The sequence below is a fragment of the Aythya ferina genome, assembly GCF_964211825.1.
Source record: "Aythya ferina genome assembly, contig: HAP1_SCAFFOLD_152, whole genome shotgun sequence".
NCBI classification, from domain to species: domain Eukaryota; kingdom Metazoa; phylum Chordata; class Aves; order Anseriformes; family Anatidae; genus Aythya; species Aythya ferina.
This window is the reverse complement of record NW_028181374.1, coordinates 140,027-276,824: the sequence shown is the minus strand read 5'-3', so window position 1 is coordinate 276,824 and position 136,798 is coordinate 140,027. Positions and strand designations below refer to the sequence as shown.

The following is a 136,798-nucleotide window of genomic DNA, read 5'->3' as shown; positions in this document are numbered from 1 at the left end:
TTTCCCTGGTCATCATGGTGGAAAAGGGTAAGTTGCGGGTTTTGGAGAACATCAGGTAGGTTTGGGGGGACTTTGGGGGTGGATTCTTGGTATTTGGGGTTTACTTCTGTTGTTTTGGGGTGATCCCTTTCTTTTTTGGGGTGTTTTTGACGTGTTTTGCGGTCTTTGTTGGGTTTCATTGGGTTCTTGTTTGACGTTAAAGTAAATGGGAGCGGATTGTGGGTTTTGGAGAAGATCATGTGAGTTTAGTGTGGTTTTGGGGGGCAATTCATAGTTTTTGGTGTTTTTTCTTCTGATCCCGTTCTTTTTTGGGGTGTTTTAGACGTGTTTTGGGGTCTCCGTTGGGTTTCGTTGGGTTTTCAGTGGTCATCATGGTGGAAAAGTGTAAATTGTGGGTTTTGGAGAACATCAGGTAGGTTTGGGGTGGTTTTGAGGTGCATCTATAGTTTTGAGGGGTTTTCTTCCAGATTTGGGGGTGATCCCGTTCTTGTTTGCGGTGTTTTTGACGTGTTTTGGGGTCTCCGTTGGGTTTCCTTGGCTTCTCGTTGATCGTTAATTTAAATGGGTGTGGATTGTGGGTTTTGGAGAAGATCAGGTGAGTTTAGAGTGGTTTGGGGGTTGGATCCGTGCTTTTTGGGGATATTCTTCCAGTTTTGGGGGTGATCCCGTTTTTGTTTGGGGTGTTTTTGACGTGTTTTGGGGTCTCTGTTGTGTTTCGTTGGGTTTTCCTTGGTCATCATGTTGGAAAAGTGTCAATTGTGGGTTTTGGAGAAGATCAGGTAGGTTTAGGGTGGTTTTGGGGTGCATCTATGGAATTTGGGCCTTTATTCTGTTTTTTGGGCTGATCCTGTTCTTCTTTGCGGTGTTTTTGACGTGTTTTGGGGTCTTTGTTTTGTTTCGTTGGGTTTTCCGTGGTCATCATGGTGGAAAAGTGTAAATTGTGGGTTTTGCAGAACATCAGGTAGGTTTAGGATGGTTTTGGGGTGGATCTATGGTTTGGGGGGATTTTCTTCCAGTTTTTGGGTGATCCCGTTCGTGTTTGGGGTGATTTTGACATGTTTTGGGGTCTCCGTTGGGTTTTGTTGGGTTTTCCGTGGTCATCATGGTGGAAAAGGGTAAATTGTGGGTTTTGGAAAAGATCAGGCAGGTTTAGGGCTTTTTTGGGGTGGATCTATGGTTTTGGGGTGTTTTTTTTCGTTTTTGGGGGTGATCCTCTTCCTTTCTGGGGTGTTTTTGACGTGTTTTGGGGTCTCTGTTGTGTTTCGTTGGGTTTTCCTTGGTCATCATGTTGGAAAAGGGTCAATTGTGGGTTTTGGAGAAGATCAGGTAGGTTTAGGGTGGTTTTGGGGTGGATCTATGGAATTTGGGCCTTTATTCTGTTTTTTGGGATGATCCTGTTCTTGTTTAGGGTGTTTTTGACGTGTTTTGGGGTCTCCGTTGGGTTTCGTTGGGTTCTCGTTGGTCGTTAAGTTAAATGGGAGTGGATGGTGGGTTTTGCAGAAGATCAGGTGAGTTTAGGGTGGTTTGTGGGTTGGATCCGTGCTTTTGGGGGATTTTCTTCCAGTTTTGGCGGTGATCCCGTTCTTGTTTGGGGTGTTTTTGACGTGTTTTGGGGTCTCCATTGGGTTTTGTTGGGTTTTCCGTGGTCATCATGGTGGAAAAGTGTAAATTGTGGGTTTTGGAGAAGATCAGGTAGGCTTAGGGTGGTTTTGGGGTGGATCTATGGTTTTGGGGGATTTTCTTCCAGTTTTTGGGTGATCCCATTCGTGTTTGCGGTGGTTTTGACGTGTTTTGAGTTCTCCGTTGGGTTTCTTTTGGTTTTCCCTTGTCATCATGGTGGAAAAGGGTAAGTTGCGGGTTTTGGAGAACATTAGGTAGGTCTGGGGGGACTTTGGGGGTGGATTCTTGGTATTTGGGGTTTTCTTCTGTTTTTTTGGGGTGATCCCTTTCTTTTTTGGGGTGTTTTTGACGTGTTTTGCGGTCTTTGTTGGGTTTCATTGGGTTCTTGTTTGACGTTAATGTAAATGGGAGCGGATTGTGGGTTTTGGAGAAGATCATGTCAGTTTAGTGTGGTTTTGGGGGGCAATTCATAGTTTTTGGTGTTTTTTCTTCTGATCCCGTTATTTTTTGGGGTGTTTTAGACGTGTTTTGTGGTCTCTGTTGTGTTTCGTTGGGTTTTTCTTGGTCATCATGGTGGAAAAGGTTCAATTGTGGGTTTTGGAGAACATCAGGTAGGTTTGGGGTGGTTTTGGGGTGGATCTATGGAATTTGGGCCTTTATTCCGTTTTTTGGGATGATCCTGTTCTTGTTTAGGGTGTTTTTGACGTGTTTTGGGGTCTCCGTTGGGTTTCATTGGGTTCTCGTTTGTCGTTAAGTTAAATGGGAGTAGATTGTGGGTTTTAGAAAAGATCAGGTGAGTTTAGGGTGGTTTTGGGGGGCAATGCATAGTTTTTGGTGTTTTTTCTTCTGATCCGGTTCTTTTTTGGGGTGTTTTTGATGTGTTTTGGGGTCTTTGTTGTGTTTCGTTGGGTTTTCCGTGGTCATCATGGTGGAAAAGTGTAAATTGTGGGTTTTGGAGAACATCAGGTAGGTTTAGTGTGGTTTTGAGGTGGATCTATGGTTTTGGGGGTTTTCTTTCGTTTTGGGGGGTGATCCTGTTCCTTTCTGGGGTGTTTTTGACGTGTTTTGGGGTCTCTGTTGTGTTTTGTTGGGTTTTCCTTGGTCATCATGGTGGAAAACGGTAAATTGTGGGTTTTGGAGAAGATCAGGTAGGTTTAGGGTGGTTTTGGGGTGGATCTATGGCTTTGGGGGTTTTCTTTCGTTTTTGGGTGTGATCCTGTTCTTGTTTGCGGTGTTTTTGACATGTTTTGGGGTCTCCGTTTGGTTTCGTTGGGTTCTCGTTGGTCGTTAAGTTAAATGGGAGTGGATGGTGGGTTTTGCAGAAGATCAGGTGAGTTTAGAGTGGTTTGGGGGTTGGATCCGTACTTTTGGGGGATTTTCTTCCAGTTTTGGCGGTGATCCCGTTCTTGTTTGGGGTGTTTTTGACGTGTTTTGTGGTCTCCATTGGGTTTTGTTGGGTTTTCCGTGGTCATCATGGTGGAAATGCATAAATGGTGGGTTTTGGAGAACATCAGGTAGGTTTAGGATGGTTTTGGGGTGGATCTATGGTTTTGGGAGATTTTCTTCCAGTTTTTGGGTGATCCCATTCGTGTTTGCGGTTATTTTGACATGTTTTGGGGTCTCCGTTGGGTTTCGTTTGGTTTTCCCTGGTCATCATGGTGGAAAAGGGTAAGTTGCGGGTTTTGGAGAACATCAGGTAGGTTTGGGGGGACTTTGGGGGTGGATTCTTGGTATTTGGGGTTTACTTCTGTTGTTTTGGGGTGATCCCTTTCTTGTTTGGGGTGTTTTTGACGTGTTTTGGGGTCTCCATTGGGTTTTGTTGGGTTTTCCGTGGTCATCATGGTGGAAATGCATAAATGGTGGGTTTTGGAGAACATCAGGTAGGTTTAGGATGGTTTTGGGGTGGATCTATGGTTTTGGGAGATTTTCTTCCAGTTTTTGGGTGATCCCATTCGTGTTTGCGGTTATTTTGACATGTTTTGGGGTCTCCGTTGGGTTTCGTTTGGTTTTCCCTGGTCATCATGGTGGAAAAGGGTAAGTTGCGGGTTTTGGAGAACATCAGGTAGGTTTGGGGGGACTTTGGGGGTGGATTCTTGGTATTTGGGGTTTACTTCTGTTGTTTTGGGGTGATCCCTTTCTTTTTTGGGGTGTTTTTGACGTGTTTTGCGGTCTTTGTTGGGTTTCATTGGGTTCTCGTTTGACGTTAAAGTAAATGGGAGCGGATTGTGGGTTTTGGAGAAGATCATGTGAGTTTAGTGTGGTTTTGGGGGGCAATTCATAGTTTTTGGTGTTTTATCTTCTGATCCGGTTCTTTTTTGGGGTGTTTTAGACGTGTTTTGGGGTCTCCGTTGGGTTTCGTTGGGTTTTCAGTGGTCATCATGGTGGAAATGCATAAATGGTGGGTTTTGGAGAACATCAGGTAGGTTTAGGATGGTTTTGGGGTGGATCTATGGTTTTGGGAGATTTTCTTCCAGTTTTTGGGTGATCCCATTCGTGTTTGCGGTTATTTTGACATGTTTTGGGGTCTCCGTTGGGTTTCGTTTGGTTTTCCCTGGTCATCATGGTGGAAAAGGGTAAGTTGCGGGTTTTGGAGAACATCAGGTAGGTTTGGGGGGACTTTGGGGGTGGATTCTTGGTATTTGGGGTTTACTTCTGTTGTTTTGGGGTGATCCCTTTCTTGTTTGGGGTGTTTTTGACGTGTTTTGGGGTCTCCATTGGGTTTTGTTGGGTTTTCCGTGGTCATCATGGTGGAAATGCATAAATGGTGGGTTTTGGAGAACATCAGGTAGGTTTAGGATGGTTTTGGGGTGGATCTATGGTTTTGGGAGATTTTCTTCCAGTTTTTGGGTGATCCCATTCGTGTTTGCGGTTATTTTGACATGTTTTGGGGTCTCCGTTGGGTTTCGTTTGGTTTTCCCTGGTCATCATGGTGGAAAAGTGTAAGTTGCGGGTTTTGGAGAACATCAGGTAGGTTTGGGGGGACTTTGGGGGTGGATTCTTGGTATTTGGGGTTTACTTCTGTTGTTTTGGGGTGATCCCTTTCTTTTTTGGGGTGTTTTTGACGTGTTTTGCGGTCTTTGTTGGGTTTCATTGGGTTCTTGTTTGACGTTAAAGTAAATGGGAGCGGATTGTGGGTTTTGGAGAAGATCATGTGAGTTTAGTGTGGTTTTGGGGGGCAATTCATAGTTTTTGGTGTTTTTTCTTCTGATCCGGTTCTTTTTTGGGGTGTTTTAGACGTGTTTTGGGGTCTCCGTTGGGTTTCGTTGGGTTTTCAGTGGTCATCATGGTGGAAAAGTGTAAATTGTGGGTTTTGGAGAACATCAGGTAGGTTTGGGGTGGTTTTGAGGTGCATCTATAGTTTTGAGGGGTTTTCTTCCAGATTTGGGGGTGATCCCGTTCTTGTTTGCGGTGTTTTTGACGTGTTTTGGGGTCTCCGTTGGGTTTCCTTGGCTTCTCGTTGATCGTTAATTTAAATGGGTGTGGATTGTGGGTTTTGGAGAAGATCAGGTGAGTTTAGAGTGGTTTGGGGGTTGGATCCGTGCTTTTTGGGGATATTCTTCCAGTTTTGGGGGTGATCCCGTTTTTGTTTGGGGTGTTTTTGACGTGTTTTGGGGTCTCTGTTGTGTTTCGTTGGGTTTTCCTTGGTCATCATGTTGGAAAAGTGTCAATTGTGGGTTTTGGAGAAGATCAGGTAGGTTTAGGGTGGTTTTGGGGTGCATCTATGGAATTTGGGCCTTTATTCTGTTTTTTGGGTTGATCCTGTTCTTCTTTGCGGTGTTTTTGACGTGTTTTGGAGACTTTGTTTTGTTTCGTTGGGTTTTCCGTGGTCATCATGGTGGAAAAGTGTAAATTGTGGGTTTTGCAGAACATCAGGTAGGTTTAGGATGGTTTTGGGGTGGATCTATGGTTTGGGGGGATTTTCTTCCAGTTTTTGGGTGATCCCGTTCGTGTTTGGGGTGATTTTGACATGTTTTGGGGTCTCCGTTGGGTTTTGTTGGGTTTTCCGTGGTCATCATGGTGGAAAAGGGTAAATTGTGGGTTTTGGAGAACATCAGGTAGGTTTAGGGTGGTTTTGGGTTGGATCTATGGTTTTGGGGGTTTTATTTCGTTTTGGGGGGTGATCCTGTTCCTTTCTGGGGTGTTTTTGACGTGTTTTGGGGTCTCTGTTGTGTTTTGTTGGGTTTTCCTTGGTCATCATGGTGGAAAACGGTAAATTGTGGGTTTTGGAGAAGATCAGGTAGGTTTAGGGTGGTTTTGGGGTGGATCTATGGCTTTGGGGGTTTTCTTTCGTTTTTGGGTGTGATCCTGTTCTTGTTTGCGGTGTTTTTGACATGTTTTGGGGTCTCCGTTTGGTTTCGTTGGGTTCTCGTTGGTCGTTAAGTTAAATGGGAGTGGATGGTGGGTTTTGCAGAAGATCAGGTGAGTTTAGAGTGGTTTGGGGGTTGGATCCGTACTTTTGGGGGATTTTCTTCCAGATTTGGCGGTGATCCCGTTCTTGTTTGGGGTGTTTTTGACGTGTTTTGGGGTCTCCATTGGGTTTTGTTGGGTTTTCCGTGGTCATCATGGTGGAAATGCATAAATGGTGGGTTTTGGAGAACATCAGGTAGGTTTAGGATGGTTTTGGGGTGGATCTATGGTTTTGGGAGATTTTCTTCCAGTTTTTGGGTGATCCCATTCGTGTTTGCGGTTATTTTGACATGTTTTGGGGTCTCCGTTGGGTTTCGTTTGGTTTTCCCTGGTCATCATGGTGGAAAAGGGTAAGTTGCGGGTTTTGGAGAACATCAGGTAGGTTTGGGGGGACTTTGGGGGTGGATTCTTGGTATTTGGGGTTTACTTCTGTTGTTTTGGGGTGATCCCTTTCTTGTTTGGGGTGTTTTTGACGTGTTTTGGGGTCTCCATTGGGTTTTGTTGGGTTTTCCGTGGTCATCATGGTGGAAATGCATAAATGGTGGGTTTTGGAGAACATCAGGTAGGTTTAGGATGGTTTTGGGGTGGATCTATGGTTTTGGGAGATTTTCTTCCAGTTTTTGGGTGATCCCATTCGTGTTTGCGGTTATTTTGACATGTTTTGGGGTCTCCGTTGGGTTTCGTTTGGTTTTCCCTGGTCATCATGGTGGAAAAGTGTAAGTTGCGGGTTTTGGAGAACATCAGGTAGGTTTGGGGGGACTTTGGGGGTGGATTCTTGGTATTTGGGGTTTACTTCTGTTGTTTTGGGGTGATCCCTTTCTTTTTTGGGGTGTTTTTGACGTGTTTTGCGGTCTTTGTTGGGTTTCATTGGGTTCTCGTTTGACGTTAAAGTAAATGGGAGCGGATTGTGGGTTTTGGAGAAGATCATGTGAGTTTAGTGTGGTTTTGGGGGGCAATTCATAGTTTTTGGTGTTTTTTCTTCTGATCCCGTTCTTTTTTGGGGTGTTTTAGACGTGTTTTGGGGTCTCCGTTGGGTTTCGTTGGGTTTTCAGTGGTCATCATGGTGGAAAAGTGTAAATTGTGGGTTTTGGAGAACATCAGGTAGGTTTGGGGTGGTTTTGAGGTGCATCTATAGTTTTGAGGGGTTTTCTTCCAGATTTGGGGGTGATCCCGTTCTTGTTTGCGGTGTTTTTGACGTGTTTTGGGGTCTCCGTTGGGTTTCCTTGGCTTCTCGTTGATCGTTAATTTAAATGGGTGTGGATTGTGGGTTTTGGAGAAGATCAGGTGAGTTTAGAGTGGTTTGGGGGTTGGATCCGTGCTTTTTGGGGATATTCTTCCAGTTTTGGGGGTGATCCCGTTTTTGTTTGGGGTGTTTTTGACGTGTTTTGGGGTCTCTGTTGTGTTTCGTTGGGTTTTCCTTGGTCATCATGTTGGAAAAGTGTCAATTGTGGGTTTTGGAGAAGATCAGGTAGGTTTAGGGTGGTTTTGGGGTGCATCTATGGAATTTGGGCCTTTATTCTGTTTTTTGGGCTGATCCTGTTCTTCTTTGCGGTGTTTTTGACGTGTTTTGGGGTCTTTGTTTTGTTTCGTTGGGTTTTCCGTGGTCATCATGGTGGAAAAGTGTAAATTGTGGGTTTTGCAGAACATCAGGTAGGTTTAGGATGGTTTTGGGGTGGATCTATGGTTTGGGGGGATTTTCTTCCAGTTTTTGGGTGATCCCGTTCGTGTTTGGGGTGATTTTGACATGTTTTGGGGTCTCCATTGGGTTTTGTTGGGTTTTCCGTGGTCATCATGGTGGAAATGCATAAATGGTGGGTTTTGGAGAACATCAGGTAGGTTTAGGATGGTTTTGGGGTGGATCTATGGTTTTGGGAGATTTTCTTCCAGTTTTTGGGTGATCCCATTCGTGTTTGCGGTTATTTTGACATGTTTTGGGGTCTCCGTTGGGTTTCGTTTGGTTTTCCCTGGTCATCATGGTGGAAAAGGGTAAGTTGCGGGTTTTGGAGAACATCAGGTAGGTTTGGGGGGACTTTGGGGGTGGATTCTTGGTATTTGGGGTTTACTTCTGTTGTTTTGGGGTGATCCCTTTCTTGTTTGGGGTGTTTTTGACGTGTTTTGGGGTCTCCATTGGGTTTTGTTGGGTTTTCCGTGGTCATCATGGTGGAAATGCATAAATGGTGGGTTTTGGAGAACATCAGGTAGGTTTAGGATGGTTTTGGGGTGGATCTATGGTTTTGGGAGATTTTCTTCCAGTTTTTGGGTGATCCCATTCGTGTTTGCGGTTATTTTGACATGTTTTGGGGTCTCCGTTGGGTTTCGTTTGGTTTTCCCTGGTCATCATGGTGGAAAAGGGTAAGTTGCGGGTTTTGGAGAACATCAGGTAGGTTTGGGGGGACTTTGGGGGTGGATTCTTGGTATTTGGGGTTTACTTCTGTTGTTTTGGGGTGATCCCTTTCTTTTTTGGGGTGTTTTTGACGTGTTTTGCGGTCTTTGTTGGGTTTCATTGGGTTCTCGTTTGACGTTAAGGTAAATGGGAGCGGATTGTGGGTTTTGGAGAAGATCATGTGAGTTTAGTGTGGTTTTGGGGGGCAATTCATAGTTTTTGGTGTTTTTTCTTCTGATCCCGTTCTTTTTTGGGGTGTTTTAGACGTGTTTTGGGGTCTCCGTTGGGTTTCGTTGGGTTTTCCGTGGTCATCATGGTGGAAAAGGGTAAATTGTGGGTTTTGGAGAACATCAGGTAGGTTTAGGGTGTTTTTGGGTTGGATCTATGGTTTTGGGGGTTTTATTTCGTTTTGGGGGGTGATCCTGTTCCTTTCTGGGGTGTTTTTGACGTGTTTTGGGGTCTCTGTTGTGTTTTGTTGGGTTTTCCTTGGTCATCATGGTGGAAAACGGTAAATTGTGGGTTTTGGAGAAGATCAGGTAGGTTTAGGGTGGTTTTGGGGTGGATCTATGGCTTTGGGGGTTTTCTTTCGTTTTTGGGTGTGATCCTGTTCTTGTTTGCGGTGTTTTTGACATGTTTTGGGGTCTCCGTTTGGTTTCGTTGGGTTCTCGTTGGTCGTTAAGTTAAATGGGAGTGGATGGTGGGTTTTGCAGAAGATCAGGTGAGTTTAGAGTGGTTTGGGGGTTGGATCCGTACTTTTGGGGGATTTTCTTCCAGTTTTGGCGGTGATCCCGTTCTTGTTTGGGGTGTTTTTGACGTGTTTTGGGGTCTCCATTGGGTTTTGTTGGGTTTTCCGTGGTCATCATGGTGGAAATGCATAAATGGTGGGTTTTGGAGAACATCAGGTAGGTTTAGGATGGTTTTGGGGTGGATCTATGGTTTTGGGAGATTTTCTTCCAGTTTTTGGGTGATCCCATTCGTGTTTGCGGTTATTTTGACATGTTTTGGGGTCTCCGTTGGGTTTCGTTTGGTTTTCCCTGGTCATCATGGTGGAAAAGGGTAAGTTGCGGGTTTTGGAGAACATCAGGTAGGTTTGGGGGGACTTTGGGGGTGGATTCTTGGTATTTGGGGTTTACTTCTGTTGTTTTGGGGTGATCCCTTTCTTGTTTGGGGTGTTTTTGACGTGTTTTGGGGTCTCCATTGGGTTTTGTTGGGTTTTCCGTGGTCATCATGGTGGAAATGCATAAATGGTGGGTTTTGGAGAACATCAGGTAGGTTTAGGATGGTTTTGGGGTGGATCTATGGTTTTGGGAGATTTTCTTCCAGTTTTTGGGTGATCCCATTCGTGTTTGCGGTTATTTTGACATGTTTTGGGGTCTCCGTTGGGTTTCGTTTGGTTTTCCCTGGTCATCATGGTGGAAAAGGGTAAGTTGCGGGTTTTGGAGAACATCAGGTAGGTTTGGGGGGACTTTGGGGGTGGATTCTTGGTATTTGGGGTTTACTTCTGTTGTTTTGGGGTGATCCCTTTCTTTTTTGGGGTGTTTTTGACGTGTTTTGCGGTCTTTGTTGGGTTTCATTGGGTTCTCGTTTGACGTTAAAGTAAATGGGAGCGGATTGTGGGTTTTGGAGAAGATCATGTGAGTTTAGTGTGGTTTTGGGGGGCAATTCATAGTTTTTGGTGTTTTTTCTTCTGATCCCGTTCTTTTTTGGGGTGTTTTAGACGTGTTTTGGGGTCTCCGTTGGGTTTCGTTGGGTTTTCAGTGGTCATCATGGTGGAAAAGTGTAAATTGTGGGTTTTGGAGAACATCAGGTAGGTTTGGGGTGGTTTTGAGGTGCATCTATAGTTTTGAGGGGTTTTCTTCCAGATTTGGGGGTGATCCCGTTCTTGTTTGCGGTGTTTTTGACGTGTTTTGGGGTCTCCGTTGGGTTTCCTTGGCTTCTCGTTGATCGTTAATTTAAATGGGTGTGGATTGTGGGTTTTGGAGAAGATCAGGTGAGTTTAGAGTGGTTTGGGGGTTGGATCCGTGCTTTTTGGGGATATTCTTCCAGTTTTGGGGGTGATCCCGTTTTTGTTTGGGGTGTTTTTGACGTGTTTTGGGGTCTCTGTTGTGTTTCGTTGGGTTTTCCTTGGTCATCATGTTGGAAAAGTGTCAATTGTGGGTTTTGGAGAAGATCAGGTAGGTTTAGGGTGGTTTTGGGGTGCATCTATGGAATTTGGGCCTTTATTCTGTTTTTTGGGTTGATCCTGTTCTTCTTTGCGGTGTTTTTGACGTGTTTTGGGGTCTTTGTTTTGTTTCGTTGGGTTTTCCGTGGTCATCATGGTGGAAAAGTGTAAATTGTGGGTTTTGCAGAACATCAGGTAGGTTTAGGATGGTTTTGGGGTGGATCTATGGTTTGGGGGGATTTTCTTCCAGTTTTTGGGTGATCCCGTTCGTGTTTGGGGTGATTTTGACATGTTTTGGGGTCTCCGTTGGGTTTTGTTGGGTTTTCCGTGGTCATCATGGTGGAAAAGGGTAAATTGTGGGTTTTGGAGAACATCAGGTAGGTTTAGGGTGGTTTTGGGTTGGATCTATGGTTTTGGGGGTTTTATTTCGTTTTGGGGGGTGATCCTGTTCCTTTCTGGGGTGTTTTTGACGTGTTTTGGGGTCTCTGTTGTGTTTTGTTGGGTTTTCCTTGGTCATCATGGTGGAAAACGGTAAATTGTGGGTTTTGGAGAAGATCAGGTAGGTTTAGGGTGGTTTTGGGGTGGATCTATGGCTTTGGGGGTTTTCTTTCGTTTTTGGGTGTGATCCTGTTCTTGTTTGCGGTGTTTTTGACATGTTTTGGGGTCTCCGTTTGGTTTCGTTGGGTTCTCGTTGGTCGTTAAGTTAAATGGGAGTGGATGGTGGGTTTTGCAGAAGATCAGGTGAGTTTAGAGTGGTTTGGGGGTTGGATCCGTACTTTTGGGGGATTTTCTTCCAGATTTGGCGGTGATCCCGTTCTTGTTTGGGGTGTTTTTGACGTGTTTTGGGGTCTCCATTGGGTTTTGTTGGGTTTTCCGTGGTCATCATGGTGGAAATGCATAAATGGTGGGTTTTGGAGAACATCAGGTAGGTTTAGGATGGTTTTGGGGTGGATCTATGGTTTTGGGAGATTTTCTTCCAGTTTTTGGGTGATCCCATTCGTGTTTGCGGTTATTTTGACATGTTTTGGGGTCTCCGTTGGGTTTCGTTTGGTTTTCCCTGGTCATCATGGTGGAAAAGGGTAAGTTGCGGGTTTTGGAGAACATCAGGTAGGTTTGGGGGGACTTTGGGGGTGGATTCTTGGTATTTGGGGTTTACTTCTGTTGTTTTGGGGTGATCCCTTTCTTTTTTGGGGTGTTTTTGACGTGTTTTGCGGTCTTTGTTGGGTTTCATTGGGTTCTTGTTTGACGTTAAAGTAAATGGGAGCGGATTGTGGGTTTTGGAGAAGATCATGTGAGTTTAGTGTGGTTTTGGGGGGCAATTCATAGTTTTTGGTGTTTTTTCTTCTGATCCCGTTCTTTTTTGGGGTGTTTTAGACGTGTTTTGGGGTCTCCGTTGGGTTTCGTTGGGTTTTCAGTGGTCATCATGGTGGAAAAGTGTAAATTGTGGGTTTTGGAGAACATCAGGTAGGTTTGGGGTGGTTTTGAGGTGCATCTATAGTTTTGAGGGGTTTTCTTCCAGATTTGGGGGTGATCCCGTTCTTGTTTGCGGTGTTTTTGACGTGTTTTGGGGTCTCCGTTGGGTTTCCTTGGCTTCTCGTTGATCGTTAATTTAAATGGGTGTGGATTGTGGGTTTTGGAGAAGATCAGGTGAGTTTAGAGTGGTTTGGGGGTTGGATCCGTGCTTTTTGGGGATATTCTTCCAGTTTTGGGGGTGATCCCGTTTTTGTTTGGGGTGTTTTTGACGTGTTTTGGGGTCTCTGTTGTGTTTCGTTGGGTTTTCCTTGGTCATCATGTTGGAAAAGTGTCAATTGTGGGTTTTGGAGAAGATCAGGTAGGTTTAGGGTGGTTTTGGGGTGCATCTATGGAATTTGGGCCTTTATTCTGTTTTTTGGGCTGATCCTGTTCTTCTTTGCGGTGTTTTTGACGTGTTTTGGGGTCTTTGTTTTGTTTCGTTGGGTTTTCCGTGGTCATCATGGTGGAAAAGTGTAAATTGTGGGTTTTGCAGAACATCAGGTAGGTTTAGGATGGTTTTGGGGTGGATCTATGGTTTGGGGGGATTTTCTTCCAGTTTTTGGGTGATCCCGTTCGTGTTTGGGGTGATTTTGACATGTTTTGGGGTCTCCGTTGGGTTTTGTTGGGTTTTCCGTGGTCATCATGGTGGAAAAGGGTAAATTGTGGGTTTTGGAAAAGATCAGGCAGGTTTAGGGCTTTTTTGGGGTGGATCTATGGTTTTGGGGTGTTTTTTTTCGTTTTTGGGGGTGATCCTCTTCCTTTCTGGGGTGTTTTTGACGTGTTTTGGGGTCTCTGTTGTGTTTCGTTGGGTTTTCCTTGGTCATCATGTTGGAAAAGGGTCAATTGTGGGTTTTGGAGAAGATCAGGTAGGTTTAGGGTGGTTTTGGGGTGGATCTATGGAATTTGGGCCTTTATTCTGTTTTTTGGGATGATCCTGTTCTTGTTTAGGGTGTTTTTGACGTGTTTTGGGGTCTCCGTTGGGTTTCGTTGGGTTCTCGTTGGTCGTTAAGTTAAATGGGAGTGGATGGTGGGTTTTGCAGAAGATCAGGTGAGTTTAGGGTGGTTTGTGGGTTGGATCCGTGCTTTTGGGGGATTTTCTTCCAGTTTTGGCGGTGATCCCGTTCTTGTTTGGGGTGTTTTTGACGTGTTTTGGGGTCTCCATTGGGTTTTGTTGGGTTTTCCGTGGTCATCATGGTGGAAAAGTGTAAATTGTGGGTTTTGGAGAAGATCAGGTAGGCTTAGGGTGGTTTTGGGGTGGATCTATGGTTTTGGGGGATTTTCTTCCAGTTTTTGGGTGATCCCATTCGTGTTTGCGGTGGTTTTGACGTGTTTTGAGTTCTCCGTTGGGTTTCTTTTGGTTTTCCCTTGTCATCATGGTGGAAAAGGGTAAGTTGCGGGTTTTGGAGAACATTAGGTAGGTCTGGGGGGACTTTGGGGGTGGATTCTTGGTATTTGGGGTTTTCTTCTGTTTTTTTGGGGTGATCCCTTTCTTTTTTGGGGTGTTTTTGACGTGTTTTGCGGTCTTTGTTGGGTTTCATTGGGTTCTTGTTTGACGTTAATGTAAATGGGAGCGGATTGTGGGTTTTGGAGAAGATCATGTCAGTTTAGTGTGGTTTTGGGGGGCAATTCATAGTTTTTGGTGTTTTTTCTTCTGATCCCGTTATTTTTTGGGGTGTTTTAGACGTGTTTTGTGGTCTCTGTTGTGTTTCGTTGGGTTTTTCTTGGTCATCATGGTGGAAAAGGTTCAATTGTGGGTTTTGGAGAACATCAGGTAGGTTTGGGGTGGTTTTGGGGTGGATCTATGGAATTTGGGCCTTTATTCCGTTTTTTGGGATGATCCTGTTCTTGTTTAGGGTGTTTTTGACGTGTTTTGGGGTCTCCGTTGGGTTTCATTGGGTTCTCGTTTGTCGTTAAGTTAAATGGGAGTAGATTGTGGGTTTTAGAAAAGATCAGGTGAGTTTAGGGTGGTTTTGGGGGGCAATGCATAGTTTTTGGTGTTTTTTCTTCTGATCCGGTTCTTTTTTGGGGTGTTTTTGATGTGTTTTGGGGTCTTTGTTGTGTTTCGTTGGGTTTTCCGTGGTCATCATGGTGGAAAAGTGTAAATTGTGGGTTTTGGAGAACATCAGGTAGGTTTAGTGTGGTTTTGAGGTGGATCTATGGTTTTGGGGGTTTTCTTTCGTTTTTGCTTGTGATCCTGTTCTTGTTTGGGGTGTTTTTGACGTGTTTTTTTAGGGTCTCTGTTGGGTTTTGTTGGGTTTTCCATGGTCATCATGGTGGAAAAGTTTAAATTGTGGGTTTTGCAGAAGATCAGGTAGGTTTAGAGTGGTTTTGGGGTTGATCTATGGTTTTGGGGGTTTTCTTTCATTTTTGGTGGTGATCCCGTTCTTGTTTGGTGTGTTTTTGACGTGTTTTGGCGTCTCCGTTGGGTTTTAGTGTGGTTCTTGTTGGTCATCATGTTGAAAAAGGGTAAACTGTGGGTTTTGGAGAACATCAGGTAGCTTAGGGGGCCTTTTGGGGTGGATCTATGGCTTTTTTGGTTTTCTTTCCTTTTTGGTGTGATCCTGTTTATTTTTGTGCTGTTATTGACGTGTTTTGGGGTCTCCGTTGGGTTTTGTTGGGTTTCCATTGGATTTTCTCGTGGTTGGGAGTGGATTGTACATTTAGGAGAACATCAGGTAGGTTTAAGGTTTTTAGGGGGTTAAATCACGTTTTTTCTTCTGATCCAGTTTACTTTTGGGGTGTTTTTGACGTGTTTTGGGGTTTCCGTTGTGTTTCGTTGAAATCCTAATGGATTTTATGGTGGTTGGGAGTGGACTTTGGGATTTGGAGAACATCACGTAAGTTTAGGGTGGTTTTCGGATTGGATCCGTGCTTTTTGGGGATTTTCTTCCAGTTTTGGGGGTGATGTCGTTTTTCTTAGGGCTGTTTTTGACGTGTTTTGGGGTCTCCATTGGGTTTCGTTGGGTTTTCCGTGGTCATCGTGATGGAAAAGGGTAAATTGTGGAATTTGGAGAACATCAGGTAGGTTTACGGTGGTTTTTGGGTGGATCTATGGTTTCTGGGGGTTTTCTTTTTTTGTTGTTGTTTTTTTTTTTTTTTTTTTTTTTTTTTTCTCCCAAGAACCATATAAATTACATGCAATACATTGTACATAGAGATTAATATCAAAATGCAATACACATCACGTGCACTTTAAGCTGGACTCTAGTATATGGCAAACACACCAGGGTACATATTGCTTTGAAACCACCATTTTTTTAATGTCATGCATACCACATAATATTCAGTCTTTTGTTTTGTATTTCTCTGATTTTATACAAATATACCAGTGCTTATTATACTATTTACTGGAAAAGAATAAAAAAATCAGATCTGTGTGCCCTCTTCAAATCAAAATTTTGTTCTGAGAGCACTGGATAAATATATATACACACACCAACAAGTGTCATAAGCTTTGCCTTTGCTGACGGAAGATAAATAGTACAAAGAAAGTCTGTCTAGTTTGTTTTACAGGCTTGTCTTTCTCAGTATGGAACAAACTGACCTCCCTGGTCTAACTTTGCAGTTGCCTATTCTGCCTTTGTCCTGCAGAGAAGAGCAAGAAAGGAACAAATCTATTTTTGCACCCCAAAAACGCATTAGAGGAGGATTATCACACCCACCTAAGGGTACTTCCTTGTTTGTTTATAAAGCACAAAGCATGTCTCTTGGACAGTCTCTGTTGCTGGCCTCTTTTGTGCCTTCCATTTATAATAAAGATATTAAGATGCTTACCCCTTGCTTGTTTTTTTTTTTTTTTATTTGTTTGTTTGTTTGTTTTTGTTTTTTTTAAAGAACAGTGGAAGTGGAGAGTCGGATGACAAGCAAGAACAAACACTAGAAACTCCTTGTTCTGCCCCTGCTTTTTAATCACCCAGCATCACCCCGGCTGCAAAACAGCCTCTGCTGATTTACCTGCTTGTTAAAGCACCCCACAGGCTGCAAGTGCGGTGTGCTAGGTGTCAAGTTATATTTAACGGTGCACACGTAACCATTCATCTTCCCACAGTCGAAGCACAGAACAGCCTCTTGCTAACACAACTCATCCCTGCTGCTGCAAGAAACCCTAAGGCCTGCAGGAAAACCTCAAGCTAAGAGTTCCAAAGCAAAAGCAGAAAACGCATCATTTGTACTCTTTCTATTTGAGGGAATTCTAGCTGCTAAATGCTGCCTACATCTGAGGGCACGTTCTGAGGCTGCCGGGAAGGACACTCAACACCCACTGACAGCAGGAGTGCAAAGATGCCAGCCAAGAAGGCAAAGGTTAGAGCTGAACACTGCCTCAGCTTCCTCCAGCAGCCAGCTGGGGGTCACCTTTCACCACGCTCTCTGAGACTCGGAGCCCCGAGTTACCGCAGCCGCCACGTACAGCTGCTCCTTGCTGGCCCAAACTATTTGAACAGTCTTCAGACTTCAGGGACCTGTTTTACGACAGCCTCAAGATCAAATTCATCTGTTCCTGAAGGCGCTGATCGTCCTGCTGTTTCTGTAGCTGTCAAAGAACAATCCTGAACTGAGGCACTCGTCTGATCAAACAGTGCTTCGGCACAGATTTGTCTTTAGCTTGACACATCAAGGTGAAGAGGAATCGATTCTTGCAAGCAACCTCTCAAGCAGGGATCTAATAAGGTGACCAAAACGACAGATCTGTTGTGCAGATCTGAGCACGTCACTCTGCAGGGAATCACTTTCAAGCCTAAGATGTTTCACCCATCTCCCTGCCCCAGAGCGACACAAGGAAAGCTCTTAAGCAATTGCTAGCCTCTCCTCAGTGCTCACGAGTCCCAAATCACTAATTTTACAATATATAAACCATGGCAGCTGGCACCTAGTTGGCACACGGTGACACTGCACACGTTGGCAGTGCTGTCAGGAGCTGGAAAGTCAGGGGTGAGGGGGTTAAGGGAAAACCACACATCAGTTTAGCAACTTGGCTCCCGTAGGATACTTCCTACGGCAGGAGTTTTAGCAAAGTCCCTCCCTCAGAGGGACCTGCTGGCTAATTAAAACAGGACTTCTGCTGGAGCAGTCAGAAGGCAGCAGGGTATCAGGAGATATCCAGTGGGCATCACCGTCAGCCTGTGGCAGTTTGGGGTCCAGGTATCAGTGGTTATGCGTGGTTTTCTCTGCTTCACTTTCTCCAAAGCTGTGAAAAAATAGTTCTTTTACAGCACTGTACAGTCACACGTTACGGATGGAACCAGCTGCATCAACTTCCAGTACGACGGTGTTGGAAAAAGGTGCCTTTGGTGGTCAGGAGCACAACAGCTCTGGTGAGGTGTTATTTAAGTGTGTTCTTACATCTGAGTTTCCTCATAGCAGTATGTAGCTGAGGGGGTCCAGGTTTCCCAGGTAAGATTGATGTTTTTTCTCCTACCAAGCACCAGCTCAGTATACAAAGCTCTGTTAATAACACCCAAGCGTGTAGATGTTAAACTGAAACTGCTTTTAAACCTATTTGTTGTTACGAAAATAGCTTAATACACCATCTTCACAGGGTAAAAATTCACATGGAAGGACAAAAAAACCCAGAAGCGCTTCCTGAGCTTCAGTTTACCAACAGCACCATCGGATTTAGATCCTGGCCTGGCAGCCAGGATGCAGGGTCTGTAAGCATTGCTGCGATGTGCAAGTGCCAAGGCAGGTTTCTGGCCTGCCCTGAATAAAATACCTTTTTTTTTTAATACAAACAGCGTGCCAGGTACGCTGTAATGCCAATGTGCCAGCTCAATAGAGGATGTCAAACAACAGAGGCGTTTATCCTAATTTCTGGCATGAAAACACTTTTAACAGCATTCTTTTCATGAAGAAAACCCTCTCTATCTTCTCCAATGCTCCAGGATCTGCTGCAGCTGCAGCAGCCGCGCTGGTACAACCCACATCTTTGCCAAATCTTTTCAATAATTGTGCTTTACCTCGGCAATGTTGAGGTCACTCCTCTTCCTCCTCCAGCTGAGCAAGCAGCTCGCTGGCTCTGCCACACCGCAGGTGCGGAAGCGAAAGCTGGGAACACAGGAGTCAAACTCTCAGTGCTCACAAAGCCACCAGGGCAGAGGGCTGACACAGAGGCACCCCGGATCCGCTCTCCCTCCCCGCTGCGAGGCTCGCAGCAGCCCCAACCCGAAGCACACACAATGCTTCGCATGGTGATGTCACCGCTGATTCTGAGTCCCCACGTGAGGATCTGCTTCACCACTCTCAACGTTGGTGTTGGTTTTTGATTTTTGTTTTTTTTTTTTTTCTTTTAAACATTCTCAGCTTATGGGAAACCATCAGGTAAACCACAGATCGCTAGGGAAGAAGGCCCACACGAGGGAAGTCCGTGCTTTTCTTCCAGGCAGTGGCACGTGCTTTAACACGCCGCGTTCGACAAAGCAGCTCTCCCCGTTTTGCTCAGTGGCAACAGGCACGACTGCAACGCACACAGGTGTAGGCAGCACCTGCAGGTCCCAAACCCTTAACCCGTTTTTAGAGAGCACCAATTTTTTAAGTAGTGCTTTTCCCTTAATCCATGACCCCTTCTTTCCTTTATTTCTATCGGGTGGCTCTCCTCCATTTTCCTCCTCAGTGTCTGAGCAGACACTGGGAATCGTTTCCGGAGGAAGGGCACGGCTGAAGCTCCTCCATCTACTCTCCGAGAAAAGAGAGTATGTTAAAGAATACATCTTTCCTTTCTTTTCCCTTTTTTAAATACAATTTCTGAAATCAATGCTGCGGCCTGGCAGCAAATACCTACGGGACTAAAGGTGATTCCTCATCCTCACTGTAACGTTGTAGTTAACCTCCCAACGAACCCATCTCCCCAGGAAGCGGCCATTTGAGATGGGAAGGGGCAGAGCAAGAGGAAGCTCTCCTTAGCCTAGCTCTTCCCCCAACACCACCTCGCCACCCAGCACCAAATTCAACTCACCTGCTCCTCCCGATCACTCGAACGGGCGTCCGACGCTGGCACACGCCGCAGCGGTGGTTCTGACGTGCCTTAAATCACCTCTCCGCAGAATATCTCGGGTCTGTACGCTCAAATAACGCAGTATTTGAGAAATAACGCCCAGAGCTCACACTCTGAGTGCAGCCCAACAGCACCGAAGCACCGGTAGGCTAAACATTCCAAACCTGGCAACAAGGCTGACCCAAGCAACAGCACGGAACCCTTCTGCACCTTCAGCGTGGACATCAGCGTAAGGAAACACAGACCTCCTCGATCCAAATTTTAAGCGAGAAACGCAAAAGGTCACCCAACCGGCTTGTTTTCAGCAAGCTAAAGGAGAAATTAAGGCGACAACCGGGTGCATCCAGAGTTAGTCAGATCCTGAAGGCAGTTCCTTGGGGGAACGGAGGAGCAACGCGCCAGATGAGGGCTGCCTTACAGCGCACCCCTTAGAAGCACTGCTACGGAAGGAAGGCAGAAGGTTGGAACTCGAAAGAACTCGCAAGGCGCCCGTTAAGGGGGAAATCTTTCATTTTTTTCTCAGCAGAACCTCCCCTCTCCCTCCCCCCCCCCCCCCCCCCCCATGAAGGCAGACCGGGGACTCTTTGCTTCCTTAGGGAGAGGGCAGGGACGGGGCAGGGTGGTGGGACAGATGGCCAGAGGTTCGGATGGACGGACAGACAGCCGGACAGAGGGCCCAGCAAGGCCTGACGAAGGGCTCAGGAGCGGGAGGGAAGGGCAGGGCGAGGGGAAAGGCAGAGAAGTACAAATCTCTTTTTCCTTGTGATAACTTTTCTTGACCAAAAAACACGATTGTGAATGAGGGAAAATGAAAGATGTAACATGGGGACGTGCGGATACTCACGATGATGCAGCCTTCTATCCGCATGTTCGCTGTGCTGCTGGCATAGCAGCTGCGGGAGCCTGGCAGCAGAGGGCAGTGAAGCCAAGCAGCTGGGATCCGTCTCTGGGGAAGGGGGCACTGAGAAAGCGCTTGCAAACGGGTCACAAGCCCTCAGCCTCTGGAGGCGGCGCCTGTCAGGCGTGAAGGAAAGGGATCCCTTCTGGGAAGATGCTGTGGGCTTGCTGAGGCTCGAAGAACAGACGGTGCTGGCTGCTACCAGCGTGCTGCAGCAGCGGCAAGACAGAGCCGTGGTGGTTTTCCTCAGCTGGGCAGCTGAGCTCCAGCACAAGCGCTCTCTCCCTGCCCCTCCTCCAACGCCAAGGGGAGAAAAGAGGCTGGCAAGGGCTCAAGGGCTGCCAGAAGGACAGGGAGATCACTCCACAAGGAGCGTCACGGGCAAAGCAGGCTCAGCACAGCCTGTTCCAGTCCAGCCCGGGGCCTGCTCCTGCGGGGGCTCTCCACAGGCCGCGGCCTCCTCCAGGCCACAGCCACCTGCTCCACCGGGGGCTCCTCCACCCGCAGGGGGGCTGCAGCGTGGAGATCTGCTCCACGGGGGACCCATGGGCTGCAGGGGGACAGCCTGCTCCACCAGGGGCCTCTCCCTGCACAGGCCGCAGGGGAACCGCTGCTGTGAGCCTGGAGCACCTCCTGCCTCCTGCTGCACGGACCTTGTGGACTGCACAGAGCTTTCTCACTCCTCCCTGAGCCAGACGCTGCTGGGCAGCAGCTTTTGTTCCCTTTCTTAGATGCAAGATCTTCTTAAATTCATCAGCGTAAGGAAACACAGACCTCCTCGATCCAAATTTTAAGCGAGAAACGCAAAAGGTCACCCAACCGGCTTGTTTTCAGCAAGCTAAAGGAGAAATTAAGGCGACAACCGGGTGCATCCAGAGTTAGTCAGATCCTGAAGGCAGTTCCTTGGAGGAACGGAGGAGCAACGTGCCAGATGAGGGCTGCCTTACAGCGCACCCCTTAGAGGCACTGCTACGGAAGGAAGGCAGAAGGTTGGAACTCGAAAGAACTAGCAAGGCGCCCGTTAAGGGGGAAATCTTTCATTTTTTTCTCAGCAGAACCTCCCCTCTCCCTCCCCCCCCCCCCCCCCATGAAGGCAGACCGGGGACTCTTTGCTTCCTTAGGGAGAGGGCAGGGACGGGGCAGGGTGGTGGGACAGATGGCCAGAGGTTCGGATGGACGGACAGACAGCCGGACAGAGGGCCCAGCAAGGCCTGACGAAGGGCTCAGGAGCGGGAGAGAAGGGCAGGGCGAGGGGAAAGGCAGAGAAGTACAAATCTCTTTTTCCTTGTGATAACTTTTCTTGACCAAAAAACACGACTGTGAATGAGGCAAAATGAAAGATGTAACATGGGGACGTGCGGATACTCACGATGATGCAGCCTTCTATCCGCATGTTCACCTGCTCATAGAGCCACACCTGGATCCTCGACCTCTGCAGAACGAAGGAGGAGAGTAAGTCGGGCCACAAACACTGAGCACTTTTGTTCAGCTCCCAAACACTCCGAGGAGCAACTCTCAGGGGCAGTTCCAATGTGCAATCTGACATTTGAGCGTTATACCATCGGGTGAATACTACACGTTTGGTGAAGAACACGTTTCCAGTCACAAGGGAACACCCCTGCACGCCCGGCTACACGAGGGGGAAATGCCGGGCTCCTTGTGCCCACCAGCACACCGCACAGCTCTCCATCCCCCACAAACCCGTCCCGGGACACAGCCAGGAGCCGAAAACTCACCGAGGGGAATCCCCAGACCCTCCCCACTCCCCCCACACTCCCCAAATCCCCATCCCCGCCCCCTCCCCGCGGTACTCACGTTCTGCAGGTAGCGGAAGATGAGGTTCTGGGGCGCTGCGTTAAGGGCTCAGCACGGGGACGACAGTTCCGGGCTCGGGACAAGGCCCCAAACCCCACAGCGAGGCCTCAGGGCCCCGCGACAAGGCCTCAAGGCCCGGGCCGAGCCCCCTGAGGTCCGAGCCGCCCCCCACCCACCTCCCCGGCACCCCCCAGCCGCAGGAAGGATACGATGGGCTGCACCATCACCTTCTGCACCTTCTGGCCCTGCCCGCGGTACGCCATGGCTGCTGCCGCCTCGCCGCTCCCGCTCCCAGCACCGCAGGCAGAAGAGGCGAAGGCTGATGGTAGAACAGGGCTTCTTGGGGTGAAGGGAAAGCGAGGGCAGGTGGGCGCAGTCTCTGAGCTCTCCTCCTCCTGAGTTTGCTTTTTCTCCCCCATTTCTGAGCCGCCAGAAGTCCCCGTGAAGTCCTTCGGCACGATGAAGGCCTGCGTGAGCTCCAGCAGCAGTTTCGTCGGCGGAGGTTTTCCCTGGTGGGGCCGGGGCATCACAGCACACACACACACACACACACAGAGACGCGTGGTTTTGTCCAAACATTAAGTATTTACAACAAATTCGACAAGCGCTTTTCCTCTGCCAGCAGCAAATGCCTGAGGGCCCCCACAGCTTCACAAATCATAGCGGGAAGTGCCTACCGTGCCGCGAAAAGTTCGGAAAATAATTCAAAATTGATCTGCTAGGGGAAAAAAAACGATGGCTGGTGGCAGGGTACACAATACACCCGAATCTCAGCTCTGTCCTCCGCAGGGTCAGTGCCCACGCCCAAGTGCGATGCTGATGGCACCCGAACATTTGCTGTAGCAGGCAGCAGAGCCAGCAGCTCAGGGGAGCAACTTTTAAAACCAAGAGGCACTTAAACAACCCTTCATCGACCCTGTGACTGCGGCAGAGTCCCGACTGCTCGCCCCGGAGTCCTCACACAGGCAAAAAGCACCAACCAAAGCCTGGGGGAACTTTGGTATAGCACAAGAGAAGGGAGTGGGGGTAGTGGAGCCGCATGGCAGAGCTGCTGCTTTTCACCATTTGATCCTCCCTGATAATTGAAAGGAAGGCTGGGTGGGCTGACCCCCACCCCCATTCCTGGCAGCAAGTTTGGTCCACAACACACTGGAACAACGATTCTGCTCCCTCCCACCCCTACAGCTTCATCATCTGACACAGGTACAGTCAAAACAATGGCATACACGAGTAAAAGTCAAGAGTTGACATAGTAACTCCAGGATTTGGCTATCAACTGTCCGAGAAATCAGAACACCGAAGCTTCACAATGTGCCCAACATCGAGTTGTGCCAAGGGCGGAGGAAGGAAGAAGCTTTACATTTAAGCCTTCAGAGCATCGCTCCATCAGAAGATCGATTTGCAGCCACCATGGCGTGCCAATGGAGATCTTTCTGTGCCAAAAGAAGTGCTTTGTCCTCTCGATATCGAAGGTAACCACCTATAGTTACAGAATGGATGCACAAGACCTTAACTCTGACCAGCAGGGAAATTTAGGACAACTGAGGGCAGATCCTGCCAATTTCTACCACTTCGGACTGTGCTTTAAGTCTCATTGCAAAGCCTCAGTTAGAAAAAGGATCACCTCGGGGTATCCAACAAGAAGAACAGTTTTAATTTTTTTTTTTTTTTTAATTATACCCTAGGACTACGCAGTTCAACTGTCAATCATCTCGGAGAGTTCAAGGAGGAGGTCATCCTCGTCCTTCCCTGGGTCTAAGTCGATTTCGGCTTCCAGTCTGCCTCCTGAGATTTCCCAAAGTAGCTTCTCAAAATCTTCATCCGCAGATAAGGGCACGTTCCCTGTGGAACTCAGCCAGCGTGTCCGTGCCTCTTCTGGCTGGGAAGAAGCTGAGGTCGAGGTCTCGAGATCCATCTCCATCTGCTCCTCAAATCTTTCCGGGCTTCCAAGACGCACTTCAGGTCTTGGGAGAGCAAGAAAGAACAATCAGGATATGCCATTTCTTAACGGGAAATCCTTTTCCTGCAAACCGGCTCTTAAAACTGTAGGCAAGCCCTCCTATGCTTCAATCTTACACAGGGATTGTTATCAATCAACCCAGGGCTACATTTAGAGCCCGATGTGTTACCAGGTACATTTTTCAGTCTGGGGGTTTATCTGTGAAGCCAGGGCACCTGGAGTTGAGGTGGCATTCTTGAGGACCAAAAGGCAGAGGACACTACTCATCATCTATCACCTCACGAGGAAGTAGAACTTCACCTCATCCTCGTTCAGGTATTCAGACAACCCAAGAAGTCACCGGAAAGCTGTGCTGACTTGCAGCATTTCAAGAAAGCCTAATTAAGCAATCCTGCTAGCTGCTAGAAAGTGGTTTCAGGTGACTTATTCCTTTGATGGATTTTGGCTTCAATTATCTCAGAACCCTCATTTTTTCCCACATGTGACAGAACTTATGTTTCCCTGGGGATATACACTGATTAAGAAAAAGAACAAGTTGGGGTTGTCACCTGTTTGGGGGATTTTCTTCAAGTCTGATGGCTGGGACGTGCTCCGGCACGTCTGAAACACCCTAGAAAGCAGCAAAACAGTATTTATGACACATGGGTAAAAGATTCCTTAATAGCTTTTTCCTCCACACTGCTTCTCCTCTGGCATTGCGGAGCCGTGGCCAAAATACAAAACCAAGGTGCTCCTGAAGAAAGTTCACATTCACCTGGAGGTTACTCACGATCTGGTGTCTTTTAAGAACATGGCATTAATGGACAAAATCCCCCACACCAGAGAAATCACAGCATCAGAGTACCGGTTAAAGAGTGCCATTCATCTCATAAATACAGAAGGGTTCTACAAGCATCCTGGAGACAGCTACTGGATTTCTAAGGAAACAGAAGGCCTGCAGAACGTTTGAGTTTTCCACCTTTTCAAATAGAGGAGGGTAGAAATTTAACAAGGGATCCATCGCTGCATTAGCCCCTGGCCTTACCATGGCTGCTTTTCTGGCTGGAGGTCCCATCATGTCAGCATCAAAGGCAGTCTGTAGTTCCACAGCTGCTATGGCAGACGGGTAACTCCCAGGTGCCTTACGTTTCAGTGCCTTCTTCTTGGGGAAAGTGACTTTCCCACGCGAAGGCTTCGCAGATGTCATAAAGTTGGCTAGAGTAAAAGGAAGAGAGAACTGATACAGTCTTGCTCTGCCTCAGGAAAAATCCAGGTTCTCTTAATCATTTCCACAGTCCTTCTACACACTTAAATGCATTTGGCCAGCACAATTACACCGCCATTGCCTGGATTCTCAGGAATCTTTTCCACATAGTAAACTCTGTCTACCAACAAGCCATACAAAGGAACAAAGAAACCGAAGAGCTACAGTAAATAATAATCCAGGACAAGGGAAACCTCAGACACATAGCAATCCTAAGTGCAAGCTAGGTTCACAAATATAGACAGCTTTTATATTTAAAGTCCCGCTCCCGCTAGGAAAGGAAAAAGCAGCAGTTATAGTAGGACAAGAGTGTATGCAACTCTTGTACCAGCTTCCTCTCCCTTGCAGTGATGTCCCACAGTTAAGTTGTTCTACAAAGTCCACATTTGTAGTGTCATTTTCTAGTCTCCCGTTCCTTACCTAACATCTGGCTGGCAGGAAAAGAAGCAAACTAAGAAAAAGAAAGTACACCCTTTGCTTCGTAGCACTGCGTGGCAAAATGCACCCAGCCAGAGTTACAGCATGAGAATTGTCATCTTCTGTCTGTATTTCAGAAGACAACCTAAGTAACTCTTAACCTTCAACACTTACTTTTAGCTTCCTGGCCCTGAAATTGAGCTGCCACTTTCCCTGCTGGTTCAGTATTAAAGAAGCCAGCAGTAGATTTGACAGCAGCTTCCTCCTGCCGAAGCTTCTCTTGTTGTTCTCTCTGTTGCCACTTCTCCCACCGTCTCTCTTCAAAGCTCTTCTCTGGACATTTACGAGTTCCACTCTGCTGAGTGGGCTAGAAGGAAAGAAAAGTAGTGCATGAATAGGACAAAAAAAATAAATAAAATCCGTGGAGATTTCGTTAAGAAAATCTGATCAGCAATCCCTCCAAAATGGTCTTGATGTGGAACAGCATATTAATCTTGTTCAGGTTACTGTTGTTTTTTTTTTGTTTGTTTGTTTGTTTGTTTGTTTTCCCATAAAATTCTGCCTGTAACAAGAGCCATGCTTTACTATGGACGCAGTCTCACATATCTGCAATATCCACTATGGCAAGCTTCTTTAAACAGCTAGGGTGTTCTGCTGTACATCTATTTATCACATTCTTTTTAAGCAGCAGAAAGTCATACAAGTTCCCCTATACAGTATCCACTGACAGATTGATTTCCTTGAACACAGAACTCTGGCCTTCTGTATTAAATCCTTCATGTCTGACAGATCAAGTCAGTAAGAACAAAAAGAATTCCCTCCACGTTAACTGTGTAGATTTCAGCTGGTGCTAACAGGGTTTCTTTCTTGCTGTGGTATAAACAGACTGATTCCAAGTTTGAGGATTACAGAGTTGTCTGGAAATGCTGCTGGCGATAGGATTTAGACTGCACTGCAGCTCCTACCAGCTGCTGAAGGGTAAGAACACACTCAAGAGGGTGGCACACGGTGAGTAACAAAACTTGTCAGAATTATCAGAAATTGTACGAATGTATGTGTGTCTTCACAGAGGACTCACCTGTACATCAGGTCCAGAGGAAAGTTTAGGAAAAGGCCGGTTCAATTCCACTGCCTTCTTTTCTTCTTTTTCAGGTGCTTTAAAAAAAGACAAAAAAAAGTGTTGTCAACGGCAGAAATAAAGAAAGCTGGGTACTTGTTTCCTTTGTGCATTTATTTCCTTGTGTCCCATGAGAGAGAGAGAGAAAGGCTACAATGTGCAAGCCATTCAGCATTTATCCATGAAGCAGATCCTGAGCAAACTGAACTTGCTCAATATGGGAAGCACCTCACTGGGGCAGGCATTAAAGCATCTTATTACCTGTTAGTTTTGTGCTCCATAAAGATTTCTGCTCTGCTGGGGCAGGTCCGGGTTGTGCTGAGGGAGCTGGCACATCTCCTTCACTCTGCTGCATCCGCAGAGCTTTCTCACGCTTTATTTCTTCCAAGGTTTTAACACGCACTTCTCCTTCTGGCTTGACTTTTCCTGCCGGCTCCTTCGCCTGCCCTTTGCTGGGCCCGGACAGAGCGAGCTGCTTCTTGGACTCACCCTGAATTTTGCTCTTGCTATGGCATTCTCCTGCTTTTTTCTTCTCTTCTACCAAGCGATTATTCTTTTTTTCAGACAAGGCTTCAGAGAAAGTTTGCATGCGACCTGCACGAGCAGCTCTTGCCCCTGCGCTGGAATCTTCAGTTTTACCGTGCCCTTCAGCCTCGGCTTTGGCTTGAGGTTCGCGTCTCTGAAGAGCTTTCTCACGACGGATTTCCTCCAGTGTTTTCACATGGATCTCTCCCATCGGCTTAGCAGCCTTCCCTGTCATCATCAAGAAATGAGGAGAAGCACCAACATTTAAAGAGAGTCCAGCAATATTTTAAGTCTCCAAAATTTGTCAGAGCACTAAGGAAAACTCATCTTGAGCGTTCCCAATAATGCATCTTAGAACAATATCCTTAGAACAACATTCTCCTCCTCCTCTGAGCCACTTGTATTTTGAAGACCAGTCCTATCCAGAGAGAACTGCTACACAGAAATGCTGCTTTACTTTATTACTTTTTCAGACTGCATTTCAAATTCCTGCTCCTGGCAGTGGTTCTATTCTAATTGTACGTAACGGTTCACAGAAGCAGCTAAAAACCTCGACAAGGCACAAGTAGAAAATAAACACACACCTAGAGACAGAGTTCTGATAGTGGCTGTCAGAAGAGCTTCAGCACTCAACCAAGAGGCGTCAGTTCTTTGTTTTCGTTTAAATTAGTTTGTAGGGATGTATGAAAGCAGTCCAAGTTTGTGGAAAGGAAGGAGGAGAAAGCATATTTAAGATCTAGCTGTTACCTCTCTCAGTACTGGTCTGTTTAGGAGGTAATCCCAGCCTGTCCTTCAGAGACTTGGGAACTCGAACTTCAAAACAGAAAAAGAATGAATTAGGGAGGCTGCATAATGTCAACTTCAGGTTCACATTTCAAAACAAGACAGGAAAGGTAACTTTGAATCCCAGTGATTACGACCTCAGCCAACATGCAAAAAGAAACATCACTGGAAAAGGACAAACAGAAAGACTAAATACGAAACCCAGGAATCCAATCCAGATGCCCGTTTAGTACCTGTCTCTCTCTTGGGTGCTTTGTCAGCATTTCCCGGAGCCTCTACCTTCTTCCCCAGCCTTTCAGCAAGGCTGCGCTTCACTGGAAGGCTGCCTACATCATCTTCAGAGAAAACAAGGAATATTGTAAGAACTTTTCTTTGCAGGAAGGTTTGAGAACAGTCAACAATAAGCTTCTCTTTTTCAAGCATATTTTCATAGAATTGCCTTTCAGCTGCTAAATGATTTATTTTTTTTTTTTTTCCGTTTCTGCCGTCAACACAGATCTCCACTGCAATGTATTTTCCTTTCATACATCACAAATACTCTTTAATGCAGTCATATATAGAAGGCAGCACCTACGTAACAGCTCGTAAAAAGTTCTCACCCGCGGAGGCTTTCCGTTTTCCTTGTCTATCAGCAAGATCTACTCGAACCACAGGTTCCTCCCCTAAAACAAAAGGGAATTTTTTTTTCTATTTCACAGAAACCAGTAGACAACAGAAATATTATCCTGTTAGCCCATGTCCAAAAAACCCTAGTCAGACACTGTTTTGACAGCTAAACCACACAAACTCATATTTTAACTATAATTAACATGGAAAAAAATATTAATAGTCTCAGTGCTTGCTTCAAATTCCAGCTGAGATAGTAGAGAGTGAATCTGAGTCTGCTTGACACCTATACTTTGTGCAGAACAAAGCTGCATAAGCAAGCAGAATATTCTTAGGTGCAAATGCTGAGAAATATTCCTTTCTAAGGTGAATGTCTACGAGTAAAAGTACTTCCACACTTTTTTCCCTTTAAAAGGCATTTGCACAGCTCTAAACAATTTATACACAAACACCTGTCATACTGTGTCCACACCTGCCACTGTACGCCTTTTTAATGCTTCAGAAATTGCTTCTTATATAGCACTGGCTTCTACAGCTCGCTCTTCTCGTTACTCTTCTGTTTTTCAGTTACCCCCCTATTGGCATACTGACACTTTTTTTTTTCTCCTGCCACTGCGCTTAACCTGAGCACCAAATCTTTCCAGTACAACCAGGGACTTTAAGCATAAAAGCACGTTTTGAACAGAAGGCAGCACCAGAAGGCTAACATGGGTGAATTGTTTTAATTATTGCTTAACCCTCCAGTTTAGGAGTAATGAAATCAAAACAAAAGCATTCATTATTACCTTTCTTGGAAGACACTGTCACAGTTCTCACCACTGTCCGGACATTTTCCTCTTCTGGAGCAGGAAAAATCATAGAATCAACGGGACGAAGAGAAGATCTTGAAGAACCTTCTGTTCAGAGCAACCAAAACATAAGGAAGTTTACCCAACATAAAAAACTATCACAAAGAACAAAAAACTTTAAATGATTTGTTACTGTCAAAAATACAGCAAGCAGAGCATGTAAAGAAGAGAGGTGACTAATTTGCCTCTGGTTGCCCTTTGAACTCCCATTTAGAATACCAGCTGGCTGAGAATCAGGTTGCTTTATGCCCCCAGCTAAAAATGGAAGTCTGTCCCTCAAGCAGCTCCCAGTCACCATCACCTGCCGTGAACAGGATAAGAAAGTAGGCAATATTAACTCACCACCGTGTCTCTTATTTTTTTCCTTCATCTTCTGCCATTTGATTTCCTCAAGTGTTTTTATTCCAAAATTCAGATTGCCCTCTGAAAACAGGAAACAGTTCATGAGACAGGCTTAGAGGCACTCACTGAGGACCACAGGTCCTCAGGCTTCTTAGCGCTCAGGAACTTTCTGAAGTATTTCGAATAAAGCCTGTCAACACTCCTCACAAGTGAAAGAGCCATAGAACCAATGGCATTTTGCCCCTCCTTTCATCCTTCAGGGTTCAAAATGTAGTTTTAATTTTAATCCATTTACACGATATTAGATCCACATTTTAATCCATTTACACGATATTAGATCCCTCTATCGTTAGATATGGCTTATCAACAGTGGTTGCAAGGCTGCACGTGCAGCCATTTAAACTCCATGCTGTGGCCCTGTTTTGTTCTCCAAAAGTAAAGAAAAGGAGTTCACCTTTCTGACCCAATGGGCACATGATGGTATTAATGGCAGAAATGAGATCATGGAAATAACCGACTCCATTCAGCACCCCTACATTTTGTTGTGTTTTTACACCACGCTGCTTTTGACTTAACTGTCAAGTTCTTCTGATTTATCCTACTAAGGTGCTGGCATACCTTGTTTAGTAGTAATAGAACTGCCTTTCCGAGTGGAAATCACCCGTAATCCATTTTTGCCTTCCGCAGCTGGATGCTGGACGGGAGTTTTAGTTTCTTCTCCTTCCTCAGAAAGTTGGTCTGAAGGGGAAAAATCGATTCAGTTATGCATAGACCAGGTTGGTCATGATTACGTAGCTCATGCAGTGACACTTCAGCCCATGGTTCATACAAAAAACTTTGTTGCTGTTTTGTTTTTTTTTTGTTTGTTTGTTTGTTTGTTTGATTGTTTTTAAACAGCTACACTGACCTGATGAACTCCTAAGTAGAATACACTAGGACAAAACATCTAGGACTCTAGATTCTCTCTGCAGCTTTAACTACTACACAACACATTGCTCTTCAGACAGAAAAAAGAAATTTCCTTCCTAGTTTCACATAGAATTTTACAGAAAAGACCAGCTAAAGCCAGGAGTGGTTCTAAGCTTTCCTCCAACGTTTCAGCTTCTGTCCACTGACTGCCAGACAAAGCCACCAGTGACCTGGCCAGACTACCTGCCCTATCGCTAGTCAGACCTCAGGTCATCTGTGATTTATACACTCATTTACAGCACAGATTCCTTCCAAGAACCAAAGATTTAACACATTCATTTACAGCACAAATTCCTTCAAGAACCAAAGATTTAACACATTCATTTACAGCACAAATTCCTTCAAGAACCAAAGATTTAACACATTCATTTACAGCACAAATTCCTTCAAGAAACAAAGATTTACACAATCATTTACAGCACAAATTCCTTCCAAGAACCAAAACATGCTCACCATCATCATCTTCATCATCATCTGCAGCATTGATTAACACTGGAGGGTGTGTAGGGCTTGGGACATTTTCAGAGTTTTCCACTTTCGTCACCCCCTTAGCTGTGGAGAGGGATTTGACTGGACAGAAAGTTTGTTTTGCTGCAGTGACATCTGAGCCACTTTCAGATCATCGTCCGCGCACTCAGGCGGACTTGGCAGTGTAGCTAGAGGAAGAGGAGGATCATCGGTAATATGGCAGTTTAAAACTTTGACCACAATGCAAAGAGATGGTAGCAAAGGCAGATAACCCGCACAGACAACGAATTCAGCATCTCCTTTTGCCCATCCCATCACTGCTTACACCGTGAACAATGATTTCCCTTCCAACAACAACACATCTCCCTACCACCCAGCAAAAGCGGAAACAACAGGAAGCAAACTGCAAGGCAAACATCACACAAAGCAAAGAGAAGCTGAGCACGAAAGCAGAAAACAAACACCAGCAGTACACTCGGTGCAGTACACCTATGACTGCAGACCTTTTCCTGCCCTCACAAATGAACAGTTACCTGACGCCCCCTACAGGATTGGCACCCACTAAGTAATACTCAAAATTAATTCTTCAGCGCTTAAAGAAAAAGGACCTAAACTCACTCTTGCTTGGTGGTAAGAATTGTCCATCGATGTAACGTCCCTTTGCATGATGAAAAGCACAGTTGGCTTTCTGACAGCCTCCCGGCTGCTTCTCCCAGTAGCAAGGAATCTCACTGCGCTTTTTCTGAAGACAGAAAGAAAGAAAAGCTCGTGATAACATGCACCTGAGGCTTGCAAAGAGATGCACAGCTCCAGATCGTGACAGCTGTCACAACACAGTGCTGAAACAGCATTCCAAAGGTCAGTTTCTCAGTTAAGTGTAGTATTTCTGGGCATATTCACAAAGTTTGCATAAGCTGTAACCACTATGCACATTTAGTTTGGTCATCACTCAGTTTGAGAAGACAGGCACTCTCAGACATCACTTGAGGGTGGCTTAAACTAATACACCTAGGATTATACTAGGATTATTCAGAGGGAAAAAGAACATCTGAAATTGCCTAGGTTAACCCTGTCTAGAACTACTTCTTGGAGACTTAGTTCTGCTGCACCTTTAACTTTCCCCACTTCCTACCCCAGGCAGCTACAACAGCGTTATCTGAAGGACTGTGGGTCAGAAGACACCTGATAGTTCATTATCAAGCCTGCTCCCATGAGGATAGAACAGCCTGTTTATTACCCCCCTGCTCCAGCACGTTTTAGCAGTCTATTTAACAGCTATTCTGCATCTCTTGAGAAAACTGTCAGCATCTAATAAAAAAAAAATAAACAAATATCTTGCTAAGACATACCTAAGGCATTGATTTTATTTCCCTCTGCTTCCTCCCACCCCCTCTCTTGGTAACAGAAACCAGTATGATTTTGAAGCAAACAAATCTATCCTGCAAAAGCGCAATCAGTACACCTACGGCACTGAAAAATGCTTTTGTGGATTTATTTTGAGAACACATTGTTAGGCACTCACGTCAATTTCCATGTGTCTGAATCGGCAGACATTCCTGAAACAACGACCCTCCTGCCACAGCTTGCAGACCGTCTCATTGCCCAGAGCAGCTTCGCAGTGGCGGTAGGCACATTTGTCTCCCTGGAACCAAAAGGAAACCAACAAGGAAAATAGAGTACAGCCTCAAAAATGGCCATGCTGCTGCCTAATGGTGCTACAACTGAATTCACAATCTATCTGGTTCTCAAGTTAACCAAAGACCAGTGTGCTTCCTCCTCCTAATCTACTCCTTCCTGAAAAAAGGGGAAAAAAAAAGCAAAGCAAAGGAAAGCCAGCCATACCTTGCTACAGGTAGAATAGAAATAGAAGTAGCAATCGTCTCCTTGTTTAGACATGCCGACGAGTTCTGCTAACAAGCTCGGGTTCTCTCCACAGGGACTTCCTCTGCTCTTGGAGAGAGCTGTCTTCACCCTTGCTTGGGCTGAAAGTCTTCTACTGGCTTGTGATCAGTGAAATCTTCTTTTTAAAAGTAACCCGAAAGAAAGTAACAAGTGAAAAATAATGAGGAACAAACATTTTTCCAGCTTTCTTCAGTTAATCAAATCAAGTTATCAGTCTCTCAAAGAGAGCAAAGCCTTGAAATCAGCTGTTACATGAACTAACTAAATATTAAAGTTCTGTAAAGCTGCCAGGAGCTTTGTCAGCAAGCGTTCTCTTCCACATCCTCAATAATATGACCTGGAGCACATCTGGAAGCCTGAAAACGGAGTCACTCCTTAAAAAACCACCTGATGATACATGCAAGTCAATAATCAACTATGGCTACAAATAACTTCTCTAGAACACAGTTAGGACGCATTAAACAGCACGTTCCAGGCCCTGTGGGTCTTCGATTTCACCTACCTGGACAACCTCAGCAAAGTTATCGATCTTCAAAGGCTTCCAGTTAACTGCTCCTGTAGGCCGAACCAAGACTGAATCCGTGAATTAATAATAAAGGGGTAGGAAGAATTTTCCTCCTCACTTTGCCAAGGGAACCTCTCATCCACAATTCAAACATAGGATGCGCTTTTAAACAGCTTATAACTAAGAGAGGAAGCAAGTCCATTTGAATGCTCTCTCAGACTGGATGCAGCCACGGTTAGTTAGCTCTTCAAAAAAATAAAAAACAAAAACCAAAACAAAACAAAAACAAAAAAAAAAACAGCGCATTTAGAGATGAACTCGTGATTCAAAGTGGCTGCAAAAATGAGGCTCCATCTTCCACAGCCGGACAATTTAACTTTTTTTTTCTTTTTTTTTTTTTAATTTAAAATTCAGCATGTTCCAATCTCTGGTCTTCAAGATTTCTTCACCTATTAAGAAAACACAAAAACCTTTCCCCGTCTTTATTACCTGTACAGCAAAAAACATACCAGTGCATCTAAATCCACAGATGTGCATACGCATACACACATCTGTGTTTATACACACACGAGGAGGGAGTGAGAGAAAGTTAGCGAGAGCGACACTGAAAATCAGAATTTTTGCCTTTTCGACACAGAGAGCGCGTAAAAATTCTCTCATTTTGAGGGAACTAGAAAAAAATGGAGGCTCTGCAAAAGATTTTGATGAGTATGCCTTCGAGGCCGATGCTTTGTAACATGAGGGATCTGGGGGCCAGCACACAAATATGCATACGGATGTACATGCATACAGGATAAACATATCTATACACACAAGCGTGCACAGTAGATGTTGTATGATCTCCATATCGAGAACAACTCGTAGCCCTGATCAGACATGTAGAGTTGCAATCAATTAACAGCAGCAAGACAGCAGATCAAGGGTACAGCAAGCTTTGAGAGGCAGGGGAATGCTCACTTTGCCAGTGGCACGGCTGCATGATACCAAGGATTTTGAATTACTTTGATTTTTTGGAAGCAATTTGGTTTTTCTTTCTGCGCTGTAGCTGTGGTGGTTTTACCGTGCTGGGCAGCTAAACCCCACAACCGCTCTCTCACTCCCCCTCCTTTAGATGAGGAGGGGGAGAAGTAAAGCAAAGAACAACTCACGGGTTGAGATAAGGATAATTTAATTAAAGGGAAAAAATTATAATAATTAAATAAAGACTACCATGAACTAAACAATTTAACTAAGGGGAAATAAAAAGGGAAAGGGGAGGGGAAAAGGAAAAATAAAAAGAAGGGAGGAAAACAAACAAACAAAATAAATGAAGGCTATATGGAAGTGCAGAGGAAAGAAATTACTCTCTACTTCCCACAAATGAGCCATGATTGACCACGTCCTTGAAGCAAGGCCTCAACGCACGCAGCCGGTGTTCGAGAGGAGGACCGACGTTTTCCCAACGAGAGCCCACCCCTCCCCTCTTCTTCCTGTTTCCACCTTTTATTGCTGAGTGGGACATCACATGGTATGGAATATCCCTTTGATTGGTTTAGGTCAGCTGCCCTAGTGATGTTTCTCTCCTCACCTTTTTGCCCACCCCCTAGGAGGGTTAGAGAAAGGCCCAATGCTGTGCCACTGCTGCTCAGCAGTACACACAACACTGGTGTGATAACACTGCTGTTCCAGCTACAAGTACAGAGTACGGCACTGTATGGGCTGCTGCAGGGAAAGTAAACATTCCAGCCAGACCCAGTACAGTAGCAAATACCACAGGTTTGCCATCACGTGCTGTTCCCTAATCCATATATCCATCATCAGCCATTGCTGCAGGATCATGAAAGGTTAGAGAAGACGACTTAGGTCCAATTTAACAGCCAATGAGTTTTCGATGAGCAGAGCTGCAACAGATTTTATTTCGCCACAAGCATTTTTTTTTCTTTTTTTCTGATATGAAGTCAGAAATTTTGATTTTTTTTTTTTTTTAAAGACACTAAATGTCACAAAACCTGCAACCAGACCAGATAAAGTTCAATTCAGAGTGATTCTGAATCCTTTCATTAAAACGCTGCACATTTCTGTGCAAATTATTTCTGACTCTTCTGGACAAAAGTGGATGAAATAGTTCTTACAAATTAATAATAAAAGGTTGGAAGCTTTTACTCACACAAACACTAGTGAATTTTCCAGGAAATATTGTTTTGGCAGGGAATTTTCCCAAATCTAAAATAAAGAGAGGAAAAGTTGGGTTCTCATATTAGTTACTGCTTTTGACTGCTGGACAAAGGGAATAAAAACAGTAGTTAAGTGCAAGGTTTCCTTCTCTTCTTTAGTATGGGTAGGAATCGTCACTTCGGACCTTTAGCACCTTCAGAAACACACCCAGTGCCATGCAGGTTCCTCTGCAGCTACTTCTAACAATTACTGGTGCTCCTTAGCATGGAAGTTTGACTCAAAACACTCTCCAGATTTAGCTCTTTTGACTGCCCAAGGAGCTCATCATTTTGCTTGTTGCCTTCCATTTTCCTGAACACACCGGGAACGCTGTTCAGAATCTGAATGGATCTGGTCTAAGGAATGGGAAGAAAGCAAAACCAACGATACCTTGCAGTATTCCAAATTCCAAAAAAGCAGTCTCATTTTAAAAAGGACCTCAAAAGCTTTTTTTTTTTTTTTAAACTGACATCTGCCAACATAGCAATCCAAGCGCTAAACCAACTGAAGTTGCCCCTGAAAGCCTGAATAAAAATGAGTAACTCTGGTGCACTCAGCAGGTCTGTAATAGAAGTTGGTAAGGGTTTTAGATTTCTTTTTTTTTGCTCCAGGGTGCTGGTAAAATTTTTGCATTAAGAGATTTTGAACCTTTTGTACCAAAGAATTAGAGATGCGCTACAGTGCCAGTAGCTGGGGGTCTGGAAATACACACCAACAAGTGTCATAAGCTTTGCCTTTGCTGAAGAAAGATGAATACTACAAAGAAAATCTGTCTAGTTTGTTTTACAGGCTTGTCTTTCTCAGTACGGAACAAACTGACCTCCCTGGTCTAACTTTGCAGTGCCTATTCTGCCTTTGTCCTGCAGAGACGAGCAAGAAAGGAACAAATCTATTTTTGCACCCCAAAAACGCATTAGAGGAGGATTATCACACCCACCTAAGGGTACTTCCTTGTTTGTTTATAAAGCACAAAGCATTTCTCTTGGACAGTCTCTGTTGCTGGCCTCTTTTGTGCCTTCCATTTATAATAAAGATATTAAGATGCTTACCCCTTGCTTGTTTTTTTTTTTTATTTGTTTGTTTGTTTGTTTTTGTTTTTTTTAAAGAACAGTGGAAGTGGAGAGTCGGATGACAAGCAAGAACAAACACTAGAAACTCCTTGTTCTGCCCCTGCTTTTTAATCACCCAGCATCACCCCGGCTGCAAAACAGCCTCTGCTGATTTACCTGCTTGTTAAAGCACCCCACAGGCTGCAAGTGCGGTGTGCTAGGTGTCAAGTTATATTTAACGGTGCACACGTAACCATTCATCTTCCCACAGTCGAAGCACAGAACAGCCTCTTGCTAACACAACTCATCCCTGCTGCTGCAAGAAACCTCATGGCCTGCAGGAAAACCTCAAGCTAAGAGTTCCAAAGCAAAAGCAGAAAACGCATCATTTGTACTCTTTCTATTTGAGGGAATTCTAGCTGCTAAATGCTGCCTACATCTGAGGGCACGTTCTGAGGCTGCCGGGAAGGACACTCAACACCCACTGACAGCAGGAGTGCAAAGATGCCAGCCAAGAAGGCAAAGGTTAGAGCTGAACGCTGCCTCAGCTTCCTCCAGCAGCCAGCTGGGGGTCACCTTTCACCACGCTCTCTGAGACTCGGAGCCCCGAGTTACCGCAGCCGCCACGTACAGCTGCTCCTTGCTGGCCCAAACTATTTGAACAGTCTTCAGACTTCAGGGACCTGTTTTACGACAGCCTCAAGATCAAATTCATCTGTTCCTGAAGGCGCTGATCGTCCTGCTGTTTCTGTAGCTGTCAAAGAACAATCCTGAACTGAGGCACTCGTCTGATCAAACAGTGCTTCGGCACAGATTTGTCTTTAGCTTGACACATCAAGGTGAAGAGGAATCGATTCTTGCAAGCAACCTCTCAAGCAGGGATCTAATAAGGTGACCAAAACGACAGATCTGTTGTGCAGATCTGAGCACGTCACTCTGCAGGGAATCACTTTCAAGCCTAAGATGTTTCACCCATCTCCCTGCCCCAGAGCGACACAAGGAAAGCTCTTAAGCAATTGCTAGCCTCTCCTCAGTGCTCACGAGTCCCAAATCACTAATTTTACAATATATAAACCATGGCAGCTGGCACCTAGTTGGCACACGGTGACACTGCACACGTTGGCAGTGCTGTCAGGAGCTGGAAAGTCAGGGGTGAGGGGGTTAAGGGAAAACCACACATCAGTTTAGCAACTTGGCTCCCGTAGGATACTTCCTACGGCAGGAGTTTTAGCAAAGTCCCTCCCTCAGAGGGACCTGCTGGCTAATTAAAACAGGACTTCTGCTGGAGCAGTCAGAAGGCAGCAGGGTATCAGGAGATATCCAGTGGGCATCACCGTCAGCCTGTGGCAGTTTGGGGTCCAGGTATCAGTGGTTATGCGTGGTTTTCTCTGCTTCACTTTCTCCAAAGCTGTGAAAAAATAGTTCTTTTACAGCACTGTACAGTCACACGTTACGGATGGAACCAGCTGCATCAACTTCCAGTACGACGGTGTTGGAAAAAGGTGCCTTTGGTGGTCAGGAGCACAACAGCTCTGGTGAGGTGTTATTTAAGTGTGTTCTTACATCTGAGTTTCCTCATAGCAGTATGTAGCTGAGGGGGTCCAGGTTTCCCAGGTAAGATTGATGTTTTTTCTCCTACCAAGCACCAGCTCAGTATACAAAGCTCTGTTAATAACACCCAAGCGTGTAGATGTTAAACTGAAACTGCTTTTAAACCTATTTGTTGTTACGAAAATAGCTTAATACACCATCTTCACAGGGTAAAAATTCACATGGAAGGACAAAAAAACCCAGAAGCGCTTCCTGAGCTTCAGTTTACCAACAGCACCATCGGATTTAGATCCTGGCCTGGCAGCCAGGATACAGGGTCTGTAAGCATTGCTGCGATGTGCAAGTGCCAAGGCAGGTTTCTGGCCTGCCCTGAATAAAATACCTTTTTTTTTTAATACAAACAGCGTGCCAGGTACGCTGTAATGCCAATGTGCCAGCTCAATAGAGGATGTCAAACAACAGAGGCGTTTATCCTAATTTCTGGCATGAAAACACTTTTAACAGCATTCTTTTCATGAAGAAAACCCTCTCTATCTTCTCCAATGCTCCAGGATCTGCTGCAGCTGCAGCAGCCGCGCTGGTACAACCCACATCTTTGCCAAATCTTTTCAATAATTGTGCTTTACCTCGGCAATGTTGAGGTCACTCCTCTTCCTCCTCCAGCTGAGCAAGCAGCTCGCTGGCTCTGCCACACCGCAGGTGCGGAAGCGAAAGCTGGGAACACAGGAGTCAAACTCTCAGTGCTCACAAAGCCACCAGGGCAGAGGGCTGACACAGAGGCACCCCGGATCCGCTCTCCCTCCCCGCTGCGAGGCTCGCAGCAGCCCCAACCCGAAGCACACACAATGCTTCGCATGGTGATGTCACCGCTGATTCTGAGTCCCCACGTGAGGATCTGCTTCACCACTCTCAACGTTGGTGTTGGTTTTTGATTTTTGTTTTTTTTTTTTTTTTCTTTTAAACATTCTCAGCTTATGGGAAACCATCAGGTAAACCACAGATCGCTAGGGAAGAAGGCCCACACGAGGGAAGTCCGTGCTTTTCTTCCAGGCAGTGGCACGTGCTTTAACACGCCGCGTTCGACAAAGCAGCTCTCCCCGTTTTGCTCAGTGGCAACAGGCACGACTGCAACGCACACAGGTGTAGGCAGCACCTGCAGGTCCCAAACCCTTAACCCGTTTTTAGAGAGCACCAATTTTTTAAGTAGTGCTTTTCCCTTAATCCATGACCCCTTCTTTCCTTTATTTCTATCGGGTGGCTCTCCTCCATTTTCCTCCTCAGTGTCTGAGCAGACACTGGGAATCGTTTCCGGAGGAAGGGCACGGCTGAAGCTCCTCCATCTACTCTCCGAGAAAAGAGAGTATGTTAAAGAATACATCTTTCCTTTCTTTTCCCTTTTTTAAATACAATTTCTGAAATCAATGCTGCGGCCTGGCAGCAAATACCTACGGGACTAAAGGTGATTCCTCATCCCCACTGTAACGTTGTAGTTAACCTCCCAACGAACCCATCTCCCCAGGAAGCGGCCATTTGAGATGGGAAGGGGCAGAGCAAGAGGAAGCTCTCCTTAGCCTAGCTCTTCCCCCAACACCACCTCGCCACCCAGCACCAAATTCAATTCACCTGCTCCGCCCGATCACTCGAACGGGCGTCCGACGCTGGCACACGCCGCAGCGGTGGTTCTGACGTGCCTTAAATCACCTCTCCGCAGAATATCTCGGGTCTGTACGCTCAAATAACGCAGTATTTGAGAAATAACGCCCAGAGCTCACACTCTGAGTGCAGCCCAACAGCACCGAAGCACCGGTAGGCTAAACATTCCAAACCTGGCAACAAGGCTGACCCAAGCAACAGCACGGAACCCTTCTGCACCTTCAGCGTGGACATCAGCGTAAGGAAACACAGACCTCCTCGATCCAAATTTTAAGCGAGAAACGCAAAAGGTCACCCAACCGGCTTGTTTTCAGCAAGCTAAAGGAGAAATTAAGGCGACAACCGGGTGCATCCAGAGTTAGTCAGATCCTGAAGGCAGTTCCTTGGGGGAACGGAGGAGCAACGCGCCAGATGAGGGCTGCCTTACAGCGCACCCCTTAGAGGCACTGCTACGGAAGGAAGGCAGAAGGTTGGAACTCGAAAGAACTCGCAAGGCGCCCGTTAAGGGGGAAATCTTTCATTTTTTTCTCAGCAGAACCTCCCCTCTCCCTCCCCCCTCGCCCCCCCCATGAAGGCAGACCGGGGACTCTTTGCTTCCTTAGGGAGAGGGCAGGGACGGGGCAGGGTGGTGGGACAGATGGCCAGAGGTTCGGATGGACGGACAGACAGCCGGACAGAGGGCCCAGCAAGGCCTGACGAAGGGCTCAGGAGCGGGAGGGAAGGGCAGGGCGAGGGGAAAGGCAGAGAAGTACAAATCTCTTTTTCCTTGTGATAACTTTTCTTGACCAAAAAACACGATTGTGAATGAGGCAAAATGAAAGATGTAACATGGGGACGTGCGGATACTCACGATGATGCAGCCTTCTATCCGCATGTTCACCTGCTCATAGAGCCACACCTGGATCCTCGACCTCTGCAGAACGAAGGAGGAGAGTAAGTCGGGCCACAAACACTGAGCACTTTTGTTCTCTCATGTGTTCAGAAATACCTGCTAGCCACAGCCACGACAGCTCCCAAACGCTCCGAGGAGCAACTCTCAGGGGCAGTTCCAATGTGCAATCTGACATTTGAGCGTTATACCATCGGGTGAATACTACACGTTTGGTGAAGAACACGTTTCCAGTCACAAGGGAACACCCCTGCACGCCCGGCTACACGAGGGGGAAATGCCGGGCTCCTTGTGCCCACCAGCACACCGCACAGCTCTCCATCCCCCACAAACCCGTCCCGGGACACAGCCAGGAGCCGAAAACTCACCGAGGGGAATCCCCAGACCCTCCCCACTCCCCCCACACTCCCCAAATCCCCATCCCCGCCCCCTCCCCGCGGTACTCACGTTCTGCAGGTAGCGGAAGATGAGGTTCTGGGGCGCTGCGTTAAGGGCTCAGCACGGGGACGACAGTTCCGGGCTCGGGACAAGGCCCCAAACCCCACAGCGAGGCCTCAGGGCCCCGCGACAAGGCCTCAAGGCCCGGGCCGAGCCCCCTGAGGTCCGAGCCGCCCCCCACCCACCTCCCCGGCACCCCCCAGCCGCAGGAAGGATACGATGGGCTGCACCATCACCTTCTGCACCTTCTGGCCCTGCCCGCGGTACGCCATGGCTGCTGCCGCCTCGCCGCTCCCGCTCCCAGCACCGCAGGCAGAAGAGGCGAAGGCTGATGGTAGAACAGGGCTTCTTGGGGTGAAGGGAAAGCGAGGGCAGGTGGGCGCAGTCTCTGAGCTCTCCTCCTCCTGAGTTTGCTTTTTCTCCCCCATTTCTGAGCCGCCAGAAGTCCCCGTGAAGTCCTTCGGCACGATGAAGGCCTGCGTGAGCTCCAGCAGCAGTTTCGTCGGCGGAGGTTTTCCCTGGTGGGGCCGGGGCGTCACAGCACACACACACACACACACACAGAGACGCGTGGTTTTGTCCAAACATTAAGTATTTACAACAAATTCGACAAGCGCTTTTCCTCTGCCAGCAGCAAATGCCTGAGGGCCCCCACAGCTTCACAAATCATAGCGGGAAGTGCCTACCGTGCCGCGAAAAGTTCGGAAAATAATTCAAAATTGATCTGCTAGGGGAAAAAAAACGATGGCTGGTGGCAGGGTACACAATACACCCGAATCTCAGCTCTGTCCTCCGCAGGGTCAGTGCCCACGCCCAAGTGCGATGCTGATGGCACCCGAACATTTGCTGTAGCAGGCAGCAGAGCCAGCAGCTCAGGGGAGCAACTTTTAAAACCAAGAGGCACTTAAACAACCCTTCATCGACCCTGTGACTGCGGCAGAGTCCCGACTGCTCGCCCCGGAGTCCTCACACAGGCAAAAAGCACCAACCAAAGCCTGGGGGAACTTTGGTATAGCACAAGAGAAGGGAGTGGGGGTAGTGGAGCCGCATGGCAGAGCTGCTGCTTTTCACCATTTGATCCTCCCTGATAATTGAAAGGAAGGCTGGGTGGGCTGACCCCCACCCCCATTCCTGGCAGCAAGTTTGGTCCACAACACACTGGAACAACGATTCTGCTCCCTCCCACCCCTACAGCTTCATCATCTGACACGGGTACAGTCAAAACAATGGCATACACGAGTAAAAGTCAAGAGTTGACATAGTAACTCCAGGATTTGGCTATCAACTGTCCGAGAAATCAGAACACCGAAGCTTCACAATGTGCCCAACATCGAGTTGTGCCAAGGGCAGAGGAAGGAAGAAGCTTTACATTTAAGCCTTCAGAGCATCGCTCCATCAGAAGATCGATTTGCAGCCACCATGGCGTGCCAATGGAGATCTTTCTGTGCCAAAAGAAGTGCTTTGTCCTCTCGATATCGAAGGTAACCACCTATAGTTACAGAATGGATGCACAAGACCTTAACTCTGACCAGCAGGGAAATTTAGGACAACTGAGGGCAGATCCTGCCAATTTCTACCACTTCGGACTGTGCTTTAAGTCTCATTGCAAAGCCTCAGTTAGAAAAAGGATCACCTCGGGGTATCCAACAAGAAGAACAGTTTTAATTTTTATTTTTTTTTTAATTATACCCTAGGACTACGCAGTTCAGCTGTCAATCATCTCGGAGAGTTCAAGGAGGAGGTCATCCTCGTCCTTCCCTGGGTCTAAGTCGATTTCGGCTTCCAGTCTGCCTCCTGAGATTTCCCAAAGTAGCTTCTCAAAATCTTCATCCGCAGATAAGGGCACGTTCCCTGTGGAACTCAGCCAGCGTGTCCGTGCCTCTTCTGGCTGGGAAGAAGCTGAGGTCGAGGTCTCGAGATCCATCTCCATCTGCTCCTCAAATCTTTCCGGGCTTCCAAGACGCACTTCAGGTCTTGGGAGAGCAAGAAAGAACAATCAGGATATGCCATTTCTTAACGGGAAATCCTTTTCCTGCAAACCGGCTCTTAAAACTGTAGGCAAGCCCTCCTATGCTTCAATCTTACACAGGGATTGTTATCAATCAACCCAGGGCTACATTTAGAGCCCGATGTGTTACCAGGTACATTTTTCAGTCTGGGGGTTTATCTGTGAAGCCAGGGCACCTGGAGTTGAGGTGGCATTCTTGAGGACCAAAAGGCAGAGGACACTACTCATCATCTATCACCTCACGAGGAAGTAGAACTTCACCTCATCCTCGTTCAGGTATTCAGACAACCCAAGAAGTCACCGGAAAGCTGTGCTGACTTGCAGCATTTCAAGAAAGCCTAATTAAGCAATCCTGCTAGCTGCTAGAAAGTGGTTTCAGGTGACTTATTCCTTTGATGGATTTTGGCTTCAATTATCTCAGAACCCTCATTTTTTCCCACATGTGACAGAACTTATGTTTCCCTGGGGATATACACTGATTAAGAAAAAGAACAAGTTGGGGTTGTCACCTGTTTGGGGGATTTTCTTCAAGTCTGATGGCTGGGACGTGCTCCGGCACGTCTGAAACACCCTAGAAAGCAGCAAAACAGTATTTATGACACATGGGTAAAAGATTCCTTAATAGCTTTTTCCTCCACACTGCTTCTCCTCTGGCATTGCGGAGCCGTGGCCAAAATACAAAACCAAGGTGCTCCTGAAGAAAGTTCACATTCACCTGGAGGTTACTCACGATCTGGTGTCTTTTAAGAACATGGCATTAATGGACAAAATCCCCCACACCAGAGAAATCACAGCATCAGAGTACCGGTTAAAGAGTGCCATTCATCTCATAAATACAGAAGGGTTCTACAAGCATCCTGGAGACAGCTACTGGATTTCTAAGGAAACAGAAGGCCTGCAGAACGTTTGAGTTTTCCACCTTTTCAAATAGAGGAGGGTAGAAATTTAACAAGGGATCCATCGCTGCATTAGCCCCTGGCCTTACCATGGCTGCTTTTCTGGCTGGAGGTCCCATCATGTCAGCATCAAAGGCAGTCTGTAGTTCCACAGCTGCTATGGCAGACGGGTAACTCCCAGGTGCCTTACGTTTCAGTGCCTTCTTCTTGGGGAAAGTGACTTTCCCACGCGAAGGCTTCGCAGATGTCATAAAGTTGGCTAGAGTAAAAGGAAGAGAGAACTGATACAGTCTTGCTCTGCCTCAGGAAAAATCCAGGTTCTCTTAATCATTTCCACAGTCCTTCTACACACTTAAATGCATTTGGCCAGCACAATTACACCGCCATTGCCTGGATTCTCAGGAATCTTTTCCACATAGTAAACTCTGTCTACCAACAAGCCATACAAAGGAACAAAGAAACCGAAGAGCTACAGTAAATAATAATCCAGGACAAGGGAAACCTCAGACACATAGCAATCCTAAGTGCAAGCTAGGTTCACAAATATAGACAGCTTTTATATTTAAAGTCCCGCTCCCGCTAGGAAAGGAAAAAGCAGCAGTTATAGTAGGACAAGAGTGTATGCAACTCTTGTACCAGCTTCCTCTCCCTTGCAGTGATGTCCCACAGTTAAGTTGTTCTACAAAGTCCACATTTGTAGTGTCATTTTCTAGTCTCCCGTTCCTTACCTAACATCTGGCTGGCAGGAAAAGAAACAAACTAAGAAAAAGAAAGTACACCCTTCGCTTCGTAGCACTGCGTGGCAAAATGCACCCAGCCAGAGTTACAGCATGAGAATTGTCATCTTCTGTCTGTATTTCAGAAGACAACCTAAGTAACTCTTAACCTTCAACACTTACTTTTAGCTTCCTGGCCCTGAAATTGAGCTGCCACTTTCCCTGCTGGTTCAGTATTAAAGAAGCCAGCAGTAGATTTGACAGCAGCTTCCTCCTGCCAAAGCTTCTCTTGTTGTTCTCTCTGTTGCCACTTCTCCCACCGTCTCTCTTCAAAGCTCTTCTCTGGACATTTACGAGTTCCACTCTGCCGAGTGGGCTAGAAGGAAAGAAAAGTAGTGCATGAATAGGACAAAAAAAATAAATAAAATCCGTGGAGATTTCGTTAAGAAAATCTGATCAGCAATCCCTCCAAAATGGTCTTGATGTGGAACAGCATATTAATCTCGTTCAGGTTACTGTTGGTTTTTTTTTTTGTTTGTTTGTTTGTTTGTTTTCCCATAAAATTCTGCCTGTAACAAGAGCCATGCTTTACTATGGACGCAGTCTCACATATCTGCAATATCCACTATGGCAAGCTTCTTTAAACAGCTAGGGTGTTCTGCTGTACATCTATTTATCACATTCTTTTTAAGCAGCAGAAAGTCATACAAGTTCCCCTATACAGTATCCACTGACAGATTGATTTCCTTGAACACAGAACTCTGGCCTTCTGTATTAAATCCTTCATGTCTGACAGATCAAGTCAGTAAGAACAAAAAGAATTCCCTCCACGTTAACTGTGTAGATTTCAGCTGGTGCTAACAGGGTTTCTTTCTTGCTGTGGTATAAACAGACTGATTCCAAGTTTGAGGATTACAGAGTTGTCTGGAAATGCTGCTGGCGATAGGATTTAGACTGCACTGCAGCTCCTACCAGCTGCTGAAGGGTAAGAACACACTCAAGAGGGTGGCACACGGTGAGTAACAAAACTTGTCAGAATTATCAGAAATTGTACGAATGTATGTGTGTCTTCACAGAGGACTCACCTGTACATCAGGTCCAGAGGAAAGTTTAGGAAAAGGCCGGTTCAATTCCACTGCCTTCTTTTCTTCTTTTTCAGGTGCTTTAAAAAAAGACAAAAAAAAGTGTTGTCAACGGCAGAAATAAAGAAAGCTGGGTACTTGTTTCCTTTGTGCATTTATTTCCTTGTGTCCCATGAGAGAGAGAGAGAAAGGCTACAATGTGCAAGCCATTCAGCATTTATCCATGAAGCAGATCCTGAGCAAACTGAACTTGCTCAATATGGGAAGCACCTCACTGGGGCAGGCATTAAAGCATCTTATTACATGTTAGTTTTGTGCTCCATAAAGATTTCTGCTCTGCTGGGGCAGGTCTGGGTTGTGCTGAGGGAGCTGGCACATCTCCTTCACTCTGCTGCATCCGCAGAGCTTTCTCACGCTTTATTTCTTCCAAGGTTTTAACACGCACTTCTCCTTCTGGCTTGACTTTTCCTGCCGGCTCCTTCGCCTGCCCTTTGCTGGGCCCGGACAGAGCGAGCTGCTTCTTGGACTCACCCTGAATTTTGCTCTTGCTATGGCATTCTCCTGCTTTTTTCTTCTCTTCTACCAAGCGATTATTCTTTTTTTCAGACAAGGCTTCAGAGAAAGTTTGCATGCGACCTGCACGAGCAGCTCTTGCCCCTGCGCTGGAATCTTCAGTTTTACCGTGCCCTTCAGCCTCGGCTTTGGCTTGAGTTTCGCGTCTCTGAAGAGCTTTCTCACGACGGATTTCCTCCAGTGTTTTCACATGGATCTCTCCCATCGGCTTAGCAGCCTTCCCTGTCATCATCAAGAAATGAGGAGAAGCACCAACATTTAAAGAGAGTCCAGCAATATTTTAAGTCTCCAAAATTTGTCAGAGCACTAAGGAAAACTCATCTTGAGCGTTCCCAATAAATCATCTTAGAACAATATCCTTAGAACAACATTCTCCTCCTCCTCTGAGCCACTTGTATTTTGAAGACCAGCCCTATCCAGAGAGAACTGCTACACAGAAATGCTGCTTTACTTTATTACTTTTTCAGACTGCATTTCAAATTCCTGCTCCTGGCAGTGGTTCTATTCTAATTGTACGTAACGGTTCACAGAAGCAGCTAAAAACCTCGACAAGGCACAAGTAGAAAATAAACACACACCTAGAGACAGAGTTCTGATAGTGGCTTTCAGAAGAGCTTCAGCACTCAACCAAGAGGCGTCAGTTCTTTGTTTTCGTTTAAATTAGTTTGTAGGGATGTATGAAAGCAGTCCAAGTTCGTGGAAAGGACGGAGGAGAAAGCATATTTAAGATCTAGCTGTTACCTCTCTCAGTACTGGTCTGTTTAGGAGGTAATCCCAGCCTGTCCTTCAGAGACTTGGGAACTCGAACTGCAAAACAGAAAAAGAACGAATTAGGGAGGCTGCATAATGTCAACTTCAGGTTCACATTTCAAAACAAGACAGGAAAGGTAGCTTTGAATCCCAGTGATTACGACCTCAGCCAACATGCAAAAAGAAACATCACTGGAAAAGGACAAACAGAAAGACTAAATACGAAACCCAGGAATCCAATCCAGATGCCCGTTTAGTACCTGTCTCTCTCTTGGGTGCTTTGTCAGCATTTCCCGGAGCCTCTACCTTCTTCCCCAGCCTTTCAGCAAGGCTGCGCTTCACTGGAAGGCTGCCTACATCATCTTCAGAGAAAACAAGGAATATTGTAAGAACTTTTCTTTGCAGGAAGGTTTGAGAACAGTTAACAATAAGCTTCTCTTTTTCAAGCATATTTTCATAGAATTGCCTTTCAGCTGCTAAATGATTTTTTTTTTTTTTTTTCCGTTTCTGCCGTCAACACAGATCTCCACTGCAATGTATTTTCCTTTCATACATCACAAATACTCTTTAATGCAGTCATATATAGAAGGCAGCACCTACGTAACAGCTCGTAAAAAGTTCTCACCCGCGGAGGCTTTCCGTTTTCCTTGTCTATCAGCAAGATCTACTCGAACCACAGGTTCCTCCCCTAAAACAAAAGGGAATTTTTTTTTCTATTTCACAGAAACCAGTAGACAACAGAAATATTATCCTGTTAGCCCATGTCCAAAAAACCCTAGTCAGACACTGTTTTGACAGCTAGACCACACAAACTCATATTTTAACTATAATTAACATGGAAAAAAAATATTAATAGTCTCAGTGCTTGCTTCAAATTCCAGCTGAGATAGTAGAGAGTGAATCTGAGTCTGCTTGACACCTATACTTTGTGCAGAACAAAGCTGCATAAGCAAGCAGAATATTCTTAGGTGCAAATGCTGAGAAATACTCCTTTCTAAGGTGAATGTCTACGAGTAAAAGTACTTCCACACTTTTTTCCCTTTAAAAGGCATTTGCACAGCTCTAAACAATTTATACACAAACACCTGTCATACTGTGTCCACACCTGCCACTGTACGCCTCTTTAATGCTTCAGAAATTGCTTCTTATATAGCACTGGCTTCTACAGCTCGCTCTTCTCGTTACTCTTCTGTTTTTCAGTTACCCCCCTATTGGCATACTGACACTTTTTTTTTTCTCCTGCCACTGCGCTTAACCTGAGCACCAAATCTTTCCAGTACAACCAGGGACTTTAAGCATAAAAGCACGTTTTGAACAGAAGGCAGCACCAGAAGGCTAACATGGGTGAATTGTTTTAATTATTGCTTAACCCTCCAGTTTAGGAGTAATGAAATCAAAACAAAAGCATTCATTATTACCTTTCTTGGAAGACACTGTCACAGTTCTCACCACTGTCCGGACATTTTCCTCTTCTGGAGCAGGAAAAATCATAGAATCAACGGGACGAAGAGAAGATCTTGAAGAACCTTCTGTTCAGAGCAACCAAAACATAAGGAAGTTTACCCAACATAAAAAACTATCACAAAGAACAAAAAACTTTAAATGATTTGTTACTGTCAAAAATACAGCAAGCAGAGCATGTAAAGAAGAGAGGTGACTAATTTGCCTCTGGTTGCCCTTTGGACTCCCATTTAGAATACCAGCTGGCTGAGAATCAGGTTGCTTTATGCCCCCAGCTAAAAATGGAAGTCTGTCCCTCAAGCAGCTCCCAGTCACCATCACCTGCCGTGAACAGGGTAAGAAAGTAGGCAATATTAACTCACCACCGTGTCTCTTATTTTTTTCCTTCATCTTCTGCCATTTGATTTCCTCAAGTGTTTTTATTCCAAAATTCAGATTGCCCTCTGAAAACAGGAAACAGTTCATGAGACAGGCTTAGAGGCACTCACTGAGGACCACAGATCCTCAGGCTTCTTAGCGCTCAGGAACTTTCTGAAGTATTTCGAATAAAGCCTGTCAACACTCCTCACAAGTGAAAGAGCCATAGAACCAATGGCATTTTGCCCCTCCTTTCATCCTTCAGGGTTCAAAATGTAGTTTTAATTTTAATCCATTTACACAATATTAGATCCCTCTATCGTTAGATATGGCTTATCAACAGTGGTTGCAAGGCTGCACGTGCAGCCATTTAAACTCCATGCTGTGGCCCTGTTTTGTTCTCCAAAAGTAAAGAAAAGGAGTTCACCTTTCTGACCCAATGGGCACATGATGGTATTAATGGCAGAAATGAGATCATGGAAATAACCGACTCCATTCAGCACCCCTACATTTTGTTGTGTTTTTACACCACGCTGCTTTTGACTTAACTGTCAAGTTCTTCTGATTTATCCTACTAAGGTGCTGGCATACCTTGTTTAGTAGTAATAGAACTGCCTTTCCGAGTGGAAATCACCCGTAATCCATTTTTGCCTTCCGCAGCTGGATGCTGGACGGGAGTTTTAGTTTCTTCTCCTTCCTCAGAAAGTTGGTCTGAAGGGGAAAAATCGATTCAGTTATGCATAGACCAGGTTGGTCATGATTACGTAGCTCATGCAGTGACACTTCAGCCCATGGTTCATACAAAAAACTTTGTTGCTGTTTTGTTTTTTTTTGTTTGTTTGTTTGTTTGTTTGATTGTTTTTAAACAGCTACACTGACCTGATGAACTCCTAAGTAGAATACACTAGGACAAAACATCTAGGACTCTAGATTCTCTCTGCAGCTTTAACTACTACACAACACATTGCTCTTCAGACAGAAAAAAGAAATTTCCTTCCTAGTTTCACATAGAATTTTACAGAAAAGACCAGCTAAAGCCAGGAGTGGTTCTAAGCTTTCCTCCAACGTTTCAGCTTCTGTCCACTGACTGCCAGACAAAGCCACCAGGGACCTGGCCAGACTGCCTGCCCTATCGCTAGTCAGACCTCAGGTCATCTGTGATTTATACACTCATTTACAGCACAGATTCCTTCCAAGAACCAAAGATTTAACACATTCATTTACAGCACAAATTCCTTCAAGAACCAAAGATTTAACACATTCATTTACAGCACAAATTCCTTCAAGAACCAAAGATTTAACACATTCATTTACAGCACAAATTCCTTCAAGAAACAAAGATTTACACAATCATTTACAGCACAAATTCCTTCCAAGAACCAAAACATGCTCACCATCATCATCTTCATCATCATCTGCAGCATTGATTAACACTGGAGGGTGTGTAGGGCTTGGGACATTTTCAGAGTTTTCCACTTTCGTCACCCCCTTAGCTGTGGAGAGGGATTTGACTGGACAGAAAGTTTGTTTTGCTGCAGTGACATCTGAGCCACTTTCAGATCATCGTCCGCGCACTCAGGCGGACTTGGCAGTGTAGCTAGAGGAAGAGGAGGATCATCGGTAATATGGCAGTTTAAAACTTTGACCACAATGCAAAGAGATGGTAGCAAAGGCAGATAACCCGCACAGACAACGAATTCAGCATCTCCTTTTGCCCATCCCATCACTGCTTACACCGTGAACAATGATTTCCCTTCCAACAACAACACATCTCCCTACCACCCAGCAAAAGCGGAAACAACAGGAAGCAAACTGCAAGGCAAACATCACACAAAGCAAAGAGAAGCTGAGCACGAAAGCAGAAAACAAACACCAGCAGTACACTCGGTGCAGTACACCTATGACTGCAGACCTTTTCCTGCCCTCACAAATGAACAGTTACCTGACGCCCCCTACAGGATTGGCACCCACTAAGTAATACTCAAAATTAATTCTTCAGCGCTTAAAGAAAAAGGACCTAAACTCACTCTTGCTTGGTGGTAAGAATTGTCCATCGATGTAACGTCCCTTTGCATGATGAAAAGCACAGTTGGCTTTCTGACAGCCTCCCGGCTGCTTCTCCCAGTAGCAAGGAATCTCACTGCGCTTTTTCTGAAGACAGAAAGAAAGAAAAGCTCGTGATAACATGCACCTGAGGCTTGCAAAGAGATGCACAGCTCCAGATCGTGACAGCTGTCACAACACAGTGCTGAAACAGCATTCCAAAGGTCAGTTTCTCAGTTAAGTGTAGTATTTCTGGGCATATTCACAAAGTTTGCATAAGCTGTAACCACTATGCACATTTAGTTTGGTCATCACTCAGTTTGAGAAGACAGGCACTCTCAGACATCACTTGAGGGTGGCTTAAACTAATACACCTAGGATTATACTAGGATTATTCAGAGGGAAAAAGAACATCTGAAATTGCCTAGGTTAACCCTGTCTAGAACTACTTCTTGGAGACTTAGTTCTGCTGCACCTTTAACTTTCCCCACTTCCTACCCCAGGCAGCTACAACAGCGTTATCTGAAGGACTGTGGGTCAGAAGACACCTGATAGTTCATTATCAAGCCTGCTCCCATGAGGATAGAACAGCCTGTTTATTACCCCCCTGCTCCAGCACGTTTTAGCAGTCTATTTAACAGCTATTCTGCATCTCTTGAGAAAACTGTCAGCATCTAATAAAAAAAAATAAACAAATATCTTGCTAAGACATACCTAAGGCATTGATTTTATTTCCCTCTGCTTCCTCCCACCCCCTCTCTTGGTAACAGAAACCAGTATGATTTTGAAGCAAACAAATCTATCCTGCAAAAGCGCAATCAGTACACCTACGGCACTGAAAAATGCTTTTGTGGATTTATTTTGAGAACACATTGTTAGGCACTCACGTCAATTTCCATGTGTCTGAATCGGCAGACATTCCTGAAACAACGACCCTCCTGCCACAGCTTGCAGACCGTCTCATTGCCCAGAGCAGCTTCGCAGTGGCGGTAGGCACATTTGTCTCCCTGGAACCAAAAGGAAACCAACAAGGAAAATAGAGTACAGCCTCAAAAATGGCCATGCTGCTGCCTAATGGTGCTACAACTGAATTCACAATCTATCTGGTTCTCAAGTTAACCAAAGACCAGTGTGCTTCCTCCTCCTAATCTACTCCTTCCTGAAAAAAAGGGGGAAAAAAAGCAAAGCAAAGGAAAGCCAGCCATACCTTGCTACAGGTAGAATAGAAATAGAAGTAGCAATCGTCTCCTTGTTTAGACATGCCGACGAGTTCTGCTAACAAGCTCGGGTTCTCTCCACAGGGACTTCCTCTGCTCTTGGAGAGAGCTGTCTTCACCCTTGCTTGGGCTGAAAGTCTTCTACTGGCTTGTGATCAGTGAAATCTTCTTTTTAAAAGTAACCCGAAAGAAAGTAACAAGTGAAAAATAATGAGGAACAAACATTTTTCCAGCTTTCTTCAGTTAATCAAATCAAGTTATCAGTCTCTCAAAGAGAGCAAAGCCTTGAAATCAGCTGTTACATGAACTAACTAAATATTAAAGTTCTGTAAAGCTGCCAGGAGCTTTGTCAGCAAGCGTTCTCTTCCACATCCTCAATAATATGACCTGGAGCACATCTGGAAGCCTGAAAACGGAGTCACTCCTTAAAAAACCACCTGATGATACATGCAAGTCAATAATCAACTATGGCTACAAATAACTTCTCTAGAACACAGTTAGGACGCATTAAACAGCACGTTCCAGGCCCTGTGGGTCTTCGATTTCACCTACCTGGACAACCTCAGCAAAGTTATCGATCTTCAAAGGCTTCCAGTTAACTGCTCCTGTAGGCCGAACCAAGACTGAATCCGTGAATTAATAATAAAGGGGTAGGAAGAATTTTCCTCCTCACTTTGCCAAGGGAACCTCTCATCCACAATTCAAACATAGGATGCGCTTTTAAACAGCTTATAACTAAGAGAGGAAGCAAGTCCATTTGAATGCTCTCTCAGACTGGATGCAGCCACGGTTAGTTAGCTCTTCAAAAAAATAAAAAACAAAAACCAAAACAAAACAAAAACAAAAAAAAAAACAGCGCATTTAGAGATGAACTCGTGATTCAAAGTGGCTGCAAAAATGAGGCTCCATCTTCCACAGCCGGACAATTTAACTTTTTTTTTCTTTTTTTTTTTTTTAATTTAAAATTCAGCATGTTCCAATCTCTGGTCTTCAAGATTTCTTCACCTATTAAGAAAACACAAAAACCTTTCCCCGTCTTTATTACCTGTACAGCAAAAAACATACCAGTGCATCTAAATCCACAGATGTGCATACGCATACACACATCTGTGTTTATACACACACGAGGAGGGAGTGAGAGAAAGTTAGCGAGAGCGACACTGAAAATCAGAATTTTTGCCTTTTCGACACAGAGAGCGCGTAAAAATTCTCTCATTTTGAGGGAACTAGAAAAAAATGGAGGCTCTGCAAAAGATTTTGATGAGTATGCCTTCGAGGCCGATGCTTTGTAACATGAGGGATCTGGGGGCCAGCACACAAATATGCATACGGATGTACATGCATACAGGATAAACATATCTATACACACAAGCGTGCACAGTAGATGTTGTATGATCTCCATATCGAGAACAACTCGTAGCCCTGATCAGACATGTAGAGTTGCAATCAATTAACAGCAGCAAGACAGCAGATCAAGGGTACAGCAAGCTTTGAGAGGCAGGGGAATGCTCACTTTGCCAGTGGCACGGCTGCATGATACCAAGGATTTTGAATTACTTTGATTTTTTGGAAGCAATTTGGTTTTTCTTTCTGCGCTGTAGCTGTGGTGGTTTTACCGTGCTGAGCAGCTAAACCCCACAACCGCTCTCTCACTCCCCCTCCTTTAGATGAGGAGGGGGAGAAGTAAAGCAAAGAACAACTCACGGGTTGAGATAAGGATAATTTAATTAAAGGGAAAAAATTATAATAATTAAATAAAGACTACCATGAACTAAACAATTTAACTAAGGGGAAATAAAAAGGGAAAGGGGAAAAGGAAAAATAAAAAGAAGGGAGGAAAACAAACAAACAAAATAAATGAAGGCTATATGGAAGTGCAGAGGAAAGAAATTACTCTCTACTTCCCACAAATGAGCCATGATTGACCACGTCCTTGAAGCAAGGCCTCAACGCACGCAGCCGGTGTTCGAGAGGAGGACCGACGTTTTCCCAACGAGAGCCCACCCCTCCCCTCTTCTTCCTGTTTCCACCTTTTATTGCTGAGTGGGACATCACATGGTATGGAATATCCCTTTGATTGGTTTAGGTCAGCTGCCCTAGTGATGTTTCTCTCCTCACCTTTTTGCCCACCCCCTAGGAGGGTTAGAGAAAGGCCCAATGCTGTGCCACTGCTGCTCAGCAGTACACACAACACTGGTGTGATAACACTGCTGTTCCAGCTACAAGTACAGAGTACGGCACTGTATGGGCTGCTGCAGGGAAAGTAAACATTCCAGCCAGACCCAGTACAGTAGCAAATACCACAGGTTTGCCATCACGTGCTGTTCCCTAATCCATATATCCATCATCAGCCATTGCTGCAGGATCATGAAAGGTTAGAGAAGACGACTTAGGTCCAATTTAACAGCCAATGAGTTTTCGATGAGCAGAGCTGCAACAGATTTTATTTCGCCACAAGCATTTTTTTTTCTTTTTTTCTGATATGAAGTCAGAAATTTTGATTTTTTTTTTTTTTAAAGACACTAAATGTCACAAAACCTGCAACCAGACCAGATAAAGTTCAATTCAGAGTGATTCTGAATCCTTTCATTAAAACGCTGCACATTTCTGTGCAAATTATTTCTGACTCTTCTGGACAAAAGTGGATGAAATAGTTCTTACAAATTAATAATAAAAGGTTGGAAGCTTTTACTCACACAAACACTAGTGAATTTTCCAGGAAATATTGTTTTGGCAGGGAATTTTCCCAAATCTAAAATAAAGAGAGGAAAAGTTGGGTTCTCATATTAGTTACTGCTTTTGACTGCTGGACAAAGGGAATAAAAACAGTAGTCAAGTGCAAGGTTTCCTTCTCTTCTTTAGTATGGATAGGAATCGTCACTTCGGACCTTTAGCACCTTCAGAAACACACCCAGTGCCATGCAGGTTCCTCTGCAGCTACTTCTAACAATTACTGGTGCTCCTTAGCATGGAAGTTTGACTCAAAACACTCTCCAGATTTAGCTCTTTTGACTGCCCAAGGAGCTCATCATTTTGCTTGTTGCCTTCCATTTTCCTGAACACACCGGGAACGCTGTTCAGAATCTGAATGGATCTGGTCTAAGGAATGGGAAGAAAGCAAAACCAACGATACCTTGCAGTATTCCAAATTCCAAAAAAGCAGTCTCATTTTAAAAAGGACCTCAAAAGCTTTTTTTTTTTTTAAACTGACATCTGCCAACATAGCAATCCAAGCGCTAAACCAACTGAAGTTGCCCCTGAAAGCCTGAATAAAAATGAGTAACTCTGGTGCACTCAGCAGGTCTGTAATAGAAGTTGGTAAGGGTTTTAGATTTCTTTTTTTTTTGCTCCAGGGTGCTGGTAAAATTTTTGCATTAAGAGATTTTGAACCTTTTGTACCAAAGAATTAGAGATGCGCTACAGTGCCAGTAGCTGGGGGTCTGGAAATACACACCAACAAGTGTCATAAGCTTTGCCTTTGCTGAAGGAAGATGAATAGTACAAAGAAAATCTGTCTAGTTTGTTTTACAGGCTTGTCTTTCTCAGTACGGAACAAACTGACCTCCCTGGTCTAACTTTGCAGTGCCTATTCTGCCTTTGTCCTGCAGAGAAGAGCAAGAAAGGAACAAATCTATTTTTGCACCCCAAAAACGCATTAGAGGAGGATTATCACACCCACCTAAGGGTACTTCCTTGTTTGTTTATAAAGCACAAAGCATTTCTCTTGGACAGTCTCTGTTGCTGGCCTCTTTTGTGCCTTCCATTTATAATAAAGATATTAAGATGCTTACCCCTTGCTTGTTTTTTTTTTTTTTTATTTGTTTGTTTGTTTGTTTTTGTTTTTTTTTAAAGAACAGTGGAAGTGGAGAGTCGGATGACAAGCAAGAACAAACACTAGAAACTCCTTGTTCTGCCCCTGCTTTTTAATCACCCAGCATCACCCCGGCTGCAAAACAGCCTCTGCTGATTTACCTGCTTGTTAAAGCACCCCACAGGCTGCAAGTGCGGTGTGCTAGGTGTCAAGTTATATTTAACGGTGCACACGTAACCATTCATCTTCCCACAGTCGAAGCACAGAACAGCCTCTTGCTAACACAACTCATCCCTGCTGCTGCAAGAAACCTCATGGCCTGCAGGAAAACCTCAAGCTAAGAGTTCCAAAGCAAAAGCAGAAAACGCATCATTTGTACTCTTTCTATTTGAGGGAATTCTAGCTGCTAAATGCTGCCTACATCTGAGGGCACGTTCTGAGGCTGCCGGGAAGGACACTCAACACCCACTGACAGCAGGAGTGCAAAGATGCCAGCCAAGAAGGCAAAGGTTAGAGCTGAACGCTGCCTCAGCTTCCTCCAGCAGCCAGCTGGGGGTCACCTTTCACCACGCTCTCTGAGACTCGGAGCCCCGAGTTACCGCAGCCGCCACGTACAGCTGCTCCTTGCTGGCCCAAACTATTTGAACAGTCTTCAGACTTCAGGGACCTGTTTTACGACAGCCTCAAGATCAAATTCATCTGTTCCTGAAGGCGCTGATCGTCCTGCTGTTTCTGTAGCTGTCAAAGAACAATCCTGAACTGAGGCACTCGTCTGATCAAACAGTGCTTCGGCACAGATTTGTCTTTAGCTTGACACATCAAGGTGAAGAGGAATCGATTCTTGCAAGCAACCTCTCAAGCAGGGATCTAATAAGGTGACCAAAACGACAGATCTGTTGTGCAGATCTGAGCACGTCACTCTGCAGGGAATCACTTTCAAGCCTAAGATGTTTCACCCATCTCCCTGCCCCAGAGCGACACAAGGAAAGCTCTTAAGCAATTGCTAGCCTCTCCTCAGTGCTCACGAGTCCCAAATCACTAATTTTACAATATATAAACCATGGCAGCTGGCACCTAGTTGGCACACGGTGACACTGCACACGTTGGCAGTGCTGTCAGGAGCTGGAAAGTCAGGGGTGAGGGGGTTAAGGGAAAACCACACATCAGTTTAGCAACTTGGCTCCCGTAGGATACTTCCTACGGCAGGAGTTTTAGCAAAGTCCCTCCCTCAGAGGGACCTGCTGGCTAATTAAAACAGGACTTCTGCTGGAGCAGTCAGAAGGCAGCAGGGTATCAGGAGATATCCAGTGGGCATCACCGTCAGCCTGTGGCAGTTTGGGGTCCAGGTATCAGTGGTTATGCGTGGTTTTCTCTGCTTCACTTTCTCCAAAGCTGTGAAAAAATAGTTCTTTTACAGCACTGTACAGTCACACGTTACGGATGGAACCAGCTGCATCAACTTCCAGTACGACGGTGTTGGAAAAAGGTGCCTTTGGTGGTCAGGAGCACAACAGCTCTGGTGAGGTGTTATTTAAGTGTGTTCTTACATCTGAGTTTCCTCATAGCAGTATGTAGCTGAGGGGGTCCAGGTTTCCCAGGTAAGATTGATGTTTTTTCTCCTACCAAGCACCAGCTCAGTATACAAAGCTCTGTTAATAACACCCAAGCGTGTAGATGTTAAACTGAAACTGCTTTTAAACCTATTTGTTGTTACGAAAATAGCTTAATACACCATCTTCACAGGGTAAAAATTCACATGGAAGGACAAAAAAACCCAGAAGCGCTTCCTGAGCTTCAGTTTACCAACAGCACCATCGGATTTAGATCCTGGCCTGGCAGCCAGGATACAGGGTCTGTAAGCATTGCTGCGATGTGCAAGTGCCAAGGCAGGTTTCTGGCCTGCCCTGAATAAAATACCTTTTTTTTTTAATACAAACAGCGTGCCAGGTACGCTGTAATGCCAATGTGCCAGCTCAATAGAGGATGTCAAACAACAGAGGCGTTTATCCTAATTTCTGGCATGAAAACACTTTTAACAGCATTCTTTTCATGAAGAAAACCCTCTCTATCTTCTCCAATGCTCCAGGATCTGCTGCAGCTGCAGCAGCCGCGCTGGTACAACCCACATCTTTGCCAAATCTTTTCAATAATTGTGCTTTACCTCGGCAATGTTGAGGTCACTCCTCTTCCTCCTCCAGCTGAGCAAGCAGCTCGCTGGCTCTGCCACACCGCAGGTGCGGAAGCGAAAGCTGGGAACACAGGAGTCAAACTCTCAGTGCTCACAAAGCCACCAGGGCAGAGGGCTGACACAGAGGCACCCCGGATCCGCTCTCCCTCCCCGCTGCGAGGCTCGCAGCAGCCCCAACCCGAAGCACACACAATGCTTCGCATGGTGATGTCACCGCTGATTCTGAGTCCCCACGTGAGGATCTGCTTCACCACTCTCAACGTTGGTGTTGGTTTTTGATTTTTGTTTTTTTTTTTTTTCTTTTAAACATTCTCAGCTTATGGGAAACCATCAGGTAAACCACAGATCGCTAGGGAAGAAGGCCCACACGAGGGAAGTCCGTGCTTTTCTTCCAGGCAGTGGCACGTGCTTTAACACGCCGCGTTCGACAAAGCAGCTCTCCCCGTTTTGCTCAGTGGCAACAGGCACGACTGCAACGCACACAGGTGTAGGCAGCACCTGCAGGTCCCAAACCCTTAACCCGTTTTTAGAGAGCACCAATTTTTTAAGTAGTGCTTTTCCCTTAATCCATGACCCCTTCTTTCCTTTATTTCTATCGGGTGGCTCTCCTCCATTTTCCTCCTCAGTGTCTGAGCAGACACTGGGAATCGTTTCCGGAGGAAGGGCACGGCTGAAGCTCCTCCATCTACTCTCCGAGAAAAGAGAGTATGTTAAAGAATACATCTTTCCTTTCTTTTCCCTTTTTTAAATACAATTTCTGAAATCAACGCTGCGGCCTGGCAGCAAATACCTACGGGACTAAAGGTGATTCCTCATCCCCACTGTAACGTTGTAGTTAACCTCCCAACGAACCCATCTCCCCAGGAAGCGGCCATTTGAGATGGGAAGGGGCAGAGCAAGAGGAAGCTCTCCTTAGCCTAGCTCTTCCCCCAACACCACCTCGCCACCCAGCACCAAATTCAATTCACCTGCTCCGCCCGATCACTCGAACGGGCGTCCGACGCTGGCACACGCCGCAGCGGTGGTTCTGACGTGCCTTAAATCACCTCTCCGCAGAATATCTCGGGTCTGTACGCTCAAATAACGCAGTATTTGAGAAATAACGCCCAGAGCTCACACTCTGAGTGCAGCCCAACAGCACCGAAGCACCGGTAGGCTAAACATTCCAAACCTGGCAACAAGGCTGACCCAAGCAACAGCACGGAACCCTTCTGCACCTTCAGCGTGGACATCAGCGTAAGGAAACACAGACCTCCTCGATCCAAATTTTAAGCGAGAAACGCAAAAGGTCACCCAACCGGCTTGTTTTCAGCAAGCTAAAGGAGAAATTAAGGCGACAACCGGGTGCATCCAGAGTTAGTCAGATCCTGAAGGCAGTTCCTTGGGGGAACGGAGGAGCAACGCGCCAGATGAGGGCTGCCTTACAGCGCACCCCTTAGAGGCACTGCTACGGAAGGAAGGCAGAAGGTTGGAACTCGAAAGAACTAGCAAGGCGCCCGTTAAGGGGGAAATCTTTCATTTTTTTCTCAGCAGAACCTCCCCTCTCCCTCCCCCCCCCCCCAACCCCCCCATGAAGGCAGACCGGGGACTCTTTGCTTCCTTAGGGAGAGGGCAGGGACGGGGCAGGGTGGTGGGACAGATGGCCAGAGGTTCGGATGGACGGACAGACAGCCGGACAGAGGGCCCAGCAAGGCCTGACGAAGAGCTCAGGAGCGGGAGGGAAGGGCAGGGCGAGGGGAAAGGCAGAGAAGTACAAATCTCTTTTTCCTTGTGATAACTTTTCTTGACCAAAAAACACGATTGTGAATGAGGCAAAATGAAAGATGTAACATGGGGACGTGCGGATACTCACGATGATGCAGCCTTCTATCCGCATGTTCACCTGCTCATAGAGCCACACCTGGATCCTCGACCTCTGCAGAACGAAGGAGGAGAGTAAGTCGGGCCACAAACACTGAGCACTTTTGTTCTCTCATGTGTTCAGAAATACCTGCTAGCCACAGCCACGACAGCTCCCAAACGCTCCGAGGAGCAACTCTCAGGGGCAGTTCCAATGTGCAATCTGACATTTGAGCGTTATACCATCGGGTGAATACTACACGTTTGGTGAAGAACACGTTTCCAGTCACAAGGGAACACCCCTGCACGCCCGGCTACACGAGGGGGAAATGCCGGGCTCCTTGTGCCCACCAGCACACCGCACAGCTCTCCATCCCCCACAAACCCGTCCCGGGACACAGCCAGGAGCCGAAAACTCACCGAGGGGAATCCCCAGACCCTCCCCACTCCCCCCACACTCCCCAAATCCCCATCCCCGCCCCCTCCCCGCGGTACTCACGTTCTGCAGGTAGCGGAAGATGAGGTTCTGGGGCGCTGCGTTAAGGGCTCAGCACGGGGACGACAGTTCCGGGCTCGGGACAAGGCCCCAAACCCCACAGCGAGGCCTCAGGGCCCCGCGACAAGGCCTCAAGGCCCGGGCCGAGCCCCCTGAGGTCCGAGCCGCCCCCCACCCACCTCCCCGGCACCCCCCAGCCGCAGGAAGGATACGATGGGCTGCACCATCACCTTCTGCACCTTCTGGCCCTGCCCGCGGTACGCCATGGCTGCTGCCGCCTCGCCGCTCCCGCTCCCAGCACCGCAGGCAGAAGAGGCGAAGGCTGATGGTAGAACAGGGCTTCTTGGGGTGAAGGGAAAGCGAGGGCAGGTGGGCGCAGTCTCTGAGCTCTCCTCCTCCTGAGTTTGCTCTTTCTCCCCCATTTCTGAGCCGGCAGAAGTCCCCGTGAAGTCCTTCGGCACGATGAAGGCCTGCGTGAGCTCCAGCAGCAGTTTCGTCGGCGGAGGTTTTCCCTGGTGGGGCCGGGGCGTCACAGCACACACACACACACACACACAGAGACGCGTGGTTTTGTCCAAACATTAAGTATTTACAACAAATTCGACAAGCGCTTTTCCTCTGCCAGCAGCAAATGCCTGAGGGCCCCCACAGCTTCACAAATCATAGCGGGAAGTGCCTACCGTGCCGCGAAAAGTTCGGAAAATAATTCAAAATTGATCTGCTAGGGGAAAAAAAACGATGGCTGGTGGCAGGGTACACAATACACCCGAATCTCAGCTCTGTCCTCCGCAGGGTCAGTGCCCACGCCCAAGTGCGATGCTGATGGCACCCGAACATTTGCTGTAGCAGGCAGCAGAGCCAGCAGCTCAGGGGAGCAACTTTTAAAACCAAGAGGCACTTAAACAACCCTTCATCGACCCTGTGACTGCGGCAGAGTCCCGACTGCTCGCCCCGGAGTCCTCACACAGGCAAAAAGCACCAACCAAAGCCTGGGGGAACTTTGGTATAGCACAAGAGAAGGGAGTGGGGGTAGTGGAGCCGCATGGCAGAGCTGCTGCTTTTCACCATTTGATCCTCCCTGATAATTGAAAGGAAGGCTGGGTGGGCTGACCCCCACCCCCATTCCTGGCAGCAAGTTTGGTCCACAACACACTGGAACAACGATTCTGCTCCCTCCCACCCCTACAGCTTCATCATCTGACACGGGTACAGTCAAAACAATGGCATACACGAGTAAAAGTCAAGAGTTGACATAGTAACTCCAGGATTTGGCTATCAACTGTCCGAGAAATCAGAACACCGAAGCTTCACAATGTGCCCAACATCGAGTTGTGCCAAGGGCGGAGGAAGGAAGAAGCTTTACATTTAAGCCTTCAGAGCATCGCTCCATCAGAAGATCGATTTGCAGCCACCATGGCGTGCCAATGGAGATCTTTCTGTGCCAAAAGAAGTGCTTTGTCCTCTCGATATCGAAGGTAACCACCTATAGTTACAGAATGGATGCACAAGACCTTAACTCTGACCAGCAGGGAAATTTAGGACAACTGAGGGCAGATCCTGCCAATTTCTACCACTTCGGACTGTGCTTTAAGTCTCATTGCAAAGCCTCAGTTAGAAAAAGGATCACCTCGGGGTATCCAACAAGAAGAACAGTTTTAATTTTTTTTTTTTTTTTAATTATACCCTAGGACTACGCAGTTCAGCTGTCAATCATCTCGGAGAGTTCAAGGAGGAGGTCATCCTCGTCCTTCCCTGGGTCTAAGTCGATTTCGGCTTCCAGTCTGCCTCCTGAGATTTCCCAAAGTAGCTTCTCAAAATCTTCATCCGCAGATAAGGGCACGTTCCCTGTGGAACTCAGCCAGCGTGTCCGTGCCTCTTCTGGCTGGGAAGAAGCTGAGGTCGAGGTCTCGAGATCCATCTCCATCTGCTCCTCAAATCTTTCAGGGCTTCCAAGACGCACTTCAGGTCTTGGGAGAGCAAGAAAGAACAATCAGGATATGCCATTTCTTAACGGGAAATCCTTTTCCTGCAAACCGGCTCTTAAAACTGTAGGCAAGCCCTCCTATGCTTCAATCTTACACAGGGATTGTTATCAATCAACCCAGGGCTACATTTAGAGCCCGATGTGTTACCAGGTACATTTTTCAGTCTGGGGGTTTATCTGTGAAGCCAGGGCACCTGGAGTTGAGGTGGCATTCTTGAGGACCAAAAGGCAGAGGACACTACTCATCATCTATCACCTCACGAGGAAGTAGAACTTCACCTCATCCTCGTTCAGGTATTCAGACAACCCAAGAAGTCACCGGAAAGCTGTGCTGACTTGCAGCATTTCAAGAAAGCCTAATTAAGCAATCCTGCTAGCTGCTAGAAAGTGGTTTCAGGTGACTTATTCCTTTGATGGATTTTGGCTTCAATTATCTCAGAACCCTCATTTTTTCCCACATGTGACAGAACTTATGTTTCCCTGGGGATATACACTGATTAAGAAAAAGAACAAGTTGGGGTTGTCACCTGTTTGGGGGATTTTCTTCAAGTCTGATGGCTGGGACGTGCTCCGGCACGTCTGAAACACCCTAGAAAGCAGCAAAACAGTATTTATGACACATGGGTAAAAGATTCCTTAATAGCTTTTTCCTCCACACTGCTTCTCCTCTGGCATTGCGGAGCCGTGGCCAAAATACAAAACCAAGGTGCTCCTGAAGAAAGTTCACATTCACCTGGAGGTTACTCACGATCTGGTGTCTTTTAAGAACATGGCATTAATGGACAAAATCCCCCACACCAGAGAAATCACAGCATCAGAGTACCGGTTAAAGAGTGCCATTCATCTCATAAATACAGAAGGGTTCTACAAGCATCCTGGAGACAGCTACTGGATTTCTAAGGAAACAGAAGGCCTGCAGAACGTTTGAGTTTTCCACCTTTTCAAATAGAGGAGGGTAGAAATTTAACAAGGGATCCATCGCTGCATTAGCCCCTGGCCTTACCATGGCTGCTTTTCTGGCTGGAGGTCCCATCATGTCAGCATCAAAGGCAGTCTGTAGTTCCACAGCTGCTATGGCAGACGGGTAACTCCCAGGTGCCTTACGTTTCAGTGCCTTCTTCTTGGGGAAAGTGACTTTCCCACGCGAAGGCTTCGCAGATGTCATAAAGTTGGCTAGAGTAAAAGGAAGAGAGAACTGATACAGTCTTGCTCTGCCTCAGGAAAAATCCAGGTTCTCTTAATCATTTCCACAGTCCTTCTACACACTTAAATGCATTTGGCCAGCACAATTACACCGCCATTGCCTGGATTCTCAGGAATCTTTTCCACATAGTAAACTCTGTCTACCAACAAGCCATACAAAGGAACAAAGAAACCGAAGAGCTACAGTAAATAATAATCCAGGACAAGGGAAACCTCAGACACATAGCAATCCTAAGTGCAAGCTAGGTTCACAAATATAGACAGCTTTTATATTTAAAGTCCCGCTCCCGCTAGGAAAGGAAAAAGCAGCAGTTATAGTAGGACAAGAGTGTATGCAACTCTTGTACCAGCTTCCTCTCCCTTGCAGTGATGTCCCACAGTTAAGTTGTTCTACAAAGTCCACATTTGTAGTGTCATTTTCTAGTCTCCCGTTCCTTACCTAACATCTGGCTGGCAGGAAAAGAAACAAACTAAGAAAAAGAAAGTACACCCTTCGCTTCGTAGCACTGCGTGGCAAAATGCACCCAGCCAGAGTTACAGCATGAGAATTGTCATCTTCTGTCTGTATTTCAGAAGACAACCTAAGTAACTCTTAACCTTCAACACTTACTTTTAGCTTCCTGGCCCTGAAATTGAGCTGCCACTTTCCCTGCTGGTTCAGTATTAAAGAAGCCAGCAGTAGATTTGACAGCAGCTTCCTCCTGCCGAAGCTTCTCTTGTTGTTCTCTCTGCTGCCACTTCTCCCACCGTCTCTCTTCAAAGCTCTTCTCTGGACATTTACGAGTTCCACTCTGCTGAGTGGGCTAGAAGGAAAGAAAAGTAGTGCATGAGTAGGACAAAAAAAATAAATAAAATCCGTGGAGATTTCGTTAAGAAAATCTGATCAGCAATCCCTCCAAAATGGTCTTGATGTGGAACAGCATATTAATCTCGTTCAGGTTACTGTTGGTTTTTTTGTTTGTTTGGTTGGTTGGTTTTTTTCCCATAAAATTCTGCCTGTAACAAGAGCCATGCTTTACTATGGACGCAGTCTCACATATCTGCAATATCCACTATGGCAAGCTTCTTTAAACAGCTAGGGTGTTCTGCTGTACATCTATTTATCACATTCTTTTTAAGCAGCAGAAAGTCATACAAGTTCCCCTATACAGTATCCACTGACAGATTGATTTCCTTGAACACAGAACTCTGGCCTTCTGTATTAAATCCTTCATGTCTGACAGATCAAGTCAGTAAGAACAAAAAGAATTCCCTCCACGTTAACTGTGTAGATTTCAGCTGGTGCTAACAGGGTTTCTTTCTTGCTGTGGTATAAACAGACTGATTCCAAGTTTGAGGATTACAGAGTTGTCTGGAAATGCTGCTGGCGATAGGATTTAGACTGCACTGCAGCTCCTACCAGCTGCTGAAGGGTAAGAACACACTCAAGAGGGTGGCACACGGTGAGTAACAAAACTTGTCAGAATTATCAGAAATTGTACGAATGTATGTGTGTCTTCACAGAGGACTCACCTGTACATCAGGTCCAGAGGAAAGTTTAGGAAAAGGCCGGTTCAATTCCACTGCCTTCTTTTCTTCTTTTTCAGGTGCTTTAAAAAAAGACAAAAAAAAGTGTTGTCAACGGCAGAAATAAAGAAAGCTGGGTACTTGTTTCCTTTGTGCATTTATTTCCTTGTGTCCCATGAGAGAGAGAGAGAAAGGCTACAATGTGCAAGCCATTCAGCATTTATCCATGAAGCAGATCCTGAGCAAACTGAACTTGCTCAATATGGGAAGCACCTCACTGGGGCAGGCATTAAAGCATCTTATTACCTGTTAGTTTTGTGCTCCATAAAGATTTCTGCTCTGCTGGGGCAGGTCCGGGTTGTGCTGAGGGAGCTGGCACATCTCCTTCACTCTGCTGCATCCGCAGAGCTTTCTCACGCTTTATTTCTTCCAAGGTTTTAACACGCACTTCTCCTTCTGGCTTGACTTTTCCTGCCGGCTCCTTCGCCTGCCCTTTGCTGGGCCCGGACAGAGCGAGCTGCTTCTTGGACTCACCCTGAATTTTGCTCTTGCTATGGCATTCTCCTGCTTTTTTCTTCTCTTCTACCAAGCGATTATTCTTTTTTTCAGACAAGGCTTCAGAGAAAGTTTGCATGCGACCTGCACGAGCAGCTCTTGCCCCTGCGCTGGAATCTTCAGTTTTACCGTGCCCTTCAGCCTCGGCTTTGGCTTGAGGTTCGCGTCTCTGAAGAGCTTTCTCACGACGGATTTCCTCCAGTGTTTTCACATGGATCTCTCCCATCGGCTTAGCAGCCTTCCCTGTCATCATCAAGAAATGAGGAGAAGCACCAACATTTAAAGAGAGTCCAGCAATATTTTAAGTCTCCAAAATTTGTCAGAGCACTAAGGAAAACTCATCTTGAGCGTTCCCAATAATGCATCTTAGAACAATATCCTTAGAACAACATTCTCCTCCTCCTCTGAGCCACTTGTATTTTGAAGACCAGCCCTATCCAGAGAGAACTGCTACACAGAAATGCTGCTTTACTTTATTACTTTTTCAGACTGCATTTCAAATTCCTGCTCCTGGCAGTGGTTCTATTCTAATTGTACGTAACGGTTCACAGAAGCAGCTAAAAACCTCGACAAGGCACAAGTAGAAAATAAACACACACCTAGAGACAGAGTTCTGATAGTGGCTGTCAGAAGAGCTTCAGCACTCAACCAAGAGGGGTCAGTTCTTTGTTTTCGTTTAAATTAGTTTGTAGGGATGTATGAAAGCAGTCCAAGTTCGTGGAAAGGACGGAGGAGAAAGCATATTTAAGATCTAGCTGTTACCTCTCTCAGTACTGGTCTGTTTAGGAGGTAATCCCAGCCTGTCCTTCAGAGACTTGGGAACTCGAACTGCAAAACAGAAAAAGAACGAATTAGGGAGGCTGCATAATGTCAACTTCAGGTTCACATTTCAAAACAAGACAGGAAAGGTAGCTTTGAATCCCAGTGATTACGACCTCAGCCAACATGCAAAAAGAAACATCACTGGAAAAGGACAAACAGAAAGACTAAATACGAAACCCAGGAATCCAATCCAGATGCCCGTTTAGTACCTGTCTCTCTCTTGGGTGCTTTGTCAGCATTTCCCGGAGCCTCTACCTTCTTCCCCAGCCTTTCAGCAAGGCTGCGCTTCACTGGAAGGCTGCCTACATCATCTTCAGAGAAAACAAGGAATATTGTAAGAACTTTTCTTTGCAGGAAGGTTTGAGAACAGTCAACAATAAGCTTCTCTTTTTCAAGCATATTTTCATAGAATTGCCTTTCAGCTGCTAAATGATTTTTTTTTTTTTTTTTCCATTTCTGCCGTCAACACAGATCTCCACTGCAATGTATTTTCCCTTCATACATCACAAATACTCTTTAATGCAGTCATATATAGAAGGCAGCACCTACGTAACAGCTCGTAAAAAGTTCTCACCCGCGGAGGCTTTCCGTTTTCCTTGTCTATCAGCAAGATCTACTCGAACCACAGGTTCCTCCCCTAAAACAAAAGGGAATTTTTTTTTCTATTTCACAGAAACCAGTAGCCAACAGAAATATTATCCTGTTAGCCCATGTCCAAAAAACCCTAGTCAGACACTGTTTTGACAGCTAGACCACACAAACTCATATTTTAACTATAATTAACATGGAAAAAAAATATTAATAGTCTCAGTGCTTGCTTCAAATTCCAGCTGAGATAGTAGAGAGTGAATCTGAGTCTGCTTGACACCTATACTTTGTGCAGAACAAAGCTGCATAAGCAAGCAGAATATTCTTAGGTGCAAATGCTGAGAAATATTCCTTTCTAAGGTGAATGTCTACAAGTAAAAGTACTTCCACACTTTTTTCCCTTTAAAAGGCATTTGCACAGCTCTAAACAATTTATACACAAACTCCTGTCATACTGTGTCCACACCTGCCACTGTACGCCTCTTTAATGCTTCAGAAATTGCTTCTTATATAGCACTGGCTTCTACAGCTCGCTCTTCTCGTTACTCTTCTGTTTTTCAGTTACCCCCCTATTGGCATACTGACACTTTTTTTTTTCTCCTGCCACTGCACTTAACCTGAGCACCAAATCTTTCCAGTACAACCAGGGACTTTAAGCATAAAAGCACGTTTTGAACAGAAGGCAGCACCAGAAGGCTAACATGGGTGAATTGTTTTAATTATTGCTTAACCCTCCAGTTTAGGAGTAATGAAATCAAAACAAAAGCATTCATTATTACCTTTCTTGGAAGACACTGTCACAGTTCTCACCACTGTCCGGACATTTTCCTCTTCTGGAGCAGGAAAAATCATAGAATCAACGGGACGAAGAGAAGATCTTGAAGAACCTTCTGTTCAGAGCAACCAAAACATAAGGAAGTTTACCCAACGTAAAAAACTATCACAAAGAACAAAAAACTTTAAATGATTTGTTACTGTCAAAAATACAGCAAGCAGAGCATGTAAAGAAGAGAGGTGACTAATTTGCCTCTGGTTGCCCTTTGGACTCCCATTTAGAATACCAGCTGGCTGAGAATCAGGTTGCTTTATGCCCCCAGCTAAAAATGGAAGTCTGTCCCTCAAGCAGCTCCCAGTCACCATCACCTGCCGTGAACAGGATAAGAAAGTAGGCAATATTAACTCACCACCGTGTCTCTTATTTTTTTCCTTCATCTTCTGCCATTTGATTTCCTCAAGTGTTTTTATTCCAAAATTCAGATTGCCCTCTGAAAACAGGAAACAGTTCATGAGACAGGCTTAGAGGCACTCACTGAGGACCACAGGTCCTCAGGCTTCTTAGCGCTCAGGAACTTTCTGAAGTATTTCGAATAAAGCCTGTCAACACTCCTCACAAGTGAAAGAGCCATAGAACCAATGGCATTTTGCCCCTCCTTTCATCCTTCAGGGTTCAAAATGTAGTTTTAATTTTAATCCATTTACACAATATTAGATCCCTCTATCGTTAGATATGGCTTATCAGCAGTGGTTGCAAGGCTGCACGTGCAGCCATTTAAACTCCATGCTGTGGCCCTGTTTTGTTCTCCAAAAGTAAAGAAAAGGAGTTCACCTTTCTGACCCAATGGGCACATGATGGTATTAATGGCAGAAATGAGATCATGGAAATAACCGACTCCATTCAGCACCCCTACATTTTGTTGTGTTTTTACACCACGCTGCTTTTGACTTAACTGTCAAGTTCTTCTGATTTATCCTACTAAGGTGCTGGCATACCTTGTTTAGTAGTAATAGAACTGCCTTTCCGAGTGGAAATCACCCGTAATCCATTTTTGCCTTCCGCAGCTGGATGCTGGACGGGAGTTTTAGTTTCTTCTCCTTCCTCAGAAAGTTGGTCTGAAGGGGAAAAATCGATTCAGTTATGCATAGACCAGGTTGGTCATGATTACGTAGCTCATGCAGTGACACTTCAGCCCATGGTTCATATAAAAAACTTTGTTGCTGTTTTGTTTTGTTTGTTTGTTTGTTTGTTTGATTGTTTTTAAACAGCTACACTGACCTGATGAACTCCTAAGTAGAATACACTAGGACAAAACATCTAGGACTCTAGATTCTCTCTGCAGCTTTAACTACTACACAACACATTGCTCTTCAGACAGAAAAAAGAAATTTCCTTCCTAGTTTCACATAGAACTTTACACAAAAGACCAGCTAAAGCCAGGAGTGGTTCTAAGCTTTCCTCCAACGTTTCAGCTTCTGTCCACTGACTGCCAGACAAAGCCACCAGGGACCTGGCCAGACTGCCTGCCCTATCGCTAGTCAGACCTCAGGTCATCTGTGATTTATACACTCATTTACAGCACAGATTCCTTCCAAGAACCAAAGATTTAACACATTCATTTACAGCACAAATTCCTTCAAGAACCAAAGATTTAACACATTCATTTACAGCACAAATTCCTTCAAGAACCAAAGATTTAACACATTCATTTACAGCACAAATTCCTTCAAGAAACAAAGATTTACACAATCATTTACAGCACAAATTCCTTCCAAGAACCAAAACATGCTCACCATCATCATCTTCATCATCATCTGCAGCATTGATTAACACTGGAGGGTGTGTAGGGCTTGGGACATTTTCAGAGTTTTCCACTTTCGTCACCCCCTTAGCTGTGGAGAGGGATTTGACTGGACAGAAAGTTTGTTTTGCTGCAGTGACATCTGAGCCACTTTCAGATCATCGTCCGCGCACTCAGGCGGACTTGGCAGTGTAGCTAGAGGAAGAGGAGGATCATCGGTAATATGGCAGTTTAAAACTTTGACCACAATGCAAAGAGATGGTAGCAAAGGCAGATAACCCGCACAGACAACGAATTCAGCATCTCCTTTTGCCCATCCCATCACTGCTTACACCGTGAACAATGATTTCCCTTCCAACAACAACACATCTCCCTACCACCCAGCAAAAGCGGAAACAACAGGAAGCAAACTGCAAGGCAAACATCACACAAAGCAAAGAGAAGCTGAGCACGAAAGCAGAAAACAAACACCAGCAGTACACTCGGTGCAGTACACCTATGACTGCAGACCTTTTCCTGCCCTCACAAATGAACAGTTACCTGACGCCCCCTACAGGATTGGCACCCACTAAGTAATACTCAAAATTAATTCTTCAGCGCTTAAAGAAAAAGGACCTAAACTCACTCTTGCTTGGTGGTAAGAATTGTCCATCGATGTAACGTCCCTTTGCATGATGAAAAGCACAGTTGGCTTTCTGACAGCCTCCCGGCTGCTTCTCCCAGTAGCAAGGAATCTCACTGCGCTTTTTCTGAAGACAGAAAGAAAGAAAAGCTCGTGATAACATGCACCTGAGGCTTGCAAAGAGATGCACAGCTCCAGATCGTGACAGCTGTCACAACACAGTGCTGAAACAGCATTCCAAAGGTCAGTTTCTCAGTTAAGTGTAGTATTTCTGGGCATATTCACAAAGTTTGCATAAGCTGTAACCACTATGCACATTTAGTTTGGTCATCACTCAGTTTGAGAAGACAGGCACTCTCAGACATCACTTGAGGGTGGCTTAAACTAATACACCTAGGATTATACTAGGATTATTCAGAGGGAAAAAGAACATCTGAAATTGCCTAGGTTAACCCTGTCTAGAACTACTTCTTGGAGACTTAGTTCTGCTGCACCTTTAACTTTCCCCACTTCCTACCCCAGGCAGCTACAACAGCGTTATCTGAAGGACTGTGGGTCAGAAGACACCTGATAGTTCATTATCAAGCCTGCTCCCATGAGGATAGAACAGCCTGTTTATTACCCCCCTGCTCCAGCACGTTTTAGCAGTCTATTTAACAGCTATTCTGCATCTCTTGAGAAAACTGTCAGCATCTAATAAAAAAAAATAAACAAATATCTTGCTAAGACATACCTAAGGCATTGATTTTATTTCCCTCTGCTTCCTCCCACCCCCTCTCTTGGTAACAGAAACCAGTATGATTTTGAAGCAAACAAATCTATCCTGCAAAAGCGCAATCAGTACACCTACGGCACTGAAAAATGCTTTTGTGGATTTATTTTGAGAACACATTGTTAGGCACTCACGTCAATTTCCATGTGTCTGAATCGGCAGACATTCCTGAAACAACGACCCTCCTGCCACAGCTTGCAGACCGTCTCATTGCCCAGAGCAGCTTCGCAGTGGCGGTAGGCACATTTGTCTCCCTGGAACCAAAAGGAAACCAACAAGGAAAATAGAGTACAGCCTCAAAAATGGCCATGCTGCTGCCTAATGGTGCTACAACTGAATTCACAATCTATCTGGTTCTCAAGTTAACCAAAGACCAGTGTGCTTCCTCCTCCTAATCTACTCCTTCCTGAAAAAAGGGGAGAAAAAAGCAAAGCAAAGGAAAGCCAGCCATACCTTGCTACAGGTAGAATAGAAATAGAAGTAGCAATCGTCTCCTTGTTTAGACATGCCGACGAGTTCTGCTAACAAGCTCGGGTTCTCTCCACAGGGACTTCCTCTGCTCTTGGAGAGAGCTGTCTTCACCCTTGCTTGGGCTGAAAGTCTTCTACTGGCTTGTGATCAGTGAAATCTTCTTTTTAAAAGTAACCCGAAAGAAAGTAACAAGTGAAAAATAATGAGGAACAAACATTTTTCCAGCTTTCTTCAGTTAATCAAATCAAGTTATCAGTCTCTCAAAGAGAGCAAAGCCTTGAAATCAGCTGTTACATGAACTAACTAAATATTAAAGTTCTGTAAAGCTGCCAGGAGCTTTGTCAGCAAGCGTTCTCTTCCACATCCTCAATAATATGACCTGGAGCACATCTGGAAGCCTGAAAACGGAGTCACTCCTTAAAAAACCACCTGATGATACATGCAAGTCAATAATCAACTATGGCTACAAATAACTTCTCTAGAACACAGTTAGGACGCATTAAACAGCACGTTCCAGGCCCTGTGGGTCTTCGATTTCACCTACCTGGACAACCTCAGCAAAGTTATCGATCTTCAAAGGCTTCCAGTTAACTGCTCCTGTAGGCCGAACCAAGACTGAATCCGTGAATTAATAATAAAGGGGTAGGAAGAATTTTCCTCCTCACTTTGCCAAGGGAACCTCTCATCCACAATTCAAACATAGGATGCGCTTTTAAACAGCTTATAACTAAGAGAGGAAGCAAGTCCATTTGAATGCTCTCTCAGACTGGATGCAGCCACGGTTAGTTAGCTCTTCAAAAAAATAAAAAACAAAAACCAAAACAAAACAAAAACAAAAAAAAAAACAGCGCATTTAGAGATGAACTCGTGATTCAAAGTGGCTGCAAAAATGAGGCTCCATCTTCCACAGCCGGACAATTTAACTTTTTTTTTCTTTTTTTTTTTTTAATTTAAAATTCAGCATGTTCCAATCTCTGGTCTTCAAGATTTCTTCACCTATTAAGAAAACACAAAAACCTTTCCCCGTCTTTATTACCTGTACAGCAAAAAACATACCAGTGCATCTAAATCCACAGATGTGCATACGCATACACACATCTGTGTTTATACACACACGAGGAGGGAGTGAGAGAAAGTTAGCGAGAGCGACACTGAAAATCAGAATTTTTGCCTTTTCGACACAGAGAGCGCGTAAAAATTCTCTCATTTTGAGGGAACTAGAAAAAAATGGAGGCTCTGCAAAAGATTTTGATGAGTATGCCTTCGAGGCCGATGCTTTGTAACATGAGGGATCTGGGGGCCAGCACACAAATATGCATACGGATGTACATGCATACAGGATAAACATATCTATACACACAAGCGTGCACAGTAGATGTTGTATGATCTCCATATCGAGAACAACTCGTAGCCCTGATCAGACATGTAGAGTTGCAATCAATTAACAGCAGCAAGACAGCAGATCAAGGGTACAGCAAGCTTTGAGAGGCAGGGGAATGCTCACTTTGCCAGTGGCACGGCTGCATGATACCAAGGATTTTGAATTACTTTGATTTTTTGGAAGCAATTTGGTTTTTCTTTCTGCGCTGTAGCTGTGGTGGTTTTACCGTGCTGAGCAGCTAAACCCCACAACCGCTCTCTCACTCCCCCTCCTTTAGATGAGGAGGGGGAGAAGTAAAGCAAAGAACAACTCACGGGTTGAGATAAGGATAATTTAATTAAAGGGAAAAAATTATAATAATTAAATAAAGACTACCATGAACTAAACAATTTAACTAAGGGGAAATAAAAAGGGAAAGGGGAAAAGGAAAAATAAAAAGAAGGGAGGAAAACAAACAAACAAAATAAATGAAGGCTATATGGAAGTGCAGAGGAAAGAAATTACTCTCTACTTCCCACAAATGAGCCATGATTGACCACGTCCTTGAAGCAAGGCCTCAACGCACGCAGCCGGTGTTCGAGAGGAGGACCGACGTTTTCCCAACGAGAGCCCACCCCTCCCCTCTTCTTCCTGTTTCCACCTTTTATTGCTGAGTGGGACATCACATGGTATGGAATATCCCTTTGATTGGTTTAGGTCAGCTGCCCTAGTGATGTTTCTCTCCTCACCTTTTTGCCCACCCCCTAGGAGGGTTAGAGAAAGGCCCAATGCTGTGCCACTGCTGCTCAGCAGTACACACAACACTGGTGTGATAACACTGCTGTTCCTGCTACAAGTACAGAGTACGGCACTGTATGGGCTGCTGCAGGGAAAGTAAACATTCCAGCCAAACCCAGTACAGTAGCAAATACCACAGGTTTGCCATCACGTGCTGTTCCCTAATCCATATATCCATCATCAGCCATTGCTGCAGGATCATGAAAGGTTAGAGAAGACGACTTAGGTCCAATTTAACAGCCAATGAGTTTTCGATGAGCAGAGCTGCAACAGATTTTATTTCGCCACAAGCATTTTTTTTTCTTTTTTTCTGATATGAAGTCAGAAATTTTGATTTTTTTTTTTTTTTAAAGACACTAAATGTCACAAAACCTGCAACCAGACCAGATAAAGTTCAATTCAGAGTGATTCTGAATCCTTTCATTAAAACGCTGCACATTTCTGTGCAAATTATTTCTGACTCTTCTGGACAAAAGTGGATGAAATAGTTCTTACAAATTAATAATAAAAGGTTGGAAGCTTTTACTCACACAAACACTAGTGAATTTTCCAGGAAATATTGTTTTGGCAGGGAATTTTCCCAAATCTAAAATAAAGAGAGGAAAAGTTGGGTTCTCATATTAGTTACTGCTTTTGACTGCTGGACAAAGGGAATAAAAACAGTAGTTAAGTGCAAGGTTTCCTTCTCTTCTTTAGTATGGATAGGAATCGTCACTTCGGACCTTTAGCACCTTCAGAAATACACCCAGTGCCATGCAGGTTCCTCTGCAGCTACTTCTAACAATTACTGGTGCTCCTTAGCATGGAAGTTTGACTCAAAACACTCTCCAGATTTAGCTCTTTTGACTGCCCAAGGAGCTCATCATTTTGCTTGTTGCCTTCCATTTTCCTGAACACACCGGGAACGCTGTTCAGAATCTGAATGGATCTGGTCTAAGGAATGGGAAGAAAGCAAAACCAACGATACCTTGCAGTATTCCAAATTCCAAAAAAGCAGTCTCATTTTAAAAAGGACCTCAAAAGCTTTTTTTTTTTTTAAACTGACATCTGCCAACATAGCAATCCAAGCGCTAAACCAACTGAAGTTGCCCCTGAAAGCCTGAATAAAAATGAGTAACTCTGGTGCACTCAGCAGGTCTGTAATAGAAGTTGGTAAGGGTTTTAGATTTCTTTTTTTTTTGCTCCAGGGTGCTGGTAAAATTTTTGCATTAAGAGATTTTGAACCTTTTGTACCAAAGAATTAGAGATGCGCTACAGTGCCAGTAGCTGGGGGTCTGGAAATACACACCAACAAGTGTCATAAGCTTTGCCTTTGCTGAAGGAAGATGAATAGTACAAAGAAAATCTGTCTAGTTTGTTTTACAGGCTTGTCTTTCTCAGTACGGAACAAACTGACCTCCCTGGTCTAACTTTGCAGTGCCTATTCTGCCTTTGTCCTGCAGAGAAGAGCAAGAAAGGAACAAATCTATTTTTGCACCCCAAAAACGCATTAGAGGAGGATTATCACACCCACCTAAGGGTACTTCCTTGTTTGTTTATAAAGCACAAAGCATTTCTCTTGGACAGTCTCTGTTGCTGGCCTCTTTTGTGCCTTCCATTTATAATAAAGATATTAAGATGCTTACCCCTTGCTTGTTTTTTTTTTTTTTTATTTGTTTGTTTGTTTGTTTTTGTTTTTTTTTAAAGAACAGTGGAAGTGGAGAGTCGGATGACAAGCAAGAACAAACACTAGAAACTCCTTGTTCTGCCCCTGCTTTTTAATCACCCAGCATCACCCCGGCTGCAAAACAGCCTCTGCTGATTTACCTGCTTGTTAAAGCACCCCACAGGCTGCAAGTGCGGTGTGCTAGGTGTCAAGTTATATTTAACGGTGCACACGTAACCATTCATCTTCCCACAGTCGAAGCACAGAACAGCCTCTTGCTAACACAACTCATCCCTGCTGCTGCAAGAAACCTCATGGCCTGCAGGAAAACCTCAAGCTAAGAGTTCCAAAGCAAAAGCAGAAAACGCATCATTTGTACTCTTTCTATTTGAGGGAATTCTAGCTGCTAAATGCTGCCTACATCTGAGGGCACGTTCTGAGGCTGCCGGGAAGGACACTCAACACCCACTGACAGCAGGAGTGCAAAGATGCCAGCCAAGAAGGCAAAGGTTAGAGCTGAACGCTGCCTCAGCTTCCTCCAGCAGCCAGCTGGGGGTCACCTTTCACCACGCTCTCTGAGACTCGGAGCCCCGAGTTACCGCAGCCGCCACGTACAGCTGCTCCTTGCTGGCCCAAACTATTTGAACAGTCTTCAGACTTCAGGGACCTGTTTTACGACAGCCTCAAGATCAAATTCATCTGTTCCTGAAGGCGCTGATCGTCCTGCTGTTTCTGTAGCTGTCAAAGAACAATCCTGAACTGAGGCACTCGTCTGATCAAACAGTGCTTCGGCACAGATTTGTCTTTAGCTTGACACATCAAGGTGAAGAGGAATCGATTCTTGCAAGCAACCTCTCAAGCAGGGATCTAATAAGGTGACCAAAACGACAGATCTGTTGTGCAGATCTGAGCACGTCACTCTGCAGGGAATCACTTTCAAGCCTAAGATGTTTCACCCATCTCCCTGCCCCAGAGCGACACAAGGAAAGCTCTTAAGCAATTGCTAGCCTCTCCTCAGTGCTCACGAGTCCCAAATCACTAATTTTACAATATATAAACCATGGCAGCTGGCACCTAGTTGGCACACGGTGACACTGCACACGTTGGCAGTGCTGTCAGGAGCTGGAAAGTCAGGGGTGAGGGGGTTAAGGGAAAACCACACATCAGTTTAGCAACTTGGCTCCCGTAGGATACTTCCTACGGCAGGAGTTTTAGCAAAGTCCCTCCCTCAGAGGGACCTGCTGGCTAATTAAAACAGGACTTCTGCTGGAGCAGTCAGAAGGCAGCAGGGTATCAGGAGATATCCAGTGGGCATCACCGTCAGCCTGTGGCAGTTTGGGGTCCAGGTATCAGTGGTTATGCGTGGTTTTCTCTGCTTCACTTTCTCCAAAGCTGTGAAAAAATAGTTCTTTTACAGCACTGTACAGTCACACGTTACGGATGGAACCAGCTGCATCAACTTCCAGTACGACGGTGTTGGAAAAAAGGTGCCTTTGGTGGTCAGGAGCACAACAGCTCTGGTGAGGTGTTATTTAAGTGTGTTCTTACATCTGAGTTTCCTCATAGCAGTATGTAGCTGAGGGGGTCCAGGTTTCCCAGGTAAGATTGATGTTTTTTCTCCTACCAAGCACCAGCTCAGTATACAAAGCTCTGTTAATAACACCCAAGCGTGTAGATGTTAAACTGAAACTGCTTTTAAACCTATTTGTTGTTACGAAAATAGCTTAATACACCATCTTCACAGGGTAAAAATTCACATGGAAGGACAAAAAAACCCAGAAGCGCTTCCTGAGCTTCAGTTTACCAACAGCACCATCGGATTTAGATCCTGGCCTGGCAGCCAGGATGCAGGGTCTGTAAGCATTGCTGCGATGTGCAAGTGCCAAGGCAGGTTTCTGGCCTGCCCTGAATAAAATACCTTTTTTTTTTAATACAAACAGCGTGCCAGGTACGCTGTAATGCCAATGTGCCAGCTCAATAGAGGATGTCAAACAACAGAGGCGTTTATCCTAATTTCTGGCATGAAAACACTTTTAACAGCATTCTTTTCATGAAGAAAACCCTCTCTATCTTCTCCAATGCTCCAGGATCTGCTGCACCTGCAGGAGCCGCGCTGGTACAACCCACATCTTTGCCAAATCTTTTCAATAATTGTGCTTTACCTCGGCAATGTTGAGGTCACTCCTCTTCCTCCTCCAGCTGAGCAAGCAGCTCGCTGGCTCTGCCACACCGCAGGTGCGGAAGCGAAAGCTGGGAACACAGGAGTCAAACTCTCAGTGCTCACAAAGCCACCAGGGCAGAGGGCTGACACAGAGGCACCCCGGATCCGCTCTCCCTCCCCGCTGCGAGGCTCGCAGCAGCCCCAACCCGAAGCACACACAATGCTTCGCATGGTGATGTCACCGCTGATTCTGAGTCCCCACGTGAGGATCTGCTTCACCACTCTCAACGTTGGTGTTGGTTTTTGATTTTTGTTTTTTTTTTTTTTCTTTTAAACATTCTCAGCTTATGGGAAACCATCAGGTAAACCACAGATCGCTAGGGAAGAAGGCCCACACGAGGGAAGTCCGTGCTTTTCTTCCAGGCAGTGGCACGTGCTTTAACACGCCGCGTTCGACAAAGCAGCTCTCCCCGTTTTGCTCAGTGGCAACAGGCACGACTGCAACGCACACAGGTGTAGGCAACACCTGCAGGTCCCAAACCCTTAACCCGTTTTTAGAGAGCACCAATTTTTTAAGTAGTGCTTTTCCCTTAATCCATGACCCCTTCTTTCCTTTATTTCTATCGGGTGGCTCTCCTCCATTTTCCTCCTCAGTGTCTGAGCAGACACTGGGAATCGTTTCCGGAGGAAGGGCACGGCTGAAGCTCCTCCATCTACTCTCCGAGAAAAGAGAGTATGTTAAAGAATACATCTTTCCTTTCTTTTCGGTTTTTTAAATACAATTTCTGAAATCAACGCTGCGGCCTGGCAGCAAATACCTACGGGACTAAAGGTGATTCCTCATCCTCACTGTAACGTTGTAGTTAACCTCCCAACGAACCCATCTCCCCAGGAAGCGGCCATTTGAGATGGGAAGGGGCAGAGCAAGAGGAAGCTCTCCTTAGCCTAGCTCTTCCCCCAACACCACCTCGCCACCCAGCACCAAATTCAATTCACCTGCTCCGCCCGATCACTCGAACGGGCGTCCGACGCTGGCACACGCCGCAGCGGTGGTTCTGACGTGCCTTAAATCACCTCTCCGCAGAATATCTCGGGTCTGTACGCTCAAATAACGCAGTATTTGAGAAATAACGCCCAGAGCTCACACTCTGAGTGCAGCCCAACAGCACCGAAGCACCGGTAGGCTAAACATTCCAAACCTGGCAATAAGGCTGACCCAAGCAACAGCATGGAACCCTTCTGCACCTTCAGCGTGGACATCAGCATAAGGAAACACAGACCTCCTCGATCCAAATTTTAAGCGAGAAACGCAAAAGGTCACCCAACCGGCTTGTTTTCAGCAAGCTAAAGGAGAAATTAAGGCGACAACCGGGTGCATCCAGAGTTAGTCAGATCCTGAAGGCAGTTCCTTGGGGGAACGGAGGAGCAACGCGCCAGATGAGGGCTGCCTTACAGCGCACCCCTTAGAGGCACTGCTACGGAAGGAAGGCAGAAGGTTGGAACTCGAAAGAACTCGCAAGGCGCCCGTTAAGGGGGAAATCTTTCATTTTTTTATCAGCAGAACCTCCCCTCTCCCTCCCCCCCCCCCCCAACCCCCCCATGAAGGCAGACCGGGGACTCTTTGCTTCCTTAGGGAGAGGGCAGGGACGGGGCAGGGTGGTGGGACAGATGGCCAGAGGTTCGGATGGACGGACAGACAGCCGGACAGAGGGCCCAGCAAGGCCTGACGAAGGGCTCAGGAGCGGGAGGGAAGGGCAGGGCGAGGGGAAAGGCAGAGAAGTACAAATCTCTTTTTCCTTGTGATAACTTTTCTTGACCAAAAAACACGATTGTGAATGAGGCAAAATGAAAGATGTAACATGGGGACGTGCGGATACTCACGATGATGCAGCCTTCTATCCGCATGTTCACCTGCTCATAGAGCCACACCTGGATCCTCGACCTCTGCAGAACGAAGGAGGAGAGTAAGTCGGGCCACAAACACTGAGCACTTTTGTTCTCTCATGTGTTCAGAAATACCTGCTAGCCACAGCCACGACAGCTCCCAAACGCTCCGAGGAGCAACTCTCAGGGGCAGTTCCAATGTGCAATCTGACATTTGAGCGTTATACCATCGGGTGAATACTACACGTTTGGTGAAGAACACGTTTCCAGTCACAAGGGAACACCCCTGCACGCCCGGCTACACGAGGGGGAAATGCCGGGCTCCTTGTGCCCACCAGCACACCGCACAGCTCTCCATCCCCCACAAACCCGTCCCGGGACACAGCCAGGAGCCGAAAACTCACCGAGGGGAATCCCCAGACCCTCCCCACTCCCCCCACACTCCCCAAATCCCCATCCCCGCCCCCTCCCCGCGGTACTCACGTTCTGCAGGTAGCGGAAGATGAGGTTCTGGGGCGCTGCGTTAAGGGCTCAGCACGGGGACGACAGTTCCGGGCTCGGGACAAGGCCCCAAACCCCACAGCGAGGCCTCAGGGCCCCGCGACAAGGCCTCAAGGCCCGGGCCGAGCCCCCTGAGGTCCGAGCCGCCCCCCACCCACCTCCCCGGCACCCCCCAGCCGCAGGAAGGATACGATGGGCTGCACCATCACCTTCTGCACCTTCTGGCCCTGCCCGCGGTACGCCATGGCTGCTGCCGCCTCGCCGCTCCCGCTCCCAGCACCGCAGGCAGAAGAGGCGAAGGCTGATGGTAGAACAGGGCTTCTTGGGGTGAAGGGAAAGCGAGGGCAGGTGGGCGCAGTCTCTGAGCTCTCCTCCTCCTGAGTTTGCTTTTTCTCCCCCATTTCTGAGCCGCCAGAAGTCCCCGTGAAGTCCTTCGGCACGATGAAGGCCTGCGTGAGCTCCAGCAGCAGTTTCGTCGGCGGAGGTTTTCCCTGGTGGGGCCGGGGCGTCACAGCACACACACACACACACACACACAGAGACGCGTGGTTTTGTCCAAACATTAAGTATTTACAACAAATTCGACAAGCGCTTTTCCTCTGCCAGCAGCAAATGCCTGAGGGCCCCCACAGCTTCACAAATCATAGCGGGAAGTGCCTACCGTGCCGCGAAAAGTTCGGAAAATAATTCAAAATTGATCTGCTAGGGGAAAAAAAACGATGGCTGGTGGCAGGGTACACAATACACCCGAATCTCAGCTCTGTCCTCCGCAGGGTCAGTGCCCACGCCCAAGTGCGATGCTGATGGCACCCGAACATTTGCTGTAGCAGGCAGCAGAGCCAGCAGCTCAGGGGAGCAACTTTTAAAACCAAGAGGCACTTAAACAACCCTTCATCGACCCTGTGACTGCGGCAGAGTCCCGACTGCTCGCCCCGGAGTCCTCACACAGGCAAAAAGCACCAACCAAAGCCTGGGGGAACTTTGGTATAGCACAAGAGAAGGGAGTGGGGGTAGTGGAGCCGCATGGCAGAGCTGCTGCTTTTCACCATTTGATCCTCCCTGATAATTGAAAGGAAGGCTGGGTGGGCTGACCCCCACCCCCATTCCTGGCAGCAAGTTTGGTCCACAACACACTGGAACAACGATTCTGCTCCCTCCCACCCCTACAGCTTCATCATCTGACACGGGTACAGTCAAAACAATGGCATACACGAGTAAAAGTCAAGAGTTGACATAGTAACTCCAGGATTTGGCTATCAACTGTCCGAGAAATCAGAACACCGAAGCTTCACAATGTGCCCAACATCGAGTTGTGCCAAGGGCGGAGGAAGGAAGAAGCTTTACATTTAAGCCTTCAGAGCATCGCTCCATCAGAAGATCGATTTGCAGCCACCATGGCGTGCCAATGGAGATCTTTCTGTGCCAAAAGAAGTGCTTTGTCCTCTCGATATCGAAGGTAACCACCTATAGTTACAGAATGGATGCACAAGACCTTAACTCTGACCAGCAGGGAAATTTAGGACAACTGAGGGCAGATCCTGCCAATTTCTACCACTTCGGACTGTGCTTTAAGTCTCATTGCAAAGCCTCAGTTAGAAAAAGGATCACCTCGGGGTATCCAACAAGAAGAACAGTTTTAATTTTTTTTTTTTTTTTAATTATACCCTAGGACTACGCAGTTCAACTGTCAATCATCTCGGAGAGTTCAAGGAGGAGGTCATCCTCGTCCTTCCCTGGGTCTAAGTCGATTTCGGCTTCCAGTCTGCCTCCTGAGATTTCCCAAAGTAGCTTCTCAAAATCTTCATCCGCAGATAAGGGCACGTTCCCTGTGGAACTCAGCCAGCGTGTCCGTGCCTCTTCTGGCTGGGAAGAAGCTGAGGTCGAGGTCTCGAGATCCATCTCCATCTGCTCCTCAAATCTTTCCGGGCTTCCAAGACGCACTTCAGGTCTTGGGAGAGCAAGAAAGAACAATCAGGATATGCCATTTCTTAACGGGAAATCCTTTTCCTGCAAACCGGCTCTTAAAACTGTAGGCAAGCCCTCCTATGCTTCAATCTTACACAGGGATTGTTATCAATCAACCCAGGGCTACATTTAGAGCCCGATGTGTTACCAGGTACATTTTTCAGTCTGGGGGTTTATCTGTGAAGCCAGGGCACCTGGAGTTGAGGTGGCATTCTTGAGGACCAAAAGGCAGAGGACACTACTCATCATCTATCACCTCACGAGGAAGTAGAACTTCACCTCATCCTCGTTCAGGTATTCAGACAACCCAAGAAGTCACCGGAAAGCTGTGCTGACTTGCAGCATTTCAAGAAAGCCTAATTAAGCAATCCTGCTAGCTGCTAGAAAGTGGTTTCAGGTGACTTATTCCTTTGATGGATTTTGGCTTCAATTATCTCAGAACCCTCATTTTTTCCCACATGTGACAGAACTTATGTTTCCCTGGGGATATACACTGATTAAGAAAAAGAACAAGTTGGGGTTGTCACCTGTTTGGGGGATTTTCTTCAAGTCTGATGGCTGGGACGTGCTCCGGCACGTCTGAAACACCCTAGAAAGCAGCAAAACAGTATTTATGACACATGGGTAAAAGATTCCTTAATAGCTTTTTCCTCCACACTGCTTCTCCTCTGGCATTGCGGAGCCGTGGCCAAAATACAAAACCAAGGTGCTCCTGAAGAAAGTTCACATTCACCTGGAGGTTACTCACGATCTGGTGTCTTTTAAGAACATGGCATTAATGGACAAAATCCCCCACACCAGAGAAATCACAGCATCAGAGTACCGGTTAAAGAGTGCCATTCATCTCATAAATACAGAAGGGTTCTACAAGCATCCTGGAGACAGCTACTGGATTTCTAAGGAAACAGAAGGCCTGCAGAACGTTTGAGTTTTCCACCTTTTCAAATAGAGGAGGGTAGAAATTTAACAAGGGATCCATCGCTGCATTAGCCCCTGGCCTTACCATGGCTGCTTTTCTGGCTGGAGGTCCCATCATGTCAGCATCAAAGGCAGTCTGTAGTTCCACAGCTGCTATGGCAGACGGGTAACTCCCAGGTGCCTTACGTTTCAGTGCCTTCTTCTTGGGGAAAGTGACTTTCCCACGCGAAGGCTTCGCAGATGTCATAAAGTTGGCTAGAGTAAAAGGAAGAGAGAACTGATACAGTCTTGCTCTGCCTCAGGAAAAATCCAGGTTCTCTTAATCATTTCCACAGTCCTTCTACACACTTAAATGCATTTGGCCAGCACAATTACACCGCCATTGCCTGGATTCTCAGGAATCTTTTCCACATAGTAAACTCTGTCTACCAACAAGCCATACAAAGGAACAAAGAAACCGAAGAGCTACAGTAAATAATAATCCAGGACAAGGGAAACCTCAGACACATAGCAATCCTAAGTGCAAGCTAGGTTCACAAATATAGACAGCTTTTATATTTAAAGTCCCGCTCCCGCTAGGAAAGGAAAAAGCAGCAGTTATAGTAGGACAAGAGTGTATGCAACTCTTGTACCAGCTTCCTCTCCCTTGCAGTGATGTCCCACAGTTAAGTTGTTCTACAAAGTCCACATTTGTAGTGTCATTTTCTAGTCTCCCGTTCCTTACCTAACATCTGGCTGGCAGGAAAAGAAACAAACTAAGAAAAAGAAAGTACACCCTTCGCTTCGTAGCACTGCGTGGCAAAATGCACCCAGCCAGAGTTACAGCATGAGAATTGTCATCTTCTGTCTGTATTTCAGAAGACAACCTAAGTAACTCTTAACCTTCAACACTTACTTTTAGCTTCCTGGCCCTGAAATTGAGCTGCCACTTTCCCTGCTGGTTCAGTATTAAAGAAGCCAGCAGTAGATTTGACAGCAGCTTCCTCCTGCCGAAGCTTCTCTTGTTGTTCTCTCTGCTGCCACTTCTCCCACCGTCTCTCTTCAAAGCTCTTCTCTGGACATTTACGAGTTCCACTCTGCTGAGTGGGCTAGAAGGAAAGAAAAGTAGTGCATGAGTAGGACAAAAAAAATAAATAAAATCCGTGGAGATTTCGTTAAGAAAATCTGATCAGCAATCCCTCCAAAATGGTCTTGATGTGGAACAGCATATTAATCTCGTTCAGGTTACTGTTGGTTTTTTTGTTTGTTTGTTTGGTTGGTTTTTTTCCCATAAAATTCTGCCTGTAACAAGAGCCATGCTTTACTATGGACGCAGTCTCACATATCTGCAATATCCACTATGGCAAGCTTCTTTAAACAGCTAGGGTGTTCTGCTGTACATCTATTTATCACATTCTTTTTAAGCAGCAGAAAGTCATACAAGTTCCCCTATACAGTATCCACTGACAGATTGATTTCCTTGAACACAGAACTCTGGCCTTCTGTATTAAATCCTTCATGTCTGACAGATCAAGTCAGTAAGAACAAAAAGAATTCCCTCCACGTTAACTGTGTAGATTTCAGCTGGTGCTAACAGGGTTTCTTTCTTGCTGTGGTATAAACAGACTGATTCCAAGTTTGAGGATTACAGAGTTGTCTGGAAATGCTGCTGGCGATAGGATTTAGACTGCACTGCAGCTCCTACCAGCTGCTGAAGGGTAAGAACACACTCAAGAGGGTGGCACACGGTGAGTAACAAAACTTGTCAGAATTATCAGAAATTGTACGAATGTATGTGTGTCTTCACAGAGGACTCACCTGTACATCAGGTCCAGAGGAAAGTTTAGGAAAAGGCCGGTTCAATTCCACTGCCTTCTTTTCTTCTTTTTCAGGTGCTTTAAAAAAAGACAAAAAAAAGTGTTGTCAACGGCAGAAATAAAGAAAGCTGGGTACTTGTTTCCTTTGTGCATTTATTTCCTTGTGTCCCATGAGAGAGAGAGAGAAAGGCTACAATGTGCAAGCCATTCAGCATTTATCCATGAAGCAGATCCTGAGCAAACTGAACTTGCTCAATATGGGAAGCACCTCACTGGGGCAGGCATTAAAGCATCTTATTACCTGTTAGTTTTGTGCTCCATAAAGATTTCTGCTCTGCTGGGGCAGGTCCGGGTTGTGCTGAGGGAGCTGGCACATCTCCTTCACTCTGCTGCATCCGCAGAGCTTTCTCACGCTTTATTTCTTCCAAGGTTTTAACACGCACTTCTCCTTCTGGCTTGACTTTTCCTGCCGGCTCCTTCGCCTGCCCTTTGCTGGGCCCGGACAGAGCGAGCTGCTTCTTGGACTCACCCTGAATTTTGCTCTTGCTATGGCATTCTCCTGCTTTTTTCTTCTCTTCTACCAAGCGATTATTCTTTTTTTCAGACAAGGCTTCAGAGAAAGTTTGCATGCGACCTGCACGAGCAGCTCTTGCCCCTGCGCTGGAATCTTCAGTTTTACCGTGCCCTTCAGCCTCGGCTTTGGCTTGAGGTTCGCGTCTCTGAAGAGCTTTCTCACGACGGATTTCCTCCAGTGTTTTCACATGGATCTCTCCCATCGGCTTAGCAGCCTTCCCTGTCATCATCAAGAAATGAGGAGAAGCACCAACATTTAAAGAGAGTCCAGCAATATTTTAAGTCTCCAAAATTTGTCAGAGCACTAAGGAAAACTCATCTTGAGCGTTCCCAATAATGCATCTTAGAACAATATCCTTAGAACAACATTCTCCTCCTCCTCTGAGCCACTTGTATTTTGAAGACCAGCCCTATCCAGAGAGAACTGCTACACAGAAATGCTGCTTTACTTTATTACTTTTTCAGACTGCATTTCAAATTCCTGCTCCTGGCAGTGGTTCTATTCTAATTGTACGTAACGGTTCACAGAAGCAGCTAAAAACCTCGACAAGGCACAAGTAGAAAATAAACACACACCTAGAGACAGAGTTCTGATAGTGGCTGTCAGAAGAGCTTCAGCACTCAACCAAGAGGGGTCAGTTCTTTGTTTTCGTTTAAATTAGTTTGTAGGGATGTATGAAAGCAGTCCAAGTTCGTGGAAAGGACGGAGGAGAAAGCATATTTAAGATCTAGCTGTTACCTCTCTCAGTACTGGTCTGTTTAGGAGGTAATCCCAGCCTGTCCTTCAGAGACTTGGGAACTCGAACTGCAAAACAGAAAAAGAACGAATTAGGGAGGCTGCATAATGTCAACTTCAGGTTCACATTTCAAAACAAGACAGGAAAGGTAGCTTTGAATCCCAGTGATTACGACCTCAGCCAACATGCAAAAAGAAACATCACTGGAAAAGGACAAACAGAAAGACTAAATACGAAACCCAGGAATCCAATCCAGATGCCCGTTTAGTACCTGTCTCTCTCTTGGGTGCTTTGTCAGCATTTCCCGGAGCCTCTACCTTCTTCCCCAGCCTTTCAGCAAGGCTGCGCTTCACTGGAAGGCTGCCTACATCATCTTCAGAGAAAACAAGGAATATTGTAAGAACTTTTCTTTGCAGGAAGGTTTGAGAACAGTCAACAATAAGCTTCTCTTTTTCAAGCATATTTTCATAGAATTGCCTTTCAGCTGCTAAATGATTTTTTTTTTTTTTTTCCATTTCTGCCGTCAACACAGATCTCCACTGCAATGTATTTTCCTTTCATACATCACAAATACTCTTTAATGCAGTCATATATAGAAGGCAGCACCTACGTAACAGCTCGTAAAAAGTTCTCACCCGCGGAGGCTTTCCGTTTTCCTTGTCTATCAGCAAGATCTACTCGAACCACAGGTTCCTCCCCTAAAACAAAAGGGAATTTTTTTTTCTATTTCACAGAAACCAGTAGCCAACAGAAATATTATCCTGTTAGCCCATGTCCAAAAAACCCTAGTCAGACACTGTTTTGACAGCTAGACCACACAAACTCATATTTTAACTATAATTAACATGGAAAAAAAATATTAATAGTCTCAGTGCTTGCTTCAAATTCCAGCTGAGATAGTAGAGAGTGAATCTGAGTCTGCTTGACACCTATACTTTGTGCAGAACAAAGCTGCATAAGCAAGCAGAATATTCTTAGGTGCAAATGCTGAGAAATACTCCTTTCTAAGGTGAATGTCTACGAGTAAAAGTACTTCCACACTTTTTTCCCTTTAAAAGGCATTTGCACAGCTCTAAACAATTTATACACAAACACCTGTCATACTGTGTCCACACCTGCCACTGTACGCCTCTTTAATGCTTCAGAAATTGCTTCTTATATAGCACTGGCTTCTACAGCTCGCTCTTCTCGTTACTCTTCTGTTTTTCAGTTACCCCCCTATTGGCATACTGACACTTTTTTTTTTCTCCTGCCACTGCGCTTAACCTGAGCACCAAATCTTTCCAGTACAACCAGGGACTTTAAGCATAAAAGCACGTTTTGAACAGAAGGCAGCACCAGAAGGCTAACATGGGTGAATTGTTTTAATTATTGCTTAACCCTCCAGTTTAGGAGTAATGAAATCAAAACAAAAGCATTCATTATTACCTTTCTTGGAAGACACTGTCACAGTTCTCACCACTGTCCGGACATTTTCCTCTTCTGGAGCAGGAAAAATCATAGAATCAACGGGACGAAGAGAAGATCTTGAAGAACCTTCTGTTCAGAGCAACCAAAACATAAGGAAGTTTACCCAACGTAAAAAACTATCACAAAGAACAAAAAACTTTAAATGATTTGTTACTGTCAAAAATACAGCAAGCAGAGCATGTAAAGAAGAGAGGTGACTAATTTGCCTCTGGTTGCCCTTTGGACTCCCATTTAGAATACCAGCTGGCTGAGAATCAGGTTGCTTTATGCCCCCAGCTAAAAATGGAAGTCTGTCCCTCAAGCAGCTCCCAGTCACCATCACCTGCCGTGAACAGGATAAGAAAGTAGGCAATATTAACTCACCACCGTGTCTCTTATTTTTTTCCTTCATCTTCTGCCATTTGATTTCCTCAAGTGTTTTTATTCCAAAATTCAGATTGCCCTCTGAAAACAGGAAACAGTTCATGAGACAGGCTTAGAGGCACTCACTGAGGACCACAGGTCCTCAGGCTTCTTAGCGCTCAGGAACTTTCTGAAGTATTTCGAATAAAGCCTGTCAACACTCCTCACAAGTGAAAGAGCCATAGAACCAATGGCATTTTGCCCCTCCTTTCATCCTTCAGGGTTCAAAATGTAGTTTTAATTTTAATCCATTTACACAATATTAGATCCCTCTATCGTTAGATATGGCTTATCAACAGTGGTTGCAAGGCTGCACGTGCAGCCATTTAAACTCCATGCTGTGGCCCTGTTTTGTTCTCCAAAAGTAAAGAAAAGGAGTTCACCTTTCTGACCCAATGGGCACATGATGGTATTAATGGCAGAAATGAGATCATGGAAATAACCGACTCCATTCAGCACCCCTACATTTTGTTGTGTTTTTACACCACGCTGCTTTTGACTTAACTGTCAAGTTCTTCTGATTTATCCTACTAAGGTGCTGGCATACCTTGTTTAGTAGTAATAGAACTGCCTTTCCGAGTGGAAATCACCCGTAATCCATTTTTGCCTTCCGCAGCTGGATGCTGGACGGGAGTTTTAGTTTCTTCTCCTTCCTCAGAAAGTTGGTCTGAAGGGGAAAAATCGATTCAGTTATGCATAGACCAGGTTGGTCATGATTACGTAGCTCATGCAGTGACACTTCAGCCCATGGTTCATATAAAAAACTTTTTTGCTGTTTTGTTTTGTTTGTTTGTTTGTTTGATTGATTGTTTTTAAACAGCTACACTGACCTGATGAACTCCTAAGTAGAATACACTAGGACAAAACATCTAGGACTCTAGATTCTCTCTGCAGCTTTAACTACTACACAACACATTGCTCTTCAGACAGAAAAAAGAAATTTCCTTCCTAGTTTCACATAGAACTTTACACAAAAGACCAGCTAAAGCCAGGAGTGGTTCTAAGCTTTCCTCCAACGTTTCAGCTTCTGTCCACTGACTGCCAGACAAAGCCACCAGGGACCTGGCCAGACTGCCTGCCCTATCGCTAGTCAGACCTCAGGTCATCTGTGATTTATACACTCATTTACAGCACAGATTCCTTCCAAGAACCAAAGATTTAACACATTCATTTACAGCACAAATTCCTTCCAAGAACCAAAACATGCTCACCATCATCATCTTCATCATCATCTGCAGCATTGATTAACACTGGAGGGTGTGTAGGGCTTGGGACATTTTCAGAGTTTTCCACTTTCGTCACCCCCTTAGCTGTGGAGAGGGATTTGACTGGACAGAAAGTTTGTTTTGCTGCAGTGACATCTGAGCCACTTTCAGATCATCGTCCGCGCACTCAGGCGGACTTGGCAGTGTAGCTAGAGGAAGAGGAGGATCATCGGTAATATGGCAGTTTAAAACTTTGACCACAATGCAAAGAGATGGTAGCAAAGGCAGATAACCCGCACAGACAACGAATTCAGCATCTCCTTTTGCCCATCCCATCACTGCTTACACCGTGAACAATGATTTCCCTTCCAACAACAACACATCTCCCTACCACCCAGCAAAAGCGGAAACAACAGGAAGCAAACTGCAAGGCAAACATCACACAAAGCAAAGAGAAGCTGAGCACGAAAGCAGAAAACAAACACCAGCAGTACACTCGGTGCAGTACACCTATGACTGCAGACCTTTTCCTGCCCTCACAAATGAACAGTTACCTGACGCCCCCTACAGGATTGGCACCCACTAAGTAATACTCAAAATTAATTCTTCAGCGCTTAAAGAAAAAGGACCTAAACTCACTCTTGCTTGGTGGTAAGAATTGTCCATCGATGTAACGTCCCTTTGCATGATGAAAAGCACAGTTGGCTTTCTGACAGCCTCCCGGCTGCTTCTCCCAGTAGCAAGGAATCTCACTGCGCTTTTTCTGAAGACAGAAAGAAAGAAAAGCTCGTGATAACATGCACCTGAGGCTTGCAAAGAGATGCACAGCTCCAGATCGTGACAGCTGTCACAACACAGTGCTGAAACAGCATTCCAAAGGTCAGTTTCTCAGTTAAGTGTAGTATTTCTGGGCATATTCACAAAGTTTGCATAAGCTGTAACCACTATGCACATTTAGTTTGGTCATCACTCAGTTTGAGAAGACAGGCACTCTCAGACATCACTTGAGGGTGGCTTAAACTAATACACCTAGGATTATACTAGGATTATTCAGAGGGAAAAAGAACATCTGAAATTGCCTAGGTTAACCCTGTCTAGAACTACTTCTTGGAGACTTAGTTCTGCTGCACCTTTAACTTTCCCCACTTCCTACCCCAGGCAGCTACAACAGCGTTATCTGAAGGACTGTGGGTCAGAAGACACCTGATAGTTCATTATCAAGCCTGCTCCCATGAGGATAGAACAGCCTGTTTATTACCCCCCTGCTCCAGCACGTTTTAGCAGTCTATTTAACAGCTATTCTGCATCTCTTGAGAAAACTGTCAGCATCTAATAAAAAAAAATAAACAAATATCTTGCTAAGACATACCTAAGGCATTGATTTTATTTCCCTCTGCTTCCTCCCACCCCCTCTCTTGGTAACAGAAACCAGTATGATTTTGAAGCAAACAAATCTATCCTGCAAAAGCGCAATCAGTACACCTACGGCACTGAAAAATGCTTTTGTGGATTTATTTTGAGAACACATTGTTAGGCACTCACGTCAATTTCCATGTGTCTGAATCGGCAGACATTCCTGAAACAACGACCCTCCTGCCACAGCTTGCAGACCGTCTCATTGCCCAGAGCAGCTTCGCAGTGGCGGTAGGCACATTTGTCTCCCTGGAACCAAAAGGAAACCAACAAGGAAAATAGAGTACAGCCTCAAAAATGGCCATGCTGCTGCCTAATGGTGCTACAACTGAATTCACAATCTATCTGGTTCTCAAGTTAACCAAAGACCAGTGTGCTTCCTCCTCCTAATCTACTCCTTCCTGAAAAAAGAGGAGAAAAAAGCAAAGCAAAGGAAAGCCAGCCATACCTTGCTACAGGTAGAATAGAAATAGAAGTAGCAATCGTCTCCTTGTTTAGACATGCCGACGAGTTCTGCTAACAAGCTCGGGTTCTCTCCACAGGGACTTCCTCTGCTCTTGGAGAGAGCTGTCTTCACCCTTGCTTGGGCTGAAAGTCTTCTACTGGCTTGTGATCAGTGAAATCTTCTTTTTAAAAGTAACCCGAAAGAAAGTAACAAGTGAAAAATAATGAGGAACAAACATTTTTCCAGCTTTCTTCAGTTAATCAAATCAAGTTATCAGTCTCTCAAAGAGAGCAAAGCCTTGAAATCAGCTGTTACATGAACTAACTAAATATTAAAGTTCTGTAAAGCTGCCAGGAGCTTTGTCAGCAAGCGTTCTCTTCCACATCCTCAATAATATGACCTGGAGCACATCTGGAAGCCTGAAAACGGAGTCACTCCTTAAAAAACCACCTGATGATACATGCAAGTCAATAATCAACTATGGCTACAAATAACTTCTCTAGAACACAGTTAGGACGCATTAAACAGCACGTTCCAGGCCCTGTGGGTCTTCGATTTCACCTACCTGGACAACCTCAGCAAAGTTATCGATCTTCAAAGGCTTCCAGTTAACTGCTCCTGTAGGCCGAACCAAGACTGAATCCGTGAATTAATAATAAAGGGGTAGGAAGAATTTTCCTCCTCACTTTGCCAAGGGAACCTCTCATCCACAATTCAAACATAGGATGCGCTTTTAAACAGCTTATAACTAAGAGAGGAAGCAAGTCCATTTGAATGCTCTCTCAGACTGGATGCAGCCACGGTTAGTTAGCTCTTCAAAAAAATAAAAAACAAAAACCAAAACAAAACAAAAACAAAAAAAAAACAGCGCATTTAGAGATGAACTCGTGATTCAAAGTGGCTGCAAAAATGAGGCTCCATCTTCCACAGCCGGACAATTTAACTTTTTTTTTCTTTTTTTTTTTTTAATTTAAAATTCAGCATGTTCCAATCTCTGGTCTTCAAGATTTCTTCACCTATTAAGAAAACACAAAAACCTTTCCCCGTCTTTATTACCTGTACAGCAAAAAACATACCAGTGCATCTAAATCCACAGATGTGCATACGCATACACACATCTGTGTTTATACACACACGAGGAGGGAGTGAGAGAAAGTTAGCGAGAGCGACAGTGAAAATCAGAATTTTTGCCTTTTCGACACAGAGAGCGCGTAAAAATTCTCTCATTTTGAGGGAACTAGAAAAAAATGGAGGCTCTGCAAAAGATTTTGATGAGTATGCCTTCGAGGCCGATGCTTTGTAACATGAGGGATCTGGGGGCCAGCACACAAATATGCATACGGATGTACATGCATACAGGATAAACATATCTATACACACAAGCGTGCACAGTAGATGTTGTATGATCTCCATATCGAGAACAACTCGTAGCCCTGATCAGACATGTAGAGTTGCAATCAATTAACAGCAGCAAGACAGCAGATCAAGGGTACAGCAAGCTTTGAGAGGCAGGGGAATGCTCACTTTGCCAGTGGCACGGCTGCATGATACCAAGGATTTTGAATTACTTTGATTTTTTGGAAGCAATTTGGTTTTTCTTTCTGCGCTGTAGCTGTGGTGGTTTTACCGTGCTGGGCAGCTAAACCCCACAACCGCTCTCTCACTCCCCCTCCTTTAGATGAGGAGGGGGAGAAGTAAAGCAAAGAACAACTCACGGGTTGAGATAAGGATAATTTAATTAAAGGGAAAAAATTATAATAATTAAATAAAGACTACCATGAACTAAACAATTTAACTAAGGGGAAATAAAAAGGGAAAGGGGAGGGGAAAAGGAAAAATAAAAAGAAGGGAGGAAAACAAACAAACAAAATAAATGAAGGCTATATGGAAGTGCAGAGGAAAGAAATTACTCTCTACTTCCCACAAATGAGCCATGATTGACCACGTCCTTGAAGCAAGGCCTCAACGCACGCAGCCGGTGTTCGAGAGGAGGACCGACGTTTTCCCAACGAGAGCCCACCCCTCCCCTCTTCTTCCTGTTTCCACCTTTTATTGCTGAGTGGGACATCACATGGTATGGAATATCCCTTTGATTGGTTTAGGTCAGCTGCCCTAGTGATGTTTCTCTCCTCACCTTTTTGCCCACCCCCTAGGAGGGTTAGAGAAAGGCCCAATGCTGTGCCACTGCTGCTCAGCAGTACACACAACACTGGTGTGATAACACTGCTGTTCCAGCTACAAGTACAGAGTACGGCACTGTATGGGCTGCTGCAGGGAAAGTAAACATTCCAGCCAGACCCAGTACAGTAGCAAATACCACAGGTTTGCCATCACGTGCTGTTCCCTAATCCATATATCCATCATCAGCCATTGCTGCAGGATCATGAAAGGTTAGAGAAGACGACTTAGGTCCAATTTAACAGCCAATGAGTTTTCGATGAGCAGAGCTGCAACAGATTTTATTTCGCCACAAGCATTTTTTTTTCTTTTTTTCTGATATGAAGTCAGAAATTTTGATTTTTTTTTTTTTTAAAGACACTAAATGTCACAAAACCTGCAACCAGACCAGATAAAGTTCAATTCAGAGTGATTCTGAATCCTTTCATTAAAACGCTGCACATTTCTGTGCAAATTATTTCTGACTCTTCTGGACAAAAGTGGATGAAATAGTTCTTACAAATTAATAATAAAAGGTTGGAAGCTTTTACTCACACAAACACTAGTGAATTTTCCAGGAAATATTGTTTTGGCAGGGAATTTTCCCAAATCTAAAATAAAGAGAGGAAAAGTTGGGTTCTCATATTAGTTACTGCTTTTGACTGCTGGACAAAGGGAATAAAAACAGTAGTTAAGTGCAAGGTTTCCTTCTCTTCTTTAGTATGGGTAGGAATCGTCACTTCGGACCTTTAGCACCTTCAGAAACACACCCAGTGCCATGCAGGTTCCTCTGCAGCTACTTCTAACAATTACTGGTGCTCCTTAGCATGGAAGTTTGACTCAAAACACTCTCCAGATTTAGCTCTTTTGACTGCCCAAGGAGCTCATCATTTTGCTTGTTGCCTTCCATTTTCCTGAACACACCGGGAACGCTGTTCAGAATCTGAATGGATCTGGTCTAAGGAATGGGAAGAAAGCAAAACCAACGATACCTTGCAGTATTCCAAATTCCAAAAAAGCAGTCTCATTTTAAAAAGGACCTCAAAAGCTTTTTTTTTTTTTAAACTGACATCTGCCAACATAGCAATCCAAGCGCTAAACCAACTGAAGTTGCCCCTGAAAGCCTGAATAAAAATGAGTAACTCTGGTGCACTCAGCAGGTCTGTAATAGAAGTTGGTAAGGGTTTTAGATTTCTTTTTTTTTTGCTCCAGGGTGCTGGTAAAATTTTTGCATTAAGAGATTTTGAACCTTTTGTACCAAAGAATTAGAGATGCGCTACAGTGCCAGTAGCTGGGGGTCTGGAAATACACACCAACAAGTGTCATAAGCTTTGCCTTTGCTGAAGGAAGATGAATAGTACAAAGAAAATCTGTCTAGTTTGTTTTACAGGCTTGTCTTTCTCAGTACGGAACAAACTGACCTCCCTGGTCTAACTTTGCAGTGCCTATTCTGCCTTTGTCCTGCAGAGAAGAGCAAGAAAGGAACAAATCTATTTTTGCACCCCAAAAACGCATTAGAGGAGGATTATCACACCCACCTAAGGGTACTTCCTTGTTTGTTTATAAAGCACAAAGCATTTCTCTTGGACAGTCTCTGTTGCTGGCCTCTTTTGTGCCTTCCATTTATAATAAAGATATTAAGATGCTTACCCCTTGCTTGTTTTTTTTTTTTATTTGTTTGTTTGTTTGTTTTTGTTTTTTTTAAAGAACAGTGGAAGTGGAGAGTCGGATGACAAGCAAGAACAAACACTAGAAACTCCTTGTTCTGCCCCTGCTTTTTAATCACCCAGCATCACCCCGGCTGCAAAACAGCCTCTGCTGATTTACCTGCTTGTTAAAGCACCCCACAGGCTGCAAGTGCGGTGTGCTAGGTGTCAAGTTATATTTAACGGTGCACACGTAACCATTCATCTTCCCACAGTCGAAGCACAGAACAGCCTCTTGCTAACACAACTCATCCCTGCTGCTGCAAGAAACCTCATGGCCTGCAGGAAAACCTCAAGCTAAGAGTTCCAAAGCAAAAGCAGAAAACGCATCATTTGTACTCTTTCTATTTGAGGGAATTCTAGCTGCTAAATGCTGCCTACATCTGAGGGCACGTTCTGAGGCTGCCGGGAAGGACACTCAACACCCACTGACAGCAGGAGTGCAAAGATGCCAGCCAAGAAGGCAAAGGTTAGAGCTGAACGCTGCCTCAGCTTCCTCCAGCAGCCAGCTGGGGGTCACCTTTCACCACGCTCTCTGAGACTCGGAGCCCCGAGTTACCGCAGCCGCCACGTACAGCTGCTCCTTGCTGGCCCAAACTATTTGAACAGTCTTCAGACTTCAGGGACCTGTTTTACGACAGCCTCAAGATCAAATTCATCTGTTCCTGAAGGCGCTGATCGTCCTGCTGTTTCTGTAGCTGTCAAAGAACAATCCTGAACTGAGGCACTCGTCTGATCAAACAGTGCTTCGGCACAGATTTGTCTTTAGCTTGACACATCAAGGTGAAGAGGAATCGATTCTTGCAAGCAACCTCTCAAGCAGGGATCTAATAAGGTGACCAAAACGACAGATCTGTTGTGCAGATCTGAGCACGTCACTCTGCAGGGAATCACTTTCAAGCCTAAGATGTTTCACCCATCTCCCTGCCCCAGAGCGACACAAGGAAAGCTCTTAAGCAATTGCTAGCCTCTCCTCAGTGCTCACGAGTCCCAAATCACTAATTTTACAATATATAAACCATGGCAGCTGGCACCTAGATGGCACACGGTGACACTGCACACGTTGGCAGTGCTGTCAGGAGCTGGAAAGTCAGGGGTGAGGGGGTTAAGGGAAAACCACACATCAGTTTAGCAACTTGGCTCCCGTAGGATACTTCCTACGGCAGGAGTTTTAGCAAAGTCCCTCCCTCAGAGGGACCTGCTGGCTAATTAAAACAGGACTTCTGCTGGAGCAGTCAGAAGGCAGCAGGGTATCAGGAGATATCCAGTGGGCATCACCGTCAGCCTGTGGCAGTTTGGGGTCCAGGTATCAGTGGTTATGCGTGGTTTTCTCTGCTTCACTTTCTCCAAAGCTGTGAAAAAATAGTTCTTTTACAGCACTGTACAGTCACACGTTACGGATGGAACCAGCTGCATCAACTTCCAGTACGACGGTGTTGGAAAAAGGTGCCTTTGGTGGTCAGGAGCACAACAGCTCTGGTGAGGTGTTATTTAAGTGTGTTCTTACATCTGAGTTTCCTCATAGCAGTATGTAGCTGAGGGGGTCCAGGTTTCCCAGGTAAGATTGATGTTTTTTCTCCTACCAAGCACCAGCTCAGTATACAAAGCTCTGTTAATAACACCCAAGCGTGTAGATGTTAAACTGAAACTGCTTTTAAACCTATTTGTTGTTACGAAAATAGCTTAATACACCATCTTCACAGGGTAAAAATTCACATGGAAGGACAAAAAAACCCAGAAGCGCTTCCTGAGCTTCAGTTTACCAACAGCACCATCGGATTTAGATCCTGGCCTGGCAGCCAGGATGCAGGGTCTGTAAGCATTGCTGCGATGTGCAAGTGCCAAGGCAGGTTTCTGGCCTGCCCTGAATAAAATACCTTTTTTTTTTAATACAAACAGCGTGCCAGGTACGCTGTAATGCCAATGTGCCAGCTCAATAGAGGATGTCAAACAACAGAGGCGTTTATCCTAATTTCTGGCATGAAAACACTTTTAACAGCATTCTTTTCATGAAGAAAACCCTCTCTATCTTCTCCAATGCTCCAGGATCTGCTGCAGCTGCAGCAGCCGCGCTGGTACAACCCACATCTTTGCCAAATCTTTTCAATAATTGTGCTTTACCTCGGCAATGTTGAGGTCACTCCTCTTCCTCCTCCAGCTGAGCAAGCAGCTCGCTGGCTCTGCCACACCGCAGGTGCGGAAGCGAAAGCTGGGAACACAGGAGTCAAACTCTCAGTGCTCACAAAGCCACCAGGGCAGAGGGCTGACACAGAGGCACCCCGGATCCGCTCTCCCTCCCCGCTGCGAGGCTCGCAGCAGCCCCAACCCGAAGCACACACAATGCTTCGCATGGTGATGTCACCGCTGATTCTGAGTCCCCACGTGAGGATCTGCTTCACCACTCTCAACGTTGGTGTTGGTTTTTGATTTTTGTTTTTTTTTTTTCTTTTAAACATTCTCAGCTTATGGGAAACCATCAGGTAAACCACAGATCGCTAGGGAAGAAGGCCCACACGAGGGAAGTCCGTGCTTTTCTTCCAGGCAGTGGCACGTGCTTTAACACGCCGCGTTCGACAAAGCAGCTCTCCCCGTTTTGCTCAGTGGCAACAGGCACGACTGCAACGCACACAGGTGTAGGCAGCACCTGCAGGTCCCAAACCCTTAACCCGTTTTTAGAGAGCACCAATTTTTTAAGTAGTGCTTTTCCCTTAATCCATGACCCCTTCTTTCCTTTATTTCTATCGGGTGGCTCTCCTCCATTTTCCTCCTCAGTGTCTGAGCAGACACTGGGAATCGTTTCCGGAGGAAGGGCACGGCTGAAGCTCCTCCATCTACTCTCCGAGAAAAGAGAGTATGTTAAAGAATACATCTTTCCTTTCTTTTCCCTTTTTTAAATACAATTTCTGAAATCAACGCTGCGGCCTGGCAGCAAATACCTACGGGACTAAAGGTGATTCCTCATCCTCACTGTAACGTTGTAGTTAACCTCCCAACGAACCCATCTCCCCAGGAAGCGGCCATTTGAGATGGGAAGGGGCAGAGCAAGAGGAAGCTCTCCTTAGCCTAGCTCTTCCCCCAACATCACCTCGCCACCCAGCACCAAATTCAATTCACCTGCTCCGCCCGATCACTCGAACGGGCGTCCGACGCTGGCACACGCCGCAGCGGTGGTTCTGACGTGCCTTAAATCACCTCTCCGCAGAGTATCTCGGGTCTGTACGCTCAAATAACGCAGTATTTGAGAAATAACGCCCAGAGCTCACACTCTGAGTGCAGCCCAACAGCACCGAAGCACCGGTAGGCTAAACATTCCAAACCTGGCAACAAGGCTGACCCAAGCAACAGCACGGAACCCTTCTGCACCTTCAGCGTGGACATCAGCGTAAGGAAACACAGACCTCCTCGATCCAAATTTTAAGCGAGAAACGCAAAAGGTCACCCAACCGGCTTGTTTTCAGCAAGCTAAAGGAGAAATTAAGGCGACAACCGGGTGCATCCAGAGTTAGTCAGATCCTGAAGGCAGTTCCTTGGGGGAACGGAGGAGCAACGCGCCAGATGAGGGCTGCCTTACAGCGCACCCCTTAGAGGCACTGCTACGGAAGGAAGGCAGAAGGTTGGAACTCGAAAGAACTCGCAAGGCGCCCGTTAAGGGGGAAATCTTTCATTTTTTTCTCAGCAGAACCTCCCCTCTCCCCCCTACCCCCCCCATGAAGGCAGCCCGGGGACTCTTTGCTTCCTTAGGGAGAGGGCAGGGACGGGGCAGGGTGGTGGGACAGATGGCCAGAGGGTCAGATGCACGGACAGACAGACAGCCGGACAGAGGGCCCAGCAAGGCCTGACGAAGGGTTCAGGAGCGGGAGGGAAGGGCAGGGCGAGGGGAAGGGCGGCCCCGGGCCTGACAGGAGACCTTGGGCCTAACCCCGGGCAGCAGCTCCGCGTCTCACAGGGCCCAGAAGGGGCTGGTACAGGGGGAGGGAACACCCCAGCCCCCAGCCCTGCCTCCAGGCCCTGCGCCCTTCACCCCCCCCCCTCCCCTAAGGGCACCCCGACCCACAGGGCCCGCGACACGGCCTGCTCCCCCTCAGGGCAGCAGAGGGGAGCCCGGCCGGGCAGGAGGCCTTTCCCCTGCCCCCCGCTGGTCTATGAAGGGCTCTAGTTACCGGCGAGCAGGGATTTTTACTGATACTGGCCGGACAACAAAGACTACTTATTAGAGAAGTACAATTCTTTTTTTCCTTGTGATAACTTTTCTTGACCAAAAAACACGATTGTGAATGAGGGAAAATGAAAGATGTAACATGGGAACGTGCGGATACTCACGATGATGCAGCCTTCTATCCGCATGTTCGCTGCGCTGCTGGGATAGCAGCTGCGGGAGCCTGGCAGCAGAGGGCAGTGAAGCCAAGCAGCTGGGATCCGTCTCTGGGGAAGGGGGCACTGAGAAAGCGCTTGCAAACGGGTCACAAGCCCTCAGCCTCTGGAGGCGGCGCCTGTCAGGCGTGAAGGAAAGGGATCCCTTCACGGAAGATGCTGTGGGCTTGCTGAGGCTCGAAGAACAGACGGTGCTGGCTGCTACCAGCGTGCTGCAGCAGCGGCAAGACAGAGCCGTGGTGGTTTTCCTCAGCTGGGCAGCTGAGCTCCAGCACAAGCGCTCTCTCCCTGCCCCTCCTCCAACGCCAAGGGGAGAAAAGAGGCTGGCAAGGGCTCAAGGGCTGCCAGAAGGACAGGGAGATCACTCCACAAGGAGCGTCACGGGCAAAGCAGGCTCAGCACAGCCTGTTCCAGTCCAGCCCGGGGCCTGCTCCTGCGGGGGCTCTCCACAGGCCGCGGCCTCCTCCAGGCCACAGCCACCTGCTCCACCGGGGGCTCCTCCACCCGCAGGGGGGCTGCAGCGTGGAGATCTGCTCCACGGGGGACCCATGGGCTGCAGGGGGACAGCCTGCTCCACCAGGGGCACAGCCTGCTCCACCAGGGGCCTCTCCCTGCACAGGCCGCAGGGGAACTGCTGCTGTGAGCCTGGAGCACCTCCTGCCTCCTGCTGCACGGACCTTGGGGACTGCACAGAGCTTTCTCACTCCTCCCTGAGCCAGACGCTGCTGGGCAGCAGCTTTTGTTCCCTTTCTTAGATGCAAGATCTTCTTAAATTCAGTCCAGCCAAGTAGGAAAAGTAAATGTGGACAGCTGTATCTTGGCAAAGAAGATAGTAGGGAGCAAGGAGGTTCAGCAGTCAAGGTGGAAGGTGATGCCATGAGGCTTACAGGCTAGTAATGTTCTAGTGAAACCCAGCCTTCCTAAAGAAACCTGCCTGACTACTTGATGTGAATAACAGACTCTGTTCAGCTCTTTCCTAACATAGAAACGGTGCTGACTGCTTCTTCAGAGTAACAGAAGTTCGTGATACTACTGAAGTAGTTGTGGTTCAGATGTAGATCTGATTTCTCGTAAGCACACTGAATTCACAACTGTTGATCCTCCAGAGGAGGCTTTGCAATTGAACACCTGGAGAATAGGTAAATTTCCCGCTGTTGTTCTCCTCTCCTCTTGTTTTGTTTTGTTTTGTTTTGTTTTGTTTTGTTCCTAGTAGCATAGGCTTAAGACTCTGAAGAAACAGGCTGCTTTTTTTCATTTCCAGCACTGGCTGTTTCTCCTGAGCCCCGCCTTCTATTTTTGCAGTCATAGGATATGTGGATGTAAATTCGTGGAGAGAGGTAGAAAACTCTTTCAACTGGTGTTTTTTCGGCTATGTGGGGAGAACAAATAGAGTGGCTTTGAATATTCTGGCTCTTATTCAGAGCAGCATGTGGAGGGAGACAGATGCGTTTGCTTTTTTAGTGCAATGGCTTCAGAAGCAAGAGGGGAAAAAACACTTTCTCTGGGAGCTGAAGAAGGTGTCCTAATCACAGGAGAGGTTTCTAAATGGCATATCTTTGCGAGGGTTCCTGTAGTTCGGAGGTTTTTGTTTGTTTGTTCGACGTTGGAAGGTTTTACTCTTAATATTCACGTCCTTCAGCAGAAGTGAGAAATGTGATTTTATTTTGTGCAGTGTCGTGGACCCTCCGAAATCTCCTGGGAATGATGAATACCTCGCCCAGTACCAATGTGATGACCGTGGAGACAAGGAGAAAGCAAGAAGATCAAAACAACGTGACCTCATTTCAAAAGAAACCGTTTTGTCCGGCAAAGAGTCTTGTGAGCCTGGTGAGAAATTGCGGCAAACTTCCTCTCTCAAGTCTGACACTGAATGTAGCTCTAAAAACCTTTCCTCCTCAGCTGTTACAGAGAGATGCCAAGATACAAAGGACAAGACTAAAACCACTGAGAAAGAGCATTACGAATGCAAGAGGGAACATGCTCCTAGTGAAGAGAAGGAGAGTCAAAAAGCAGGTCCTTCCAGCAAGAGAAGGGTAAAGTTGAATACAAAGAATACAAACTTGAGCTCCTGATTGGCTTCATGCTGAACTCTGTGCTGTTCTTGTCCTAATCTTGGTCTCTCCATAGATAATATGGTTTAAATCCAAATAGAATCGTGCGATGAGGAAGATCTCACTGCAACAAATTCAACATCTAAAATCAAAGTTGACATTTTCCGTGATTTTCTTCCTGAGCAGAAGTGTGCAGTACTCCTTTTATATTAACGTAGAGATTATTTCAAACAGTCTTGAAGTGCTTGATGACTTAACAGTCTGCAGATTTATTATCAAATCAAAAAAACCCCGACTTGGTAGACTATTTTTTTCCCAGTTTTGAATGACCACTAGGAAGAAGGTTATTCCGGCATCAAAAAAGTCATGTGGAATGTATCAAAATTTACTGAACCAGTAAGTAAAAATTATATTTTTCTATTAGTTCCATTGTTTCAACTCTTCAGACGCTTATGGATGGCATAGATAACAGAGGGGAGATCGTGGTAATCGGAGCTACCAACAGACTGGATTCTATAGATCCTGCTTTACGAAGACCAGGACGCTTTGGCAGACAGTTCCTCTTCAACTTGCCAAATTAAGAGGTGAGAACTTAAATTCAACGTTAGTGCTACCATGGCAAAGTCCAACTTTATAGGAAAAAAAAGTAATTGACAACTTGAACAAAAGAGTGACACGTGGAGACACTGCGTTGTTCCATGGAGGGCAAATCTGGTACTGGATATATATGGTCAGGATGATACCACCAAGTAGTTAGTTCTATAATCAAACCTTTAATTCCCAAAGTTGTACCTGTTTGCTTAATTATTTAGTCCACTTGGGCGCTTTCATCATGAAGTTGTGTTTTTGGTCTCAATCCTTCCCTTATGAGTGAATAGTGGACGTGTTTGCATTTGATTGTGCCCCGGATCAGTGGTAGTAGTTTGAGTCATAATTCTTTTCTTCTTTATAGTAATTGTAGCAATTGGAAGCATTGTGCCAGAAGTGCTTTCTGTGAATTTACTGGCTGGAAAGCAAATGTGATGAAGTAATGAGACTGTCCCAATGAAAGCTTGCTAAGTTTTAGAGAAGTTTTTTGGACAGCAAAGAAATGTTTCTGGATAAATTTTTCATTACAGTATTTTCCTCTGGGTCCTTAGGTCTCGTAGTTTGGAAACTTGTTATTGAAGCTATAAATGCCTTTTCTTTCACTGTAGGTTCCTAGAAAAAGTTCAGTATAACAAATAAGAAATATTCAATTTCCTGGTTGACAATGCAGAGTGTATATTAAATAACTGTAAAATACTTGAAAGTTGAGCAAGTAAGAAAAGTGTATTAGTAGATGAGGGGTTTTGAGGGAGGACTGTTTTTTTTGTCTGTTTGTTTGCCTTTTGGTTTGTTTGTTTCTTGTTGGTATTTTTAAGGAAAACTTGGGACAAGCTAAAATGCAATGATTTTGCTTCAGGGTTGGAAAAGAAATTTTCAAGATTCATACTTGTGACTGGACCCCTCAGCCACCGGACATGTTGCTTGATGAACTAGCTGAGAAATGCATTGGTAAGACTGAAACAGAAACGGATTCTTGCTTGTGACCAAGTTGTAAAGAACCTTAGCTTGTACCAGGCAGTACCCATGCTCTTGTGCCTTGCTGCACAACTAGTCAACGAGGCAGCTGGCACACCTTCATAGCAATCTGAGTGAGATGCTTTCATCTATTTACTCTTTGTTATCGTTCCTCTTGTTGTCTGAGAACATTAAATGGTTCTGGGGCATCTTCCTCAAGAGTATAGTTTTTGATGAGGAGTCTGCTTCAGCTGCATAAGCGCAGGATATCAGGCAGTGAGCAACATGAAACACCCCTGCAGAGCGGTAGCACTTTGAATTCCCTGTTAAGCTGTTTGGTTTTGGCATTACAAATTCTTTAAATGTTGCATGTTGTAAACCTGGGCCTTGACCGATGTAACGTTTGATTTTTGTTTGTTAGGATACTGTGGTGCAGATATCAAATCCCTCTGTACTGAAGCTGTGCTGTGCTCTCTACGCCGATGCTATCCTCAGATTTATGCAAGTAGGGAGAAGTTGCTACTAGACGTTAATTCTATTAAAATAAAAGCAAAGGACTTTTTCATGGCTATGAAGAAGGTTGTTCCAGCTTCAAACCGGATCAAGGCTTCACCCGTATAAGCACTATCACCCATTTTCAAGCCACTTTTTCAAAGATCAGTAGAGAATATTTTACAAGTTGTGCAGAAGATCTTCCCGCATGCACAGCTTGCGCTAAAGAAGGACCGACAGCAAGGTATAACCACAGCATCCACTTCTTTATAATTCTGCTAAAGCAAAAACTTGCGGTTTGTGCAATCAACTTAAACCTTTCAGACATAATGGTGGTAGAATTTTATTATTTCCATGTGCATGTCTTTTTTTTGGGCAAGTCTGGAATACAACGCATAGGTTTTATTGTGGATTCGAAACTGAAATGCCAAATGGAAGCTCTGAATGACTCAAAACACAGTAAAGGACGATGCGTTCTCTACTGAAGCATCCTGCTTCTGAGGGCAGCTAAGATAATTAGCATTTGTAGAGGTTGACTTGAGGTTTGAAGTATAAGGCACCTATTTTTCTTTCAAAAATCAAAACTCAGATCTTTGGAGGGGAAGCATTTCTAGGTCAATGTTTCTAATTCCTTTCTGAAGAATGTCAGGACCAGGATACAAGTATAACTGGTCTAAGCTAAATATTGTTTTAGCTATCATCATTTTTAACCAGTCTCCTAATTTAAATGTTTGTGGATCGTACTATACACGTGAGATCAATTAGCATTGATATTTACTAGATGAATGGAATTCTGTGGCCATCACATCCTTTATCCCCATGCTTTCATTGTGGGAACCTCCTCCAGAAAGAAATGGTCTTGTTTGTTTTTGTTTTATTTTAGCTATTTAGCAACTGCAGAAATTGTTCGTAATCTGCTTTATTCTAAGGGGGAGAAAAAAATCACCAAGAGTAGCGTACCTTATACGTACACATCAGTGGGACTTAGTACAGCTTTGTAGGGCCTTGTTCCATCTCCTTAGATCTGTGGTGGGCTGAACTCTAGGAAATAGCTTTCAGTGTGTGCTCTCAAATGAAGAAAGGGTTTTGGCACTGATTTAGAAGCTGTATTAATGGAAGAGAAAGAGACAAAGGCTATTCAGGAAAGTTAACAAACCTCTTTTGCCTTTCAGACCATTTCAATCCTATTTTACAAGATGATATGTTTGACAGTGATGACGATGCATCCTTGATTTCTGGAGATGAATTAAAAGATGGAATGCCTGACGGACCAGAGAAAAATTGCCTCTGTTTCAGCAGGTAAAGAAAGATAGATCCCTGTTACGTTTAAATTCTCAGGTCTGCTGAGTCTTTGTAAACAGTTCCAGCTGTTAAAAGTGCGAGGGGTGGTAGACGAAGGGGCAACATCAAGTTTGTGTGTTGAAGGGGTGCTTGGTATTCACAAGAAGAAAGGGTGGAGGGACTAAAGTTGTAATGAAGTTGCTCTGAATGACCAAATTGAAAAGCCCAGGCTTCTCTTCGTAAGCCAAAGTGATCCGTAGACTACCAGAACACGTTGACTTAATCCATGGCATTCTTTGAAAGACTCAAGACCACATAAATGTGCAGTCTGTCCTTTTAGCTAAAAATAGCCCAACTTTATGGGTTTGTGTTGCCACCTTTTGCCCTTCTGTTTTCCAGGATTGTTAAACCAGTAGTGAATTATGTAGCAGAAAGAAAACTGAGAAAGGGCTTGTTAAAACACCTTGAGAGAAAATTGAATGGTGTCTTTATTTGTTAAGCCACCGAGTTGTGTTAATCTTGTGATATTTTAGTATGGAAGTCATGCAAGCCCACAGTTGGAAAGTTAGATCATGTTGTCACAGCTGGATCAGTTATTTTTCTCAGTTTCTATTGCTGTGCTGTCCAGAAGATTTTCTGTGCTTTAGAGCAAGGCTAAGTCTCTAGCATCTTTGATTTAAGCCAGCAGAGGTACAGCCTGATTGTAGTGGGGAAACAAATGCTCCTCACCAATTTATTTTTAAATAAAAATAAATTTATAATAAAGTAAATAATAAATATATAATAAATAATAAATTTATAATAAAGTAAAGCAAGATTGCAGGGATATTAATTTGCAGTCTTGGTTTAGTAAAGAATAGGAAACACAAGGGAAGAAGGTGAAACAATTGGAATGACTGAATAACTTAACTGGAAATCTTACATGTATTTAATGTACCGCTGCCATTTGGATTATTTGGGGAGGGAAAAGAAAGTCTATAGGAAAATTACTTGGAACATCTGTGTGTCTATTCAGCACCTCATTTATAAACTTGTTTTCTTAACTCCTGTTCTAGGAGTGCTTTCTGTGAACCAACATCATGCCAGCCCCGTCTGCTAATAGTAAAAAAGAAGGGTACGGCCAGGTTTCTTACGTGGCACCCGCGGTGTTGCACGCTTTGGAGAAATTTCCCGTTCACACCCTGGACCTTTCTGTTCTGCTTACAAACGTTGCATCGCCAGAAGAAATCTGTGGACAGGTACCTTTTTTCTTTTTCTTCTCATCGGATTCACTGACTGTATGTAAAGGATCAATGGAGTTGCAAGTAAGGTGAGCAAAATTCATTGGTAATGGAGGTGGCCTTGTTTTAATGTGCTGGGATGTTTGCTTCTGTCTGAAAATGCCCTTTTCTTTTAGACAGCACCACAAACAATCTGGATGTTGTACATGTCGACATTTTCCATACCCAGTTTTACAGTGAGGCTGTTGCTAGCAGCTCAGGAAGCTGGGCGGTGTTGCTAATAAACATCTCTTTGTGGAAAGAAATGCTGCTCATGTCACTGGGATCCAGAAAGTAGTTCTCATTGCCTCCTAAGACTGTGTGCTCCCAGTAGATGGCTCTGTATCAGACTGCATGTCGGCTACTTTTTGTAGCCTTCTTCTAAATTATATTAGTAAGGCAACCAAGGTTTGGGGCTTCTGTTTATTTTGTTTTCGCACGGACATACACAACTTGTGCTGTTGCAGTATGTGCAATAAAAGCATTAACATTCAGAAAACACTTCATTTGCACGGTGATGTGGTTTTAACTAGAAAAAATGAACAGATTTGGTGTTTTTACTTTTAGGCAGGAAATCCATTTTCTTGTTTGGCATCACTACCTTAAAATATTTTTACCTTTAGTGGAAACATTTGAGAGCCATACAAGTAAGGACAGACATGTTACACGACTGAATACTGATGTGTCCCTTAAGAGGGACATTTCCTTTCTTTGTTATGCGATGATTGTGGCTGTGGCCATATAGTTACGGTGTCTAGCCACTGCCTGAATATATCCTTCCCATCTTCTGACTAGAGTTCTCCGAATACTGATAATCTGAAAGGGTGCACAGAGAAATTCCTTATGTGAAAGGATGCTTGCCACTCTGTTCACGCAGTTTCATTTCATGGGGCAGTCAGATGGCTATGTAGCTATGTATTAAGAGGTTCTTGTACGTGTTTTAGTTTTCTTACGCAAGCTTTCCTTTTCACTAGCTGATCCGAAATGCTCAGAAGACAGCACCAAGCACAATTTATGTCCCAGATATCCATTTATGGTGGGACAACGCTGGACCTGCCTTGAAACTTACTTTTCTAACTCTACTACGTAACATTCCAGCATTTTCGCCAGTTTTGCTGCTTGCTCCGTCTGATGTACGTCACTCAGATCTCCCAGAAGAGGTATTTGTCAATATTTTTCTTACTATTTCTTCAGTGTCTTGTAATTTATATATGCTTTCAGCATCAAAATGCTGTGCTTTCTTAAATGCATGCTGTTATTACTCAGGCACCCTAACAAATCACTTAAAATTTGCTTAGAGAAAAAGAATACTGTGAAAGCATCTGCTTCAGGTTTTTTCTGAATCAAGCAAGTGACTTTCACCCCCTTCTCACACATGCAAATAATAAATTAATACAATAATTCTGGTGGCTACAAAGTGGTTCAGTCAAGAATATGAAGTGCTTGAAATGACAAGAGGATGTTCTTACTGAAGAGATTTCTTCTGACAGTCTGCCATTCCATGCTATGTTGGGTAAACTGCTAATAATGCAATTTAGTAGAGAATTGAAACACTTTGATTAAAAAAAAAAATAAATAAATCAGTTTCTTTCTTCATATAGGCCAAAGCTTTCCAAGCTGGAAAGCTGAGTTCCAATTTCTGCTAAAGTAACTTTGGAATCGAATTCTAGTTGTAGTCCTAAATAAAGTGTAGTAAAAGTACGTGCAGAACTTCATTGACTTCTGAGAGTTTACATTAAGGGAAGGTGCCCAAAACAGGACCACGCTGTTGTCATTCTGATGATTTGGTTTCAGTCATTGGGGGAAGAGAACGGGTCTTACCTAGACGTGTTTATTATCAACTGCTTTGAAAGTGCTTGAGTTCCCACAGAAGTTTTTGTACAGGCTGTAAATTCCTTCTAAAATAAGTAGTGAAATTCCTTACCTACCTTTTAATACTAGAACTTGAAAATGGAGGAAGACGTAGAGGTACTAGCTACTTCAGACACCTTTTGGGAGAGAAATAAAAACTCAGCAAAAAGCCCTCACTTGTCTGCTGAAGCCTTTCTCTTCCCTCTATAGCCATAAAGGTTCTAAGTAAAGGCTGCAGCAAGGCAAGTAAATACAAAGGAGGCGGTGTTGGATGTGGTGAAAGCCATTACTTTATCAGTGTAGCGTACAATCCCTTCACCGAGCATTAATTCTATAGGTGATTCTTAAAGGTGATATTTGAATTTGCCGTGCCAGCCTGTGAAAATGTAGCGTTTTAAGGCCAGGAAGATAACTTTTTTCAGTTTGTGTTCTTCAGGTTATTCTTAATTTGAAAAGGTACTCGTCTTTTTGGAATAGAAGATGAGTTTTTTGTGGCCTTAAATCTGAAATGTCTCTCGTCCTTCTGCTTTAGATCCAAAAATTATTTAATAAGGAATTTGGAGAAGTGTGCAATATTGAGTTGCCTGGTAGGGCAGAGAGAGCATCTTTTTTTGAGGACCTAATTCTAAATGAAGTGGCTAAGCCTCCTGTAAAGAAAAGAGGTGAGGAGGATATGAGAAGTACATCTAAAACTTTCCTATCGAAGTTACTAGCTCTTTGGGCTTTGCTTTGGTGGTCATTTTCTGTCAGTAATTTGTCATATGCTTGTATTTGAGTACTGTAAATTGGCTAATTTTTCCTGATGAATTGAAGTTGATTGGACATTGGAAGTCGTGCCTGTAGCACCACCAGCTGAGCCTCAGAAGCCACAAGAGTGATCCCCACAAAAGTAGGGATGTTGGAGGAGGAAGAGGAGGATACCTTGCGTGACCTTAGAATTTTCTTGAGGGACGTTACTCACAGACTTGCCACTGACAGACATTTCAGGGAATTTGCAAAGCCCGTTGACCCACAGAAGGTAAAGTAGTGCTGATCTGTGTGTGTCTGTAACTTCTCAGTGTTCGTATTTCTCAGCGTTTTGGGTGAGGTTCAACTTTGTTTTTAGGGCTGCACTGTAAGGATTTTGCAAGAAGCAGAGGCAGTGCTTTTACTTCTGCTGACTCTCAAATGTGTCTTATGGGATTATTCGCTGAAAGCCCTGGTTTCATTCTAAAAAGCCAGTCCAAATGCCAACACAGTTTGCTCGTGAAAAGGCTTTGATATGTAGGCGTGTCACAGCACTGAAAAGCACAGAGATCTTTCCTTATAATTACAAACAGTATTTACAGGACTACTTTAATGAAGTCTGAAGCCCTTTATTGGACTGTCAGTTCCTGTGGGAACAGGAATAAGAGCAGCAGTTTGTAAAAATAAGTTTTGAGATCCTGTTCTCTGTTTCATCTGGAACTCCTCAATAGGAATCAACCATAAGTGCAGTGTGTTTTCTTTTTCCTCCAATTGGCTGCTTAGATGCCTTTTTCTCCTTAATTTATGAGATAAGCCTAAACTAGGGGCGTATATTTCAAAGACAGATGTAACTTGAATATACCTGCGGATCAGCAAAGTCCTCTTCTTGTGGGCATCCACTGGCTTTTCTTCCCCTTTTCTCCTAGGTTCTTGAGCTGTGAAAAATCTAGACAGATACATATGTCCTCATCTGAACTGGTCATTAGTCTCCTCTTCTGGTCTGAGGGAAGAAATGAGCACCTCAGGGCCCAGTTATCTCATTCTAAAGTAGATGCCTGCAATAGGTACTTCACAGGTGCAATTCATGCACCTTTTCCTCAATGTCGACAACGAAGAGAATGCCGGATGGCTTGCTCAGCTTTCACTGTTGTGATTTTCTGAAGCAAAGTGAAATGAATCTCCCACCCTCAGTGTTTCTTCTCTACCATGCACATGCTTCTGACCTCCCTACTTCTTGTTGTCCTCTCCTAGCCGCTCTAATGAAAAATGAAAGAGCCCTTCCATTTTTGAGAAGCAAACTGGTTAATTTCAGCGTCTTCTGATGCATCGCAAATGTTCAGGGTTTTTAGGAAGTCGTTTATTTAAAGTTTTCAGAATAATTTTAGTAGACAGTGTGCAAGGTTATGAAAACCTCTGAATGCTTGTATTTGATCTGCAGGTACCTGACTATGCCACAAGGATTAAAGAGCCGATGGATCTTTCAACAGTTCTGACTCAAATTGACTCGTGCCAGTACCTCGCTGCAGGAGACTAGCTGAAGGACATCAATCTAATCTGTAACAATGCCTTAGAGTACTACCCGGATCAAAGATCTACAGGTGAGGATGTGCTTTTTAGCCCTAGTTTAAAAAATCTGTCAAACGTATAGATGGAGAAATGCTGTGTGCGGACAATAGACTTCGGATGGATTAGATGATTTTGGACGTCCAGACTGTAAATATTTTATCATTTTGCTACTTGGGCATGGAATTGTGATATAAGTGTTCCCAAGGAACTAGTGCTTTTGTTTTAATTAACTTCGATGTTATGCTGAAAATATTCACTGAGAGAACCTTTCGGAACCAACCTATGAAGAAAGCAATTTTTTTCTGTGATCAAAACAGTTTCATTGGTTGGTAGACAACATTCAGTTAAAGTCTGTAAAATTTCAGATCGTCACAGCACCTATGTTTTGCAAGACACTGCATATTCAATGGTGAGGAACGAAACGGATACAGAGTTTGGACGACTTTGTGAACAAATTAAAGAATCTCGTGAGAAAAGAGGTACGTGCTTTAACGCTAAGGATTTGAAGACTTGTCTCTGCATTTGTAACTAAAAATGCACGACGAAGATCTTTGGTATCTATTCTTTCTTGCAAGGTCGCACCTCTGCAGCGTGGCTCCATGCGACAGCTCCAAGTCACCACAGCAGAACCCTGCTACTGAAGACGAGAAACCAGATGAAGAGAGTAATGAAAATGAGGAGGTGCCAGCGGCACCTGTAGATGCCAGTACACCCATTTCTAATGGCAAGTTGCATTTTATTCAGCTGCTCTTGTCGTTCATACCTTCTCTGTTCTTGAGGCGCAACAGGTGTCTCTGATGCCTGGCTCTTTATGGCAGAGGTATTTTGTTTTCAAATTGACTTCCAAATGGGAGAGAGAAATCCAGAGGTCATTCATTCAATATAGTGATGAATTAAAGTTCAAAGAAAGTTGGTTCATTTGATGTACTCTCACTGGAACTTCATTTTGTAAACAGAACGACCCCCCACTCAAGGATATCACAGCTTCCCTCCCGTACTAAAAATGATAGTACTCACCCTTGTAGGAGCAGCAATGTGAAGAAGGTCAAGGGCAGTAAGAAGGGTTCAAAGCTTTGATATAACAAGCCTTACACTTTTTTTGACAGAGCTCCTAATAAGCATCTTTAGCAAGGTCTGGAGATGGGAGAAAAACTCAAACTAGATTTTAATTCTAGGATGTATAATGTCAAGCTTGACTGTTCCTCTGAACAGTCAATTGAATTTAATTTTTTTTAATTTAAATTAATTAGTTTAGTTTTTTTAATTTAAATTCAATTGAATTTAAAGTTTTGAATTTAAATTCCAATTGAATTTATTGAAAAAAATTCCAATTGAATTTAAAGTTTTTGTTGTTGTTTTTCACAAAACACTAAGTTTATGTGAAAGGTTTTGCTGCAATATCTTTTTGCCAAGGATATTAAGCTTAAGTTATCCACAAGAAAATGGTGGGGAGAGGGAAGCTTTAGTTTTGAAAGCTTTTTTTTTTTTTTTTTTTTTTTTTTCTCTCCAGGTTTTTCTTGAGCACAGCAGCGTTTCAGTGTCTGCCTGCCATTAGTTGCCCCACTACCAAGTCAGGAGGGTCAATTAAACTTGCGTGAGGCAGAATTTCTTTATCTGAATCTACGTGGTTCACATAAATATATTCTTGTTTCCTTCTTTCCCTAGGATTATTCTTCTCCCAGTATTGAATGTTTCAACAGACACCGTTTAAGATCAATGAGCAAAAGCATCCTGCGGTGTTCAGTCTCCAGCTTTGAAGAAAGTATGGCGATACTGAGGGGAAATGTCAAGAGAAGATGCTTTTCAAGGTACTGTATTTCTATATGTTCAATCTCTGTTCGATTTGTAGATTGAAAAGCAAGAGAGAAAGCATGTGCAGTGAGTTGTGGCCTGATAAACCTCCGGCTAAAATCAGCAGAGGCCTGTGAGCATGCTGATGGCGTACCAGTACCTTAAAACTAGAGTCCCTCTTCTCAGTGAAAGTCTCCCGCTTTTCTAAAAAAACCTGTTTTTTTTTTTTTCCCAACCCCTTTGAGGTGTTCTTGTGGTTTAGCCCGGCCGGCAGCTAAACACCACACAGCCCTTCTGCAACCCTCCCACCTCCCTCTCTGGAACGGGGGAGAGAAATGGGAAAGTGAAGCCCACGAGTTGAGATAAAGACAGTTTATTAAGACAGGAAAATAATAATGATGATGATGATGATGATGATAGTACTGCTACTAGTAATGTGTACAAAACAAGTGATGTACAATGCAGTTGCTCACTACCCGCTGACCAGTGCCCAGCGTAACCCCTAGCAGCCCGGCTGCCCCGCCCTATCCATGGTGCAGCGTGTTGCCATAAGGCATAGAATTCTTTGGCCAGTTGGGGTCGGCCATCCTGAGTCTGTCCCCTCGCAGCTGTTGCTGTGCGCCGATTCTGATCGCCAGTAGGACAGTGAGACACCGAAAGGTCCTTGGCTTGTTGTAAGTACTGCTCTGCAGCAATTGAAACATCGGGGTGGTATCAGCACTCTTCTAAACATCCTTTCACACATTCTAAGCCAAAACATAGCAACCTACCCGCTACTAGGAGGAGAACTAACTCTGTCCTAACTGAAACCAGGACATGTATCTTTTCCACTTGGGTGCTATTGCTCATAATTTTGAGAATTCAACACGAGCAAGCTAGGAAATGTGGGTACATACAGAACCGCGTGTATATGGCACGCAACAGACTTGGGATGTGGATCCTGCGTGAGGCCTACAGGCTTCTCTTTGTATACCATGGAGCACTGGCTTGTAAACATGGTGAAATTTCCCATCCTTGATGGGTCTAATACAACAAGTCTTTTCTCCCTTCTCTGCCCTGTCCTCTTTCTTAATGTAGGCAGTTGAGAAAGCCAAAATTGGAACGAAAAAAAGAATATAACACAGGTAAGTGGCTGTAAGTCCCCGGGATACCTATTTACGCTGGTTACTGAAGAGGATGGCACTTGGTCACTCCATGGCTTTCATTTGGCCCCAAAGCCTTCTGTAGTCATCTGAATTCACTCCTCAGTGACTTTTCTGTGAAGAGAGGTAGGTGCAAATAGGAGATTTTATGAATTCCTTGGGGAGGGAGCAGTGTGAATTGCAGCTTGGTAGGCACAAAGCAAACTGTTCTAATTGTGCAAAGTAAATCGATACTTGATAAGTTCAAACTTAGTTTTATAGCTGGCAAGCACAAAAGTAAACCTTAGCTGTGATCCTAGCAGCACAGTGGTGTAGCTCTTCCCTTCCCCTTGTCCTCTTGTCTCTTTTAATGACAGTGCAAGCAACAAACCTGTGCCAAAGGGTGCTGTATGGTAAACAATGGGCAGGCTTTTTTCTAAAAAGCACGAGTTTGAGTTATGTGGTGTTTGGGTGTTTCTCTTGAAACGATTCTTCCCTCCTTGAGCTGTTAGATCCTAATGCAGGAAATGGAAGTGCTGCATGCATAAACAGAGTAATCAAACATACACCTCTTAGGAAGAGGCTTGCAATGTCATAGTGTTTGTTTTGAGCACTGTTAGATACAGTTTGACATGAATGGAGTGAAAACACCTTAGAGAAAGGTGTTGATTGTTCTCACTTTTCCAAGACAGAAATAACTGGAGTAGATTTCCCTCCTGCATGGAACAAAAGTTGCACGTTTGTTTTTGTCTGGCTAGCTTTCAGTCTCTTTAAAAATTTCCCCACAGGTCCCAGTTTTAAGTAGACAGTTTAAACGTGCAGAGCGATAAAGAAGTGGAATGCAGTGGTTGTGACAACAACTTCTGATCTGAAATGTAAAGAAAAATCAATCCACTTCAGGGTGCCTTTTTTGTTTGTCTGTTTACATTTTACAAGAGCAACGGTGAAATAAGGAGAATCCCATCTTCACTGTTTCAAAATCCTTTGTTTCTGCGTTTCAGTCACCAGAACATTGAGGAGCAGAGCTGGTGCAAAAACTGTGAGACGAGTCCACGGAGAAAACAGGGACTTGGAGCTGCGCCGCAGCTGTAGAGTCGGACACAGTCAGTACTCGACTACTAACTCATCCATTCTATTTGACAAACTTATGACAAAGTAAGTCATCTTTTCTTGCAGACCTCTTAGAATGATCTTTCTTAGCAAGCCTTTGCACTATGGCATGATGTTGGCCTCGACTTGCTCTTTATTTTGACAGCAAAGAGTTATGGCTGCTCCTGGCATTTCCTTCATGTTTACAGGGAGACACCGTTACCTGGCTAGATAAACAGATTTTCTTGAAGGTGCTATTTCAGCATATAAGAATTGATTTAAAAAACAACAACAACAACAAAAGTGCTTCATGGCTTACTAGTTTTGTAATCTCACATTTCTCCAGGAATACTTGATTTGCTGCATTTCACCATTACACTCGTCAGCACCGCTGATTCTGGTTTATCACTATTTGCATTGCAAATATCCTTGTCCAAAGCTTAAACTGATGTATGCACTGCTTGAAAACAAAACCTGAAGTTGCAGAGCAGAAGACTCAAGTCATTATGTTAGCAGCTGTGTAACCATACTGCTTTCCAAGCATAAGATGTCCAGCTTATTTTGTTTCTATGAAGAGTTTAAATGGCTCCCGTTAAGCAAAGATGTCCCCACACTGATACTTACTATTAAGCAAGGATTCCACCTCCTTTGGCTGAGGTCTGCTCCCTTACTCATATTCGAACATTCATCCAAGTAGCCTGCAATTCCACACTCTCGGTGGAAAGTCCATAGAATAGAAAAGGTTCCTCCAGTCTCTTCCTCAGCCTTTTTTTTTTGAAGCATGCAATAAAGCAAAACATTCACAGGCTGCCCTTCCATGCAAAACAAGGCAAATTAGTAAGACAGGAGCCACAAAACTGATTGTCCTTTAAAGTTAAAATGAGATTTGAAATAGATCAAGTTAGCAAGTGTTGTAAGTCTGTAGCTAAGTCTGGTTTTGCCAATGCAGCACAATTCCCTATCACGTAGCCAGAGCTGCTTCTGTAGCTCCAAGAAGCAAAACTGCTTTGAACAAATACTGTGTCATCAAAGCATTCGTTGGCTCAGCAGGCACGGCTCAGGTTCAACAAGTTTGTGAAAAAATGAGTACTAACAGAAGCAGCAGGGTCCAAAGAAACACTTTATGTCCCCACTGCGAAATGAGGGGCTTTACCTTGAGTGTTATGCACACTGTCAATAGAAAAGCACTGTAACAGAATCTGCCACGGCAGTCTGCATGTTACTGAAAGACCATCGGAGTAGGACTGCAGCAAGATCGTTCCGAAGTTACAAAAAAAACATGGGGGTGGGAGTTTAGTTGCGTTAGATAACACAATCTTAGATAAAGATTTTGGTCTTAACGTAAAAGTAAGGATGTCTACTGATCTCTTCAACTCCAACAACTGAAGCCCAAGTCTGAAAAATCGCCTTTAAGAATGCAAAGAAAATATTTAACTCTTCTGTATGTTCATACTTTGCTATCAAGCAAAGGAATGAATGCTGATGCCTTAACTATGTAGGGCTGTAGCTTACAGAGAGACTACACCTTCCTGTTTTTTTCCCTTTAAAAACGTTAAATGCACGTGAAATTATTTGGGGGTGTTTTCACATGCAAAGCCTAATGCAGTGCATGCAAGCCCTGTCATCTTCTTCCTCTAGTAGTGTCGCGTTAAGGGGTGTAGCCAATTGACCGTCATGGGTCCCGTCGGATTCAGGGTGCTGAACTATCACGGTCACGGATTCACCAACAACGCAGTACGGCCTCGCTCTAGTCGCGTTCAAGGAGAACTCTCACAGCTAGGAAGAATGCAATTAAGTGCAATTTCTTACGGCGACAGGTACACAGGTTCTTTGGATTGTCAGTGATAAATTCACTGTCTGCAAAAGCAAGCTAGCATGCATGAAATGCACAGGCACACAGCCTAGGTATTAAGACATGAAAAAGCATCAAAACTCTAGAGATTTCTAAGATTCCACAGAGACGCCTGGTATAAGCAAGCGTTCAGATCTTACCCCACGGCGTCCCAATGGAGTGGGGGTGGGGGAGTGAGAGGCTCAGCCTGTCGAGTGATGTCAGAAGGAATCCTTCCTGATAGTATCTTCCCTAACATCCCCTTTCTCTTAAACCAATTGGTATTATTTTCTATCTTTAAGGTGGAGCTTGAGTGACTCTAGTCGTGCATATCTTGGTTGTGCTTGGTAGAAATGATCTCACTTGCGTTTAAAGGTACAGACTGTGAGAAATTCCGAGGGCGTGCTCAGTGAGGGGTGGTTGCACCTTGGAGGCGGGGTGCTTTTGGAATGGAGGTGTGCTTATGATGCCTAGTCGCTTAAGGCAATTACTCCACAAGTAGTAACTTAGTGTTGATTTAACTACAGCATATCTAAAACATAAGAAGGATGTTAGTAAGGAAGAAGCTGATGAAACCAGTCCTTAAATCTTACTACTTATTGTGCGTGAGCAGACTGGCGTGAGTTTTAGCTATACTGGCAAATATCAAACCACACCTGTGTCGTCCCAGAGCTGGGAAAAAAAAAAAAAAAAAAAAAAAAAACAAGGAAATGTTGAAGCAAATAGGGAGGCCTGTAGCTTGTGCAGTCTTCTAGCTGAGAAAATAAAGAAGGAGAGAGACAGGTAGCCTTGAGCTAGCAGAAGCAAGGAAGAGAAGGGCTAAAAGGGAAAAAACAGGAAGGAGAACACGAGCTCCAGACTGACCTATAGTAACCTTTTTCTCATTAAGGGTCATTAGCACATGAAAAATCACACCTGTCAAAATGCTAATCTATGCTAATGTGGGATTCGGTGTGTGTGTCCCCTCTCCTGTTCCCCCTCCCCCCCGGTATTCCTCTGTAATGCACAAGCTCAGTGGAGATAAGTTAGGTGAGCTGTAATAACCAATCCAAAGGAGCCAAAGAGAGAGTTTTCACAAGTTTCCTGTGTATAAATGATGACGATTCCAGTCAGAGGTGTGCTTGCTTTGCGAAAGATGGCCAAGTACCTGACTCTGCAGAGTTCTATAAGTAATTATATAATTAAAAGACCTTTGTGTGCATTCCGACTCTGGGTGCTTATTGGCGTGGTGCACTCTGCACGAACCTGCGGACAACATCTGTACTCAGTGTCATGCCTACAGACAACCCTTTACTGTTGGGACCTGCATATTTTTCTGTGCATTCAACACAACCCCTTTGGCACAACTAGTTAACCACATAGCTGCCAGTCCACCACTCAGTTGCACTTGTGAAGAGGAAAAGCTATTTCCATCTACTGTAGGAGCACATCCTCTAAATGCAAGCTTCACTCAGCTGGTCATTTACTGCAGGACAAGATTTGAAAACTGTTGTTGAGTTCTGGGTTTCCTGCTTACAGGAAAAATTAAGTGCTAGATCACCCTCTACTCCGCTTTGTCTGCTGCATTTAATGGAGATTAAACTGATTTCGTTTGCTCCTCCGTTTATGGACAATGAGCTGAAGGAACAGGTACAGCACATTAGCCTGGAATGCCTTCCCTCCCAACCAAAGTAAACTGGATCTGTAACTAACACAAGCAGAAGCAAGGCTTCCGTGTTTTCAGCTGAATAAAGTTCCAACAAAATCATCCTCTGGGATTTGAAGCTTACTTCACATGACACGCCAATGACTCTTTTCCCTCTATTGTAAAGCGGATCCCTGCTGTTAGTTGCTCTAGAAGCAAAAGAATCATCGTTTTGGTTAACAAATAGCCGCTTCTGCAAATGAGAAGTGTTGTGTTCTCTCTTCCCTTTGAATGACTCCACACTTCTCATCAGCTACTGGATTGCTGACCTAGAATCAGAGAACATCCCAAGGTGGAAAGGACTCCCAATAATCACCAAGTCCAACTCGTGGCTCCACACAGGAACCACCCCAAAGTGAGACCCAATGTCTGAGAGCATTGTTCAACACTTGTTGACCTCCGTCAGGCTCGGTGCCATGAGCAGTGCCCTGGGCAGCTGTCTCAGTAGCCAGCCACCCCCTCAGCGCAGCACCTGAGGCGCACGGGGCTCGGCGGGGCGGCCCGGGAGGGGAGGACGGCGGGGCGAAGTGGCAGCTCCCTCAGAGCCGTCTCCCCGCCGCCTCGGCCGCATGTCGGGGCTTTTTTGTGTCGGGGCTTTTTCGTGTCGCGCCCTCAGGCTCTCGCCGTGGGTGAGATGCTGCTCCCCAGTGCGGACCCCTTGCACGCGGGGCCTGCCCGCGGCGGCGGTGGGAGGGAAACCCCAACCCCAAAGCCCTCCCGGCAGGGAGAGCTCGGGGTGAGGGCCGATCCGGCACCGACAGTAAACACACGCCGGAGGAAACGCTCTGGTTTTAGCCATGAGCAGCGCGGCCAGGTTCACAAGGCGTCACGCTGGAGCTCCGAGTTCGGCGGCGTTCCGAGGCCGTTGTGGCGGTTGTGGAGACGGCCCCGGCTGAGGTGGCTGCTGCTGTCGCTGCTGTCCCCTCTGTCCCTGCTGTTGCCGCTGTTGCCGCTGTTCCCGGACCTTGGAGACCCCCGGCGGCTCCCTGTGCCAGGCCCTGTGGCCCCGGGGAGCTGCCCGCCGCCTCGTCGGCCAGCCCGGCAGCAATCCTGCCAGCACAGAATAGCCCACTGCGTTTCAGGGTAAAGTGACGATTAATTTCTATTTCCTGGCCTGGGTGCTGCTTTCTTCTTTAAGGAAGCTTCAAGGTTAAAGGTTCAACTCAGTTATGTCAGGGTTCAACTCCGTTTCGTGAAGGGGCTCTTGTACGAAAGCTTAAGCTGGGATTGACTCTCTGCTAAGCGGAGGCCAAACATGGACCTACTGAGAAGCAGGTCCTAAGTGATAACATTTTCTAAAGAGACTGCTAAACACATCTGAAGAGTGCTGCTGCAGAACTCTGAATGGGGGGATAGCAACTGTCTTAAGTGATCTGGAATCTTGAATTTACTTTTCAATGGACAAGAGGTGTGTCTCTCAAGGCAAACAAAGAGAGGAGTAACACCCGATACTCATGTCAACATAAATTTATGCTCAGAGCGTAGGTGTAGGAACAGCATCGGTATGTATATGGAACATCGGGAGAGGAAGCTCTATCGGTATTTACAGTTTTTCTACTACCTTGTCAGAGAGACGTCATCTCCAAATGAGAAATGGATGTATTTTGAAAAAGTGGTGGTGGATCGGATTTCTTCTTTCTAGTGTTAATATTTGCTCTTGAATCGTACTTAATACCTGGTAACACCTCAATCAGTTGTCAAAAATAAACTTAAAAATGTGTAAGGCTTATCTCATTGGTCAGTATAAAGATCAAGGTCTTCCCTTCCCTTCCCTTCCCTTCCCTTCCCTTCCCTTCCCTTCCCTTCCCTTCCCTTCCCTTCCCTTCCCTTCCCTTCCCTTCCCTTCCCTTCCCTTCCCTTCCCTTCCCTTCCCTTCCCTTCCCTTCCCTTCCCTTCCCTTCCCTTCCCTTTCTCCCCAGTATTGTTTTTCTGTTCTCCTTCTCACTGCAGTCTTGATTTTGTTTCTTGTCCCTTAAGTATGTTTTCAATGTGTTGCTGAAACATTTTCCCTTTCAATCCTAAAAAAGGAGCTGTCACTGGTGAAGATCAGAGCTTATCCCTGAGCCCAGGAGCTGTCACCTTAGTCTTCCAATCAGACAAGGACGACTTCATTTCTCATGTAAATGCATTTGTCAGGTTTGCGTATTGTTTTTTCAGGAATGGAAAGTGTGTATAGAATGGATTTAAAATCAATTTTAAATGTAAAACGTCAAGGCAAAAAAAGTTCTAATTACAACCTCTGCACACAATTTGCCAGCTGTGGGACTAGGAGTTTTCTTATTTACTGTGTTTTGTTTAACGTGTCTGAAGTTTAATGGATAGCAATCAAGGCGTGCTAGAAATCTGAAAGCACTTTATGCTTTGTTCTCTCCGTCATTTTGGTATAACAAACTAGCTTATGTTTTAAACCCTCCATGAGGTTAGTGGTTTCCCTAAAGGTAACAAGTCCCTGTGTGCTACAGTAAAACAGTAACAAAACATGAAGTACAGAAGTTCATCCTGTCATTATTCAGCTTCTGCCTATGGACACACAGCTATGCTTATTTAAAGCGGTATCACCTTGAAACCTAATCAGCATTTTAAAAAGGACTTTGTAGCAGTTATTGGCTTTTGTCCTGGAGGGCTGAGGTTTGTTTTGTTTTGTTTTACATTCAGCATTTCCGTTTCTAGCTTACATTCCCCTGTTGTTTTGCATGAGGAAAACGTGCAACTTTACAAAGTAGAACGGAAAGAGCTGCTTTTTTCAGTTTGTCGTAGGAGTTTTAAATGTGGTAGGAGTAAAACACCAGAAGTACTGCTGCCAAAGTTATATTCAAACTCGTCTTTCTTGGAGAAGCAGAAGAAGCCCAGGGAGAAATAAATTTGCAAACATGCTCTTCATGCTCTCCTTTCCCAAGATTTCTCTGAGATATAGCCCATCCTCTGTGGGTTTTGAGGTATATGGTTCCCAGGAGTGAAAAGGAGGGCCAAACATCTCTCCTCTTGGATCTCAACATGCCAGGGCTTTAGTGTACTGCCACTTACGGCTCCGCTTTTTCACCTGGAAAAAGCGACCACATGATGTAGACTGAGGAGCCCTCAGAAATTAACTTGCTATCACCAAGTGACGCCCATGAAAGGTGTATTTAAAAGCTAGGCTCATTATAGAATCACAACGAACCCCTCATGACTGGTGCAGTAGACAGTGAGGTAGAGGGCGAGCCCTGGAAAGACAGAAGAAAAGTAGCAGTGAGTTCTGGGTACCTTTGTGCAGACGAAACAGAAAAACGCAGGCAGTGAAGTAATAGTGTTCCGTTACTCATGCCAGCAATAGATAATTGCAACAATTATCTATTAGATCATAGGTACTAATTAACAGATAATTGCGCAACTCCGGAAATCAATAAATAACTGATTCCCCTCAGAGAATGTCTTCTACATTTTTATATTAAAAAGACTCCAGAGTTGTAATGGATTAAAATCCTACGGAAGGGAAAGAAATGGCATCAGCCACTAGTTCTGCAGAAGCTAGAAGTAATACTGATAGAGTTTAGATGGAAATTTTCACTTTGTGTGTTTAGTTTGGGGATTCTTTTTAAATCATTCATACCAGCGATTTAGTTCTTAAGGCTGTTTCTTTGAGATTAAGTGACAGGACTTCTGCTACTCTTTTCTTCTTGGAATGCTTCTTGATATTCTTACGTCAACCAGAACTTCTGTCTCTGTCGCAGATGTGAACAATGACCGTAGCTAAGAAGCCCAAATCTTCAAAGCCTAAAAAGCCCTCTTCAAGGCGGTCTGGCAAATCCAAGAAACCAAGTCCTAAAATACTGATGGCACGCACCACCAACTGGGGCCGGATAGTGCCTGCAGAAGATTCAAGCCAAGTCTCTGTGGCCCAAGGACGTGGAGGTGCTATTTACTGTAGATCATCTGAAAAATCTAAGGCTTTTGCCCCAAGAGATCTAAGTAAGTGTGCGTTTTATCCTGCCTCCATTTTCTTCAAAGCAAAAGTAGAAAATGCAGTTCTTACTTGTTGCACTGATAGAGAAGGGGACTACTGTGAACAAAGACTTCAAAAGCGAATCCCCTAAGGCAACTGAAGTGACTGATGTTACAGAAATTAATTTTGATATATTTACAGTCAACAGAGAAATGTGGGGAGCTTTTTGTAATGCACAGATTCCTCCATGTCTTTTCTGTTTTGCAAAGAAAAGTGTTTGATGGTTGCTATTCACAGCTTCCATTCTTCACAGGTTTTTTGAATGATAACATTGCTCAGGAAAAAACCTGGTATCTGTAGGGGTACCGTCATTCCTAGTTCCTAGTTTTTACGTTTTTACCGTATAATTTCAAGTCTAAGTTTGTGGTTTAAGTTATAATAAGGAAAAAAACAGTAGTTGAGTTAATCAGGTTAAAGATTATAGATGGAGAGGAACTTGGCATTAGGTGCTACAAACAGAATGGCAGTTAGCCTTGCCTTAGAAAAATTAAAATGGTTGACTAAAGTTGTTTGGTTTTTTTTCCCCAAAACATTGTGTTGACCAGCCAATTTGAATTTGGTGGTATTAAAGCTGTCTGCAATAAGTTTTTCTGGTTTGGATTGTAGCTAGCTCCTCTAGGTGCTCCTGCAGAATAGTATTTTTTTAAATACCTTTCTTAGAAACAAACAAACAAAATCTCTTTTTAAATTTAACTTTCTTGCAGTCGTTAATGATGGAATTGCTCCGCCACAGAGCATTCTTTTTCCACCTGAGAAGATTTGTATGGATTGGCGAGAAACACAAAGTGTTGGAGTTGGCCTATACAATCTTGGCAACACATGTTTTCTTAATGCTACCCTACAGTGTTTGACCTACACACCCCCACTTGCCAATTACATGCTTTCTCTTGAGCACAGCCAGTCATGTGAGTACTTTCTAACAGTATTTTGAATCTGTTGGATAGCTCTGAAGGTGAAAGAACAGCAGTGATTCTGTGAGATAAGCTTATTTGCCTGATTTTACCTGTAGAAGCTGGCTTTGAGCACCGTATTAGCAGTGGGCTCCGAATAGCATATGGAGTGCAATTAATGCACCATGTTTTATTTAGTTAGTTAGTTATTTGTTTGTTTGTTTATTAAAGGATCATTTATTGCTTCATGGGAATAATGAAGTGCATTGGACAGTAATGCATTTAGTAGTAATTTTGGAGAGTAATACATTTTGCAGCCTGTGGAGTTCACATTCCTGTCAGCCTTTACAACTGCGACTTTGCAGTAGTCTTTTAGATTTCTCATCACAAAATGCATTTGAATACAGGCTTAGTGGATATTTTTCTTCTGTAAAGTTGTGTGAAATGAAATGTTACAAGACTGTTGGGACATTGGCATCTTGGGAGAATAGAATGTAGCAAGGAGAGTGGATATTGTATCTATAGTTTAAATTGTACTTAGATGTTTGTAGTTATGGATATTTCGCTGGACTGGGATGCTTTGTTCTTTCACTCTTCAGGTCGTGAACAAGATTTTTGCATGATGTGCACGATGGAGACTCACATTAACCAGGCCCTGCATTGCACTGTTGATGCCATCGAGCCTACGCATGTTATCAGTAATCTCAGTCGTAAGTGGCTTCAGATGTGTTTCTTTTCGATAGCTTGTAATCTTCAAATAATTATTTGATGTGTCTAAGTGGTTTTAACACTCAAATGAAGAGAGATTCTAGAAATACAAGAATGATTTCATTTTTAAATGGGGTCAATACTATCATCTTCTTATTTAGGAATAGGAGAACATTTCCGTTTTGGCAGTCAAGAAGACGCACACGAGTTCTTGCGCTATACTGTTGATGCTATGCAGGAAGCGTGCTTGAACGGAAGCACCGAGTAAGCATAAACAAGTTCACTTTCATACATTCTCTAGCACCTTCTAGTCCTTTATTTACTCTCAGAAATGATCTCTAGCACTTTTTAGTGCCTTATTTACTATCAGCAACGAAAGTCTACATCATCCTTGGTTTTCATCAAACTCTTTGAAGAGTTAACTCTGTGCCTTAAATCTTCTGAGGTCTGATTATAATTTATTTCCAGATTGGACAGATCTTCTCAAGCTACCACCATCATTCATCAAATATTTGGAGGATTTCTAAGATCGAGAGGTACTTGAAAAAATATTCCTGTCCTTAGAACTGATCTGTGTCTTTTGTCGGTAGTAAAGCAGTCTGTAGTTTGTCTAAAGTAGTATCTGTCAACAACTTGAATTTGGACAGTTAGTCTCCTTCACATAATGTTAAGCATTTATATTTTGCTTCCAGTGAAGTGCTTGAATTGCAAAGCAGTTTCGGATACGTATGAGGCATTTCTTGATATCACTTTGGATATAAAGGTAAGATGTTTTCTAAATATAATTCATGATGTTTAAGTACATGCATAACTTTCTAAATTAAACTTGTTTAACTTAAAAAACCAAACCACATATAATGTTAAAACATAAGAGCTTGGTGGTGCTAAGGAAGTGGATTGGACTTTGTCCTTCTGTGGAACCCATGTAAATAGTCTCCACATTTGCATTGGGTTTAAGGGGAAGGAGTTCTCTTTCTGCAAAAATGATAATGCTGTCATACTTCTTTGTTGTTCTACCTCAATATACATCTAATTGTTAGACTGATGAATTTGTCCCCAGTATTGATGACAAAGCACACTATAGATGCTGTCTAGGCTACTGGAAAAGTATTTGTTCCAAAGTCAAATGCCTTCCAGGTGAGGTCAATGCTGAGCATGCTCTTTCTGCCTCCTTCTTCACAGTGCTCCTAGTAGATCGCTTGAGTATGTTAGTAAGATTCTCTTATAAACTACTAGTGTGTCTCTGGAATTTTGAATTACGGTGACTTTACGCTCTTCTTTCTCGCTGCTCTAGGCGGTTTCGTCTGTTACCAGAGCTCTGGAACTCTTTGTGAAACCTGAAGAGCTGGATGGAGAGAATTGCTATAAATGTAGCGAGTAAGATTTTGACGGATTAGGTCTTAATCCTAGATGTCAGTTTTCTATGTTGCATGACTCTGTTGGACTACCTCTAAACTTTGGATCTACTTACAAGTTTTGTGGAAGTTTATAAAAGACTTGGATTTTTGTTTCTTTGGAGGGGGGAAGTCTTGTTCATAGGCATTCCATATGGGTTTGCAATTCTCTGGCTTGTATTTTGCCATCAGAATTCAAAAAGAGGTGCTTTTGTTCTTTCTATTTATTAGCTCTCGACAGTACTTTTCTTGATGTAAACTGCCCAGTTTCCGTTGTTCTCTGGGCTAGTGGCTAATTTTCACTGCTTACGCCGTAGGTCCTACCTTGGAGCGGGCAATGTGTCAAACTGAACTATTTTGTTTCAAAGGATGGCAGATGGTTTCAGTGTCTTTCCAGACAAGCTCAGTACATGAAGACTTCCTACTGTTAAATGTCTCCCTCCTGTAGAATGACCATGTGCTTCTGTTGTATTTTTGATGTTGATAGTCGACCTATGTTGGAGATTATTTGCAATTTCTAGTCCTGGGGACCAAGGCTCTCTCGTTCCGCTTTCAGTATTTGTATTTCCCTTGAAAGCTGAAAGAATGTATCCAGGATTGGAGTTCAAATAGCCACTTTTGTAGACCAAGAAATGGTACCTTGCCATCCAACCTGGTAATACCCTTTCGTGAGAGATTCCTGTTCCCGCTATGCTCTGAGTTGTTGGGAAAATTGACCTTCTTCTCTGTATTAACAAACCTGACACGCAGTGCATGGGTTTATGAAAAGAAAAAAGACCAACCTATTATGCAAGTAAATATCATTCAAATAGCATAGGCATGCGTGAGACATTAAAAGGAGTTTGTTTTGGGGGCGAAAAAAGAAGATGCCTTCAAACACTTATCTCTGCTTGTTTTTAAGGTGTAAAAAGATGGTTCCTGCGTCCAAGAGATTTACCATACACCGTTCTTCCCAGGTTCTCACAATATCACTGAAAAGATTTGCAGATTTCACAGGTGGAAAGATCAACAAGGTATATTTACCACTGTAATGCAACTATATCATTGTGTAATGGGACATCCCCCAAAGCTGAAAGTTGTTAATATTTTCAGACAATAATTGTAGACTAACGACTATGGCTTATTCTTTCTCTTAATATCAATAAAGTTCCCGCTTGACAAGAAGCATATGCTTTCCTCTGAGAAGGCTGATTCATCAGGAAACAGTTCTCTGCAACTTCTAGTCTTAACCATTGTTTATGGGAAGACTTATTTGTAGTGAATCAAGAAATATATTCTAGAAATATATTCTAGAAATAAATTCTAGTCTGTGTTTTTTGGAAGTGTTTTTCTCTGGCTAGTCCACGAAGTACTCTGGGATAATTTTTCTATCTTCTTGGTGTCTCTTTAGGAGGTGAAATATCCGGAGTATTTGGACCTGAGAGCCTACATGTCGCAGTCAATGGGAGAACCACTGCTCTATGCCTTATACGCGGTGCTGGTACATCACGGTGTCAACTGTCACTCAGGACACTATATATGCTATGTAAAGGTAGAAGTCAACAGCATTTCTAACAGGGTAAAGGTTGTGCTGGCAAACCAATTAAAGCATGACTAGCAGCTACTGTTTCTAGGGAAAAAGATTTCATTATATTTTTATTGGACATGTGTGTATTTTGTTCCTATCCGTGATTTCAATTGGAAAACGTGCAATTCACCTAAAGAAATCGTTGTCTTTATTTGCAGGCTGGTAATGGACTTTGGTATCAGATGAATGATGCTAAAGTAGTGCATACTGACATTAAAAGAGTTCTTGGTCAGCAAGCTTACATACTTTTTTATATCAGGTAATAACAAATCTTAAAATGTGTTCAGAAGAGATTTACTTTCCCGTTATTGATATTTTTATGTTTTGCAAGTGTTTTTCTTGCTATCCGGGGAGAAGATTATTATTTGTCTAATTCAGTTCTGTCTAACCTGAAATTCTCTGTGTCGTTTATTATCTTTTGTTGCTTGGCCTTAAACTGCAGCACTTGTGTAAATTGCTATCTATGTGTTATCTGTAGCTGGCTAATTTAGAGAAGGAGAGAAATGAAGGTCATCTGTGGTGTAAGAATGAATTATTGCTCTGCAAGTGATAGTCTTAGTAGGAAGACTGTTCTCTACTTTTCAGTTTGTAGTCTTGGCGAAGCCTTCTGTAGAGAAGGCTTCCATATCGTATGAGCTGTTCCTCTAAAATGATAGGATGGGATTTAATCCAAGAGTAGGCTGAAAGAAAAACTAAACTACGATCACTGCTCTTTTCTGAAGGCGCTATGATTTGACACTTGGAGAACGTGCGTTTTACTTGCCAGCTCCATCTTATCCCTGTTTATTCCCTCCTGGTCAGCAAGGGACTAATAGTAAGCAGGCTGGATTTATGGGACCACGACTTCTTCCTCATATGATTAAGGTAATTCAGGGAAGTGGGAGGGCAGATAACGGCACCAAACTGCTAGTGGGTTTGGGGTTTGGTGTGGGGTTTTTGGTTTGGTTTTCGGCATCTTAGTTTTGTTTTCCTTCCCACGCTGCAGCTTTCTTCACAGCCCTCATGCTACAGCCAGAGTCACTCAAACAGTGTTTACTGCTAAATTGTGCAGCCATGCGACTCCATTACTTTATACCTCCAAGACAGCTTTCTAAAGCACAGAGAGCTACGCTCTTTGACAATTTAAGCAGAGTGTACTAATCCTCAAATCATTTAAAAGAGGACTTGTTTTTCCTATCCTCGTCACTTTAGCTAAGACAGGGAAAACTAATTGTCTTATTCCTGAGCACCAGAACAATTATTTCAGGCTTTTCAGGGTATGTTTAAAGGGGAAAATAAATATATTTGGGAATAGCAGCAGGTAATGTTAAGTTGCTTGGCTGGTTTTCAAAGATGATGTTAATTTGATACCAATCTGCAGTAAACCAAAAGCAGGAATTGAATACGCTTATTGGACTTGCATTTATCCTTAAAGGGCAGTGTGTTTTTCTTTTTAGGTGTTAAGACCATTTGTAGAAACACTCAGTAGGAGAGTTTTGTGTTTCAAAATGTTACATGCAGTGTTTGTGTTAATCCATCTTGCAATTTCTTCTTCTTAAATACAGAATTCAAGCCGTTTAAATGGAAATGGATCCATAAAAGAGGACGCAAAGACCACTGGTGTCACCCTAAAAAGGCCATCTTCAGCACCACCAATGGCCTGTGTTCAAAACCAGGCAATTACCAGGCCTTCAATGACTGATACGTCAAGAAAACAGAAGATCACCATCAGTATTCACAATAAATTGCCTGCTCGTCAGACTGTGTCACAGCCTGACTGTCTTAGCAGTGCTGTGGAGGATGAAGATCTCTACCAGGCTGTTCCTTCATCCACAATTACAAATTCGGTAATGCAAATGAAGCAAATGCAAACAAACAAAAAAGTTTCTGATGAAATTTTTGTGGAGCCAACAGTGAATGAAAATCCTAAACTCAGCTCTGATAACACAGTCCCTTATGGTGCAGAATCTTCAGGAAAATCTGAGGAGGAGTCAAAGGGCTTATTTCAAAGGAATTGCAATGCAATGTCCTCTAATGGAATTTCGGTTGGAAAGGTAGTCCGTACATTGCAGCATTCCAACTCTTCCTGTCAGAATGCTGACAAAGGAAGATCCCAGCATGAGCTGCCAAAAACAGATTCACTAAATGGTGCTATTAGGTTAGTTAATGAATCTAAAGAAAACGGACTGAAACTTGATGATTCCACTTGCCGAGTTGAACATGTTAAACCTTCTGAGATGTTCTTTTCTAAAACAAATGGATTGCTTGAAACATAGATTTGCTCCATCGAGAATTTCTCACCTACGATGTATCTGGAAGTGTTTATTGTGTTCCTAATTCAGGTGAAATACTGAGAAAACACAGCACAAATGTGATCGTAAGACTTTGTCGTATTATCCCATTAGAATTTGAAGACCTGAGCTTACATTAGAACTTGTCAACTTAAGCTCAGCTGAGATAAAAATTCCTAATTTCATAAAGTAGATTTTGGGGGGTGAGTTGGGGTTATCTTTGAAGTGTAGATAACGCATACAACTCACAGCGGTCTTGCTTACCATTTAATGGAGACATTCTGACAAGACTAGTCCTCAGTACTACTACAAATAGTATTTTTTTGTCTGCTGACTTGTGCGTTTTAATTGCAGATGCCTGGAGCTATGCCTTCAGTCAATCGAGAAGTCATCACGGAGTCCCTCACAGCCAGCCAGCTGAACAGCTTGTCAGAGGAAATGAGGTAAAATGAGCACAGTCTTATTAAGACAAGACTTTATGGAAGTTCGTTACAGTTTTATCTGTCTACTAATAGTACTTAATGGAAGGATTTAAATTAGTACAATTCCATACTGTGTGTCCAGTGTCACGAACAGAACTAATGATCAGCACTGAGCATATCACTCTGATGCAGGTTGGTGCCTCAAGGAGAACTTGTGTTCCTTTATAGAATGTTTTTCCGTTTTTCTCCACTGTCTGGAGAAACATTGGCTGTTCCCCGCTCGCCCCTATGCCTTTTTTCTCAGAGCAGCAGGTGGAAGGAGACAGATGCGTTTGCTTTTTTAGTGCAATGGCTTCAGAAGCAAGAGGGGAAAAAACACTTTCTCTGGGAGCTGAAGAAGGTGTCCTAATCACAGGAGAGGTTTCTAAATGGCATATCTTTGCGAGCGTTCCTGTAGTCCGGAGGTTTTTGTTTGTTTGCTCGACGTTGGAAGGTTTTACTCTTAATATTCACGTCCTTCAGCAGAAGTGAGAAATGGGTTTTTATTTTATGCAGTGTTGCGGAACCTCTGAAATCTCCTGGGAATGATGAATACCTCGCCCAGTACCAATGTGATGACCGTGGAGACAAGAAGAAACCAAGAAGATCAAAAGAACGTGACCTCATTTCAAAAGAAACCGTTTTGTACGGCAAAGAGTCTTGTGAGCCTGGTGAGAAATTGCGGCAAACTTCCTCTCTCAAGTGTGACACTGAATGTAGCTCTAAAAACCTTTCCTCCTTAGCTATTGCAGATAGACGCCAAGATACAAAGGACAAGACTAAAACCACTGACAAAGAGCATTACTGAAGCAAGAGGGAACATGCTCCTAGTGAAGAGAAGGAGAGTCAAAAAGCAGGTCCTTCCAGCAAGAGGAGGTGTTCTCAGAGCGTGGAATTTGTTGAGCAAAAGAGTCACAAGCAGGAGTACTGGGAGGGAAGCAGGTACAGATCTTTCCCTCGTGAAAGAAACAGCCCTGAGAATGGCAGAAGAGCAGTCAAATATTCAAAGTACAGATCTGGCAGTGGAGGAAGATCAGAACAAGGTAGCAATAGATACTACCGATCCAAAGGGGAAAGAAGTTGGAGCAGAGAAAGATACTATCGAGACGAAGCACGGAGATGGGAAAGATGTAGCTATTACAATGATTACTATTCACCTCATGCAACAGGAGACAGTAGAGAGAGAAAGTTCTCTCACGGCGGTGCAGCCTTTGACAGATCGACTGCAACTTACTACAGCAGGTCACATAAGCATTATCGTTACAAAAGCGGATGGCCTCACGGTTCCCTCTTGAGAGAGGAAGATGTACGTCGCTTTAGCACACCCCGAGCAGACTTGCATTGTTGCTCGGTACCTCAGCAACATTCCGGAAGACATTCTCGTGAAAGACATGCGCTTCCACCTGTGTCAGCTCATTTGGAGAACTGTCGCCAGAAAAATGAAACAGAAGGAAACAGAAAAAGAAAATATACCCGTGCAGAAGGTAGTGAAAGTGAAATAGAAAGGAAAGACAGAAAGATAGAAAAGGAGCTTTTAGGTGGTGAAAAAAATGCAAAAATATCACAAGTTCTGGAAGAAAAAGAAGTCTAAGGATAAAGATGGAGAGAAGGATTCCAAGTAAGCAAGGATTCCAGCATACTCCGCATTTTTTATCCTAATTCTTTTCTGGGTGCTTCTCATGTCTTCCTTTTTTTTTTTTTTTTTTTCCTGGTAGTTTCTAAGTTATTTAGATAGCATCAGCTGGCTGGGGATCATGTTGTTAGGTTGATCAGTGAAGATAGGAAAGCTCTTGCTGAATTGTGTCAGAGCACTAGCTTTGGACCACATAGTTCGAATCACATCCGTACACCATTCCAGATTAGGTTAAAAGATTTTTTCTGCTTGCACGTATTCCAGAGCTAGCCATTGTTAATGATCTGTGTACAAACCAGGACCTATGGTCCTTCAATCTGATGGCTTAAGTTTGCTGCATCTAAAGTAAGTTGCGTGTGCACAAAGCACCACAAAATAGCTGGCATGCTGCAAATCATCACCTGTGGTAAAATAAATCAAGTTTCATATAGGCAACAAGTGCCACATCTTTTTTTCCCTTTTTAACTTGCATGTTTCTTTCAGACTTCATGATCTGTGTTTCTGTGCGCTTCACTTTGACAATGCCAATCGCAAGCGTAAGAAAAAGAAGAAAAAGGAGAAGAAAAAGAAGAAAAAGGAGAAACACCAGGAAAGCGAAAGGCTCCTTGGAACACTTAGATCCTCGTTTCCAGAAGATAACGCGGGAGAAGAAGGAAGAATCCCATCCTCCAGATGGCTCTTCATGTCAGTAATGCAGAAGTGAGAGCAGTAAACAACCTTACAAGGAAGGGAAGACTTCCAGTGCAGGCGAAAGCAAGAAATACAGCTCCATCACATCCAACAACTATACTAAAGGTAAGCGGCCGCAGCGTGTTTGAGGAATTCCTTTTATATTAATCTCGAGATTATTTCAAACAGTCTTGAAGTGCTTGATGACTTAACAGTCTGCAGATTTATTATCAAATCAAAAAAACCCCCGACTTGGTAGACTATTTTTTTCCCAGTTTTGAATGACCACTAGGAAAGAAGGCCTGAAATAAAGAGGTTAAAGGCAAATGGTTTTCATCTGGTTTGATGATGAAGTGGCAAACAAGAGGAAGAGTTGCAAGCTCCCTTCTTAAATTCAGTCCAGCCAAGTAGGAAAAGTAAATGTGGACAGCTGTATCTTGGCAAAGAAGATAGTAGGCAGCAAGGAGGTTTAGCAGTCAAGATGGAAGGTGATGCCATGAGGCTTACAGGCTAGTAATGTTCTAATGAATCGCAGCCTTCCTAAAAAAAAACCTGCCTGAATAATTCATGTGAATAACATACTACCTTCAGCTATTTCAGCTTCTTGCTGTACAGCTGAATGCCTTTTACGTAATGTTTGGAGAAGTAAAATCTTGGAAGAGGTTTTCATATCTTTTGCCCAGTTTGGATGATGAAGTAAATTGCCAGAGTCAGTAGATTCTGGCACTGACAAGCTTCTTCAAGCTTAAGAGCGAGTGCAATTGTTTCCAAGCATTTTTCTTTTCTGAGACAGGGAGCACCAGAAGTTGTCATCTTAAAATACGACATGGAGGGGAGGCTGGTTGTTCACACATTCTTGCCAACATTCATGCAATCTGTCCCATTATCAAGAACAAAATTAGGGACTGAACGGAGGTCTTTCAATTTCCAGTGTTGCAAAAATGGACTTTTTACGATACTAATGTCAAAAGAATCCTGATTGTACTGGACTGGAAGTATCTCTTCTAGCTGAAAAATCAGGAAGAGCACAGAAGAAAATGCCTCTGCTCTACTGCTCTTCGGGCTTCAGTGAATTCTCTGGCCAGCAGATGGCGAACTCGTTCTTTCTAAACCAGTCCAAAGTAGAGGAAGAAAGTAAACGTCTTGCATGCATTACACAAGCGCGGGGCATGGGGATCCCTGGGCTATATGCGTGAAAGAGATGTTCGTTGATAAATACAGCAGTACCCACCCCACTTGGATACACTGCTTGCAAGGTAAGCAGGATAGGAGGGCTGTGCAAAGCAATTCTGTTAAATTGAGGAATTCAAGTATTTCGTCAAGCCTAAAGATACTAATTAGTTTCCTTTTGGGGAAGGTCAGTCTTTCAAAGCAAAGAAAAAATGTCTCTTAAGCAGGATTTTCTGAATGGTGGAATCTAATCTGAAAAACGACCACTTCCACATGTTAATTATTTGCTAGTTTATTATTTTTAATTTTCTACTGTATTGAAGCTCTCAAAGAAGCTAGGGACAGACTAGGAGCAACGGAGGACTTGTTAGAGTGCCTTTTCAACCGGAATCATGTTCCTTTGAATAAATGAACAAGGATAGCTAGTGACAATTTGTGATTTAAGGAAATTGCAGATACGTGAGAGAAAGAGCAGCATTAAAGCAGTTAAATTCCTGCATTCCTAAGTGTTCTCTCTAGCAAGTTTCTGAACGCTTCTGTTCTGTGGCTAGGATTTGGTCAGCTTTGATCACTAGTAAACCAAGGATGCTGTCCAGTCAAACCTTCAAATGACTGTAACTTACCTAAGGGCAACCATTTGCTATCAAAGCAGGTAGCTTTGTCCTACTATTCTGTACAGCTCACCAATTTTAGCATAGAATTCAAATGTAGTCCGTTTAATGGGAGGGCTTTGGAAGCCGCCTTCTCCAGTCAGTTCAGCCCTGTAGTCAGAGAGCAGATCAATCCGTGTACAGGGTTGTGACTTCTCTCTTTGGAAAGAAAACCAGTGAGCCAGACAGTTCCATGTAGACTATCACAGCAGGGAATGACATTTCTTCCCTTTGTCTTTCAGATGCAGAGCTTACTGCTGGAAGCCTTCAATACTCAGACTAAACCTACCATCAAATCCGACAACCTTTTTACCATCGAAACGCAACAACTTCTTACCGTCAAACCCAACAACGTCTTATGACTTCTTACCATCAAAAACCCAACAACTTCTTACAATTTCTTACTGTCAATCCCAACGTCTTCTTACCGTCAAAACCGACTGCCTTTTACAGTCAAAACTGACTGCCTTTTACCTTCACAACCGACGATGCAACCTCATCATGTTATAAATGAAGTCTCAACTCCCTCTGAATTTAGTAACATAAAAGAATATTTATAAAAGGCAAGTAAACAGCGCTGGGTGCGTGGGGAGTCTATGCTCTACCACCATGCGCACCCAACTGTCAAACTTTCCAAATATATAGAGGACATTGCTGTTACATATTTACAAGAAACCCAAGTACGCCTATACATATGGATATCCTATCCCCGCTTCATATTAGAATTCTCTTTGTGGCGGTCCTTGTGGGTGAAAGGCTCACGGTTTCCCCATCACCATTAGCAACCTTTTGTTCCAGACTGCAGGAGCGGCTTCGACTGTCTCCCTCTTCTTCTGCACATGCTCTGCCCACCACAAGGTTCCCAAAAGCAACAAAACGGGATTGCTTTTCCCGCGTTTCATTAACCCTTGAAACCACACTAATAATATTATTATCATATAACATAAAACAATAAATGTTAACAGTTCTAACCAGCAACCCCCCCAGCAACTTCCGTGCCTTGTGCCTTAACAGAGGGGAAAACAAGCAACCCCAGACAGCAGGGCGTTGCCTCAATCCCCCTTCTTTATTTCCTCTAACCTCTTTACATTCCTGATGACCTCACCGTTAAGAGTCTGATGTTATCATCAACCAGGAGGCTTTCCGACCCCCATTGCCACATTCCCAAATCTCTCCCTTCTTTATTAATATCAGCCATTTTTCTGACACAAATTACCACTCCATATATAACAATCCCTCCTCTTCTTTTGAATGTCATTAATTCGTGTCCTGGCTTTGAATTTGGCCAAGGCCAATTGAACCATAAAAGAATGCTTTCACAATATTCTCTGTAAGATTTATAAACAAGTTTTTAGCAATGGTTGGAATCCCATAGTTAGCTCGTGTTTCAATTTCATGATTCCGCAGGGTGTATAATAATTGTACTTTTCCCAGTTAACCCTCCTTCATTATTAGCTCTTACCTCTATCCGCCATTGATAGGGGACCTCTTTCAGCTTGTAACTGGTTATCTTATTGCTTTCATTACATCGAGCATACTCTGGTTTCCATAGCATAGGTTTAACAGGCATAGTAGTGTTTGTTCCTGAATTCTTCCCCTCCGGGTGTTAACAATACATTCACTACAATTCTGAGACCAATAACATGTAATTAGGAGAGGTCCGGTAAAGGCCATGTTACCCGGTGGTTATTACCCTAAGGGGTTGCAGCCCTTGGTAAACCTTCTTGAGCCACAGTACTGGTCCCTTCTCCGGTCTTGCCCTCTCCCTGATGCTTCTTAGGAAATGGTCCAGACTTACACACGCAATAGTTCTTCTATTTGCGTTCAACTTTTCCACGAGTTAGTGGGGGCTCGATTCAAAGCAGATAACCAATCATCTAGGTAAATTTTCCCACCTATTATTTTAAAATTTTCAGGTAATTCAAGATGTTGTGGGTATCTCTACTGGAGGTGGCACTCCCCCTATGGGATTTTGGGGTCCCCCAATCCTTCTATTAGGGCCTTTATATGAGTTTCCAATGATGGCTAATATTCTAATCAGTACAAGATTTAATATACATACAATTAGCATCCAAAGGGTAGCTATGCCCTGATATGCTTCAAGTTCTTTTAAGCTTAACTTTCGGATCTCCAGAAGTAGACTCAACCTTCCAGGTTCCTGTTACGGGTCCCTTTACTCGTGATGCATGTGTTCACCCCTTTTCCACCGTTCTTCTAGCCGTCTCTTTCGTAGTTCAGTAAAGTCCACCTGTATTCTCTCAAATGGTCGATATGCAATTCGTCTTCCTCCAGCAGGTGCTTGCCTAATCACCTTCTTATTCACCTTTTGACATGTTAAGCATCCTTGGATGGTTTGTTTGGCTATCTCATATATTCCTACAGACCCATAAAATTTTAGAAATTGATCACTCAATGCTTTTGTTCCCCAGTGGGTTTGTAGGTGTAGCTGTAAAAGTAGACACCTAGTTTGTTCCTTTGGCAGTATTTCTCTTCCATCAGGCAGAATCCATTTTCCTTCTTTCAGTTCTGCTCCTATGGTCTTTATAATTTTTATTTCTGCTTCTGTATACTTTTTCTCTTGTGTCCCTTTTCCGTTATCCGTTTCTTGTAGGGTGAGGACTACATCATGCTTCCTAAGAGCTGCTTCCCTAGCTTCTCTATCCACTAGGTTATTCCCTCTTATGTGGAAGGCAGTTCCCTTTTGATGTCCTCTGACATGTACCACAGCAATCTCCCTAGGTCCTCTCAGTGCCTGCAATATTTGAGTAACTAAAGTTTGGTGAATCAGCCCTTTTCCCTGTGTGCCTATGAGTCCCCTTTCTTCCCAAATTTTCCCAAATGGGTGGACTATTCTATAAGCATGTTTAGAGTCTGTATAAATAGTGCCACTTTTTCCTTTCAATAGTTCTAGGGCTCGTAATAATGCATAAAGTTCACATGCTTGAGCGGACCAGGCAGCGCTGAGTGGTCCTGACTCTATTAGGACCATATCCCCATTTACGATGGCATACCCTGATCTTCTTTTTCCATCTACTACTTTGGATGATCCATCAATAAATAATTTTTCCCCTGTTTCTAATTCTGTCTCCTCGAGATCGGGTCGGATTTTGGTTTGCAATTCAATCACTTCCACGCAGTTATGTTGTAGTTCTGTTAGGGGTTCCCCATATCGAAATTGTGCAGGGCTCTGTGCAGCAGCTATTTTTCATTCTAAATCAGGGGAGTCGATCAGGATGGCCTCATCCTTCAGCATCCTACTATCAGTTAACCATTTTTCAGCCTTCTGCTGGAGTACTCCCCTAACATTATGTGGAGTATATATCTTCAGAGGTGCCCTACAAGTGACTTTTCTAGCTTCCTCAATCAGTAAGGCAGTAGCCACAATAGCCTGGAAGCACACTGGCCACCCCCTCCTCACAGGGTCTAATAGTCTGGAACAATATCCCACAGGTTTCTTGATTCCTGCCCATTCTTGACTTAGCTGTAATTGCAACTAACATATGCAGTTTGGTTAGAAACATTTACAAATAAATAAAAGGGTCTTTGTAAATCTGGGAGGCTCAGCACTGGCGCTTCTGTTAACGTTTTCTTGATCAACCTCAACTTTTCCTCATCTTCCTCGTTCCACTTAATTTTTTCTCCAGTCAATTTTTCATATAAAAACTTTGCCTTTTCACTAAACCCTTCAATCCAGGGTCTACAATATCCCAAGAGCCCGAGCAGTTGCCTCACTTCCTTCTTCGTTTTGGGTGATGATAGGGCTAAAATCCCAGATACCCTGTCAGCATCCGATTTTTTCTTTCCTTGGCTAAGCCCATGTCCTAAGTACCTTACT

The 136,798-nt window shown here is 44.6% G+C and overlaps 10 protein-coding genes, 2 long non-coding RNA genes and 1 pseudogene across 17 annotated transcripts; 3 read left to right on the top strand and 10 right to left on the bottom strand.

The window, feature by feature from the left end:
• Positions 1-15,318: 15,318 nt before the first annotated feature.
• LOC311428821 (zinc finger CCCH domain-containing protein 11A-like) lies at positions 15,319-35,496 on the bottom strand. 4 transcript variants are annotated; one of them, XM_084540087.1, is made up of 6 exons: positions 34,820-34,930; positions 33,467-33,519; positions 32,905-33,082; positions 32,585-32,704; positions 31,681-31,804; positions 15,319-15,668 (listed from the first exon to the last, which is right to left on the bottom strand). In XM_084540087.1, exons 3-6 carry the CDS (start codon positions 32,956-32,958, stop codon positions 15,637-15,639), a joined length of 330 nt encoding a protein of 109 aa, XP_084396213.1. In that variant the 5' UTR covers positions 32,959-33,082; positions 33,467-33,519; positions 34,820-34,930; the 3' UTR covers positions 15,319-15,636. The 4 variants fall into 4 exon arrangements, 3 of the variants coding, with proteins under 3 accessions (XP_084396213.1, XP_084396214.1, XP_084396212.1); XM_084540088.1 differs by having other exon boundaries at positions 34,827-34,927; XR_014687907.1 differs by lacking the exon at positions 32,905-33,082 and having other exon boundaries at positions 34,827-34,927.
• On the bottom strand, positions 19,029-22,339 carry LOC311428830 (uncharacterized protein; the record flags this gene model as incomplete). The annotated part of the gene is made up of 4 exons (XM_084540095.1): positions 21,994-22,339; positions 21,785-21,811; positions 21,339-21,401; positions 19,029-19,067 (listed from the first exon to the last, which is right to left on the bottom strand). Exons 1-4 carry the CDS (start codon positions 22,309-22,311, stop codon positions 19,029-19,031), a joined length of 447 nt encoding a protein of 148 aa, XP_084396221.1. The 5' UTR covers positions 22,312-22,339.
• On the bottom strand, positions 22,991-28,166 carry LOC311428828 (zinc finger CCCH domain-containing protein 11A-like). The gene is made up of 8 exons (XM_084540094.1): positions 28,063-28,166; positions 27,794-27,859; positions 26,783-27,274; positions 26,483-26,559; positions 25,579-25,771; positions 24,769-24,938; positions 24,293-24,354; positions 22,991-23,748 (listed from the first exon to the last, which is right to left on the bottom strand). Exons 3-8 carry the CDS (start codon positions 27,255-27,257, stop codon positions 23,481-23,483), a joined length of 1,245 nt encoding a protein of 414 aa, XP_084396220.1. The 5' UTR covers positions 27,258-27,274; positions 27,794-27,859; positions 28,063-28,166; the 3' UTR covers positions 22,991-23,480.
• A 10,734-nt stretch (positions 35,497-46,230) lies between the features above and the next one.
• Positions 46,231-47,908, bottom strand: LOC311428826 (zinc finger CCCH domain-containing protein 11A pseudogene; annotated as a pseudogene). Its single transcript, XR_014698906.1, has 4 exons — positions 47,893-47,908; positions 47,528-47,629; positions 47,259-47,324; positions 46,231-46,739 (listed from the first exon to the last, which is right to left on the bottom strand). The product of XR_014698906.1 is annotated as a zinc finger CCCH domain-containing protein 11A pseudogene (transcript).
• A 1,767-nt stretch (positions 47,909-49,675) lies between these two features.
• On the bottom strand, positions 49,676-52,950 carry LOC311428824 (zinc finger CCCH domain-containing protein 11A-like). Its single transcript, XM_084540091.1, has 6 exons — positions 52,898-52,950; positions 52,336-52,513; positions 52,016-52,135; positions 51,113-51,236; positions 50,480-50,682; positions 49,676-49,796 (listed from the first exon to the last, which is right to left on the bottom strand). Exons 2-5 carry the CDS (start codon positions 52,387-52,389, stop codon positions 50,567-50,569), a joined length of 414 nt encoding a protein of 137 aa, XP_084396217.1. The 5' UTR covers positions 52,390-52,513; positions 52,898-52,950; the 3' UTR covers positions 49,676-49,796; positions 50,480-50,566.
• Positions 52,951-61,184: 8,234 nt separating this feature from the next.
• LOC311428827 (zinc finger CCCH domain-containing protein 11A-like) lies at positions 61,185-64,104 on the bottom strand. The gene is made up of 3 exons (XM_084540093.1): positions 63,667-64,104; positions 63,191-63,252; positions 61,185-62,646 (listed from the first exon to the last, which is right to left on the bottom strand). The coding sequence occupies exons 1-3, from the start codon at positions 63,826-63,828 to the stop codon at positions 62,379-62,381; spliced, it is 492 nt and encodes a 163-aa protein (XP_084396219.1). The 5' UTR covers positions 63,829-64,104; the 3' UTR covers positions 61,185-62,378.
• A 5,002-nt stretch (positions 64,105-69,106) lies between these two features.
• LOC311428822 (zinc finger CCCH domain-containing protein 11A-like) lies at positions 69,107-73,778 on the bottom strand. The gene is made up of 7 exons (XM_084540089.1): positions 73,678-73,778; positions 72,323-72,375; positions 71,761-71,938; positions 71,442-71,561; positions 70,539-70,662; positions 69,906-70,108; positions 69,107-69,227 (listed from the first exon to the last, which is right to left on the bottom strand). The coding sequence occupies exons 3-6, from the start codon at positions 71,812-71,814 to the stop codon at positions 69,993-69,995; spliced, it is 414 nt and encodes a 137-aa protein (XP_084396215.1). The 5' UTR covers positions 71,815-71,938; positions 72,323-72,375; positions 73,678-73,778; the 3' UTR covers positions 69,107-69,227; positions 69,906-69,992.
• Positions 73,779-79,354: 5,576 nt separating this feature from the next.
• LOC311428819 (uncharacterized protein) lies at positions 79,355-81,867 on the bottom strand. Its single transcript, XM_084540084.1, has 3 exons — positions 80,319-81,867; positions 80,110-80,136; positions 79,355-79,686 (listed from the first exon to the last, which is right to left on the bottom strand). The coding sequence occupies exons 1-3, from the start codon at positions 80,688-80,690 to the stop codon at positions 79,372-79,374; spliced, it is 714 nt and encodes a 237-aa protein (XP_084396210.1). The 5' UTR covers positions 80,691-81,867; the 3' UTR covers positions 79,355-79,371.
• On the bottom strand, positions 81,335-99,325 carry LOC311428820 (zinc finger CCCH domain-containing protein 11A-like). The gene is made up of 4 exons (XM_084540085.1): positions 99,235-99,325; positions 83,096-83,265; positions 82,620-82,681; positions 81,335-82,075 (listed from the first exon to the last, which is right to left on the bottom strand). Exons 2-4 carry the CDS (start codon positions 83,255-83,257, stop codon positions 81,808-81,810), a joined length of 492 nt encoding a protein of 163 aa, XP_084396211.1. The 5' UTR covers positions 83,258-83,265; positions 99,235-99,325; the 3' UTR covers positions 81,335-81,807.
• On the bottom strand, positions 88,535-93,076 carry LOC311428823 (zinc finger CCCH domain-containing protein 11A-like). The gene is made up of 7 exons (XM_084540090.1): positions 92,976-93,076; positions 91,617-91,669; positions 91,055-91,232; positions 90,736-90,855; positions 89,833-89,956; positions 89,200-89,402; positions 88,535-88,655 (listed from the first exon to the last, which is right to left on the bottom strand). The coding sequence occupies exons 3-6, from the start codon at positions 91,106-91,108 to the stop codon at positions 89,287-89,289; spliced, it is 414 nt and encodes a 137-aa protein (XP_084396216.1). The 5' UTR covers positions 91,109-91,232; positions 91,617-91,669; positions 92,976-93,076; the 3' UTR covers positions 88,535-88,655; positions 89,200-89,286.
• A 1,858-nt stretch (positions 99,326-101,183) lies between the features above and the next one.
• On the top strand, positions 101,184-103,602 carry LOC311428829. Of its 2 annotated transcripts, XR_014687908.1 has the most exons (4): positions 101,184-101,318; positions 101,761-101,920; positions 102,781-102,872; positions 103,300-103,602. It is a non-coding gene; the product is annotated as an uncharacterized lncRNA (long non-coding RNA). The 2 variants fall into 2 exon arrangements; XR_014687909.1 differs by having other exon boundaries at positions 101,220-101,920.
• Positions 103,603-105,812: 2,210 nt separating this feature from the next.
• On the top strand, positions 105,813-110,060 carry LOC311428831. Its single transcript, XR_014687910.1, has 5 exons — positions 105,813-105,889; positions 106,885-107,070; positions 108,294-108,423; positions 108,575-108,779; positions 109,926-110,060. It is a non-coding gene; the product is annotated as an uncharacterized lncRNA (long non-coding RNA).
• Positions 110,061-111,724: 1,664 nt separating this feature from the next.
• LOC311428825 (ubiquitin carboxyl-terminal hydrolase 42-like) lies at positions 111,725-133,344 on the top strand. The gene is made up of 16 exons (XM_084540092.1): positions 111,725-111,861; positions 119,597-119,688; positions 121,280-121,517; positions 122,256-122,456; positions 123,041-123,151; positions 123,311-123,413; positions 123,618-123,685; positions 123,842-123,912; positions 124,444-124,526; positions 125,445-125,556; positions 125,934-126,101; positions 126,912-126,974; positions 127,655-127,936; positions 128,735-128,823; positions 130,958-131,269; positions 133,206-133,344. The coding sequence occupies exons 3-15, from the start codon at positions 121,289-121,291 to the stop codon at positions 131,175-131,177; spliced, it is 1,800 nt and encodes a 599-aa protein (XP_084396218.1). The 5' UTR covers positions 111,725-111,861; positions 119,597-119,688; positions 121,280-121,288; the 3' UTR covers positions 131,178-131,269; positions 133,206-133,344.
• Positions 133,345-136,798: the final 3,454 nt, after the last annotated feature.

Bases quoted from the DNA above. Each gene is read 5' to 3' on its own strand.
- LOC311428828 (XM_084540094.1), bottom strand. From the start codon at position 27,257: ATGGGAGAGATCCATGTGAAAACACTGGAGGAAATCCGTCGTGAGAAA. The intron at 26,560-26,782 runs GTAATAAGATGC...CTTTTTTTAAAG, and splicing joins ATGGAGCACAAAACTAACAG to CACCTGAAAAAGAAGAAAAG. The intron at 24,355-24,768 runs GTAAGGCCAGGG...GCTGCTTTCTAG, and splicing joins CAGCCAGAAAAGCAGCCATG to GGTGTTTCAGACGTGCCGGA.
- LOC311428821 (XM_084540086.1), bottom strand. From the start codon at position 34,970: ATGTCCCACTCAGCAATAAAAGGTGGAAACAGGAAGAAGAGGGGAGGG. The intron at 33,520-34,819 runs GTAGAGAGTAAT...TTCGGCCTACAG, and splicing joins TCATGGCTCATTTGTGGGAA to GAGCAGTTAACTGGAAGCCT. The intron at 15,669-31,680 runs GTGAGTTTAGGT...TCTTCTCTGCAG, and splicing joins ATTCTTACCACCAAGCAAGA to GACAAAGGCAGAATAGGCAA.
- LOC311428824 (XM_084540091.1), bottom strand. From the start codon at position 52,389: ATGTCTAAACAAGGAGACGATTGCTACTTCTATTTCTATTCTACCTGT. The intron at 52,136-52,335 runs GTATGGCTGGCT...TTTTGGTTCCAG, and splicing joins TCTATTCTACCTGTAGCAAG to GGAGACAAATGTGCCTACCG. The intron at 50,683-51,112 runs GTGAGTTTAGGT...CTCTTCCTCTAG, and splicing joins ATTCTTACCACCAAGCAAGA to CTACACTGCCAAGTCCGCCT.
- LOC311428827 (XM_084540093.1), bottom strand. From the start codon at position 63,828: ATGACATCTGCGAAGCCTTCGCGTGGGAAAGTCACTTTCCCCAAGAAG. The intron at 63,253-63,666 runs GTAAGGCCAGGG...GCTGCTTTCTAG, and splicing joins CAGCCAGAAAAGCAGCCATG to GGTGTTTCAGACGTGCCGGA. The intron at 62,647-63,190 runs GTGACAACCCCA...TGCTCTCCCAAG, and splicing joins GAAGAAAATCCCCCAAACAG to ACCTGAAGTGCGTCTTGGAA.
- LOC311428822 (XM_084540089.1), bottom strand. From the start codon at position 71,814: ATGTCTAAACAAGGAGACGATTGCTACTTCTATTTCTATTCTACCTGT. The intron at 70,663-71,441 runs GTGAGTGCCTAA...TTCTGTCTTCAG, and splicing joins TCAGACACATGGAAATTGAC to AAAAAGCGCAGTGAGATTCC. The intron at 70,109-70,538 runs GTGAGTTTAGGT...CTCTTCCTCTAG, and splicing joins ATTCTTACCACCAAGCAAGA to CTACACTGCCAAGTCCGCCT.
- LOC311428819 (XM_084540084.1), bottom strand. From the start codon at position 80,690: ATGTTTGGACAAAACCACGCGTCTCTGTGTGTGTGTGTGTGTGTGTGT. The intron at 80,137-80,318 runs GTATCCTTCCTG...GCAGCGCCCCAG, and splicing joins AGGTGATGGTGCAGCCCATC to AACCTCATCTTCCGCTACCT. The intron at 79,687-80,109 runs GTGAGTACCGCG...TTCGTTCTGCAG, and splicing joins TCTTCCGCTACCTGCAGAAC to AGGTCGAGGATCCAGGTGTG.
- LOC311428820 (XM_084540085.1), bottom strand. From the start codon at position 83,257: ATGACATCTGCGAAGCCTTCGCGTGGGAAAGTCACTTTCCCCAAGAAG. The intron at 82,682-83,095 runs GTAAGGCCAGGG...GCTGCTTTCTAG, and splicing joins CAGCCAGAAAAGCAGCCATG to GGTGTTTCAGACGTGCCGGA. The intron at 82,076-82,619 runs GTGACAACCCCA...TGCTCTCCCAAG, and splicing joins GAAGAAAATCCCCCAAACAG to ACCTGAAGTGCGTCTTGGAA.
- LOC311428823 (XM_084540090.1), bottom strand. From the start codon at position 91,108: ATGTCTAAACAAGGAGACGATTGCTACTTCTATTTCTATTCTACCTGT. The intron at 89,957-90,735 runs GTGAGTGCCTAA...TTCTGTCTTCAG, and splicing joins TCAGACACATGGAAATTGAC to AAAAAGCGCAGTGAGATTCC. The intron at 89,403-89,832 runs GTGAGTTTAGGT...CTCTTCCTCTAG, and splicing joins ATTCTTACCACCAAGCAAGA to CTACACTGCCAAGTCCGCCT.
- LOC311428825 (XM_084540092.1), top strand. From the start codon at position 121,289: ATGACCGTAGCTAAGAAGCCCAAATCTTCAAAGCCTAAAAAGCCCTCT. The intron at 122,457-123,040 runs GTGAGTACTTTC...TTCACTCTTCAG, and splicing joins TCTTGAGCACAGCCAGTCAT to GTCGTGAACAAGATTTTTGC. The intron at 123,414-123,617 runs GTAAGCATAAAC...ATTTATTTCCAG, and splicing joins TGCTTGAACGGAAGCACCGA to ATTGGACAGATCTTCTCAAG.